Source organism: Sorex fumeus, unplaced genomic scaffold, assembly GCF_029834395.1.
Source record: "Sorex fumeus unplaced genomic scaffold, SorFum_2.1 ptg000044l, whole genome shotgun sequence".
In the NCBI taxonomy this organism is placed as follows: Eukaryota; Metazoa; Chordata; class Mammalia; order Eulipotyphla; family Soricidae; genus Sorex; species Sorex fumeus.
Window position 1 is genome coordinate 67,233,570 of NW_026606101.1, and position 144,179 is coordinate 67,377,748.

A 144,179-nucleotide genomic window follows, 5' to 3' on the forward strand; every position below is an offset into this window, starting at 1 on the left:
TGGATTGTTGTCTTTGAAGATACTATTAGTCTCAGTATCGTGGAGGGTTTTGCCGACCTTGTCTTCAATGTACCTTATGGATTTTGGCCTGATGTTGAGATCTTTAATCCATTTTGTTCTGACTTCTGTGCCTGGTTTTAGGTTGGGGTCTAAGCCCATTATTTTGCATGTGGTTGTCCAGTTATGCCAGCATCATTTGTTGAAGAGGCTTTCCTTGCTCCACTTCACATTTCTTGCTCCCTTATCAAAGATTAGATGTTCAGACATTTGGGGTTGTGTCTATGGATATTACACCCGGTTCCATTGGTCTGCAGCTCTCCCTTTGTTCCAGTACCAGCTGTTTTAATTTTTACTGTTTTGTAGTAGAGTTTGAGGTTGGGGAGGGTAATGCCTCCCCACGTCATTTTTTCAAGAATTTCTTTAGCTATTGTGGGTGTTTGTTGTTCCATATGAATTTCAGGAGTGTTTGATCTATTTCTTTGAAAAATTTCATGGGTATCCTTATAAGGATCGCATTGAATCTGTAGAATGCTTTGGGGAGTATTGCCATTTTGATAATGTTAATTCTTCCAATCCATGAGCAGGGGATATGTTTCCATTTCCTCGTGTCCTCTTTTATTTCATGTAGTAGCGTTTTGTAGTTTTCACTGTAGAGGTCCTTTACCTCTTTAGGAGGTAAAGTTGATTCCAAGGTATTTGATGTTCTGGGGCACGATTTTGAATGGGATTGATTTTTTTATGTCACTTTCCTCTGTCTCATTATTTGCGTATAATGGAGACTATGGATTTTTGGGCATTAATTTTTTAGCCTGTGACTTTACTGTACAAGTCTATTGTTTCTAGGAGTTTCTTGGTAGAGGACTTAGGATTCTCGAGATATAGTATCATATCATCTGCGAATAGTGAGAGCTTGATTTCTTCTTTTCCTATTTGGATGTCTTTAATGTCTTTTTCTTGCCTAATTGCTATTGCAAGTACTTCCAGTACTATAAGGTAAAGGTAAAGGCCCTCCCGTTGATCGTCGATTTGCTCAAGCGGGCCCAGTAACGTCTCCATTGGAGACTTTGTTGTTACTGTGTCTGGCATATCGAATACTCTCGGTAGCTTGCCGGGCTCTCCGAGAGGGGCGGAGGTATCGAACTCGGGTCGGCCATGTTGGCCGCTTGTAAGGCGAATGCCCTACCCGCTGTGCTATCTGGAGCGATCCAGTACTATGTATTGAACAGAAGTGATAAAGGACATCCTTGTCTTGTCCCTGATTTTAGAGGAAAGTTCCTTAGTTTTTCCTCATTGAGAATAATGCTTGCCATGGGTTTGTTGTAGATGACTTTGACTATCTTTAGGAAAGTTCCTTCAAAAACCCATTTTGGGGGCTGGAGCTATATCACAGCAGGTAGGGCGTTTGCCTTGCACATGGCTGACCCGGGTTTGATTCCCAGAATCCCATATGGGCCTCCAAGCACCACCAGGAGTGATTCCTGAGTGCAGAGTCAGGAGTAAACCCCGAGCATCGGCTGGGTGTGACCCAAAAAGCAAAAAAAAAAAAAACATTTTGGTGAGAGTTTTCATCATAAATGGGTGCTGGATCTTGTCAAAAGCTTTCTCTGCGTCTATTGATATGATCATCTGGTTTTTACTTTACTTTTGTTGATATGATGGATTATGTTGATTGATTTCCAAATGTTAAACCATCCTTGCGTCCTTGGGATGAATCCCACTTGGTCATGGTTTATGACCTTTTTGATGAGTTGTTGGAATCTATTTGCTAATATTTTTTTGAAGATCTTCACATCCGTGTTCATCAGGGATACTGGCCTATAGTTTTCTTTGTTAGTAGTCTCTTTGTTTGCTTATTAGGAAGATATGTGCCTTATAGAAGCTGTTGGGGAGAGTTCCTGTTTTTTCAATTTCTTGGAAAAGCTTGAGGAGAACTGGCAACAGGTCTTCTTTAAATGTTTGGAAGAATTCACTAGTGAATCCATCCAGGCCTGGGTTTTTGTTTTTAAGAAGACTTTTGAGTACAGTTTCTATTTCCTTGATATAAAAGGATCTATTCAGGTATCCCAAGTCTTCTTGGTTCAATCTGGGGAGATGATAAGAATCCAGGAATTTATCCATTTCTCCTAGATTCTCTTGTTTCATGGCATACAGACTCTCAAAGTAGTCTCTGATGATCTTTTAAATTTCATTGGTTTCTGTTGTGATGGTCCCTTTTTCATTTCTGGTTCTTTTTTTTTTTTTTTGCTTTTTGGGTTACATCCAAAAAATATAGCACAGCGGTAGGGCGTTCGCCTTACAAGTGGCCAACATGGCCGACCCGAGTTCGATTTCTCCGCCCCTCTCGGAGAGCCCGGCAAGCTACCAAGAGTATTCGATATACCAAACACAGTAACAACAAAGTCTCCAATGGAGACGTTACTGGACCCGCTCGAGCAAATCGACGATCAACGGGAGGGCCTTTACCTTTACCTTTACCTTTTGGGTCACACCCGGAGATGCTCAGGGGTTACTCCTGGCTTTGCACCAAGGAATTACTCCTGGCGGTGGGCAGGGGACCCTATGGGATGCTGGGAATCGAACCTGGGTCGGCCGTGTGTAAGGCAAAAGCCCTACCCGCTGTGCTATCACTCAAGTCCCTGATTTGGTTTATTAGGGGTCTCTTTCTCTTTCTTTGTGAGTCTTGCTAGTGGTTTATCAATCTTGTTTATTTTCTCAAAGAACCAGCTCTTGGTTTCATTGACCTTTCAGATTGTTTTTTGGGTTTCCATGTCGTTTATTTCTGCTCTAAGTTTTATTATTTCTTTCCTTCGGCCAAATTTGGGTTCCTTTTTTGTTCTTTTTCTAAGATCTTGAGCTGTGAGGTCAGGTTATCTATGTAGGCCCTTTTTTCCTTCCTTACAAATGCTTGCAAAGCTATAAATTTTCCTCTTAACTTGGCTTTAGCTGCGTCCCATAGGTTCTGGTAGCTCGTGTCTACATTCTCATTTGTTTCCAGATATCTTTTGATTTCGTTCTTGACTTCCTTCCTGACCCACTCTTTGTTTAACATTGAGTTGTTTAATTTCCAGGTGTTTAGTTTAATTTTTTGGTGACTTTGTGTGATTCACTTCTATTCAGTGCATCCTGGTTTGAAAAGATTGTTGATACTACTTCTATCTTCCTTATTCTATTGAGGTATGTTTTGTGGCCTAGCACGTGTTCTATTTTGGAAAATGGTCTGTGTGCCTTGGAGAAGAATGTGTACTCTTTCTTTTTGGGGTGTAAAGCCCTGTATAGTTTTATTAGCCCTCTCTCTTCTATTTCTTCCTTCAAAGCCAATGTTTCCTCGCTCAGTTTTGTTTTTGTTGATCTATCCAGAAGTGATAAGGCGACGTGAAGTCTCCGACTACTATCGTGTTGCTAGCAATGTCCTCCTTAAAATCTGTTAGCAGTTGTTTTAAGTATTTAGCTGGTCCCTCATTAGGTGCGTATACATTTAAGAGTGTGGTTTCTTCCTGTTGTATGTATCCTTTGATAAAAAGAAAATGGCCTTCGCTGTCCCTTCTACTCTTTTTCAACATGAAATTTATGTTTTTGGATACTAGTATGGCCACCCCAGCTCTTTTGAGGGAGCTGTTTGCTTGCAGGATTTTTTTCCATCCTTTAACTTTGAGTCTGTGTTTGCTTTGACTGTTCAGATGAGTTTCTTGTAGGCAACAGAATGTTGGTTTCAGTTTCTGGATCCATTTTGCCTCTATGTGTCTCTTGATTGGTGCATTTAGACCACTGACGTTGAGAGAGATTATTGCCATGGGGTTTTGTGCCATCTTTCTGTTGGGGTTGGTTGTGCTTATAAGTGTTTTCCTTCTTATCGTCTTACAGGAGCCCCTTTAATCCTTCTTTTAGGTTTGTTTTTGAGTCTCTGAAGTTCCTGAGCTGTTGTTTATCTATAAAATGGTGTATTATTCCATTGAGTTTGAGTGAGAGTTTAGCTGGATAAAGTATTCTTGGTGAAGTGTTCATTTCATTGAGTTTTTTCACTGTCTCATCATTGTCTTTGGGCTTGGAGGGTTTCCTTTCATAGGTCTGCTGTAAATCTAAGGGGTACTCATTTGTATGTGATTTACTTCTTTGACCATGCTGTTTGCAAGCATCCCATCATTCTGACTATGATATGCCTTGGAGTGTTTTTATTAGGGTCTCTTTCAGATGGCACCCTTCTGGCTCCTTGGATCTGGATGTCTGAATTCTTTAACTCTGGGAACTTTTCAGCAATAATTTCTTTCACTGTGGCTTTTTCATTGGGGTTGCCTCCCTGTCCTTCTGGTACTCTGATGATTCTAATTTTGTTCCTCTTGGTGTCATCCCCTATGTTTCTGATTCGCCTTATAGCTATTTTGAGGTCTTTTCCCATTGTTTGTTGTTCCCTATATTATTTCTGTTGCTCATCTTCAAGCTCACTGATCCTGTCTTTGGCTATAGTCATTCTACTGCTGAGGGCACCCACTGGGTTTTTAATTTCATCTACCAAATCCTTTATTTGTGACACTTCTTTTTGTAGCTTTTTTTAAATTTCTGCTCTTATTTCTTCTTGTATTTTCTCGACTATCTGTTCCATGGTTTCTTTCATTTCTTCCTTTAATTTTCTGGATGTCTCCTCCATTGGTTCCTTAAGTAGTTCCTTGAACATTCTCAGCATTTTACATCGAAATTATTTATTGGAGAGAACATATTTGTGGGTAACCTCTGTTGAGGATTCGGGACTCTTTTTCTTCGTCCTCTCCTTGTAGTGGAGATTTGAGCTGTTTCTTCATGCTGTTGTGGTTGTCTAGACGTAATACCTTGGAATTCACTAGCACTTTCCCTCTTATCGCAGGAAAGGATTCTGAATAAGGTTGGTCGATGGTGGTCACCTTTCTTCCCTCTAGTATCTGTCCTTCCTCACAGGCATCAATGCCCAAGATGCAGAGACTATATAAAACCCAGCTCCTGGAAGAGAACAGCACAGAGTCTCCTGCCCCTGTGCTTGGATGTCCTCACCGGGGTCCCTTGGAGGAAGGCAGGTTGAGTTTCCCTCCCTCCGCTCCCTGAGGAGAGCCCCAGCAGCTGAAGACCTACAGAACCAGCCACAGGCATGTTGAGACCACTCTCCACATGTCTGGACAAGCCTCATGCATGAAGGAATTGGCAGAGGAACCCAGGCATGCAGGTCCTGGGGCTGAGATCTCCAAGCCTGCTCGGATTGGGCCTGGGCCTTCTCCACCCAGATCCCCCATCTTCCAGTAGGTAGGCGTCACACCCACCAGCTGCCGCCAGCGTCAGGTTGGTCCCATCAACAGCCAAGATGCAGAGACTATAAAACCCAGCTCTCAGAAGTGGGCCGTGGGACATCTTATTATCTCATTTTTCCTTTGGAGAACCCAGCAGGCTACTGAAAGTATCTTGCCCGCATGGCAGAGTCTGGCAAACTTCCCCTGTCGTACTCAATATGCCAAATACCAGTAACAATCATGGGTCTCATTCTCCTAACCCTGAAAGAGCATTGAATATGGCTCTTTTAAAATCTCAGGGCTAGGAAGAAAGAGACGTTACTGGTGTCTGCTCGAGGCAATTGAAAAAACAACAGGATGATCGTGATTGTGATTTACAATTTACTTTGCAGCACAACAAAATGAAAAGCATAGAAATGTTTTATTGAGCAGAGTTAAAATTTCATAGGTTTTATTACCACAGAATACTTAAATTTCATTATAAGTACATAAACATGGGTAAAACATTAAAGATTAATGCATATACAATGAAAATAATTTTATCAACTAACTAGGTCACTATTATCTTGAAGAAAATATACCCTAATTGTTAATCATTATAATTGAGTTGCAAAATAAAGAGTTAATTAAATCTCATATATACATTTTTCTTATATATTAGGCTTTATTAACATTTCCGTTGTTAAAAATAAGAATGCATACAAAAGAATTTGGATAAAGTTATTTGGAGAAGGGGTTGGGCCAAACCCAGCAGTATCAGGGGTTTTTCTTGGTTCTGTGCTCAGGGGTCACTCCTGATAGTTCTGGTGAATCATATGTGGTACTGGGGAACCGTGTGTGGTGTTGTTGGTTCAATTAGGGTTGGCTATATGCAATGTAAGTGATTTATTTCCTCTGAAATAAATGCCATTTAAATTATATATGTATATATATTTACAATATATAGTAAAATGCTGGGCTGGCGCGATAGCACAGCAGTAGGGTGTTTGCCTTGCACACAGCCAACATGGCCGAGTCCAGTTCGATTCCTCCGCCCCTCTCGGAGAGCCTGGCATGCTACCAAGAGTTTCTCGCCTGCACGGCAAAGCCTGGCAAGCTCCCCATGACGTATTTGATATGCCAAACACAGTAACAACAAGTCTCACAATGGAGACGTTACTGGGTCTGCTCGAGCAAGTCGATGAACAACTGGAGGACAGTACTACAGTGCTAGAGTAAAATGCTATTTCAGTGAGAAGCAGGAACAATAATGAATCAACCAATTATATTGATAAAATAACTGCTGACGTTAATATTTTATTTTTTAATATATACAATGTTATATGTACTCGGTTAAATAAGATTTTTGTCTGTGGGAGTTTTAAAGTTGATGGCTAAAGCCAGATAACAAATTATATATTGGATGATGCAGGAATTAATAAATGACAATAGAAAATGGCTCTCATTTGGTAGTGTTGTATCCAATGAAGACTCAATTACACTAAGTCAACAGTATAATTAAAGAGATATTAAACACTGGAGATGTGCTCATTTGGAGTTAAATACTTTCCCCCCCTTACTTTATTGTTGTGTGAATTAGACAGTTTTATAACTTACCTGAACTGAAGTTTTCTGATCTCGAGAGATAAGCTAGATATCAGCTATCTTCTTTCACAAACACCAAAAAAAAAATTAATGACCATATTAATGACCAATCACTTTGTACTAATAAATGATTCCTATTCAGTTAATAGTTACTAATAATGGTAGTCAGTTACAAAGGAAATTTGATAAGAAAATTCTCAGTAAAGTTGTTTAACAGATTTCCTTCTTAAAATGATTTGTTTCTTGAACAAATCTTGAAGAGACACCAAGCTGCAGAATCATTCCAGGTAAAACTGTTCTCCAGGCTGAGAATTCTGGGGCCTTCCTGGAATGACGGAAGACCAATTCCCCACCCTGCCGAAAGGCCCAGCAGCACCTATCCACCCCCAATATCCCTGACATATAAACTGGCCCAGCTCACAGCTCCACAACTAATCTCAAAGGGACACTAAGCTGCTGAATCATCCCAGTTCCAGAGCTCCTGCAGCTGTGTAGCACCTCTAAATCTCACAGTACGGAAAGCCTAGTATGAGCACATCTCATGAGAAAGTTGCATAGACGCCAACTAAGATCACCGTATCACTGTCATCCTGTTGTTCATCGATTTACTTGAGCGGGTGCCAGTAATGTCTCCATTCGTCCCAGCCGTGAGATTTTAGCAGCCTCTTCTTACTCGTCTTTCCCAATGCTACCATATTGGAGGCTCTTTCAGGGTCAGGGGAATGAGACCCGTTATTGTTACTGTTATTGGCATATTGAATATGCCACAGGTAGCTTGCCAGGCTCTGCCATGAACCAACTAAGATAAATGAGCAAAAACTAACACAGAAGGTTCAGCTAGCACCAATCAGCTCAGTAAATCTTCAGTGACTTTAGAACACTAAAGTGAGATGTAACAATTTACTCAAATTTTCTTTTACTGAAATGTTTTCTGATAATCCCATTTTCCATTTTATTGTGACAATCTTATAAAGTAAATTATTATATGCCTGCTATAGTGACAGGCTGGGGGAGCTGGAAACTGGGACATTGGTGGAGGGAAGGTGACACTGGTGGTGGGATTTGGTGTTGGAACATTGAATATCTAAAACAACTGTACTATGAGCAACTTTGCAAGCCACAGTGTTTAAATGCTGTTTCTTTTAAAACATTGATTTGAGTATATAAATATCCCAAAGAGACTTCAAAGAGTACTAGCACTTCCCCCACCCTATACCCCTTCCTCTCTACCCTCATCAATGAATGAATCCTCCAGAAATTTTAATACTTCTGAATTTTTGAGCCTCAAGATTTGTTTTTATCTGATTGATGTGATACATGTTCTCACCCTGCTTTATGCGTTTTTGCTTTCAGAGTAGCTCAGAAACCAAGGATAAAACCTAACTTCTCTCCATGCTTCCTCTTCTTTGTTGTAACACTACAAATGAGTGCACAGGGCCTCTTTGCTGCTTGACTTTGAAATTGGCACAGTCTGGAAGGAATGAGGGCAGACCCCTAAGGAACATTGGCCACCGGCAGGAGACCAGCCCCCTATTTTAAAAGAGGCATTCAGTTTGACGTTTGGTAGGCTCAACCCTGTATTTTGATTTCCTGTGGACCTATTCTCAGAGAAACAGAATTCTAGGGATTGTGAATCTGGCAAGAGCACAGCATAGTCATTCTCTCTTTTATTTTCTCTATTTGAATTTCAAGGCTAGCAAAGTCAAAAATCAGGGATGACTATGAAAGATCATCTGGTAAATGTGTTCACATGTGAAAGAAAAGGACAGCCAAATAAACGTTAAAACCATTTTTTGAAACAGAACAGAAACAGAGCTTTTGATCCCTTATCGCGAAACAGCAAAACACTCCCATGATCTGCACGTTTGAGGGTCCCTATGTCCTTATATAAGCATACGTGTGTCCATATGTTCACACACAGATGTGCATGGTCTGAGTCATCACACATTCTTTTCTTTAAAAGCTGTATTCCTCTACAGATTTCTTTCTTTTCTCTTTTTTCTTCTTTCTTTCTCTCTCTTTTATTTGTTTTTTTTGATATTTCAAAGCTGGCAGTTCAGGAAATGACTGGAACTGCCACATCTCTGTTCTTGCTAAAGAAATCAATGCTAATCCTATTACTGGCAGTTATCACCTATCCCAGAACTCATGGCTAAAAGGAAAAAAACCCACTGAGATGTCAAAATAAGAGAGAGAGTGAAAAAAGGATGGGGAGAAGGGGGCGTCATTCATTCACTTTCAAACAGTGATTGTTTTCTCTTTTTTTATTCTTGATCCTTCTTATTTTCTCTTCATGTTTGCAGACAATCCCAAGTGCAAAACACCTGTGTTCACAAAATATCATGGGTCTAAAACCACATGAGTCAAGGTCTGGGCTCATATTTAGATTTATCTTTCTTCACTGTGTCTTCACAAAGAACTGACAAAGGATATTTTTACCATAGCTCTCAAATTTGTTGCTAATAGTTACAATCACACACATCACTTAATGGTCACTGTAGGCGCTGTGTTAGGTGCTTTCTGCAAAACATCCTGTAAAACATAACAGGCCTTAAGGTAGGTATAATAAATGCTCCCATTTTTGAGATTCAGAAATTGTGTGAGGTTTCTGTGCTGACTGACCACGGTAGGAAGAGTAGGAATCCACTGTACATCCAGTGGCTACAATTTGGTACCCATGTGCTTCCTCTAGCCTCCCCCAAGGCCAGTGTTTTTCATATTTTTCATCAGGGTGAGCCTGAAAAGTGATGGGAATATATTCGAAATTAGGATTTCAGAAAAAGATTCAAAGAAACTGTTCTCTTGGGACCAAAGAGATAGTACAGTGGGTAAAGTGTCTCACACATAGCTAACCCAGGTTTGATGGTTTGATCCTTTGCACCACATTTGATCACCTGAGTACTGCCAGGAAAGATCCTTCAGTATGGAGCCAGCAGTATGTCCTGAGCACAGTGGGGTGTGGTTCCCAAAATACAAAAAAGAAAGTGATCTTTGAGTTCCCATCTCCTAACAGTGGAAGCCATTCTCTCTCTCTCTCTCTCTCTCTCTCTCTCTCTCTCCTTTTTCCTTCTCTCTCTCTCTCTTATTAAATCACTGTGAGATACAGTTACAAAGCTTTCCTGTTTGAGTTTCAGTCATACACATACAGTCATATCAAACACCCATCCCTCCACCCGTGCATATTTTCCACCACCAATGTCCCCAGTATTCCTCCCTCATCCCAACACTCCCCCTGCCTCTATGGCAGAAATTTACCCCATACTGGAAGCCATTCTCATGTAAAGCCATTCTCATGTATGCTTCTTTTATTTCTCTCTCTGATCCAACAGTTAAATCAGATGGACATGATTATGCATGTGCTTGGGATGTTTATGAAGCAACAGGAGGGCACACTAACTCAATTGACCTAATAATAGGTACCTGTGTCCATAAGCTGACAGTTCACCTAAGCTCTGGTTCTGAGGCTTACACTTGAGCAGTAAACTTACAGATGAGCAATGAAGATATCTCCAGGGATCTCAACAGAAAAGTAGAGTTTCCTGTCACATCCCAAGGATCCTAAATCAACACCTACATCAGAATGTGCTTTTCGGTGATTTGTATGTATGTTCATGTGTGGAAAGTACTAACCTATAACACCTCTGGTATGCTTGGAAACCTAATGATAAGGTCTTGTCTTTGCCTCTTTGAGTCCTGCATTTAGTACAATACTTGCTACACAATGAGAGTTCAAAAGAGTTCCAGTAAATGAATAACCCAATGAACTACCAAATTTTCAAATTGAGGGGAATATACAACTCATGGTGTTACCCATATTCTACAGTGTGGTATAGCTGGTTCAAGACAGACTGAAAAAGTATATAGATATATAGATCTCATTCAGTCAAGAAGTGTGTTTTGGGGCTCTTTGCTACTTAGTTTGCGTCTTGTGTCAGTGACATATTTGTTACTTCAAGTTTGTTAATCAATTCACCCAAGAGTGTTAAGTTGTCAAGAAAATGCTGAACATGTGATCACAAGAGAAGGCAGGAATACTTTATGACATATGACTAAAATGAAATTTACTTCTCCAGGGGAGATAATGAAAGGCAACTATTTTTCTGGATTGTTAAATATGTTCCGCCAATAGGAGGAATTGTTCTGGGCTAAATTCCTGCTCCCCATGGCCTATTTTTTTCCTCAAGATAAGAATGAATAATTATAATAAAGGCTTCCAGAAACATTTTATTGAACATTTTACATAAATCACCCAATTTAGCCCTAATATATTTTTGCCATTTTGCATATATAAATAACTGAAATTGGGAAGGATTAAAAGGCAGAATCTGAATATGTGTTTTTCTTATCCTGGATTTCTTTCTTTCTTTTTTTTTCTTCTTGTTTTGGGTCACACAGGCAGTGCACAGGGGTTACTCCTGACTCATGCACTCAGGAATTACTCCTGGTGGTGCTCGGGAATCATATGGGATACTGGGAATGAACCTGGGTTGACTACGTGCAACACAAATGTCATACAAGCTGTGCTATCCCTCCAGCCCCTTATCCTGGATTTCTTATTCTGGAAATCATGTTCCCAACCACTACCTAACTTTGAGGTTAGTGTAAGATAGTAGTATACTTCATATTAGTCTCAGTTTCTTACATAATAGTACTGTAGCACTGTCCTCCTGTTGTTCATCGATTTGCTCAAGAGGTCACCAGTAACATCTCCATTGTGAGACTTGTTGTTACTGTTTTTGGCATATCGAATATGCCACGGAGAGCTTGCCATGCTCTGTCATGCGGGCAGAATACTCTCAGTAGCTTGCTTGGCTCTCTGAGAGGGATGGAGGAATCGAATTTGGGTCGCCTACGTGCAAGGTAAATGCCCTACCCGCTGTGTTATCGTTCCAGCCTTCTCTTATAATAGGAACAAAAATATTAATGTATAACAAGGACAAAAATGATCCCTATATCAGTTCTTGAGATATCCATGATTGCCTTATTCTTCTAAGAACAAAGAATTTTCTTTTTTGCTGTATAAATTCAGATTAGAAAAATAAAGCCAAAGAAAAATTTTAACTAAAGCAACCAGAGGAACTGTAAATTAAGCAGTGAGAGAGAGAAAAAGAGCGACAGAGAGAGAGACAGAGACAGACACAGAGATTGAGAGAGAAGTATATTTGAGTGTTGGGTCCTGAGAATAGGAAGAAATATTTGAGGACAAATTATATTCTGTGTGGAATATAATTTGTCCCACTGGAAAAGAAAATACTTGAGAGAGATACAAATGTTGATACATTTCATAAGAATTTTTGAGACTCCTAGGATAATTCAAAATAGTTTATATTTTGAATTTTGAATACAAATTTTGAATAGAAAAAGAACCCTATGTGACTATGGGATTTTTCAGGTTTTGTTACTTATAAATAAGTGTATTTATCACTGATTTACTTCATAAACATGTGGCATAGATGAGGTCTCTGAGGATTCTGCTGACAATGTGAAAATATTCTGTACTCTGAAATTACCTTAAGGCTAATATTTTAGGTACAACTTATTTTATATCATAAAATTGTCTTTTGAGAGAAGGGTAAAGCCACACCTGGTGGTGCTTGAGGAACCAGTGGTGCCAGAAATTGAAACTGGGTTCCACAGGAAAACTGTGAACTACAGCACTTTGAGCAGTCTCCCTAGTCCTCATGAAATTGTTTTAAGAGTTTAAGTTTTAGAAAATGAAAGCGGTGCCATGTAGGACATTTTACTAAAATAGGCTGATTTTAGATGCTACCGCTTAACCCACAACACGATGGAATAGAGAACTTCTTGCTGGGAGTTAGGGGCAGGAGAAAATGAACCAAAGCCTACAAGGCCAATCATTATCACATTTCCTCACACAATCTTAAAATGCTGCCTTACTCAGTTCCCTTAATTTTAAAAACCAAATAAGAAAGAATTTATCATACCAGTTTAAATGCATATGATTGCCTCCATAGGGAAGATCTAATTCTCAGGACAGACCAGTAGGAAATGCTGTTAAGTGTGACAAGCCCAAGGGCCATGCTGATCACTGTGATGCATTTGATTTAATCCTGGATGTTGGGGGACTTAGGAAGCTCAGTTTCAGCTCATGGCCCAAACTTTCCCAGCAGCTTATGAAATGCTAATATAGTTAGAAACATTGGATGATCTCATCTCAGCCAAAAGTGCAGCAAACACCCAGGTAATTATATCTTCATCATCACAACAAAGTACCAGCTGAATTTACGTAGTTTCAAAATTGTTAACTCTGATCACCATCACCACAAAACAAAAACAGCATTTAAACAGCATTATTGAAGATTAGCCACTACTTTGTTTCTCTTCATCTTATTTTCATTATTGAATTTAGTTTCTCTAATTAGTTTCCCTAGTGTTCTGCCTTATATTTTCATCCTGTTTAACTTCAGAATAAAAACAACAAAGAATAACAAAGATTATATGTTATTCCTTGGTTTCCAACCATCTATGGATTCCTGTTATATGTGGGATAAAAGCCAGAACTCTTTGAATGGCATCAATGTACCTTAAAACTGGTGTCAACATCTTTTCCAATCAATTACAACAATAAACTGTTGACTGTGATTTTCTGTGGGCATTGGATTGTTTTATAAATTCTAGGAAAGGGAATGACGCGACCACAAGTAGGTTTTAAACGGACAAAGTAGTAGATTGGATTGGGCAAAGTTACAGCCAGCAGGGAGAGTAGTTTAGAAAAAATAGATAAAATAGTTCTGTTGGGAGAGGGAGAATTGGACTTCCTTTTCTCTAACTGGAACCCTTAGTGTGCTAAAAAAATCTGGCCCATGATATCAAATAGATTTTCATGCTCTTTCTATATGTTAGTGACTGGGGGCACTAAGGCACTCCGACCTAGCTTTGTAAACTTTTAAGCAGCCTTGTACAGGAATTAGTCCCTTTTCAACACTGTAAAATAAACACTTCCATTGTGGTAAAAGATGGGGTTTCACTATGATAAGGGTAATTGGATTCCTAATGTGAACTTCCTTCATTTTGAAGCTTAGAAGAGACTTCCTCTCTTCCCTATGAGGTATTTGCAGCTTAGAACAATTTTACACCAGACATTTGATTATGGTGGCAAAACTTGTCTCATGTACTCCATAAAGTAGGCCAGTTGATGACAAAATTTCAAAGTTCTCTATGTCAATCATGAGAAACAAAGAAAGCATTTTAAGGCAGGCTATTATTACCAGGTGGATCTGTTTAATAGATAATAAAACTGAAGATGCAAATATTGGGGCAAAAAGGAAATAATCAGAGAACAACTTGACTTTATAATTCGATAGCAATCTTAATTCCAACTGTTTTGATTTTGACTAGTTCAATCAATATCATTATGACTTATATAAAATTTAGGAAGAGGGAGGAGTTGGAAGAGAAATAGTTGGATTTTGGACAAGTTGAACTGAAAAGTCTTCCTGCAACATAGTTCAGTAATTTCAATGTGTTTTACTTCCAATCTTCTTTTGACCAGCAATGTTACCATCACCCGAGAATGTAGTAGAAACTCTAATTTTAGGGCTTCAACTGTTATAATCTGTGAGGATATACCCAGATGCCAGGGTTTTCACTGGTGAATGTCTGAGTGCTTAAACTTGTCAGCCTCAACTTTAGGACATAGAAATGGAATGGAACATCAAGCAGTGGTGTTAGCAAGGTAGTAACTACCTTTAAGCTTGGTGCTTATTAATGAAGAAATATGATCCTATGATTGTAGAATAACTTGGCTGCACAGCTAAGAGCTTCCTGAATAGAAAGAAGTTGTGTTCTAGAACCAGAACCCGCAAGTAACTGCCAGTTACTCTGAAAAGCTTAGCTCCATACCTGGAATATGTGTAGAACTCAAAGGAATTGAGCTTTGGTGAGTGACTGGGAACTCAGTGCCATCTTTCCTCATGTAGAAGCTCATATATCAAGCAGTGTCATGATCTGACCCTCACTTAAACTCAGCTAATACAATTTCCCCAGAGCAAACTTCATTGACCAGTTTGCTACCTTACTTTTCAAGTACCCAGAAACCTTAAAGAATAAATTCTTCTTAATCAGTAGATTCAGAGAGACTGCGATTTGAAGCTCTAATTTCCCTGTATCTATAACTTGCTGCAAGTAATACACTTTCGTCTGTTTTTGCCCTGGTTGTGTCTTTTGGCTCAGTACTCATCAAGAGGCAAATTCTTTGTGGGGCTTTGGGAACCACTAGTGTGTGGATTGATATGAAGTTAAGAATCCCTTAGGACAGTGAGAATAAAGAAAGTCTGGGCCATGGATGAGGAACCCGTATTCCCAGATTTGAGTTTTATGTGGGAATGTGATTTCTAAACACTGAATATCCCTTTAGTAACAGATTTTTGTTTGTTTGAAGCCACGCCTGGCATTGCTCAGGAATTACTGCTCTGGATCACTCATAGAGGTGCTTGGGGGGACCATATGTGGTGCTAGGGATTAAATTGGAGTCAGATGTATGCAAGACAAGTGCATTAATGCCTGTACAATCTCTTTGGCCAATAAACATGTTTTAAAGAGGAAGCAAAGGAAAGAGAATGCAACAACGTGAAATCCTGAGAGAGCCAGGGCCAGATAAACTTTTTTTGAATGAGATCAACTAAATCATGTTTGGGCAGAGAGTCTATTTGCACAAGATCACACATAGATGAATCTAAGATTTTTACCTCTGTGTCTAACTCCCCAAACCCAGGCTCCTCCTATAGACCACAGCCATGGATTATGCTTAACTCAGCTCTTGACCCCTGTATACCACACATGTCTGGATCTGAATTTGTTGTAGCTCTTTCTTACACTGGCTATGAACTTGGCCACATGAACTGCTTTGGCCAATAGGACATTAAAAAGCAGAGACTTGAACAGACATACAATCAGTAGCTTGACCCTTTCTTTTGTAACCCACTAGCATTAGAAGAAGCCAAGCTAGCTGACTTCCTACTTCCTGACAGTCCTACCTGATTGATTATCAGCATTATATGACAGTTATTCCAACAAGGTTGTATCATACCATGTAGTCAGAAACCATCACCCAGGGGTAGCAGTGACCTAAAGGACTTCAGGTGAGATCAGTATAACTGCCCCCCTGAGCCACAACTGTCACCCCACAGAAATGTGGGCACTGAAATAATACTCTCAGTCATTAGTTTTTGGGGTATTTAATTACAACAACAAGAAATATCTGATATAGGCCCATTTCTATGTTATGATTAGAGGGATGGGAAAGTGTGTCCCAGTAAGATTGGTGGAGTTCTGTGGTTTATTCTTTTAACGGGAGACAATATTTCCTGTGATTTTTAGAACAGCCAACTCCATATTCTTAAGAATGCTCAAAATTCTTTGTTATTCCTATTCACTTCTTAAACTCTTTTTGAAAATACAGGTGGTAAAGGGAAACTGAGTAATAATATTTTAGTTTCCACTTTTACTAACAAAGAAAAACTCTGATCATTCACAAAGCATGCCAAATAGTTTCTGGTTATAATTGTGGCTATTGAAATAGGATAGTAATGAAAAAAAGAAGATTCAATATGTGGTAGATTAAAATTCTGATAAACTCTTCTAAAAATAGCCTACAGTTATTTAATGAAATAGAATAAATAATCTTTCAAATGCATGCTTGAGATTATATTCAGGTTAAAAATAATATAAAATAAGGTGAAAGAAAATAAGATGAAAATAAAAAGAATAGACCAAAATTGAAGAGAAAGTCAGAAATCACAAAAGTATGGGCTATGAGGTGGGTTCAACTCTTTGGGTTTATGTAAGTTGAGGAGTAATGGCTGAGACACTTGCAAAAAGGTTGGACTCTCAAAATACCACTTATGGTGGTTGAGTCAAAGAGTACTAGGGGAAAAATGCTATATCCAAGGGATATAACTAGAAAAATTATTAATGTTGACCTGACCTGGTTTTAGGTGGAAAAAAATGTCCCTAAGATTCATAACTTTCAGAAAATAATTTTTATTTTTTAATTGTCAGTGCCATAAATCAATCCCTGGGCCTTACACGTCAGACATGCACTCTGTCACTGAGTCATATCCCTGACCCAAAATAAGCATTTTTTAAGCTGCCAAAGTTTTAGATTTGGGGTTCAAAATAATACTTCCTACACAGTCCTGAAAATTCCAAGCTGAGGAATAAGCGTCAAGTAGTCCTGAGTTAGAATACTCATTCTAAAATTGGAATGATACATGGGATTATGGCCACGGGAGCATCATGAAAATATAAAAATAAATATTTTTTATCCCAGATGATCAGAAATAAAAAATTAAAATTTTACTTTTGGGGAGGAGGACTTAAATCAGTTACTCAACTTCCTATGTGATTCTCATGAAAAATTTACCCATTTTAAAGACTTTACCCCTCTTTTTGTGGTTCTTTTGGACTACAACCTTAACCCAACAATGCTCAGGGCTTACTCGTGGCTCTGCACTCAGGGATCAGTCCGTATGAATCACTCCGTATGATTCCCTGGCAGGCTGGGGAATCATATGGAGTGCTGGGGGTCAAACATGGGTGGACCCCACCCAAGACAAATGTCCCACCTGCTGTACTGTCTTTCCGGCTCCTCTCTTTGAGTCTTATCAATTACAGGAGAGAGTTATTTTTAGTTCTAGTGTTCTGTGGTTTTGTGATTCTATAAAATTATTAGTTCTGAATATATGATATAATATTGTAGAGGAAAGGAAATTAAAATCATATCTTGGTCACTATTTCTGATTAGCAAAGCCATTAGTGTGGGCTTATTTTCATTGCCCTGAGGCTCTGGTAATCTGAAACAGTTGGTGGAAAGGGCTATTTCCTTTCTAGGCTGGTATCTCCCCGTGGCTGAGCTTCCCAGTTTCACCTGCTGTATTGCCCTACCTATAGCTGTGCAGAATAGTCTTGGAAGCTTTAAGGGAAACATGAACTGACTAGTGAAGCCACATCCCCATGTACTTTCCAAGACACTATCCAGCTGGATACAGATGCAGGCAAGGGTACCTTCTTTTGGGTGTGGAAGTTAGATGATACAGACGTTTACACAAGAGGAGATTTTTTTTTTAACTTCCAGGTTTAATTGTAATTATCTACAGGTACCTCACCTCTATACCACAGAGTTCAAGGCTCCTTTCTCTACCTGTATGGTACTCCCAGGCACCCTTTTCTTGCTTCCCCCCTTCATTTTACTCATTCTCTTGTGTTTTGTTTCTTTAATTTAGAACCAATGATTTTCTTCAATACCTTCCACTCCCTAGGCAGATTTTTCTATATTACACAATTAATGAGTATATTCACTTGAGATTTTTCTATTTTTATCCATGTTTTAGTGAATTACACCATTTCATCATTTCTTATGGCTGCATAGTATTCCATTGTGTATACACAATGTTATATACCACAACTTCATTTTCTACTTTTCCATTGTTGGGCATCTGGATTGTTTCTATTTATTTGCTATTGTGCTAAGTACTGCAATGAACATGAGTGTGCATATTTGTTTTGAATGGGTTATTTGGAATTCATGTCTTAGTTGTTTGATTTTGAGGACTCTCCATATTGTTTTCTATAGAATCTCCACCAGATATTTCCACCAGCAGTGCAAGAGGTTCCTTTTTCATCACACCCCAACCAATATATGTTATTTCTATTCTTTTTGATATATGCCATTCTCACTAGTGTTGCCTTTGAATTCCCTGATAACAAGTGACCATAAACACTTGTTAATATGCCTACTGGCCATCTTTCTGTCTTCTTCAGAGAAGTGTCTGTTCAATTTTTTTGCTCTCTTCTTTTATGGAGTTAGATTCTCTGATGTTGTTTTTTTGTGACTACTTCTATACCTTGAATAATTTTATTAGACGCATTGGGTGCAAATATTTTTGCCCACTCAGATGAATAGCTTAATTTTAGACTGTTTCCACTGCCATGCAGGAACTTTTTAATTTTATGTGGTCCCATTTGTTATTTTTGCTTCTGTTGTCTTTGACAATAAAGTCATACCATTGAAAACACCTTTAAGCTTTTAACTACAGATAAGATCTTGAACTGAATTTTTTACCTTTACTTTGAGTTCAAATCCCACCTCCCTAAAGTATGAATGGGCTTTGTTCTCCTCGCCAAGGAAGAAAATAAATCCCCTAAGGTCAGGAAAATTAACATGTATCATCCTGGCCTCAGATATTGGTAGCTGGGCTAAGGATGAGCTAGAGACCTAAACCAATGAGTGCATCCCTCTTTTCAACTACAGCAGATGGTTAAAAGATGAATATATTACCCAATCAGAGCTTTTATCTCATAATATATAATGTGGTATAAAGTAATGAAACCTCTGAGGATGCCAGGGCAGAGAAAGGTGTCCCAGAATTAAGGACAAGTGTCTCCCTAAATTGAAAGCATATAAAACTGCAGTGGCTGTTTTGTAGCCTGGGAATAATCTATCTGCGATCTGTGCAAACAGTACTGACCCGGGAGGAAGAAAGCCATTTTGAATGAAATCCCAGAAGTCTCTCTCCAGCTGTGCATGGGTATTTATTTAATAAGTCAAATACCCTGTTCATTAGTTTTTATTTTCCAGTTGGTTTGGATTTTTCTACCTCTTGCATCTTAGGCTGTTTGGAATGGTAGAAAAAGCTCTATTTCTCTGCATCTCTATTGGATCCCCTCCCACTATCCTCAGCCAGCCTCATCTTTTGCTTTCTTAATTTCTGGAAGTGTTTCAGAGTAGTTTTAGAAATCTATTTGCTGAAGAGGAATTTCTTTCTCTCCCTATTCCTCCCTCCCTCCCGTTCTTTCTCTTTCCCTCCCTTCCTCCCTCCTCCTTTCTCCCTTTCTTTCTCCCTTCCTTCTCTCTCTCTCTTTCTTTCTGCCTCCCTCCCTTCCACCCTCCCTTCCACCCTCCCTCCCTCCCTCCTTCCTTCCTTTCTTCCTTCCTTCCTTTTTTCCTTCCTTTCTTTTGGGGCACACATGGCAGTACCCAAGGCTTACTTCTGGCTCTGTGCTCAGGGGTCATTCCTTAGCAGTACTTAGGAGATAAAGAGAAATTTTGATATCTGGTAGACAATAGAGAAGTAAAGTAACATGTCACACAATTCCTCAAAGTTTTAACTCCAATTAACAACTTTCAGGCACAATCACGATCATCCTGTTGTTCATCGATTGCCTCGAGCAGGCACCAGTAACATTTCCTTCACCCTATCCCTGAGATTTTAAAAAGTGCCATATTCAAGGCTCTTTCAGGGTTAAGAGAATGAGGCCCATCATTGTTACTGGTATTTGGCATATTGGGTACACCACGGGGAGTTTTCCAGACTCTGCCGCGTGGGCAGGTTACATTCGGTAGCCTGCCAGGTTGTTCATTAGGCAGAGGTCACATCCACCAACTGCTCCCCGGTACTGTGTATTCTATCAATGGCCAAGACCCAGAGACTATAAAACCCAGCTACGGGAAGAGAACAACACAGAGTCTCCAGCCGCCATGCCTGGCTGTCCCTCGCCAGGGCCCCTTGGAGGGGGGCAGCTTGAGCCCCGGCAGCTGAAGACCTACAGAACCAGCCACAACCTTGCTGAGACCACTCTCCACACACATGAAGGTACTGGCAGAGGAACAAAGGCACGCGGGTCCCGGGGCTGAGATCTCCAAGCCTGCTCGGATCGGGGCTGAGCATCCTCCACCCAGATACTCTATCTTCCAGTAGGCAGGGGTCACACCCACCAACTGCCCCCCCCCTCCCGCCCCGTGCATGTAATCTCATCAATGGCCAAGACCCAGAGACTATAAAACCCAGCTCCTGGAAGCGACATCTTATTATCTTGTTCTTATTTTGGACAACAACTTTCAGTAAACCTGAAAATTGCATGATGAAGTAAGTTGAATAGAGATAGATGCAGAAGATAAGCCAGAGCCCAAGAAATAGACAACTGCCAATTGTTGGAAAGATGGAAACCATTGTGAAGACAGACTATAACCTACAAATATGATTTTATATGATCATCCTGATTACTTTTCATTGTGAGCACTTTCAGATGAGTTTCTAAGCGGGTAACTAATTTGTCCAAAGTAACAGAACTATAGTTAATGCAGATACAACACAGACTTATACTCTTAGCTTTCTAATGGTTCACTATCTGTAAATGATGTAATAGGAGTCTTGAAGGTGTAATAGAAGGTATAGGATATTGCTGTCTCAAAGAATTTAAAGCTTCTTCCCCAAATTTGAGCTTAGTCTTAATGTTTTAACTTTCCATGATTATAAAATACACTTTGAATGCTCAGGCTTTGGAACAGAAAAAATACCTTGGCTTTTCATCTTGTCATCATAGGTCAGTGATGCTTGGTTTGTGGGGAAATTTCTCTGAATCTATTTCCCTATTGATCAGTTGTCTACCTTCTAGTATAACAAAGGTGTGAGATAACTCTTATAAATCCCAGAAACTGTGGACATCATGAGAAGAAAAATAGCTTGAAAATATTTAACCCAGAAAATTAGTAATGCTTAAATATGATCTGTGTTGAGTAGGTTTCAAATGTTTCTCTACGTTAAGTGTTTGTGGAACTACTATCTTCAAGGAATCAAAGAAGATATATTCAGAATGTTGACATAGAAAAATCAGAGATAGCATGTGAAGAATTTCAAAGATAATCCTATCCTTTTTTTCCCCTTCTGCAATACTTGTTCAGAGTAATTTATATCTCTGGTTAAGTTGAAGCACGTGGCATTATTTAGACACTGCAAACATAATATCATTTTTACTGCAAACTAATTATACAATGAAAAGTGATAAACCTAGAAGACAAATATAATATAAGACGGCCAAGTGTGCTTGACTTATAGAAGAACACAGAGAAACATGCTGAAAGTGAGAAATAAGAAAAGTTGCAATTTATGTAAACTCATTTATAAATAATACTGAGGTATCCTGGTTATCTGCAAATTAATTAATTACCCACTAATACATTGTAGGATAAATAAATATATGCCTGAAATTATTGTATTAATTTAAAAATACCAGTTAAATGTCCTGTGGCATATTGTTGGAGACTATGTCAACCATTTAAATTGAGAAAATATATAAGAAATATTGATTCAGGTGGATAAATAAAACTAAAGTATTCTGAAACTGTTAAGGAGACTTATAAAAACCTGCCACCTCTGAAAAACAGAAGCAAAAATCCTGTTTAAAATCAAGGATTTATAATAAATTGAATATAAATAAAGAAGCAGAAGATATGATGATAAAAATCTGCACCTGAAAAGATTATTTTAAAATAGTTGCAAATTTCAAATTTGATACAAGAAAATCATGATTGTCAACCAATATCAAGTACTATAATAGGTATATTGAACTTTGAATAATTGAACCACACGTTTTAAAAATAATCTGTCTACCTGGAAACAAATGAGAATGAAGACACAAGCTACCAGAATTTATGGGATGCAGCGAAAGCCGTATTAAGGGGAAAATTTATAGTTCTGCAAGCATTTCTCAGGATGGAAGAAAGGATGCACATAACAACTTGACTTCACAGCTCAAGACCTTAGATAAGGTTCAACAAAAAGAGCCAAAATCAGGCAGAAGGAAAGAGATCATAAAACTTAGAGCAGAAATCAATGACATGGAAACCAAAGAAACAATCTGAAAGATCAATGAAACCAAGAGCTGGTTCTTCGAGAAAGTAACCAAGATAGATAAACCACTAGCAACACTCACAAAGAAACAAAGAGAGAGAGAACCCTAATAAACCATCAGAAATGAGAAGGGGGATATCACAACGAAAACCAAAGAAATTCAAAAGATCATCAGAGACTACTTTGAGAGTCTGTGTGCCACGAAACAAGAGAACCTAGAAGAAATGGATAAATTCCTGGATTCCTATCATCTCCCAAAGCTAAAATAACAAGATCTAGAGTACATGAATAGACCTATTAACATCAAGAAAATTGAAACTGTAATCAAAAGTCTTCCTAAAAACAAAAGCCCAGGTCCAGATGGATGCACTAGGAAATTTTTCCAAACATTTAAAGAGGACATACTGCCAGTCCTTCTCAAGCTTTTCCAGGAAATTGAAAAAACGGAAACTCTCCCAAACAGTTTCTATGAAGCCCATATCTCCCTAATACCAAAAGGAAACAAAGACACCACAAGAAAAGAAAACTACAGGCCAATAATCCTGATGAACACGGATGTGAAGATTCTCAACAAAATACTAGCAAATAGAATTCAACTACTCATCAAAAAGATCATACATCATGACAAAGTGGGATTCATCCCGGGGATGCAAGGATGGTTTAACACTCGGAAATCAATCACATAATCCAGCATATCAACAAAAGAAAAGATAAAAATCATATGATCATATCAATAGATGCAGAGAAATCATTTGACAAGATCCAGCACCCATTTATGATGAAAACCCTGGCCAAAACGGGGATAGAGGGTACGTTCCTCAATATAGTTAAAGCCATCTACCACAAGCCTACAGCAAACATCATCCTCAATGGGGAAAAACTGAGAGCCTTCCCCCTAAGATCAGGGACGATACAAGGATGTCCACTCTCTCCACTGCTGTTCAATATAGTACTGGAAGTACTTGCAATAGCGATTAGACAAGAAAAAAGATATTAAGGGCATCCAAGTAGGAAAGGAAGAAATCAAGCTCTCACTATTCACAGATGACATGAAACTATACTTAGAGAACCCTAAAACCTCTACCAAAAAACTCCTAGAAACAATAGATCTGTATAGTAAAGTTGCAGGCTATAAAATCAATACCCAGAATTCCATGGCTTTCCTATATGCAATTAGTGAGAGAGAAGAAAACAACACGAAGAAAACAATCCCGTTCACAACTGTGCCCCAGAAATTCAACTACCTAGAATTAGCTTAACTAAAGAAGTAAAGGACCTGTACAAAGAAAACTACAAAACGCTACTTCAGGAAATAAAAGAGGACACGAGGAAATGGAAAAATTTCCTCTGTTCATGGATCGGGAGAATTAACATTGTCAAAATGGCAATACTTACCAAACACTGTACAAATTCAATGCGATCCCTATTATGATACCCATGACATTCTTCAAATAAATGGAGCAAACACTCCTGAAATTTATATGGAACAACAATCCCCCACGAATAGCTAAAGCAATTCTTGGGAAAAAGAAAATGGGAGGAATCAACCTCCCTAACTTCAAACTCTACTACAGAGCAGTAATAATTAAAACAACATAATACTGAAACAAAGGCAGAACCGTAGAACAATGGAACAGGGTTGAAAATACTGACATCTCCCCCCAAGCATATGATCATCTAATCTTTGATAAGGGGGAAAGAAAATTGAAGTGGAGAAAGTGGAAAAAAAGTGAAGTGGAAAGTTTAAGGAGAGCCTCTTAAACAAATTGTGCTGGCAAAACTGGACGGCTACATGCAATAAAGTGGGGTCAGATCTCTGCCTAACGCCGTGTACAAAAGTAAGATCAAAGTGGATTAAAGACCTCAACATCAGACCGGAATCCATTAAGGTTCAATGAAGAAAAAGTTGGCAAAACCCTCCATGATATTGAAGATAGTGGTATCTTCAAAGATGTTGCACCACTGGCCGACCAAATGAAAACAGAGATAGACAAATGGAACTATCTTAAACTAACAGGCTTCTTCACCTCAAAAGAAACAGTGACCAAAATACAAAGACAGTCTACAGGATGGGAAAGGATATTCGCTGAACACACATTCGACAAGGGGTTGATATCAAGGATATACAATGTACTGGTTGAACTCCACAAGAAGAAAACATGCAACCCCATCAAAAAATGGGGCAATCAAATGAACAGAAACTTTAGCAAAGAAGAAATCCGAATGGCTAAAAGGCACATGAGAAAATGCTCCAACATCATTAGTCATCAGAGAGATGCAGATCAAAACCACAATGAGATATCATTTCACACCACAGAGACTGGCCCACATCCACAAGAACAAAAGCACCCGGTGCTGGTGCAGATGTGGTGAGAAAGGGACCCTCCTTCACTGCTGGTGGGAATGCTGACTGGTTCAGCTCTTTTGGAAAACAGTATGGATGACTCTCAAAAAATTAGAAATTGAGCTCCCATTTGACCCAGCAATACCACTCCTGGGAATATATCACAGAAAGGCAAAAAAGTATAATTGAAGTGACATCTGCACTTGTTTGTTCATTGCACCACTCTTTACAGCAGCCAGAATCTGTAAAAAACCCAAGTTCCTGAGAACAGATGACTGGTTAAAGAAACTTTGGTACGTTTACACAATGGAGTACTATGTTCCTGTTAGAAAAGATGAAGTCATGAAATTTACATACAAGTAGTATTACATCGAAAGTATCATGTTAAGCAAAATGAGTCAGAAAGAGAGGGATAGACATAGAAAAATTGCATTCATCTGGGGAACATAAAGTAACAAAATAGGAGAGTAACACCCCAGAATGGCCGAGATAAGTACTAGGAATTTTGCTGCATGGCTTGGAGGTCAGCCACACATGCTAGGGGAAAAGGGAGATCAGATACTGAAGGGAGCACCAAATAAAGGGTGTTGTGAGGATCCTCCCAGGATGGGAGAAGCATGCTGAAAGTAGACTATAGACCAAATATGATTGCCACTAAATGGCTCTTTTGCAAGCCACAACACCCAAAAGGAGGGAGAGAACAAAAGGGAATGCCTTGCCACAGAGGCAGGGTGGGATGGGGCGTGGGGGGTGGGAGGGATACTTGGATCCGTGGTAGTGGAAAATGGGCACTGGTGGAGGGATGGGTACTTGATCATTTTACAACTGAAACCCAAGCACAAAAATTTGTAAGTCTACAACTGTACCTCATGGTCTCTCACTAATAAAAATTAAAAATTAAAAAAAATTTTAAAAAATAGTCTGTCTTTTATGACAGAAATCACGAAGTTCAGGCATCATTTGACAGCAGGGTCTGCCTTTCCCCTGTCAGCACAATTCGAACCAATTCAATTAAAATCAAAGTAGGATCTGTTTGGACTAGTGATAGTTTTCTCTTTTCTTTTGTATAAACATATTTATCCACAGATTGTCTTATTATTGAAGACGAAGACACATGATACATCTATTAAGTAATTTTATGCTATTAGTACCAGTACCAATGTAGATACATTTCAGGATTGGACTGTGAGTTTGGAATCTTGTTCTCTGAAGCTACTTTAAGTTTTCTTCTCCCCAAAGAGAGCAACCAAGCTGTCCCAGACTACTGACTCCCCCTGCTGGCATTAACATGTGGGTTTTGGTTCCTACATGGTCCAGCTTTGCTGACTCCAGGTTTGTCTTCAAGGCTTGAATTCCTCATTGACAATTCAGCCACAGGCAGTATCTTTTCCTCATACACTAACAACCGTCCTGTAAATCAGGAAACACATTCTGTATTCCAGGAACATACGTTTCCTTCTTTCCATTTGTTTTCCAATTATTATAAGAAATGATAAACCTAAAGCTTGCCCTCCTTTTTTTGCTCTCCCTCTTCCTCTCCTTTCTTCTCATGATCAAGATTCTCTCCATCTAGGAAAAGAAAATGCAATTAGATACAAAAGTAAAATTTTACTGAAATATCAATATGTTTGTTTTAAAATTAAAGTCACGAGTATCTCTAGGATCTTTCCTGCTATCGTTAGCACAGCGGGTGATTGCTTGCCTTGCACTTGGCTACCTGGGTTTGATTACCCCGCATCTCATATCGTTCTTCCTAGCACCACCACGAGTGATTCTTGAGCACCAGAGTCAGGAGTAATTTTTTTAAAAATTTTATTTATTGAATCACTGTGAGACAGTCACAAAGTCTTTCAGTTTAAATCTTGGTCGGTCATACAATGATCAAACACCCGTCCCTTAACCAGTGCACATTTTCCACCACCAAGAACCCCAGTATACCCCTTCCCACCCTCCACCCCCCCCTCCCCGTGTGGCAGATTTCTACTTTACTCTCTCTCTCTCTCTCTATGTTGATCACATTCAATATTATGACAACAAATCCCAACATTATTATTTGGAATTTTCCCCAACATTCATACCTGCCAAAAAGACATCATTAGATAATTTGTTTTCTATTGCTGATTATGAAGAGATATGATGTCATGTGACCACGTGAGTTTGGATTTCTGATATTTTAGTAATAAACCTAGAGGGTTTACTGCCAAAAGCCCCTGGGTTCTGAGATTGGTTTGTGTTCCTCTGAGATCATGGTCATTCAGGAACCAGAGGAGGCATTTGTGGGTAGCGACCTAGGGCATTGTCATGGCGGGTAGCAGGGCCAATTCCATCCCCCATCCCACAAGGCCCCATGTGCCTCATCAATCAGTCTCATACCTGGCTGTTCATTAGGCTTAAAAGATGGAGGCCACCATGCTACCGACGCAAGGAGGGACAGGTGGTGGGACAAATACCCTTCCCCTTCCAGGGTGGCATAGCACTGTAGTTAAATGCACAGTCCAGATGCATTTTGGTTGGGCATTATATTTTGCTCAGATTTTCCCACCACGATTCAAGCCTGTCTTTCAGGGACAAATGCTAGATCATTTACTTTCCATTGATCACTTTGCATATCAGGAAATGTTCAAAAGAATAGTCCTGGTATCCGCATACTGGAGCCATGCTTGTAGAAGCTTATGGTCGCCGGGATTCCATCTGGAGAAGGAAGGGAGACAGCACTTACCCCATCTGGGACATTCCAGTAATATTGGCTCAGTATGGGGCCCGAAGAATTCTCTGGGAGTTGTGGAGTTCGCAGGCCAGTTTTCTTCACTTCTGCGTGCTGTTATGTGGCACTGTGGGTGGGTTGTGGGTGTGATTTTAGGGATCAGGGGCTGACTGGGAACCGGGGCAGAACTACCCGACCTGGCATCCCTATGCCGTTCAGAAGAGTCAGGAGTAATTTATGAGCACCACCAGTGGTGCTTCCCAAACAAAACAAACAAAACCTCAAAAACCAAGACTGCTATCTTTATATTTTCCTTTTAATAAAATTTCTTTCCTCTAGGTCAGAGTTTTTAGAGTATTTTTAATCTACACTATTCTCATTTTGAGCCATTAATTTTTTTTTCCCCATTTATAAGGATAATTGAATTCTTTTTGTTAGGCACTCTCTATTCTTAAAATTGGCATTTCTGTTACTGATAGCACAGAGGTAGGGCGTTTGCCTTGAACGCAGCCAGTCCAGTCGAGCCGGGTTTGATTCCTCCACCCCTCTCAGAGAGCCCGGCAAGCTACCGAGAGTATCTCGCCCTCAGAGCAAAGCCTGGCAATATGCCAAACACAGTAACACCAAGTCTCATGATGGAGACGTTACTGGGCCCGTTCGAGCAAATCGGTGAACAAAGAAGGACCATGACCATGACCGTGATCTTTTCCTCAATGATTTCTAGAAGTACTTTTCATATTCATAGTTCATCTTTGTATTAAATACATTCTCGTAAAATCGTTTTTCCATGAGTCCTTTGTATTTTGTTTTAATGATTCATTTCCCCCTATGATTTTGTTTTTGTTTTTAGGCCAAACATGGCTTTGCTCAGGGCTTACTCCTGGCTCTGCATTTAGGGATCACTTCTGGTGAGCTCAAGGGACTATATGGGATGAGGGGGATCAAACCCCGGTAGGCTGTATGCAAGGTAAGAGTCCTCCCTTCTGCACTATTGCTTTGACCCCCTATTAACCCTCTTGGCAAGGTTTCTTTTATTTTCACAGAGAAAAGTTTTTAAAATTATTTTTTGCTAATTTTGCGTTTTAAGTCTTAGAAAGTCATTTTTTTCTATAAGACAGTGAAGTAATTCTGTATTTTGTTTGTTAAAGCAGATCTATGATTTCATTTTTTACATTGAATTTTAGACTTATGTGGAATTCATATGTCACGTGAGATTAAAATTGAAATTCTAGCTTACTGCCTAGTTAGTCAAGTATCATTTATTGAATAATCCACATTATGTCTCATCGAAAACCTACCTTTATCATTGCTCTGTAGCACTGTCCTGTAGCACTGTCCTCCCATTGTTCTTGAGTTTGCTAGAGTGGGCACCAGTAATATCTTTATTGTGAGACTTGTTGTTACTGTTTTTGGCATATCAAATGTGCCACGGGGAGCTTGCCAGGCTCTGCCATGAGGGCAGTATACTCTCAGTAGCTTGCCGGGCTCTCTGAGAGGGATGGAAGAATGAAACCTGGGTCAGCCACGGGCAAGGCAAATGCCCTACCCGCTGTGCTATCGCTTCAGCCCATAAAATAAATTTATATGCATAGTTGGGTCTGAAGTCTCACTTCATTTTTATTCACTAGTTTGCTTATAAAAGCACCTTAATGATATGTTTTTCATTGTTGTGGCTTCTTATGTGTTATAATAAAGTTATTAGACTTTTGAGATGACATAAAATTTGTAAATATAGAATTAAAATCCTTATGATGCCAATATTCCTATCCAAAAAACCCTGTTATCTTCCAAGTGCTTTTTCTAGTCTTTGTCTTTTTAGTTCTCTTTCTTTCTTTCTTTCTTTCTTTCTTTCTTCCTTCCTTCCTTCCTTCCTTCCTTCCTTCCTTCCTTCCTTCCTTCCTTCCTTTCTTTCTTTCTTTCTTTCTTTCTTTCTTTCTTTCTTTCTTTCTTTCTTTCCGGTGGTGGGCGGTCCACACCTGTCGGTACTCAGGGTTTATTTCCGGCTCTTTGGCTCTTTTCTCAGGAGTCACTTCTGACAGTACTTTGGGGCCATAAGTGGTGTCAGGATTCAAACCAAGGTGGCTGTAGGCAAGACAAGTGCCTTAAATCCTGTGTCATCTCTTGAGGCTTACTCTTTATTATATTTTTAAGTTTTTATATGTCTCACACATTGCTGTTTAATTTTATTTCTAAATATTTATATTTTTGCTACTAGTATTTTCTTTCAGTTATAGCTTTTAATTGGCTCTTGTGTTCTGTAAAAGCTATTAATTGCCATATACTCTTATTTTCCACTATATTAAATTATTTTCTTATTGCTTGAAATAATTTTTTTTCTTCGAGCACTGCCTGGTGTGGCCTAAAAACAAACAAACAAAATGATAGGCCACACCTGGTAATGCACAGGGATTACTCCTGGCTCTGCTAAGGAATCATTCCTTTTGGTGTTCAAGGGACCTTATGGGTGTTGTGGTTTGAAGCCAGGCCAAATGTTTGCAAGGCATATAAGTGTCCTATCCACTATACTCTCTCCAGCCCCTGGAATTCTTTAATACAAAGCTACATTCTAGAGTTCCACCCCCAAACCATAACTCGAAATGCTCATATATTAAATTTATTCTTTCCAAATTTTGTAATTTTCTACTATTTAATCGTGTTATTACACCATTAATTGGACAATTATATCCCTAGATATTAAATTATGGATTTTGTTTTTATTACCTTTTAATTTAGGGCTGGAGCGATAGCACAGCGGTAGGGTGTTTGCCTTGCATGCAGCCAACATGGCTGACTCGAGTTCGATTCCTCTGCCCCTCTCGGAGAGCCCGGCAAGCTACCGAGAGTATCTCGCCCGCACGGCAGAGCCTGGCAAGCTACCCGTGATGTACTCGATATGCCAAACACAGTAACAAGAAGTCCCATGATGGAAACATTACTGGGCCCGCTCGAGCAAATCGATAAACAATGGGAGGACTGTGACTGTGACTGTGACCTTTTAATTTAGGGCTGGAGCGATAGCACAGCGGTAGGGCATTCGCCTTGCATGCAGTCAATATGGCCGACCCGAGTTCTATTCCTCCGCCCCTCTCAGAGAGCCCGGCAAGTTACCGAGAATATCTCGCCTGCACGGCAGAGCCTGGCAAGCTACCCGTGATGTATTCGATATGCCAAACACAGTAACAACAAAGTCTCCAATGGAGACGTTACTGGGCCCGCTTGAGCAAGTCGATGAACAATGGGAGGACCGTGACCGTGACCGTGACCATTTAATTTAGGTATCACAAGATCACTGCATCACTGTATCACTGTCATCCCATTGATCATCGAATTACTTGAGTGGGTGCCAATAACGTCTCATTCCTCTCAGCCCTGGCATTTTAGCAGCCTCTTCTTACTCACCCTTTCCCAACGATTGGAGGCTCTTTCAGGGTCAGGGGAATGAGACCTAGTGTTGTTACTGTATTTGGCATATCGAATACGCCATGGGGAACTTGCCAGGCTCTGCCCGTGGGGTCAAGATACTCTAGATAGCTTGCCATGCTCTCCAAGCGGCATAAATGGGCAGGAAGTGAAAATGGCCTAGAGCGTGGTGGTGGTTGGGCAGTGGAGGTGAGCTGCCGGTGCTGTGTCCTTGGGTGGGCAGGAATCTCACCTGTCCCACAGCCTGGTGCGGAGTCTGGTGGCATGGTTCTGGGAGCCTCTGTCTGGGAGGAGCATCCGTAAATTCTGGAGGGTGGCTGATGAGATTATCTGGTGTGGGCAGGGAGTGGCTTATAGGTGTGATCCTTGAGTCACTGGAGACTGGGGGAAGCAGGCAGAGAATCTCTGTTCCTGGTCCTGTTGAGTCCAAAGTCCAAGGTCACAAAGTTCTGCATTATCTGGGTTTCGTGGACTTCATTCTTGTGTGAGGCTCGGCCTGAGCATCTGGAAAGTGGCCTGGAGCGTGGCGGTGGTTGGGTAGTGGAGGTTGGCTACTGGGGCTGGGTCCCTTGGGTGGGGAGGGCTCTCACTCACCCCACATCCTGTCACGGAGTCTCTTATCACAGGATAGTTGATCAAAAACAGCCTCTTCAACAAGTTATACTGAGAAAATCATATGCAGTTTTCCATGTTCAAAAATATGAATTTAGATCCCTCTTTCATTTTGTACACAGTTAATTCAAAACAATGGTGTCAATAGTGTGTATCCCTGAGTTTGTTTTTGAATCACTGTCACTGTCCTCCAGTTGTTCATCGATTTGCTCGAGTGGGCCCAATAATGTCTCCATTGTGACAATTATGACCGTGTTTGGCATATCGAATATATCACGGGGAGGTTGCCAGGCTTTGCCAAACAGGCGAGATACTCTCGGTGGCTTGCTGGGCTCTCAGAGAGGGGTGCAGGAATCGAACTCGGGTCGGCCATGTTGACTGCTTGCAAGGCAAACACTCTACTGCTGTGCTATCGCTCCAGTCCTGTTTTTGAATATAGAAAGAATAATTTTTGTGTCACAGATCTCAACTCTGATTGCAAATGAAACTACTTGGGAACTTTACAAAAATCCCAATGTCTTGGTCTCACTCCATAGTGATTAATCAGAATCTAAGAGGGAGGCCCTTGATATCACTACACTGTAGAAGTACTATTATAATAAATTATTTGGTGAATATTATATTCATATCATTAATGGATTTTATAATATTGAGCTAGACTTATGTATCTTGAATAAAATTCATAGTGTATCAAAGTATTCTCTTGCTTTTGGTTTTGGTTTTTATTGGGGAGTCACTCCTGCTGGTGCTCAAGGCTTTCTCCAACTCTGAGCTCAAGGATTGCTCGTGAGGGACCTGGGGGTCTATGTGGGGTGCTGGGGATTTGATTCTAGTCTGCTGCATGCAAGACAAGCTCCCTACCTGTTTGTTGTACTATCTCCACAGCTCTCAAAGAAATATTCTTTTAATGTCTTATTTGCTAAGATAGGCTGAAGATTACTTTTGCACAAATATTTCTGAGATTGATGTATTTATTTTGCATATGGAAAATCATTGGCAAATTTTCCACCAGTGTATTCAGATTATGAAAAGAATTTTAGTTCTCCTATGCATTAAAGTGGCTTAAATAGGTGTTCAAATGAATTTTCTTTTTAAAATTTGGCTGATGTCATAGAAAACTACCAAGCCTGATGTGTTTCTCTGTTTGAGAGGGAGTTTTGTGGCTGAATACATACATATTCACTAATTAAGTTCTGTGTTTTTTTTTCAATTGTCCTTTCCTATGACATTTTTTCTTGCTCTTCTGTTTCCAAACTTGGGGACTAATTTTGCTATTTCTCAGAACTGAGAGTTAGTTTTGTTTTGTGATAAAATGTGAAAATTAATTTCTTTTTTTGCTTTTTGGGTCACACCTAGTGGTGCTCAGGGGTTACACCTGACTCTGCACTCAGGAATTACTCCTGGTGGTGCTTGGGGAACCATATGGGTTGCTTGAGGATTGAACCCGGGCCGGCCGCGGGGCAAATGCCCTACCTGCTGTACTATCGCTCCAGCCCTGAAAATTAATTTAAAAAAAGTTCATTGACATTAGCTGCTTATAAAAATAGTTGTTTTCTGTGTTACTTCAGTCATATTGTTTTGTCATGTTTTTATACAGATATTTCAGATTAATTGAATATTCATGTTGCTTTGCTGTGTTTGGGTCCTCTAATGTGTAGAAAAATGTGGTTTTACTGTAATGGCAAAATTATAGTTATAACTTTATATATAATATTCTTAGTTTTATTATTTAGTACCTCCTCATCTAGTTTGCATCACGGATCATCAGAGGCCGGTGTTATTTGTGCTAATTTGACTTATACTGATGGATTAACATTTGAAAGAGACTGTACTTCAATGGACCTGGGTTCCTTCTCTTGCATTAGGTGCTCCATTTCAAGAAAATTTCTTTAATATACTGTTTCAGATTGCTCGTATGGACACAATTTGGTCATTCCTTTCATTAGCAGCAAAGTTCATATGTATATATCTTAACATAGCTATAAACAGAATTAAAGAAATAGAAGTGGTAATCAAATCATTGGCCAACTGGACTTTGATCAGTTGGTACCTTTCAAACCTAACCAGGAACACATAATACCAACTACTAAGCAAACAACAAAACAATAGCAAAAAAGCTTCTAGAGAATCATATTCAGGAAATCTTATACTTGGAAGGCCTTCAGACACAATAGAAACAGTTTCAAGAATGAAGAAGCATGACTTCTAGAACTAAGGTACTATTTGTCTTCCTCCTTCCTTCCTCTATGCTTAGGGCTTTCCCACTTTGCTTTCCTTTCATTACCTTTTATTTCTGGGATAGCTATTTCGGTCTTCTTTTTATTTATTTATTTAATTTATTTTTTTATTAATGAAACACCACGAGGTACAGTTATAGACTTACATTATACAATGATCAAGTACCCATCCCTCCACCAGTGCTCATCCTCCACCACCACAGGTCCCAGCATGCCTCACCCCAACTCCCCCCCATCCCCGTCCCACTCTGCCTCTGTGGCAGGGCATTCCCTTTTGTTCTCTCTCTCTCTCTCTCTCTCTCTCTCTTTAAATTTTCATTTATTTTTTTAATTTATTTGTTTATTAGTGAAACACCACGAGGTACAGTTATCACGACGATGATCACGATCACGACTATCCTGTTATTTGTCGATTGCTTCGAGCAGGCCCCAGTAACGTCGCCTTCATCCTAGCCCTGAGATTTTTAAGAAAGTGCCATATTCAAGGCTCTTTAGGAGAATGAGACCCATCATTGTTACTGGTATTTGGCATATTGGGTACGCCATGGGGAGTTTGCCAGACTCTGCCTTGTGGGCAGGTTACATTCGGTAGCCTGACAGTTTGTCCAAAGTAGGAATGAGAAAATAAAATGTCACGTGGCCGTGAATGAAAAAATTAAAAAATAATAATAAATAAAATAAATAAATAATAAAAAATTAAAAAATAAATAAAAATAAAATAAAATTAAGATCCTAGGTCTGATCCCCATAACTGAAAAATAAAGTTATCTTATTGAACTTAAAGTTTTCCATGCAAGCAGTCACACATTTGATCCCACAGGGTTCCCTGAGCACCACTTGAGCAAATCCCTCCTTATGAGCAGGTAGTAGCCCCTGAGAACCCACAGGTATAGGCACCAAACCAAAAGTAAACAAATAAAAACAGCTATAGCATGCAATTTGGAACTCCTGGCATATGAGCAAGAAAAACTCCAGATACACGTTGGGAGAAAAATTAATATGCAGTATACAGTAGGGTCTAATCGAATTTTTAAAGAACAGTGTTCCTGGGATGGGAAGGAGATCAAGCTGTTTTCTTGTACCCTGTTGGCTTGGTGCTTGAATGTTTAAAAGCCAATTCAATTTACTACATTTTCAATTAAAAGAATAAAAAATATAGCAAATGTGTTAGTTATAAATGATATGTTACCTTTTGACGTACAGTTTGAGGTACAGTTATAGACTTACAAATTTTTGTGCTTGGGTTTCAGTTGTAAAATGATCAAGTACCCATCCCTCCACCAGCGCCCATCCTCCACCACAAGGGGTCCCAGCATCCCTCCCACCCCCCATCCCCCCCATCCCACCCTGCCTCTGTGGCAGGGCATTCCCCCTTGTTCTCTCTCTCCGTTTGGGTCCTGTGTTTTGCAAGAGAGGCATTGAGCGGCAATCATGTTTGGTCTATCGTCTACTTTCAGCATGCTTCTCCTAACCTGGGAGGATCCTCACAACACCCTTTATTTGGTGCTCTCTTCTCTATCTGACCTTCCTTTTCCCCTAGCACTTGTGGCTGACCTCCAAGCCATGCAGCAAAATTCCTGGTACTAATCTCAGCCACTCCTGGGTGTTAGTCTCCCATTTTGTTGCTTTATGTTCCCCAGATGAATGCAATCTTTCTGTGTCTATCCCGCTCTTTATGACTCATTTCGCTTAACATGATATTTTCCATGTAGTACCACTTGTATGTAAATTTCATGACTTCATCTTTTCTAACAGCTACATATTACTCCGTTGTGTAAATGTACCAAAGTTTCTTTAACCAGTCATCTGTTCTCGGGCACTCAGGTTTTTTCCAGATTCTGGCTATTGTAAAGAGTGGTGCAATGAACATTCAGATTTCTTCTTTGAGAAAGTTTCTGTTCATTTCCTTGCCCCATTTTTTGATGGGGTTGGGTGATTTCTTCTTGTGGAGTTCAACCAGTACCTTGTATATCCTTGATATCAGCCCCTTGTCAGATGTGTATTTGGCGAATATCCTTTCCCATTATGTAGACGGTCTTTGTATTTTGGTCACTGTTTCTTTTGAGGGGCAGGAGCTTCTTAGTTTAAGATAGTCCCACTTGTCTATCTCTGTTTTCACTTGCTTGGCCAGTGGCATGACATCTTTGAAGATACCATTATCTTCAATATCATGGAGGGTTTTGCCAACTTTGTCTTCAATAATCTTTATGGATTCCTGTCTGATGTTGAGGTCATAAATCCATTTTGATCTTACTTTTGTGCATGGCGTTAGGCAGAGATCTGAGCCCACTTTTTTGCATGTAGCCGTCCAGTTTTGCCAGCACAATTTGTTACAGAGGCTTTCCCTGCTCCATTTCACTTTTCTTGCCCCCTTATCGAAGATTAGATGATCATATGCTTGTGAGGAGATGTCAGTATATTCAACTCTGTTCCATTGGTCTGCAGCTCTGCCCTTGTTCCAATACCATGCTGTTTTAAGCGATAGCACAGCGGGTAGGGCATTTGCCTTGCACGCAGCCAACATGGCCGACCTGAGTTCGATTCTTCTGTCCCTCTCTGAGAGCCCGGCAAGCTACTGAGAGTATCTCGCCTGCACGGCAGAGCCTGGCAAGCAACCCATGATGCATTCGATATGCCAAACACAGTAACAACAAAGTCTCACGATGGAGACGTTACTAGGCCCGCTTGAGCAAATCGATGAACAACGGGAGGACAGCGACAGTAGAGCTTGAAGTTAGGAAGGTTGATTCCTCCCATTTTCTTTTTCCCAAGAATTGCTTTAGCTATTCGTGGGGGCTTATTGTTCCATATAAATTTCAGGAGTGTTTGCTCCATTTCTTTGAAGAATGTCATGGGTATCCTTATAGGGATCGCATTGAATTTGTACAGTGTTTTGGGAAGTATTACCATTTTGACAATGTTGATTCTCCCCATCCATGAACAGGGGATATTTTTCCATTTCTTCTTGTCCTCTTTTATTTCCTGAAGTAGCGTTTTGTAGTTTTCTTTCTACAGGTCCTTTACTTCCTTAGTTAAGCTGATTCCCAGGTACTTGATTTTCTGGGGCACAATTGTGAATGGGATTGTTTTCTTCATGTCACTTTCTTCTCTTTCACTATTTGCATATAGGAAAGCCATGGATTTTTTGGGTATTTATTTTATAGCCTGCCACTTTACTATACATGTCTATTGTTTCTAGGAGTTTCTTGGTAGAGGTTTTAGGGTTCTCTAAGTATAGTATCATATCATCTGCGGATAGTGAGAGCTTGATTTTTTCCTTTTCTACCTGGATGCCCTTAATATCTTTTTCTTGCCTAATCTCTATTGCAAGTACTTCCAGTACTATATTGAACAGTAGTGGAGAGAGTGGGCATCCTTGTCTCTTCCCTAATCTTAGGGGGAAGGCTCTCAGTTTTTCCCCATTGAGGATGATGTTTGCTGTAGGTTTGTGGTAGATGGCTTTAACTATATTGAGGAAAGTCCCCTCTATCCCCATTTTGGAGAGGGTTTTCATCATAAACGGGTGCTGGATCTTGTCAAATGCTTTCTCTGCATCTATTGATATTATCATATGATTTTTACCTTTTCTTTTATTGATATGATGGATTATTTTGATTGATTTCCGAATGTTGAATCATCCTTGCATCCCCGGGATCAATACCCCGTCCCAGGTACATACTTCATACAAAGCACAATTTTTCTCTGCTCTAAAGTCCAAGAACAGGGGAAGACTTACTATTTTTTCAGACCCATTTTTATTTTTTTGGTCATTTTTAACAGTACATTTTTCTTATCAGATTCTTCTCTTTTGCCCTGCCCACTCCTTGCCTTTTGAATGCACTTCCTTCTATCTACATCATTATTCTATAAAACAAAGGGATTAAAGGGAATATCTGAGCGTTGATTCTACCTTCCTTGTATGCTGGAATGCAATAAAGCACTTTCCTTGTTGCAAAAGTCACTGTGTCAGTTAGCGTTTGGCTTTCCAGTGCAGCAGATGGGAAATTCACACTTAGTTTTAGTACCATAGTTTATTCAATCACTTTCCATCTTGTCTTTGCTTTTTGCTTGTTTTCACAACAGAGATTGAACTGAGCTTCATACATGCAATGCATGCACTCTACCTGAGCTACATCTTTAACCTTTCAACCTCTTTCTATTGCTATTGAAGGATTATTTTGATTTTCCAAATAATTTGACAATTAATAACCTTCTGTGCATATTTTTGTCAGTGTGCCCTTGGACATGTAGCTTTTATTTTTGCCCCTTTTTTTTCCACAAAAAAACATTACTCAGCAACTTCTGGAAATCAATGTTAATTAAGTGAACACATAGAAAATGCCACCCACCTGAGGCTACTATTGCCCCACCTGGATCATTCTCTTACCCCTCAGAGGGCACATTTGGGAAACACTGGTCTAGAAAAATCTTCAATAATTCTTTTAGAAGATATAGAATAAACATCCTTTTATTTTATTCTTTAGAATGTATTTTGATATTTTCTTTAAAATAGTTTTGCTTGGTAAAGAATCTAAAGTCAAAGTCATTTTCTCTTTGCACACTGAAGATAAGTTTCTACTGGCCTCCACTGAGTAGCAACAGCAAACAGTTTGCTGTTAAGTTATATAGCAATTCCTTTACAGGTAATCTGCTTTTTATTTTTGGTTGCTTTAAGATATTCTATTTTTAAATTTTCTATGATTTTACAAAGATGTGCCTATTATGAATTTATTGTAATATTTTAATCTGAAGAGCCTTCTTAGACTTCTTTTTGTTACTACACCTCCTCTACTTCCTTTACTGATCACCTTCTCAGGCTCCTGTTAGGTATATTTGAACTTTCTTATTCTACTTGCCATGTCTCTGTTTTCTCTGTCTCTGTCTCTGTCTCTGTCTCTCTCTCTCTCTCTCACACACACACACCCCCCTTATAGTTTATCAGTATAGCGCATTCAGTAACTTTCAAATATATATTCTTGGGGTTTGGAAGATATCTTAAAGGGATGAAGTACATGTCTTGCATGAGATAGGACCTGAATTTGATCTTCAGCATGGCATGGGTCCCTGAGAAACTCTAGAGTATTCTAGCAGGTTCCAGCATCATCAGAGCCGAGCAGCACCACATTGCTAGGTCTGGGCATCAAATGGCCAGTTACCAACCTATCATTGTGATAGCTCCCAGGCCCCTGAGTAACATGGATAAGGACCCGCCAAATATACATTAATTCACATTTTTAAAAGATATATTCATGTTCTTAAGTAGGAAAGTAAGTTGTGTGTGTAAAAGACTGTTAACTAGAATTTGTGTTTCCTCTGAAATAACTGAGGTTAAAAACTGAGGAAAGGGAGTCTCAAATACCCCTCATTCTAATAACAGCACCTAGAAACTGAGACTTACTATGGATAATTTAACTAACTGGTCTATTTATGAACATGCCCATGAGTCTGACAATATAACCAGAATATTAAAGAGAAGAGAATATAGGAGCAATAGTGAGCCTAGTTGCTAGTGCTTGTAAAGGGAACCTGAGAAAAAATGGTGGAGGTGATGGGAGGGAGTTTCAGGGAGGGACTGAAACCCTTTCCATAGCTTGATGGGACAAATTCACTTGGGTCATCTAGAGTCTGTGCACAGTATCATTGAGCATTTCCCCAGATGAATGCAAAGGCCACTAGGTAAGAAGACTATAGTGACAAGAAACTAAGGAATGTATTTCCCAGAAGAAAACTTAAGGGTTAAGACTTAGATCTTGCTCCCCAGTGGGAGGTAAGAAGCCTCAGGCAGAGTTCTAGGAAACTTGTGGAGGACCCAGGTGGGCTTTGTCTCTCTTCAGACTTAGTCCTTCTGACCAGAAGTTTTAGGGTTATTGCATTCAAATGGAACCTATTTCTTTCTTTTTTTCTTTTTCAGATTTTTTTACTGACAGTTGAGTACATTCTTTGTTTTGTTTGGCCACACATGGCTGAGCTCAAGACTTAATCCTGACTCTGTGCTCAGTGATCACTTTTGATACGCTTGGGGGACCGTAAGGGATGCCAGGCATTGGAACCCGGGCCAGCCACATGCAAGGCAAGTGCCTCACTTCTTGTGTTATCTCTCTGGTCCCCTGAGGGTGAAATTATTTGTTTCTGTTTGCTGACCTTTATGATTTTGCCATCATTTTATCAACACCTTTTTAACCTCATTAAGTTTTCATTATTTTTACATGAAACTCTTTGCTGTCAGGCGTGATCCTTTATACTTCATCCAAAAAACGGATCCAGCATTTGTTGCAGACTTTGTCTTCTGTATCCAGGTGCCTTGTCAGCACCCTCTCTTCCAGCACTGCTGAGCTCTACTTTGCAGTTGTGGTCACTGTCTGTCCTCCTTGGCCAGCTCTAACAGGAATTTTTCAACCCAATGAAGGGGACACTTGTGCAATCATGTAGGAACATATCGATTTTCTGGAGTGATTTATATCCTCTGATAATTGAGCTATCAACAGTGACACCGCTGAGCATGCAAAAGAAAGTGGCACCTCTGTTTATAGGAAGAGCTCAGTCCCAGAAGCATATGAAAATGGTGACAGACCATCTGGATATCAAAATAAAAATCTCGATTCATTTGGGATCTCTAGGAAGCAATACTCTATATTCAAGAAAAACTCTGCTAGTTAGAACTGAGTTTTTTTTTTAAAGGTTCATGGACAGAGCTGGAGAGATAATACAATGGGTAAGGCACTTGCCTTGCATGCATTTGATCCAGGTTTGATCCCTGGGTCCTCCAAACATATGGCACATATGGGACATATGGGTCCTCCAAACCCTATCAGGAGTGATGGAGCAAGAATCAGTAATAAGTCCTGAGCATGGCTGGGTATGGTCCCCAAAACCAAACCAAAACAAGACAAAAAAGGTCATAGACAAACGCAAAAGATGCCCTTGAACTTTGATAATACCCCTCCTCTGTACTTTGTGCTTCTTTCTATCAATAATTTTTTAAGGAAAAATGATGTATTCTCTTGCATGGGCTTATTACAGCCCAAAGCAGAGCTATCCACCCTAAGCATTGCAGTAACAAGCAGCACAAGTGATTGGAAGCTTTGTACTTCACACCAGAGAGGGTTAGGTTTGATTGAACCTTAGCCTTGCTGTTTGTTTACTTGTGTGACAATTGATAAGTCACTCATTCTTTTTCAGCTTTGATTTAGTCTTCCTAATACCCATTTTTAAGGAGCTGTGGTGAGGATAAAAGGTAAAATTAAAATGCAGAGGAACACTTGGCACCTGGTCTATAAATTCACATGACTGATTTCTCTTTGGACCATGATGAAAAAACCCACATTCGAATGAGTTTGGGTTTAGTTCTCTTTGTTTTGCTTTTTTGTTTGAATCCACTTACTAGAAAGAAAGTCATGCAGGCTAAATGGCTGGACAAAGGTATTACTGCTGAGCTTTATAAATATTGAAAATTATAATTTAAATAGAAGTTTTGAGAAGGCTATCTTCTGTAAAAATGTGAATCATGGGGGCTGATGAACCTTTCATACTTTAACAGGGCTTTGGGGTCCTCTATTTATTGTCTTACCTTAGGTTGACCCCACTTGATGACAGCACTAAGAATTGATGATTTCTTTATCCCAGAGCAATTGAAGACAGAGGGGGAAGAAGTAAATCTCTAGATTAGAGATTTTAGGTGGGGAACTATCTGCCTAGCGTTGTTTTCCTGGGTAGAAATATAAGTAAAAGAAATATAAGTAAGTAAGAGACTGATGAATAGGTGCACATAACTTTGAGTTTCTTTCCATTGAGCTGGTGAAACTTAACAACTCAGAATCTCAGGAACTTACTGTCTTTCCCTCTCTTCCAGCAGCCAGAACCTGAATAGAGTTTTCAATTAAAATATAGGTGTTTCCTGCTTGGCTTTGGCATAAGACTGTCCTGTATCCAATGTTGGCACATGCACAGTGAACCCTGTGAATTGTATCTGTTATTATTTTCATCCCCAATTCAGCTTTTGTACTTCAATCACATTGATCCTTAATCTTCCTTTGAATGTTTTTTTGTGTAGAGGAGCCTTTAAGTGATTAGCTTTGGATTCTAAGCTTTTCTATTCTGCATTTTGAATTCCGTCCATGTAACCAGTCCATAGCACTAATTGCAGCACTATCAATATGGAAAATGTTTCTCAGGTACAGGATCTATCCCAGCACATTAAAAATGATTGACAGGTCACTCTAGAATGGGTTTCTTTTTGCTTTCCAAATAAAAAACAACTTCCTTCCTAACTTGTTTCAGTATCTCTTCATGTAAAGACTTTCACTTTAGCAGCACGGTTTCATCAATTCCTTTTGCCCCCACACATTCTGCAATTTATTTGGGACATATTATGGGAAGGGGAAAGGGTCCCCGGTGTCTGATTTTGAAAATGTGCATATCAGTGTTTTCTTTGTTGGTCAGAGTTTTGCCTTGAAAAAGCTAAAGCCTTGGTTAAAAATATCACCAGGTTTTGTGTTTCATTTTGGCAACTTCTTGGCCTAGAACTTTCCTTTTCTCCTCTCTCTCAGTGGACCCCTCCTCTTCTGGCCATATTTAAAGTCGTTCTTCCTTTGGGATGAGATATCATAAGCCCAATAATAATCTTAAAGATTATGATAATGGTGCAGGGTAAGATTTACTGAGTATTCAGTATTAATAGCAACATAACCACCCATATAGGTACATGCAATATTCATAACTAGTCCATAAAATAAATATAATTATTATATCCATTTGGCCAATGAAAAAAACTGTTATTAGAGAAGTTTAGTCCCTTTTGAGGATAACTGAGTGCGAAGAAGACAGTTAACTTGGCCACATACCTGCCTGCACACTTAGGAGCTAGTCGTGGAGAGTTTCCCTTTGCAGACACTCTAGACTCGGGACACCAATTTACATGATCCTAGCTCAGATAGTACTAAGTAAGTCATGCTTATTTATGTGTACATGTGTACATGCACACAAGGTAAGAAAATCTCTACAAGTTTACAAACTGTTGGAACAATGTGCTGGTTTTTGTACATTTTTTTAAAACCAGTTCTGCCAGACAATCTTTATGACATTACCTTTGTAGCAGACCAAATAATACAAGATTATGAGATAATAAAAAATATGAAAAGTAAATTATTCTCTTTCCTCTTGAATACTGAAAGGTATTTTCAGAGATTGCTTTTCAAACAAAGGAAATTGAACTGAAGAAGTCACTTTTATTTGAAAACTAGGTAGAAGTCAACAACCTTGGTTGCTTTTAAAATCAAAAAGCACAAATTTCCTAGGAGAGAAACTTTATCTGCAATCTAATTTCAAAAAGTAGAAAAATAATTAGTTAAGACTTACTCGAACAACCAGCAATTTTGAAAAGAGTCAATTTAGGAACTGCTCTGTAGATATGAGTTAGAAACTACTATTATTTTTTGGTGTTTTTCTATAACTGACTTCTATAGACATTGCTTGTGCAGGGGAAAGGGGACTGTGATTTGAAACTTGTCAACCAAACAATGAGATGAAGAGAACAATAAACAAAGGAAACTGTTCCAGAGGTTCTCTGCATTTACATTCTAAGATTACTGTCCTGTCTCTCAGCTGAAATAGCCTTGCATTGCTGGTAGTCCAAAAGGATAATCAGGTGCTAGGGAAAGCTTCTGCTCCAGCAAACTGTACAAAGCATATTTGAATGCTGCCAAGACTATAGGTGCCCGTTTCAAGTTGTCACAGAATATGCTATAGCGTGTCATAAATAAGAGAGGTATATTTATATATCTGACATTAAAAATGTGTTCCTAAAATATCTTGTGTGTTCCCCGGCCGTGTCAGCATAGAAATAATGTTTAGCATTTGTTTATTTTACTGGACCACCCCATGAACCTAGGGGAAACATGTTAGAAAAAAAATTATAGCTACGCCAACTATTCTGGGAGATACACGAGCCCTCCATGTTTATCAGGTTGAGGGCACTGTATTTTGATGTCAATAAGCAATTTTTCCAGCCCGGTCTCCTGCCCGACCCTTTTAATCCATCAATATATTATTAGAGATAAAGTTGGTGGATGCCTGCTGCAGTTAGAAGATAAATGACATCTCTGAAGTCAGGCATTAAAGACTAGATTAAGGCCTTGTGACACCGTTTTCAGTGCTCATCTGTGCACTTCTGTTCAACCTATCACACTGAGTGACAAGAAAGAAAAATAATGAACTGGGCCAGGGGAAGAAGAAGGAAAAAAAAGGCAGAAAAAGAGAGATATTTTTTTTCTCCTAACACACAAACTACATCAGTTCATACTCGGGATTAGACTGCATTTAAAGAAAGGAAGAAAGAGAAGAAAATAGGGGACTGGGAAGGGCAGGGAAGGGGCTGTTCTATAAAGATGAAAACACACAGGAAAAAGGAACATTAAAGCCAAGAATCCCATTTCTGCCTCGGTATGTGACTTTTGGTAACCCCCCCACCCCAGCCCCTCCACACACACACCTGCCTCCCAGCCTCTCCCATGCAGATGTCTCCCAGTTGGCATCCAGTTGTTCTAGGAATCTGCTCCATCCCCCCATTTGGACATGCTGTCATAAATCTTGTTTAGAGGCTGTTCCTGGTTCTAAATCTTAGTGAATCATGTTCTTCCATCCCTGCCAAAGGATTTCCTTCACACCACTACTATTGGTTAGAGGTATTAAAGATTTTTGTCACTGTCTTCTGACAGTGATTTGAATACAGCTCTTGAGTTGACAAATAGTAAGGTTGAATTTTCTTCAACTGTGTGAATAACAGTAGCCTAAAATTAGTTGCAAATTGGAAAAGGAAAGTGAGATTCAGGCAAGTCCAGAGAGAGGGCATTAAAAAGTGGAAGGTGCCTAGCTTTGTGTGTCGGGGGCCAATAGTCTATTCTAAGGTCAATTATGTTCTAGTTATCTTTATCAATAGTTTCATTTTATAGGAACAAAATATTCTCCATTCCATATGACATGTCATATTAGGATATAAGGGTCTCCTTCCTTGCAGACTTTTGCTGCTCCAGTGTTTCAACAGGCCAACTCTAGAAGGTATTTAAGCACATCATGGTTTCACATAGAAAGTTCCTCTACTGATTTTTATAATTGGTTAATAATAATTCCCAAATAGCTATCTATAACCCAAATCTCTCTCCAAAGTTTCTTCTGAATGTCTCATCTAAATTCTTCCTTATAAGTATCCCTTGTCTCTTTTTTTCTGGATCTTGGTGAACTTCTGCTCTTCATTGAGTCCAACAGGGTAAAAACCTTCTGTATGTTTTCAATTCCTGTTCTTTTCTTCCATCTCCTTCTTGTATCACTTGATCACTTGACTTCCCGTCAATCATCGATTTTCTTGAGTGGGCGCCAGTAACGTCTCCATTTGTCCCTGTCGTGTTCTAGTGTAGCCCAATGGCGTCTGTTTGCTCTAGGAACATGAAGGGCCTCAAACCGATAGTTCATGATCTTGATGAAAAAATCTGACCGTCTGATAGGTGGGTGGCCACAAGGTCTTTTGACATCCTGTGAAATCCAGTCGGTAATGGCTCTAGTCCAGCGGTCGTCTCTAAATCTCATTACGTGACCAGCCCACCTGATTTTTGACGCCTTGGCAAATGAGACAGCATCTCTGATTCTTGATCGTCGATGGAGGTTGGAACTCTGGATTCTTTCTCTCATTTGAGTGAAACGTGATATTCCAACCATAGCACTTTCAATTTCTCTTTGGGAGACCTGAATAGTGTTCTCATCCTGTTTGCGTAGGGCCCAGGTCTCTGAGGTGTATGTTAATGCAGAAAGAACAGTGGAATCAAAGAGATGTGCCTGGAGCCGGAGGTTCTTCGTCCTCTTAGCTATTTCCTTGATGCTCTTGAAGGTGTTCCAAGCTGCTCTCTTCCTCCTGCGCAGCCCAGGTGCCAGGTCATTTGTCATGTTGACTTCTCGACCTAGGTACACATAACTGTTGCGTTCAGAGATGATCGTTCCATTGAGAGCAAATGGAGCATCAGGAACTAGGCTGTTTCTCATAAACATTGTCTTCATAAGATTCAGCTGTAGTCTGACCTTTCCACACTCAGGGTCGAAGTCGGCCAGCATTTGTGCCACTTGGCTAATGTTTGGTGTTATTAAAACAATGTCATAAGCAAAGCAGAGGTGGTGTAGTTGCCGACCATCTATCTTCACTCCCATTCCTTCCCATTCCAGTTGTCACATGACATTCTTGAAGGTGTCACTGAAGAGTTTCGGTGAAATGGTATCACCCTGCCAAACTCCTCTCTTGACATCAATGATTACTTCTTTGTAGAATGGTGAGATTCTGGTAGTGAATCCGTAATACAGCTCACGGAGGATCCTGATGTATTGAGTTTGAGTGCCCTGATTGGCTAGGGCTTCAATGACCGCTTCCGTCTCAACAGAATCAAAGGCCTCTAAATCAATGAATGTCAGACAGAGTGGCATCTTGAACTACAGAGAAAACTCAATGAGCTTGGTTATCATGTGGATATGGTCAATGGTGCTGAGTCCTTTGCGGAACCCGGCTTGCTTGCATGGTTGTCCTTCATCTAGTGTTCTCCACTCCGATTCAGGATGACTCGAGTGAACAGCTTGTAGATGACAGACAATAGGCAGATGGGGCGATAGTTGCCAATGTCGTGGATGTCTCCCTTCTTGTACAGTAGTATAGTCCTGCTGGTTTTCCATTGGGACGGAACCTTGCATTCAGACAGGTAGTGTGTGAAGAGCCGAGCCAGCGTATTGATGAGTACTGACGGCAGGTTCAGATCTGACCTTGTCTGGGCCGGGTGCTTTTTGTTTCTTTACTGACGGAATGGCGTGTTGGATTTCAGAAGGGAGAACATTGGGAACGACATATCCATCTTGTTGAATTTGATATGTCAGCAGGTAAACATGGCTATCGAAGAGATTTGAGTAGAAGTCATGGATAATCTTCTCCATTGCCCTTCTGGAAGATGTGATAGATCCATCAGGATGTCGGAGGGCAGTCATCTTGGACTTGTAGTTGGTGAAGGACAGGCAGGCGTTACCAATACTTTTCCTGACTTCTGCCGCATCTACCAGCACTTCTGCTCTTCTCTCTTTGAGGTCTTCCTTGATCGCATCTCTGCACTGCTTTGCAAGCTTGGATGCTCACTTGCAGTTGCCTGAGGCATGTGCCAAACCACTCCTTCTTGTATACCCTTATTATTCTTTCCTTTCTTTTAAAAATTTTTCTAATGAAGAAAAACAGTTATTATTGAAATAAATTTAGAGAAGTGTTAAGGGAAATAAGAGAGAGAGGTACATGTTCAAGAGAGAATATGAACTTCTACAGAGGTGGTAAATCTTTTATTTTCAATTCAGAAAAATCTTTATTGTTTGTTTACTTAATTTTCAAGTGTTTAATTCTGCCCTCATTTCTATTCATGATTAATTTTCATTTTAAAATATCTGATAAGATATCTTTAATTTTATGGAGATATGTTTTATTACACAGTGTGCAGTGTATGTTAGAGAACATCCTCTGTTCCCTGAGGAAGACTGTAACCTCAACTTTTTAGGGGTGAAGTGCTCTGTATATATATCTACTAGCCCATCACTTTCTGTATTTTTTTTTATTGAATCGCCATGAGATACAATTACAAAGCTTTCATGATTGAGTTTCAGTCATAAAATGATCAAACACCCATCCCTCCACCAGCATAAATTTTCTACCACCAATGTCCCCAGTATTCCTCCCACCACCCCCACACGATCCCACCCCCTTCCTCTATGGTAGGCAGTTTCCTTCTTACTCTCTCAAGGCCCATAACTTACATTTCTTCATTCATGCTTAGTGTTTCCTTGTTTTTTATTTTATTTTTTATTGAATCACCGTAAGATAGACCATTACAAAGTTGTTCATGATTGGGTTTCAGTCATACAGTATTACAATATCTATCCCTCCACCAGTGTAGATTTCCCAGCACCAGTGTCCTCAGGTTCCCTTCCACCACCTCCCACCCCTCACCCCTGCCTGCCTCTATGGCGGGTACGTCTTTCTCTCTCTCTCTCTCTCTCTCTCTCTCTCTCTCTGTGTCTCTTTTTCTCTCTCTCTACCTCTTTATCTCTGTTGCCCCTTCCCTCCCCCCAGCTATCTCCTTCTTGGCATTGTGGTTTGCAATATGTTTGCAATATAGATACTGAAATATATATATATCCCTTTACCTACTTTAAACCTCAGGATCTGTGCCAATTGAGGTCCCTCCCCTTCACCAGGTAGTCCAGCGGCTTCAGTTAATCTCCCCTTCCATATTGCACTGGACCCACATCTTGGCCTTTTATACCAAAGTCTTACGAAGGCAGCCTAAGAGTTTCCTTGTTTTTTTTTTTTAATGTAGGAGTACTGCTATTTATTCAGCCACCGATTAGCTGATTGAATTGTGCATGAACTCCACCTTACTTTTTTTCCCATTTTTTATAATTTTATTTATTGAATCACCGTGAGAGCAGTTACAAAGCTTTTGGTCTAAGTCTCAGTCATACAATGAAACACCCATACCTTCGTTAGTGCCCATTCTCCACCCTCAACAACCCCAGTATACCCCCATCCTATACCTTCCCCCTACCTGTGGGGCAGATGATTTCAACATTACTCTTTCTCTACTTTGATCACATTCAATATTTTGACACCAGAACAGAGCGATAGCACAGCGGTAGGGCGTTCGCCTTGCAAGCGGCCAACATGGCCGACCTGAGTTCGATTCCTCCGCCCCTCTTGGAGAGCCGGCAAGCTACCGAGAGTATTCGATATGCCAAACACAGTAACAACAAAGTCTCCAATGGAGACGTTACTGGGCCCGCTCGAGCAAATCGACGATCAACGGGAGGGCCTTTACCTTTACCTTTACCCCAACACTCAGATCTGCTGAAAAGGCAACAGGAGACAATTTGTTTCCTTGTTGAGTCTTACTTTGTGATCAATCCAGCAGTTAGAGGAATAGAGTCAGCAACTGGTTAATCCTGGATGCCTTTCCCATGTTAGGCATCCTTCCCAGATTGTTCCTTTTACCACCTGAGTGAGTCCCTAGGACCCTTTGGAAGCTACAGACACCTATAACTCCACCCAACCAGATCTCTGACCGTCCTAGGGAGTCTACTGAGAGAAACACTGCCTCTGCCCTCCCATGCCATCTGGGAAGCCTACTTCCCGGAGCATCTCTACTGCCCCCGATTCACACAGTCATAGTCCTGCTGGAAAATCACAGGGTGTTCACTGTACACTCAGCTTACTCCAATAATTGCTCTTCTTAAAACTGTGGCATCCACCATTCATTGCTGCTTCATTTTGCTGTTGAGTTGTGTTCCTACTCACGCAGCCTACTTTGGCATCCAGGTCATTGGATTTGTGCAGGCATTAGCAGGCTGTACTGTATGTCTTTGCCTGCATGAATTATTTCTTGATTTCACAAGAACTGTGTGGACACATGCTAGCTTTCTGCTTCATACCACAGAGGGCACAAATCCCTTGTTGTGAAACACAAACTCAGGTATAACCCTGGCTATCTCTAGTAACTCATTCCTAGCTCCACCCATTCAGTCCACAAGAGGGAGGGGGACTCACAAAACTATGTTAGTGAGAAAATATAGAGCCCAAAATATAACCAGAGGAGAGGCAGGGCTATTGAGTTTTAGAGTAATTCTGTAATTTATACCCAAAATTAAAAAAAAAAACACCAGAAACAGAAAAAATTTGTATTAAGCCCAGTGGGAAAGAAAAGAGCAATAGTCTTTTGTTTTGAATCCCTTAGAGAGTTCCCTGGGGTTGAGGTTTGGGAACAGGGGAAAGTATAATGATTCATCCCCAGACCACAGAAGACACAATGAGAAAGTCATGAGAAATTCACCAAGATTATTAAGTAAAGATAATAATGTTTCAGATAACATGGTCAGAGATATGATGATGAGGATGTTTAATAAGCTAAAAGAAACAATGATAGGTACAAAAATGTATGAGAAAACTACATTCAGAAGTGACAGCACTAACTAATTTGATAAGTTAAATAGAAAAACTCAAAGTATTCAGCAGCAGAGCAAAAGCAGGTAATAAAAAAAATCAGTAAGCTCTAAGATGCAATGCAGGAAACATCTAGAAAATAACCAAAGATGAAAAAATGTCTCAAAATGCACACCAGAGAGCTATTGGGATAGCACACCAGAGAACTTGGGGATGAGTTCAAGAGAGCAATATAATAATCATGGGTGCCCCTGAGGAATAGAAAGGTGAATTCAGTGAAGAAGCTCTAGTCAAATAAATCAGAAAGAAGAATTTCCTGATCTTGAGCACGGCATGCACCCAGATTCAAGTGGCCCAAAAGGATCCAGCTAAATTTGATCTAAATAAAACGACTCCAAAACACATAATAATCTGAATGACAAAAGCCAAGGACAGAATATCAAAGGCAGAAAAATCTAAGAGTTCTAGCATACAAAAAAATATCATAAAACTCAGTTGGTTTATCAGAGACCCTACTAGGGCCAGAAAACAAATGGGAATATAATTTAAAAAAAAATAACTGAATGAAATAAACACCACATCAAGAATATTTTATCTAACTAGGTCATCATTCAGATTTGAAGGAATGATACAAAGCTACATGGACAAACACCAGTTTAGTAACTTCATAACCATGAAACCAGTTTTTCAAGAAATATTAAAGAGGCTTCTTTAAAAGTCAAGATATACTTCACAAACACACACAGGCACTACAAAATGATGACAATATGCCAAAAAGCCTAAAACAACTTAATAAACTTATTCTAGTTCAATGAACTAAACTCATCAATCAAGAGACACAGAAGAATAAAGGATAGATCAGAAGAGTCAATCCAACTTTTTTTTTCATACAAGTGACACATCTAAACAGCCAGGGTAAACACAGCTGAAATTCAAAGACTAGAAAACAATCTTACAGGCAAATAATTTTTTTTTAAACAAATGCTTCATTTAAAAATCATGGTTTATAAGGTTGTTCATAATAGTGTTGTTATGGGCTTTTGATGTTCCTACACCAATTCCACCACCAGAGTAACCTTCCCTCCACCATTGTCTCTGTTTTCCCAACCCCCAATTTATTTTATATTTCTTGTTACAATTAAATGGCTAATGAAATTATCAAAATACTTAAGAAAATTTGTGAAAACTTATATCTTATCACTGGGTTATTAAATCCTTGTCTGAGAATTTTCTAAGCTGTTTATTGCTAGTGAGACTTCTGTGTTACTATTTTTGTTTCTTGAGTTTAGTTGGCTTCTGTCACTTTCCCATACAGTTTGCTGCGCTCCCACTGGAATGTCAGTATTGTGGAATTTAGAGTTGTTTCTGGATCCAGAAACTTTAGGATCTGTAGAACTGGGCAGATGAGTTGATCTGGAGGCAGCTGTGGGTGGTGACTGCCAGGGTTTCTGGAAGTATGAGAGTTTGGAGGAGGTAGTCAGTCCCCCTTCTGAGAATACCCTAGAGTTCTTAGCCTGAATACCGAGTATCTGGAATTTTCGTGGTTTGGTGTTTCTGCAGAAATTGTTAGTGGAGTGGTGGAGTTAGGCTGTTGGCATGATGGCAGCAGTAGAATGTAGGTGTGACTGTGGCTGCCAGGCTTTGGAAGGATGGGTTCTCAGCCTGCCCCCCTTCTGAAGGCGCCCCAAAGTTTTCATCTAGGAGAACAATGTGTGCACAAATTTTAGCTGCTTGGCTTGCATCTTCTTGGAGATTTAGGAGATTATATCTCCTTGTGAATCAAAAAAGCAGGGCCAGTGGTGACTTGATATGGTGGTGGCTGTAGGAGGTGGGTGTGGCTGCTAAGTCTTCCAGAAAGTTGGGAGGGGTGGACAGGCAAATAATTTATTTAAAAATGTAAGGGTGGCAATATTTATATCAAAAGCACAGATATGGGACAGGGATGGTCATTTGTGAATGATCAGGAATCTATATATCAAGAAGAATTCACACTTTTTAAAAAAATTTATTTAGTTAATTTTATTGAATCACTGTGAGAACAGTTACAAACTTTCAGGTTTAAATCTCAGTCATTCAATGATCAAACACCCATCCCTTCACCAGTTCACATTGTCCACCACCAAGAACTCCAGTATACCCCCCCATCCCACCCCTATCCCTGACTGTGTGGTAGATGATTTACACTTTACTTTCTCTCTACTTTGCTTGCATTCAATTTTTTGACAGAAGACCCACCATTATTATTTGGAATTTCCCCCCCAAAATCAGACCTGCCAAAAAGTCATCATTAGATAATTTGTTTTCTATTGCTGACTATAAAGAACATGATGTCACAGCCCTGCAATTTTGGATAGCACAGCAGTAGGGCATTTGCCTTGCATGCAGCCAGCCCAGCCGAGCTGGGTTCAATTTCTTCGCCCCTCTCCGAGAGGCCGGCAAGCTACCAAGAGTATCTGGCTCTCATGGCAAAGCCTGGCAAGCTCCCCATGACATATTCAATATGCCAAACACAGTAACAAGTCTCAAAATGGAGTCGTTACTGGGCCCGCTCGAGCAAATCGATGAACAATGGGAAGACAGGGTTTGTTTTTGTTGATATTTCAGTAATTAGTAATTAAGTCTGGAGGGATTTCTGCCAAAAGTCACTGGGTTCCAAGATTGGATTGTATGCCTCTGGGATCGTAGCACACAATCAGGGGCCAGAGGAGCCGGGCATGGGGGACAACTCGGGGTCTTGTCGGGGCAGGGAGAAGGGCCATTTTCACCCCCTAGCCCGTGAGGCTCTGCGTGTCTCATCACTGCAGGCTTGTACCTCTCTGTTCAATAGGCTTTGAAAGATGGCGGTTACCATTCCACCGAGGGAAAAAGGCAAAAGAATTCACACTATTAAATATATGTGTACTTTATAATGATGGATCATCAAAATATTCAAAACAACTGATAATAGACCCAAAGAAAGATATTAACAGCAAAACAATAATGGTTGCTATATTCAATATATCACCACTAAATATATTAAATTAGACAAAATTTTAACAAGAAAACTCTGACATTTAAGGAAGAAATGGAAGAGATGAACCTAACATATTTATAGGACCCTTGATCTTCCCAAAGTGGTGTACACATTCTTCTCCATTGCACCTAAGATATTCTCCAAGAAAAACCACATTCTAGATTACAAAATCTATCTCCATAAAATCAAGAAGTTAGATTTCTAGAAACTAGTCTCTCATATCATAATGTTTTAAAAAATAGAAATTATTAACAAAATAAATGGAGGCTAAAACTCAAACTCTTGGAAATTAAAGAACTTGCTACTGAGCAATCAATGGGTCAAGGAGGAAATCAGAAAAGAAGCCAAAAGATCCCTGGAAACAAACAAGAATGAAGATTCAAGATACTAGAATCCTTGATGACTCATTTGGCATACAGTTAAAGTGGTGTTGAGGTGGTCATGGTAGGGAAGTTCATAGCAAGGCAAAAATTCACTAGGTGGTAAGAAAAGCTCAAATAAATAGCTTGATAGCACAACCTAAGTACTAGAAAAGACCAGCGAAGGGAACTCAAAGCAAGCAGAAGAAAGGAAATAATGAACTTAGAGCAGAAATCAGTGTAACGGAAGCAAACAAACAAACAAAAAATATTCCCACCCCAAACTCAAGAAAACTAAAATGGTAATCAAAAGTTACCGCTCTCCCCAACAAAAGTCCAGGACAAGGTGGATTTATAAGCAAGTTCTTCCAAACTTTTAAAGAAAAAGTCCACTCCCAGTCCTTTTCAGTCTCTTCCAGAAAATTGATGTAAATAAAGCATGTAATAAGATACAAAACCCATCCAAGATAAAAAATCAATTAAAATAGGAAAGAAAGAAACTTTTCTCAATTTTAACTCATTTGCCACCAACTCACAGCTAACATTTTACTTGACGGAGAGTACTGAAAAACCCCACCCCTAAGATAAGGCACAAAACAAGGTTACCCATTCTTGCTACTATTATTAATTATAGTAGTGAAGTCCTTGAGACAGCAATTAAGTATTAAAGGAATTCCGATTGTAAAAAGTTAGACTATCACATGTGCAGCTTACATGATACTATATTTAGAAACCTTAAAGACTGCAGAAAATATCCTAGAAACAGTGAAATTATAGAATAATAATGTGGCAGGCTATAAAATAAACACACAGAAATCTATGTTATTCCTCTATTAACAATGAGATAGAAGATAGAGAATTTTTAAAAATCCCATTCACAATTGGACCTCAAAAATCAAGTACTTTGAATCAATTTAAAAAAAAGAGGCAAAGGATTAACTAAAGAGAATTAAAATTCACAACTAAAATAAATAAAGGCATATATATCACTTGATCAATTGATCACTTGACATCCTGTTACCCATCAATTTGCTTGAGTGGGTGCCAGCAACGTCTCCATTCATCCCTGTCGCATGCTCACGAACAGCCTCAAACCAATTGTTCAGGGTCTTGATGAAGAACTCTGACCATCTCATAGGTGGGAGGCCATGCAGTCTTTTGACATCCTGTGGAATCCAGTCGGTAATGGTTATAGTCCAACAGTCGTCTCCTAATATCATTACGTGTCCAGCCCATCTGATTTTCAACGCCTTGACAAATGAGACAGCGTCCCTGATTCTTGACTTCGATGGAGGTTGGAACTCCGGATTCTTTCTCTCATTTGAGTGAAGTGTGATACTCCAAGTATAGCTCTTTCTATTTCATTTTGGGAGACCTGAATAGTGTTCTCATCCTCCTTTCGTCGGGCCCAGATCTCTGAGGCGTATGTTAATAAGGAAGAACAGTGGAATCGAAGAGATGTGCCCAGAGCTGGAGGTTCTCCGTCCTCTTACATTTCTTCAACATTCTTGAAGGTATTCCAAGCCGCTTTCTTCCTCCTGCGCAACTCAGGTGCCAGGTCACTTGTCATGTTGATTTCTGGACCTAGGTACACATAACTGTTGCATTTGGAGATGTTAATCCCATTGAGAGTGAATGGAAGATCAGGAACGAGACCATTTCTCATAAACATTGTCTTTGTGAGATTCAGCTGCAGTCTAACCTTTCCACACTCACGGTCGAAGTCGGCCAGAATTTGTGCCCCTTGGCTGATGTTTGGTATTATAAGAATGATGTCATCAGCGAAGTGAGGTGGTGTAGTTGCCAACCATCTATCTTCACTCCCATTCCTTCCCATTCCAGTCGTTGCATGACGATCTGGAGCATGGCACTGAGTTTCAGTGAAATGGTATCACCCTGCCATACCCCTCTCTTGACGCCAATGATCTGTTCCCTGTAGAATGGTGAGATCTTGTTAGTGAATCTGCAATACAGCTCACGGAGGATCCTGTTTGACTAGGGCCTCCATGACTGCTTCAGTCTCAACAGAATCAAAGGTCTTCTTTAAATCAATGAACGTTAGACAGAGCAGCATCTTGAACTCCTGAGAAACCTCAATGACCTTGGTTATCATGTGGATATGGTCGATGGTGTTGAATCCTTTTAGAAAACCAGCTTGCTCGCATGGTTGTCCTTCATCTAGTGTTCTGCCAATCCTATTCAGAATGACTTGAGTGAACAGCTTGTAGATGACAGACAACAGGGAGATCTGGCGATAGTTGCCAATGTTGTGGATGTCTCCCTTCTTGTACAGTAGTCCTGCTGGTTTTCCATTGGGATGGAAACCTTGCATTCAGACAGGTTGTGTGTGAAGAGCCGAGCCACTGTATTGATGAATACTGATGGCAGGTTCTTCAGGTGTTCGGATTTGACCTTGTCCGGGCCGGGTGCTGTTCTCTTCTTTGCTGTTCATGATGAAATGGCGTGTCGGATTTCGGAAGAGAGTACTTTGGGAATGACATATCCATCCTGAAGAATTTGGTATGTGGGCAGGTGGACATGGCTATCGAAAAGATCTGACTAGAAGTCATGAATAATCTCTCCATTGCCCTTCTGGAAGATGTTATAGATTCATCAGGATGTCGGAGGGCAGTCATCTTGGTCATGTAGTTGGCGAAGGACGGTGGGCGTTGTGAATGCTTTTCCCAGCTTCTGCCACATCTGCCAGCACTGCTGCTCTTCTCTCTTGGAGTTCTTCCTTTATTGCTTCTTTGCACTGCTTGGTGAGCTCAGACATTCTCTAGTGATTGCCTGAGTCTTGCGCCAAGCCACATTGGTGAATGAGCTCGAGAGTTTTCAGAGACAGGCGTCTTTTTGTGGCTATCTCTCTCTCAGCTTTCTTTGCACAATCATGGAGGTGCTGAATCAGTGGATCATATTCCTCGTCAATGTTATCAACGGCAGCATTTTCCCATGTTGCTGCAATAGTGCCAAAGATCTTCCAGTTGGTGATCATTCTGGGAGTTCTCTTTTTAAACTTTGTAGCCCTTTCTCCCTTGCTCTGTGAAGTAGAATTTTGCACCAAGGAGATGGTGGTCTGATCCTATTTGGAATTTTGGGACAACAACGATATCATTCTGGCAAAACCGTCGATTGAATATGATGTCAATTTCATTGTGGAACCATCCACCAGGAGAATCCCATGTCCAACATTTAGATTCAGCCTTCTGGAATTGTGAGTTACCATGGATGGTCTTGGTCGACATGATGAACTCAGACAGTCAGACAGTCTCTCACCCTGTTGTTCCATTCTAGGCCATGAGTCTCAATGTGGAGTTCTTTGGCTGTTCTTCCATCTTGGCATTAAAATCACTGACAATGATCTTGTAGAAGGTGTGGACTTCTTTATAGAACTTCTCCAGCTCCATTTAGAACTTCTTAATTTCTCCTTCATCATAATTGGATGTTGGTTCGTAGACAACAAAGATAGAAACTGCTGCCAGTGAGCCACATCTATTCAAGTGTAATCATCTGATTTGGGTTGTTAGGCATTCGAATGAATCAATGTTTATGGCCAAGTTCATGTTGACAAGGACACTGACACCTCTGGTGCCTCTTTTGTCGCATGTTCCAAGGAACAGTTTTTCTCCGGTGTCTCAAATGGCATGATGTGATTGATGCCTTCTTGTCTCCGTCAGACCAATGATATTGTACTTGATCTTTTGCACTTGTACCATCAGGTCCTCGATGGATGCATCCGATGCCAGCGTATGTGCATTGAAAGTACAAACAGTCATTTTTGTCCCTCTTCGTTTTGGCAGCCTAGGTCTGCCCTGAGATTTTATCAGCCTCTCCTTCCTCATCCTTCTTAATGCTGCCATATTGGCAGCTCTTTCAGGGTCAGGGGAATGAGACCGATTGTATTTACTGGTTCTGGCATATCGAATACACCATGGATAGCTTGCCAGGCTCTGCCGTGTGGGTGAAACACTCTCGGTAGCTTGCTAGACTATCAGAGAGGGATAAAGGCTTTTAGGGTGGCCTCTAATCGTCCTTAAAGGTGTTCCCATGCTTCAAACCAAAAGTCAACACAATCAAATATGGTGCCATAATCTTGTATTAAGTGTTTTATGATGTGTCATAAAGCATATATAAGGAAATGAAAACATATCTCCTGTTCATGAATTGAAAAGATTATTATGTTCAAAATCCTACTCCCAAAGCAATAAACAGATTAAACAGTTTCTCTAAAACACCCATAACATTTTTTAAAGACCATAAAAAACTGCTAAAATTTATATTTATATAATAAAAACCCCTGAATATCTAAAGCAGTCCTATGGAAAAAGGATATGGGAGGGTTTTCTTCTCCCAACCTTAAATTATACTATAAAGCTATAGTAACCTATACAATATGGTGCCAGAATAAGGACAGATTTCCAAACCAATGGAATAGAATTGGCAGCCATGATATAGACCCTCAAGTATTTAGTCATCTAATCTTTGTCAAAGGAGCTAAGAGAATGAAATGGCATAAGGAAAACTATTGAGAAAACTCTCTAGTTACAAGTGAATACATTAATTCAGACTCCTATATCACAAGATATGCAAAGTCACTTGAAAATGTATTAAATACTGATATTGGAGCTGAAAAGGTAAATTCTATTGAGAAAAACACAGGCAGACTCTATGACATTAAAATTGGAGGTTATTATTGAGGCATCTTCAATGATTCAGTACTACCAGCCAAGCAAATGAGAGCAAAGATAAAAAGGTGATTTAAAAAAAAGTGATTATATCTAATCAAGAAACTTCTGCACTGCAAAAGAAATGATAACCAGATAAAAAAGGCTAGTCTCACAGACTAGGAGAGAATATTTACTCACCACTTATCTTAAATGGCTAATGGTCAAGATACATAAAGCACTTGTAAAACTAAACAAGAAAAAATAAAAAAACTAACTCCATCCAAAAAACAATGGGAAAAAAGATGAATAGAACCTTCCTCAAAGAAGACAGACAGAAAACCGATGTGTATATAAAAATTATCTGTATCATTTACATTTCGATCAGGAAAATGCAAATCAAAACAATGATATATCACCTTACACCAGTGAGACTGGAACACATCACAAAGAACAAAAGCGATGTTCGAGATGTGGGGGAAAAGAAACCTTCATTCACTGTTGGTTTTGACATAAACAGGTTCAACATTTTTGGAAAAATATTACGGACATTTCTTTAAAAACTACATTGAGCTTCCATATAACCCAGCAATTCTTCTCCTGGGCATCTACTACAAAGGCCCAAAAACTCTATTCTGAAATTACTTGTGTGCTCCTATGTTCACTATAGTCCAAATATGGGAACAACCCCATTTTCCCAGAGCAGATAACTGGATAAAGAAACTATGGTATAGCGATACATGAAATGCTATTTAGTTATACAAAAAGCTGAAATCATGAAATTTCTGCTACATGGAGCTGGAAGGTAATCATGCTCGGCAAAGTTAGCTAGATGGAGAGGGACAGATACAGAATCATGTCTCACATGTGGATTATAAAGAAACAGTGTGGGAATAACAAATGATCAAAGACAATAGAACCTGAGAACTGTCTACATAACTTAGCTAACCAAGAGTGAGATGGTGGTGGGTAATTGCAAGGAGACCCCCAGACAATAGTGGGGGAAGTGGACATTTTGGTGGTAGGTGTGTTGTTGGAATACTATTTGCACAAAATCCTAATGTTAACATTGTAAATCATCTTGACTAAAATAATTTTTTAAAAGCTCCTACTGATATTATGGATATTATGTTGTTGTCAATATCCACCCTCAAGTATAGTAGCAATTGTTTTAAATATTTTGATCATCTGTCATTGGGTACATTACTTAGCAGTATGAGATCTTTCCAATATATTTATTCATTATTGAAAAGTCATCATTCCTGTCTCTCCTCACTCTCCCCCCAGCCCCCACACACTTTACTTAAGCACCATGGTTTACAAATTTGTTTGTGATGATTTGTTACAGGCATTCAATATTCCAACACCAATCCCACCGAAACAGTCACCTTCCATCCACTACTGTCCTCATTTTCCCAACCACCCCTCAAGCCTGCCCCCGTAGCAGACCCACAATAATTTATTTTATACTACTTGTTACCATTAAATGGCTAACAGAATGATAAAAAAAACATTTTCATAAAGAAAATTTGTGTAAATTTTTGTTTCTCACCATGGGGTCAGACTGGATCAATAGCACAGCTGGTAGGGCATTTGGCTTGCATGCAGATGACCTGGCCAACCCGGGTTCAATTCCTCCACCCCTCTCGGAGAGCCCAGCAAGCTACTGAGGGTATCTCGACTGCCCGGCAAAGCCTGGCAAACTCTCCGTGACGTATTTGATATGCCAAACACAGTAACAAATAGTCTCATAATGGACATGTTATGGGCCTGCTTGACCAAATTGATGAACAATGGGAGGACAGTGCGACAGTGCTACAGTGCTACCATGGGGTAATTAAGTCCTTGTCTGAGAGTTTACTAAGCTGTTGCAAGTTAAGCTTTCTGTGTTGTTTTTGTTTTGTAAACCACCTTGACTAAAATAATTTTTCAGTCAGTTGATATTGACTGACTTCTGCATACATTCCCATCCAATCTGGTGTGATACTACTGTGATGTCTAATAGAATTTGAATATGTGGCTCCAGAAAATCCAGAATACTTAATTGGCAGCTGGCCAAAGGCATGGCAGTTGGTTTGGAAACCCCCAGAATTTTAAAGGGAATTTGTTACCTATCTGATGGTTTTTTAGGTTTTGACTTTGAGTTCACCCTGATTGTTCAGATGTATCTTTTATAGGTATCAGACAGTTGGGTTCTGTTTTCTGATACATTCTGCACTCTTTTGTCTCCTATTATCTCCCTTTTGGGGGTTGAAGGTCACATTGTCTTTGGTTTGATCAACTAATCCAACATCTGTCCTTGAAATCGTATTATCAGCTGTTACCGAATTGATCTTCCCCAAATTCTTCTTTGACCATGACATTCCTTACTCAAAATATCTCATACTGATATTTATGCCATTGTTCCAATTGTGCACACATACCTTGGATCAGTATATGAAAGACAAAGTAGAATACAAGTGCGCATGCACGCACGCGCGCACACACACACACACACACACACACACACACACATTTTCTTGGTGGCTACAAATTGCAGTGCTGAAGGCTTACTCCTTCCTCTACACTCAGAGATTACTCCTGGCAGTGCTTGGGGGATCATATGAGATCATATGAGGTGCTGGTGATCAAACCAGGTTGGCTGCATGCAAGGCGCCCTACTAGCTGTACTATCGCTTCTACCTCACCAAATAGAATATTAAACTACCATCCAGATGAAAGTCTGGAGGAATAATATTTCTCTCAAATGTAACTCAATAATTTCGACCTAAATAATGGGTGTTTCAATGTAATGAAACCCAACCCCATCCATTATACCTGTAAGAATTATTCGTATTATATTTTCAACTGTTTCATCTCCATGTATCCATATTCTTTGAAATGTTCCTTTAGAAGAAGCCAGTTCTTAGTTGACCAGAGAAAGTCCTGCAGATGTATCATGAACTGAACTTGTCTTTGATTCTGATCCTAGATAACTGTATGCAGCGGTGAGCCTGCAATAGGGCATGATGATGGGCAGTTGGGAAAAAATAACGTCTTTCACCAAGAGGCCTCATTGAGGTTACTTAACATCTGAAACCATGTTCCAGCAATAGAAAAAAATTGGGATTATATGAGACCACTGCAGAAAAAGCACAAGAGAAAATCCAAGAAACCCCACATAAAGATCTTCCTGGAGGCATTGTTGATTGGACCCTTCTGCTCTTCCAATTCCCAGCTGCAGGAAAACCTGCAAAATGAGCATAGTATCTACTGCTCTGCAAGTGTGTTGTGAGGAATAAAAAGAGTAATGCATTTTAATGCTTTGGAGTGTTGCAAATTGTTAACACACACTAGTTTTGTATATTTTTCCCCTTTTGTGTTCCTAACAGAATTCAATTCACCCAAGTATTTATTGGGTTTCTGCTAAAACAATAAACTCTGGAATCGAAGTGTACAGAAAATTTTCCTTAATGTTACAGCAGAAAGGAAGCCTGATGTTTTTTTCTTGGGAGCTCAAACTGTAAAATCAGAATCAGAATTGGACCTCAACAGGGAGTGATAGCACAGTAGTAGGGCATTTGCCTTGTACACGGCTAATCCGACAAACCCGGGTCCAGTTCCTCCGCCCCTCTCGGAGAGCCTGGCAAGCTAAAGAGGGTATCTCGCCCGCTCGGCAAAGCCTGGCAAGCTACCTGTGACATATTTGATATGCCAAACACACTAACAAGTCCACAGTGGAGACGTTACTGGGCCTGCTTGAGCAAATCGATGAACAATGGGAGGACAGTCATAGTGATGGGGAAAATAAAGCTGGAAGAAGCCATCCCATTTCTATGGCCTATGGGAGATAGCCAATCACACTGTCAAGACAGAGACCTCTCTCTTTCCTCCCTACCTGTATCTCCCAGGGATCCCTTTCTTAAGTCATTCCATCTTTGTGCATTTGTTTCTTCATATGCATGAAGAGAACTCAATACTTGTTGATTTTATAAACAGAAATCCTAAGTAATTTTTATAAAGGCATGAAAGTATATAATGAATATATAAAAAACATGCTACTTTTTCACATTTCTTTATGGTGTAGATGTGCCTGTGTGAGTGTCCTCCACATGGTTCTGATCAGCTGTGAACTTTATATCTCTTGATAGTCATGGTGAGTTATTGCAAACACACCCTCCAATTCCCTGGCTGACAGAGTCTCCTTCTCCTTCTAGTGCCTTCATCATCACTGTCTCCTTTTGAAGACTCTTTTTTCAACTCTCTTTTTCAAAAGATTACTTTGTCACAATTATTCAGGAAAGGGTTTTGTGCCTGTAGGAAATATTAATAGACTATTATGAGGTTCTACAACTAATTTTTCCACACATATCATCTGTCTTTGCATGGTTATTAAACTTCAACAATATTTCATGCAATGCTTCCCTGCTAAATTAATTTGGTTTCTTCTTTTCTGGCTTTTTCTTTTCTGTCCACAAGCTTTAAAATTAAATTGAATCTTCATAATTATAGCTTTTTGTTGTTCTCCTTCATATCTTTTTCTTTTTTTCAATTTTTCTATCAAAGGAGCAATAAAGACATAAAGAAGCAAAATTATAACTCTAAAAGACCCAAATAGTCTGGATTTTGATGAGATTGAGGTTGGGTCTCTTTTAAGTAGGAGAAGAGGGCAAGAAGAAATTTAGAACTGTCTGGAATATAGAGTAATTGTCTCTGATTTATCCTGGAGCATTGGAAATAAGTTAGAATTGTTCTTTCAGTTGTGAACACTTTCATAGTTGCTGTTGAGTTATTGTTTATGTCAAATGATTCTTTCAATATCTTTAAAAAGTAACATTCTTTATCTTTCCATATATGTTCATATATTTCACTTATTTCTCAGTCATATTAATCTCCTTTTAAAATTATTTTCTTAGGTTCCAAGACATTTTTATTTTTATATTACATATCATGAAAATAGAATATTAGAAGTTAAAATAAGCTTAATATTGAGAATTTATTTGATGTAGGGCACCAACCGGGGTTGGTGAAAAGTGTAGAAAGCCAAAATTCTGGTAGGAGCCTTCAGAATCAGACCTAAGAGCCAGTTAAAAATTACTCGTTATCTTATTTCTGGGTTCTACCCATTTTGACACTTACTTGTGCCCCCTTGAAACACTGTAATGGTTCTCCCATAAGAGAGGATAAATTGCTGTCTAATAGTTCAGATAAATGCATCTTATTTCCTGTTGAATGGGATTACTGTTCTTCAAAAGTCAGAGCCCATACTCAGCTGTCCCTCGGGGCCCCGTTGGGTAGGACAGCCATCCTGTAAGCTTAGCACTGAATCTAAGCTGTTAGTTAGGGAGAGGACCCAAGGACTATCTTGTGCTTAATGCCTCTGGTCTTCTTTCTCTAGTTAAAAAGCTGTTTTCTTCAATTTCCTGTCACGGAAGACTTGCATTAAGCAATCTTAGTGATGCCTTAGTTACTAATGAAGTTATTAATATACTGCTTCCTATTCTGCCCCTGTGGCTATGGTGGAGAGGCAGGGCAGGCTTTCAATTTTTGTAGGGCCTTGACAACAATGTCTAATGAAGCCTAAATATAACTTCTGATCCATATGAGAGAGGCCAACTGTAAATAGGGAGACAGACAAGATTCAGTGCTGGACAGAGATATCAACAGAAGAGACACAGATGAAGGATAATCATTCTAGACTATTGGCTTGAACACTATTAGGCATTTGCATTTCACAATAATGGTTTGTGGTTCTTATGGTGCATGATGTGTCAGATTGGGTTAAGATCAAAATACTAATAAAAGATCAGAAATAATCCTCTATGAAAAACGAATGTATCAAACAGGTAGTAGTATTTACATTATCTTAAAGAATTTATTAATTTAAGTAAACACCTTTAAAGAGGATTCTTAAGACTCTATTTTTAACACATCTGAAAAGCAACTATTACTTTCCTGACCATAGATAAAGGAGAATTTAAAGATGATCCAATTCATTCTTCTCAAACAATGAGGAGACTGAATCCCAGTACTTGACTGAAACTAAGGCCCTAGGTCTCCCCGAATCTGTATCATATCCTTGGCCACATATTCCTAGCACAACTCTCTTGATCTCCTTCAGCCTATACTGAAACATTAACTCTGTATTTTCTTTTTAAGACTTTTAGAATTCAGAATTTCTTTTTCATTAGAGACCCATAATTTACAAAGTTATTGATAGTTGAGTTTTAGGCATACAATAATTCAACACTACACTTGATCATAAAGAATAGGAAAGAATATCCCCAAAGTGGATGGGAAAGGCCAAGAAGTTCAAAGCCATGAATCTCACGAAATTCAAGTTCAATTCTACACTGGGTGTAGAATTCAGAATTTTTATTTTTATTAAGTCAACATGGGTAATTAAAGATTAGTAAAATATCCACTAATGAAAACTACATCGGCACACTTTTAGGGCTACAGCCAAAGAGTTTAGGGTTATAGAGTTTTTAGAAAGTTGATTTGAATTATAATTTCAGTTAGGGTGTTTGTTTGAAGGGAGGAATTGAAACTAGGCAGATGAGCTTTGACTGTAGCTTTGTGCTGAGTTGCTAGGTCAGTCTTCAGCTCCTTCCTATGTCAGCCTCCAGGATGACATCATCTTTGTTCACTCTGTACCACCAAGTAAATCTACTTTGCTCACACACATTACTTGAGAAACAGACCAATGAATATTATTTGACATTCATGAACTTCATGGGATTCATGGCTTTGAATCTCTTGACCTTTTCCATCCACCTTGTGGATGTTCTTTGCTATCCTTTATGAGTAAAAATCCTACACTTACCCTAAAGTCAGTTGGTACTTCATATTCTTTATAAAACCTTCTTCAATTCCTGACTTCAAAGGATACTCTCTCTGAAAATTCAGTCATTTTTTTATTATTGAAGGTTTTTTTTGGCTTTTTGGGTCACACCCGGCGATGCTCAGGGGTAACTCCTGGCTCATGCACTCAGGAATTGCTCCTGGCAGTGCTCGGGGAACCATATGGGATGCTGGGAATCGAACCTGTGTCGGCCATGTTGGCTGCGTGCAAGGCAGACACCCTACCAGCTGTGCTATTGCTCCAGCCCCAACTTAGTCATTCTTAAATTGGCATTTTCTTATACTTCAGACACTTATGTATCTTATACTACAACTAAGGTAAGCTTGATTTACTTTTATTTGATTTCTAGGCCTGAAGAATTCCCATAGAATGTGATTACCAAATAACCCATCCATCAAAATATCTTTCAGTTGTACTTACTGAAGCTTCTGTGGCACAATGAGCATTAATGGCTAATAGTGAGAAGTCTGGGCTGATTCAGGACTGTGATACTACACATCTATGATTTGAACATCATTATTAATCTCACTTAAAAAAGTGTTGCCCTGTGAAAGATAAACTATGGTTAATGATGAGAGGTTTGGGGATCAGGACATTGGGAAAATAGTGGAGAGAATTTAACATTCTGCTGTTATGTTTCATGCATGAAACTATCATTAACAGTATTGTAAATCATGGTCACTTCAATAAATTTAAAAAAATGAGCAAACATGTTTACCTTGCAAAAGGTCACTCTTTAGGTAGGGACATGTGACAATGGGAGTAAGATATAGGCTCTAGGACCAGGTTTTTTTGGTTATAAATAAGAATCATTATTTCCTGGTTATGTAACTCTGAATAACACTTTCTATGAGTGTGAAGCTAGTCTAATTACGTTCCCTCATTCTAGATTACTAGGAAAACCTATTAGTAATATACATTTCTCCTTGGTATACTATGATTTTGCATATATTACCCTCCCTGGTATGTGGCAATATTGCTTACAGGCAAGAGACTGTGGATTTGGCCATCCAGTAGTCCTCCATTAGTCAAGCTGTGCCTTAGCTAATGGTCTTTGTTCACAATTATGTTGTGACCATGGTGCTTAACCTTGTTACCATGAAATTGGAATAAATGTATATAAATTCGTTATAAGTGTGAAAAAGAAAAATTGTGCTTCCTTGAACACAAAGTTTAAGTTCTTGATTCAAAAAAGTGAGTAATTAAAAAAATCAGAAGAGGGAAGAGAACACTACAAAAACGGTGGAAGGAAGAGGTCAGCTGGAATAGGAGGGGTGATAAAGTCTTAATCATGGAACCTTATCATAACAGTACTGTAAATCACAGTGCCAAAGGTTAGAAAAAGAAATACTTGCCATAGAGGCTGATGAGTGGTAGGGAAATGAAGGCAGGGGCACTGGTGGAGGGAGTATGCTCTAGTGAGGGATTTGTGTTGGAACATTATAAGCCTGAAACCCAACCATGTAATTTATGGTCACAAACTAAAAATTTGAAAAAATAGCATTTGAATTAGACATGGGAAAAGCACTGTAAAGGGTTGGGGGAGGAGGTCATAAACATATAGAAAGTTTCTCACTTAGATCACTTCAAAAGTGACTTTAAGTACTTTCTTTACTTTGTAGAAACTCAACCTGGAAATGTGGTGATCAATTTCCATGGTTGTGATTTGTATTGAATAGAAGAGGAAGAATTCATTGATATTACATTAAAAGAAAAGACTTTGGCCCAGTACCAAAATAAGGATGGATGAAAAATAAACATTTGTATATTTTCATTAAAACAAAATAGATAAGATACTTTTTAAAAATTTACTTTTAAAAGCTATTTATTTTGGGGGTGGCCACACACAACTGGTGGTTTTTAGGACTACTTCAGTTCAATACTTAGGAGATCACATGGTACCTGGGACTGAACTTGAACCTTGGCATGTAAAGTGTGCATGCACTCAGACTATTGAGATATCTCTCTAGCCTATAGCTTCATTTTTAAAGCTCCAAGCATGAGCAGATTTTTCCTGCAACTACTGTCTCCAGTGTGGAGTGTTAGATAAGAAGGCAAATCAGAACACTTTTTAATTAATAAGTGAACAAATGCATGGGATTAGAGGGCATCTGTAGGAACTGGTAGCTCTAGGCATTTTCTCTTGGCTCGTACCTCTAGATGCCAAATCTGCTTTCTAGGAATACTGACACTTGCTACCTGACAGCTTTCATTTCTGACTGCAGGAATCACTTTGATCACACCCAGGGCAAGTTAGGAGTGAGTGTGAGACAATAATAATCCATAAACCAAGTCATCCCTGAACAGAAGCAGACTGGGTAAATAATTCACTTTCTTGTGCCACCATTATCTATCTGAGGCATACTTTACATAGTCCTCTTGAACTTGTCATTTGCCATAGGGATAACTTACTGGATAATGCAGCCTTTACTACTGTTTCCTTCCTCTCTTCCTCAGTTCATTAAAGCTGTTTCCTAGATTTTCTAAATAAATGGCTTAAACGACTTGCTTTTGAATTTGAGTCTCCAATCTGATTCAGGGGAAATTAAAATTAAGATGTGAGCCCGAACTTTAAGGTCTAGGAAGGAGAGGGCCTTTCACAGATAAATTATGTAGTAGGAACACATCACCCTATTTTCTAGTTTGAGTTTCTATAGAGTACAGCAAGAACTTAATGTCATTTTTAAAACAATCTAATAAAGTTTTAAAATTTTGATCCAACCAAGGAACTACTTTCATTTACTCAGGAAAAACACTTTAAAAAAATCTCCTGATTTGATAGAGGTTAGAAGAAAATATTCGTGGTGTGTGTGTGTATGTGTGTGTGTGTGTGTGTGTGTGTGGTGTGTATGTGTTGCTGAGGATCAAATCCAGGGCCTCATACATGTAAGGCAAGTGCTGTAACAAAGCCACCCATCTGAAAAAGTTCTAATTATTTCTCAAGGATAACATTCATGTACTACATTGTGTAAAGCCATAGATTCTATCCTTGGCACTCCACACTTTCACACACTCAAAATTTTCAACATGTTTTTGTGTATAAGTAACCTTTGAAAAGTCCAAACCCTAGAAGTCAAGCTGCAGATGAAATTCCAAGAAAATGAGTAAACAACTGCTTTATCTCTCTTCTATGTTTTGTTCACATATAGAAGGAACATTTTCTAGGGGGTTCTGCCTCATCCAGGCAGATAGTTTGAAGCTTAAACTCTTAAGAACTATCTCATACTTCTGTTATACAATGGCTCCCCAAACTCAAGGAACCCCTCTTTTCAGCTAAATGAATTCATGCCTTCAGTGGTTCTAGTGTTTACGTAAATGTTGGAGCACCTCTCACCAGTTCCCTTTCTCATCCTCATTCAACCCAAACTATGCGACTTAGACTGTATTCCTGGAGAGCTTTTGGGTCCCAGGCACCATGCCAGGCCTGATAAGGTTTATAGATGCATGTGAGCAGTAGCAGCAGCTGCCTGGGAAGTTATCCAATGCACCATCAAACCTCAACAACTGTCCTGGGATGGCTACGCTGGCTGGGATTGCCTGTGGTAGCCAGCAGAAGCCCATACACACCTGTGGTTAATACCCCAGAGTAGAGTTTCAGCTAATGAAGAACAGGCAACATCCGGGTTGGGTATGGAAAGGTGAACAAACATTGCCCTGTGCCCTGCCAATCGCCAGTCCCCTCATTCTGTCTTTCCCCCCCCTTGGGTAAATTTGGTTTCCTGAAATTAATTATTCAACAGGAGGTGACAGCCGGTGTATAGCAGCACTGTTGGAACAGAGAATAAAGAGGCACATTGGACACAGCAGCTGCACCTCCCAGACCCTGAAATTTAAGATCTTTATAAATGATCTGTTAAAACTATAGTGACGATAAGCTTATGAATCATGATCTATATTAATCAGGGCTGCTGATATGGAAAGATTAATTGAAACGTGCAGTTCTACACAAATGATAAAGTGGTAACAATTTAATATCAGACAAGAAGAGTGAAGAAATTACACTCCAAGCTTCATGCATCATTACTATGGATATTAATATTTTACCCGGCGCAACAGCATCGGGAATCATAATGAAAATCCATAAGTGGTGCACAGACATGATTAAATACAACAGTCTTTAGGAGCTGCTTGGTGGCGGCAGTTGGGCCATATTTCACTCCGAGGCTGGTGATTCCAGTGATAGAGTCTAGACGAGGGTGATTAAAAATTGTTCCTCCTAAAGGCTGTTAACCTTTTACTACTAAAATGAATTTCTTTGATTTTTAAATTATATCGTTCTCTTTGCTCTTTTCAAAACCAAACTTGATCCCAAACTTTGACAGGACCATGTAGTCCTTGCTCTAGTAACAGCACAAGCAATACAACCTAGCCATAGTTACCTCGCCTAAGGTGTGGTATTGCTCAAGTCATGGAGAAAGAAGGGTCATTGTCTAATCTGAAAAAGGTTCACAGTAAAGAATTAATGATAAGCCATCAGGGTCCTCGGAGGGTTCTTAAAAACAAAAGGTTGATAAGATTGACTTCCTCATTCAAATCTTTTCAAAGTGGAAGTGGCAATGACTTATTCTGAGATTCTGGTCTCAGAATAATTTAATTCATTCATTCTATCACACTCAATCACACTCAATCACAAATAATAAAAAATGCAACCATACCTATTATGTACCAAAATTTCCCCCACTGAACACATATTCTAGGCTCAGGGGATAAAACTTAAATAAGTATAATGATTTCTAAAATGAAATCAGAAAGAATCAAGAAAAGATTCTCTGCCATTGTTTCTTCTACCTCTGTGGAATCTTGACTCTTCTCATGTATAAGTCAACAGATTCTCCTGACCTCTTATCTTTAGCTAAAACAGAAAGGTCAGTGTATATTCACAGCAGGGAAATTCATCACCACCTCAGGTGGTAATAAGAAATATATCTATTACCTTAGGAAATTACATTCATTTCTTTAGAGTTCTGGTTTTTAGGTCTCCAGAGGAGTTTTTCAAATTCAGTATATACAAGAATCAACTAGAGAAGGAGAAGGGATTGATTAAAAAATGCATTTCTTGGTCAGAGAGATAGTATAGCAAGTAGAATGCTTTCTTTGCATGTAGCTGACCTTGGATTGATCACTGGCCCTGTCAGGAGTGATTCCTGAACACAGAGCTAGGAGTAGCTCTGCTAGCGCTGCTAAGCAGTGCTGAGTGTAGCCCCCCAATTTTGAGATACATAGTCCTTAAGAGAAGGCCCCTCCGAAGATTTCTGAAATTATTTTGCCAAATAGCTCTCTCCTTTTCGTTATTTCTTGTAAATTTCAGATACCTCAATCTCCCTGAACTTTTAATTACATTCTCAACTCACTGAAATCGTGTGCTTAGCTCGTAGTTACCTTTGCTGCTTGCTGACAGTTCAGATAGGTTTCTTGTAGGCAGCAGGAGGTTGAATGTAGTTTACTGATCCACCCTGCCACTCTATGTTTCTTGTTTTGTGTGTTTAGGCCATTGATATTGAGAAAATATTGAAATCAAGGAGCTTTTTGCCATCATTCTGTGGAAACCATGTGTATTTGTCAAGTTTCTTGCCTTGAAGAAGTTCCTTCAATGCTTCTTGCAAAGTCGTACTCAGGATTATGACGTTCTTGAGCTGTTGCTTATCCACGAAGTTTTGTATTGTTCCTTCAAATCTCAATGATAGTATAAAGGCCCTCCCGCTGATCACCGATTTGCTCGAGCGGGCCCAGTAATGTCTCCATTGGAGACTTTGTTGTTACTGTGTCTGGCATATCGAATACGTCACGGGGAGCTTGCCAGGCTCTGCCGGGCGGGCGAGATACTCTCGGTAGCTTGCCGGGCTCTCCGAGAGGGGTGGAGGAGTCGAACTTGGGTCGGCCATGTTGGCTGCGTGCAAGGCAAACGCCCTACCGCTGTGCTAAATGATAGTATAGCTGGGTAGATTCTTCTTAGTGAGGTGGTCATATCATTGATTTTTAAAAAATTTATGTCCCACAATTTTCTTCTGGCCCAGAGAGTTTCATTTAGTAAATCTGCCACGAATCTTAAGGAAGGCACTTTGTATGTAACTTCCTTCTTGATCTTGCTACTTTCTATGCTCTGTCTCTGGTTTTTGTACTTCTGATTATGATAAGTATTGGAATATTCTCATTTGGGTCTTTTTTTGGATGTGATCCTTTGGTCTTCTTGCAGGCACTCATCAACTCTGGGAGTTTTGACTAATAGTTCATGAAAATTTCCTTCCTGTTCCTCCAGGACTTCTATTATTCATATGTTGCTCTTTTAAAAATCATCCCATAGTGCTATTCTGTGCTGTATATTGATTTAGAAGCTTTCTGCAACTCTTCTGCTGTTTTCTAGTTTCTCCCTGCACCAATCTTGGAGTTCACCTCTTTTGTCCTCAGCTGCTGTTACTCTGCTGCTAAGATCTTCCATTGAGTTTCTTTTATTTTTTTTAATTTTTTTAGCTTTTGGGGTCACACCTGGCGATGCTCAGGGGTTACTCCTGGCTCTGTACTCAGGAATTACTCCTGGCGGTGCTCAGGGGACCATATGGAATCCTGGGAATTGAAGCCAGGTCTGCCACATGCAAGGTAAATGGCCTACCTGCTATGCTATAGCTCCAGCCCAAGTTTCTTTTATATCCACCAAATTCTTTTTTATTGACACTTCTTACATGCTTTCTTATACCTGTAACATTATTTCTTTGAGCTTCTTTAATATCCTCAACAAGTTATCCAAGATTTACTCTCCCAGTGTAAGCCACTAGAAACTGGAGAATATATAAATCAACTGTTTAAGATCTTGGAGGATAAGCAGCAAGCAGTACAGAATTCTGATGTTTAATGGGTTTCTATCTCAAAGCAGCAAAGGTAACCCCAAGCTGAACACATGATTTCAGTGAGTTGAGAATAAACTTAAAAGTTCAGGGAGACTGAGCTATCTGAAATTTATAAGGAATAACTAAAAGGAGAGAGCTATTTGGCAAAATCCAGAAATCTCCACAGGGGCCTTCTCTTTAGGACTACACATTTAAAATTTGTGGGACACACTCCTAACTTTGTGCTCAGGGATCACTCCTGGCAGGGCAAAGGGACCATATGGGTAAAACATAGACTCAGAGTCAATGCTAGAAAACAATATTATAAGCAAAAAGTTTTTATTGAAAAGGCTGGAGTGGCCATACTTACATCATACAACAATGACTTCAAGTTAAAAAAAAGTTATAAGGGACAGTGCTGATCATTAAGAAATGTCATAATGATCAACGGATATATATATGTGATGAACTCACACTCCTAAACATTTTTGCACCTAATGAAGGATCATAAAAATATTTAAAGAAACTTCTAACATACCTGAAGTAAGATATTGAAAACACAATAGTAGTGACAGACTTCAGTGCTGCTTTATCACTTCAGGATAGATAAACTAGACTAAACAAAAAATATATTTTTTGAATGAAGAAATGGAAGAGATGAGCTTAGAAGAAATATATATAGGGAGAACCCTTCATGACATTGAATCAAGAGATATCGTCAATGATTCAATGCTATTGGACAAACAAACAGAAAAAAATAAGCAAATGGAACTATATCAAACTAAGAAGCTTCTACAGTGCAAAAGAAACAAATCATTGACCAGAATTAAAAGACACCCATATGCTGGGAGACATTATTTACCTACATCTCACCTGGGAAATACATATAAAACACTGGCTAAATTCTACAAGAAAAATTTACCAACTCTATCAAAAATTGAGGGGAGAGATGAGCAGAAACTTCCTCAAAGAAGACACTCATATAGACCAAAGATATATGAAAAATCTTCTGTGTCTCTTATTTGGGAAATGAAAGTCAAACAGCTATGAGATATCATCGCAAGCCTATGCGAATGGCGTACATTAAAAAGAACAAAAGCCACACTAGTGTTGGTCTGGTAAGAGGGAATGAGACCCTCATTCACTGCTTATGGGAATGTTTGCTGGTTCAACCTTTTTGGAATACAATAGGACATGTCTTAAAAAAAAAAAACCCAAAACTGAATAATTGTGTTCCCATCTAACCTAGTAATTTATATAGAAAGGATTAAAAACCACCTAATTTCCTTTTATTAAAAACCTCATAAATAACTGAGTATTGATGATTTTAATATATTCCTACTATCTTTTTGTTTTAGATTTTAAGTTTTTTACTCAAGTGTTTGCCTTGCATGTGGCTGACCTGGGTTCAATTCATCCGCTCCTCTTGGAGAGCCTGGCAAGCTACCGAGAGTATCTCGCCCCCACGGTAAAGCCTGGGAAGCTACCATGATGTATTCGATATGCCAAAAACAGTAACAAGTCTCATAATTTGTTGTGAGATGTTACTGGTGCCCACTCAAGCAAATCGATGAACAATGGGAGGACAGTGCTACAGTGCTACCCATGTGGCAGAGACATCACCTGTATGTTTCTGTTTCTTTTAAATATGTTCAAGTTTGCATTGTGGCTCAGATTATAATCTTGGTTAATATTCTCTAAGCATTTAAATGTATATCCTGCATTTGTGGGGTGAAGTCTTCTATAAATGTCAGTAAGATCTGTTGGTTTATGTTATTATTAAGTTATTTATATTCTTGCTTATTTTTGTGTAGATATTTACCAGTTGCTGAAGGAAGTATTTTAACTCTTCAGGTGTAAGGGTGGATTTATCTAATTCTTCTAATTTATATCCAATTTTGTTTTTCCTTCCTACCTCCCACATTATATTTTATATTCTATCATGTGGATTTTACTTTGGAAATTGATTGTTAATTATATGCTTAGCCTATATCTCTACAGATTCATTTCTTTCTGTTTTGTAAGGTTCTTCTTGTAGGAATGATATTCTCTATACATTGCAAGTAGGTAATATGCTAAGCATATATTGTAAGCACTGTATTACTATTCATCCATTGTTCATTGATTTGCTCGAGCAGGTACCAGTAACATCTCCATATGGGACTTGTTGTCACTGTTTTTGGCATATCAAATATGTCACGGGTAGCTTGCCAGGCTCTGTTGTGCGGGTGGGATACTTTCGGTAGCTTGCTGGGCTCTCCGAGAGGGATGAAGGAATCAAACTAGGGTTGGCCGCATGCAAGGCAAACGTCCTACCTGCTGTGCTATCACTCTAGCCCTGCATATATTGTAAATAAAAGAAAATTTTTGCTGGGGCTGGAGATAAGAGTACAGTGGGTGGGGTATTTGCCTTGCATGGACTGACCCCAAGTTCACTTCCTGGAATATGGTCCCCTGAGTACTACTAGGAGTGATCCCTTAGCACAGAATCAAGAGCAAGCCCTGAGCACCACTGGGTTTGACCTCAAAACTCCCAAACAAATAAAACAATAATTAATGATTATAATAAAACCCTTTTGGAAACCAACTATTTTTGTCTTAGGTTAACATTTTCCCCCTGTTGGCATTAATTGTCATGTGTTGTTTTCTAATTCCTGTTATGAAAGGGCCTTATCTTCTGGCCTTCTTAAAATAATCGGAGGGATTTCCATTCCCCATACCTTCTCTGCAAGAAGCTTTTCTATGCTCCAAGTGGTTCCTCTCAATCATAAAAGGAGTGCTTTTATTTGGGACATTTATACACATGTGCATTGAAGCAGCAGGGAGAACTTTTATTTTTTTCTTAATCAAGAAATGACTGTTACCTGCTTAGCTCTTCAAGCTGGAAGCTTTCATTTTAATCACTTAAATGTCTATACAACAAACTTTTTCTATATGAGATATTCAATGGCTTTAGAGATGTGGAGCTTTCCAAGAGTCATGTCTGTAGAACGCAGACCTCCTCTAGTTATTTATTGGGTATTCATTGAGTATTCCTGAGAAGCATAAAAAAGAAAGGTGAAGGTGTGTACAGGAAGCCTGATCCCAATTTTTTTTCTTTTTGGATCACACCCGGCAATGCAAAGGGGTTACTTCTGGCTTTGCACTCAGGAATTACTCCTGGCAGTGCTTGGTGGACCATATGGGATGCTGGGAATCGAACCTGGGTCGTCCACGTTCAAGGCAAACACCCTACCCACTGTACTGTCGCTCCAGCCCCTGATCTCAATTTTGGAATCAAGCTGAGTTTCTGTGTTTCCTCAGTTTAGCTTTATATTCATGCACTGGGTTTCTTTTTCTCTAGAATTGCATTTCACTCATTTTCGTCCCCCTCAATACCCTTGTTTACTCCTTATTTAGTTATCATCCAGTAAGAAATAAAGTGAAGAGGAGGTCTTTGAACTAATCAGAAAGTAAGAACTGGTCTTCAACCACAGGCTTGCACACCCTGGAGGAGGAAGAACACTGGATGGTTAGCAAGGAAAATGGAACACAAAGATTCTGAACCATGTAAGGAGGGGAAAATGAGGTCAAGTCAGTTAAAGAAAACTCTCAGGATTTCACACACATCTTTCTTCTCAAACATTTTCTTTTGTTTGGGGGGGGCATACCCAGCAGTGCACAGGGGTTACTCCTGGCTCTGTGCTCAGGGATCACTTCTGTTGGAGCTCAGGGAACCATATGCAGTACCAGAGGTCAAATATGGATCCACTGTGTGCAGAACAAGCGTCTTACCTACAGAATTATCTTTCTGGCCCATTCTCAATCACTTTCAATAAGAAAAAAACTATTATATTTTTCAAAATTGGTCTAACATTCCTGTAATATTTAAGCATATCTGTACAGAAAGAATTCTATAAATCAGCTTAGTTGTGATGGTATGAAATAATTAAGAGAACAATCTTTGCAATTAAGTCTGACTCTGAGCGGTCCTCATTCTATAACTCTGGACAAATCAACTCTAAGATGCCATTTCTTCATTTGCAAACTGGATATAATCAAGTACCTAATTCAGCATTGTTGGAAAGGCCAAATGAGTGCTTAGCAGTCCTTCCAGTCACAGTCATTTCTTTAAATTGTACACAAAGAAGCATAACTTACTTTACTAGGTGTGCTCAATTAAATTTATACAACAAAAAATTCCCAAACAAAAGGCATCATCAACTAGTTCCCAGAAGAGAACAGTAGATCTGGAGCTATAGAAAAATCTAAGGTTTTCATTTCAGATGGTCTCTGACTTAATGATAATTTTCTATAACAGTATTATTAGTGTTTATGTGTTCTGTAAGCTGATGATAGTACTCGATGTCAGGAACCTGCTTCCTAAGTCATTAATCATTTAATTCTGTCCATTTAGCTTTAATATTTAGTAAATAAAAGTTTTTGAAGTGAACTTCTGTAGAATGGAATACCCCAGTTAAATAGCACATGGAACAGAGGCTACCTGCTGAGAAGTCTTGCTCTGAGGACTGTTGGAAAAGAAATAGCTCTTTTTCATTAACAGCAGAATTATTTTCAACAATGATGACTGTATATTTTCCATTGACTTGAAATATTTCCATTGGATTGAATTTGATAGGCAATTATCATGAGCCAGTCCACTCCTTAGGAGCTCAGGAACTTAGATTGAGAAGCTAAAATTTAGTATTTCTACATAGCATTGCCAATGCTAGGAGGAAGACAGCAAGTATTTTTACAATGCCTTGACTTCTATAATTTTGATAATAAAAATAATCTAATAAGCATTTAATTTTTAAAGAACCTTTGGAGAAGATATCCATATTTATACTTCCCCACACTCATTTTATAGTATATGATTATTTCTGAGCTACTAGCCTAGTGATGGATGGGCAATCCACAGTAGAGGGACAATATGTGTTCACCACCATGACCCTCATAATGCCCAGTAGAAGAATTCCAGAAGGTTCTCTGAGACAAGAAACTGGCATCTATCTTCAGAATCAGGATAGTATCTGCCACGTGAGCTAGTCAGTGGTGTGTGAAGATGGGCTGTTACTCCTAGGCTGGGCTGGAGTCCCTACTTCTATGATACGGACAGTCGCATCCACAGCCCTCTTCCTTCTTTATTAGAGACCTCATTCTCCTAAGGCAGTGCTGATCTGCCTCTCCTGCCACACTGGGACATTTCAGAGAGAATGAACTGTGACCTTGCCCATTTCCCTGCATTTCTTCGGTGTCTGGCAAACTGTCTGGTACATTGTGAGCATTCAATAAATTATTGTTGAAAGGACAATGAATAAAAATTATTGGAAAAGTATATAATCCAAGGATTGTAATCATTTTCAAGCTAATTCCTCATCAATTCCTGGAGTGGCTTATGGGCATATTACACCACCTTGCAATAGAATGATTTATGATGCCTGGTTTATACTGACAATAATGTACTCAATGAAGTAATAAGTGAATTGTGTTTTAGGCATGGTCAATTGTCAAACTATTAATTCATTTAATCCATTTTCTGTTTAGTTATTAATGCTAATACATGAAAATATTTGAAGAGCTCAGTTTCATGTGTGCTATAGAAATCAAACACACTGAGAATTCAAGCTGCTTTTAGTTACTAAAGGGCTTTATTTGAGGAACACCCTTTCCTCAATTAAGCATTTAGCTTCAGTAAATGTGGTTTATGAATTTACTCTCTGTTTTTAATTACAGTAGACATTTGCTTAGCTGGTTTTATAGCTGTTTAAATAAAGAGGTTTTGGTGTAATAAAATGTGTATAATGTCTTGAGCGGGTAACATCATTTTTTATGGGAGTATATCTTGTACCATGCAATTAAAGGCTCCTAGAGTAAATGATGTTCAAAATATATGGAAAGTTCTAATTCCAAAAGAAATCTGTGGTAGGGAGATGTAAGTAGATAGAAGTATGTGAACTGAAAAAAAATCAAAATTATTTTCACCTTTTAAAATCCTAATGACATTTCTATTAACATTAATTGCTAACTGCAAATGGGTATTTTTTGAAAGGTAATTTATATAGTGTAATAAACAACCTCATCCTGTCTTCTCTTCTCATCTCTTTACCCTTAACCTGGTCCATGCTCATCCATAGATTCATGTGTGGTCTTGTAGTCACAGACACATTTGAGAACCCACTATTAGAAAGGTAGTATATTTCATGATGTTTCTGTTTTTGATTTTTTTTTTATGTAGGAGTACTGCTATTTATTCAGCCACTGATTAGCTGATTGAATTGGGCATGAACTCCACCTTACTTTTTTTTCATAACTTTATTTATTTATTTATTCTTCTTATATTTATTTATTTATTGAATCACTGTAGGAAAATTTACTAAGCTTTTAGGTTTAAGTCTCGGTCATACAATGATCAAACACCTCTCCCTTCACCAGTACTCATTTTTCACCACCAAGAACCCCAATATACCCCCCTCCTACCCCTCCCAATGCCTGTGAGGCAGATGATTTCCACTTAACTCTTGAGCAATAGCACAGCGGTAGGGCGTTCGCCTTACCAGCGGCCAACATGGCTGACCCGAGTTTGATTCCTCCGCCCCTCTCGGAGAGCCCGGCAAGCTACCGAGAGTATTCGATATGCCAGACACAGTAACAACAAAGTCTCCAATGGAGACGTTACTGGGCCCGCTCGAGCAAATCGACGATCAACGGGAGGGCCTTTACCTTACCTTTACCTTACATTGATTACATTCATTATTTTGACAAAAGTGCACATTATTGTTTAGAATTCCCCCCCCCCCCCCAACAATCAGAATTGCTGAAAAGGTATTGTGAAATACTTTGTTTTCTATAGCTGGTGATGAGGATCATATAATCTCGCGTGGCTGCAATAGTGGCCTCACAATTTTGGATTTCTGCAAAGAGCCAGATAATTATGAGATTGATTTCTGTGGGTCTGGTGTTATGGCTGTGCCATAACGCATGGTCCATTCACTTTTCTGCTACAAGATGCTGGGCTCTGAATTAAGTCCTTTTGCCTCTGGAGCCATGGCTGTGCTGGAGAGCCACTTGTGAGGGACAACTCGTGACCTCAGAAGGGCGTGAAGGACGAGCTGGTACTGCCCCCCTTCCCATGAGACTGCAGTTGCCCTGTCACCACTGGCTCATACCTGGCTTTCCAATAAGCTCTGAGGCGGGGCCACCTTGTATGCAGTCCAAATGCATTTATGCCAAAAGCCGCTGGGTTTCAAGATTTGTTTCTGTGTCTCTGGGATCATGGCCTTAATTAGCTTGATCAGGAGCCAGAGAGGCCATTTGTAGGTAGCAACTCGAGGTCTCGTTGGGATGGGGAGGAAAGGGCCGGTTCCACCCCCATCTGGTGAGGCCCTTGTGTCTCGTCACTGCAGGTCCAAACCGGACTGCCCAGTGTCCTCTGAAGGATGGTGGTCACTGGACAGCCAAGGGGAACAGGCCAAGGCACGAAACCTATTCCCACCTGGAGAGGCCCAGCACCAGTAACCTACTGCAGGAACCGGATGCATTTCTGCCAAAAGCCTTTGGGTTCCGAGATTAGTTTCTGACTCTCTGGGATCATGGCCATTAAGCAGTTCAATCAGGAACCAGAGAGGCTATACCTCCAATTATATAGCTGAGCCGAAGGTGGTTTGTGGGTGTGTCTCCCACATACCTAACTTTTGGCCGTTTACTTTCTTGGTTAACTTTGCCCCAAGTTTTTGGGGTCTGGCCAAAGGCACAGCAGCAATTTGGGGGTATCTGAAAGTCTGACAGTGCCATCAGGCTGCTCATGCACTCGCCTCACAGGTACAGATTGACCTGCTGGCGGCATCATACCCCCTGTTTTAAATTTTTTTTCAACATTAGCAAGAATGGATTGTCAAATATATACAAATGTGTACAAATCACCTAGGATATTATTCTTAATGCTTAAGACTATTTCTCCAGAATACTCTGCGTGCCTATGAAAAAAGATGGAAGTTGGAAGACAGGAAAAATAGTACAGCAGGCATGGACTCTTGCTTTCCATATAGCTGACTCAGTTTTGATCCTTGGCATCCCATATTGTCCCCAAAGCACCTCCAGGAGTGATTCCTGAATACAGAGCCGGGCATAACCTTTGAGCATTTCTTGGTGTGGCCCAAAAAGAAAAAAAGAAAAGATTGGAGTTGGAACTATTACCTGAGAGGAGAGGAAAAGACAAAGTTCAGCCATACTGAGATTTTTTTAAAATGTTTTTCCTGATCTCCTAGAACCTAAACAATATTTTAACTGTAGCTTCTCCAAAGCTTGTTCTATTGTTTTCTGTTGGTTATTTTGCCTTCAGCATCATTGTTGAAATTTATGGTTAGAAATTCTAGATTAAAAATCCAGAAATGTGGCTAGTTAAACTTTCTCTCTAGGTGTTCAACACCCTTATCAAGGATCAATCTCTTTATTTGATGATCCGTCTCCATGTAAATGTGGGAGTCTCTCTCTCTCTCTCTCTCTCTCTCTCTCTCTCTCTCTCTCTCTCTCTCTCACACACACACACACACACACACACATACACACACACTCAGACACATGCACATCAGGTAATGACTTCAGTGCCACTTTGCATCACCATCCCTCTTAGGATTACCAGAGTACTGAAATTGTGGGTAAAAAAATGAAGTGTTTCTTTTCCAAAAGGTAAGAGAAATGGGGTGTTGTCAAAAGGAAGAGAGAGAGAAAAAATAAAATGTATGTGAGTGTGTGTGTGTGTGTGTGTGTGTTGGTGGGAGAGGAAGGAGGATAGGGGGAATATGGGTGAGTGTGGAGGGAGGAGGGGAAATGAAAGGATATTATATATTTTTTTGTATCTGTCATTTCCCTGCTATCTCCCATATGACTTCTTAATCCATCAGAATGCTGGGAAGATAATGTTTTGGGCGAAATAACATGAGAGAGAGGATAGACTCCCAAGGACCAATATCTTTATTGCTCGGAGGATAAACGGATTATGTCAGCCATTTTCTGTTGCTGACAGCTTTTCTTATTAACCGATTTTATTTTTTAATCTTCCAGGGAAGAAATATGGTTTTATGTCACAATAAAACGCCGGTCACATCTAATTCTGCCCTCAAACAAACAGATTTCTGAAAGCTTTGCAGAGAAATTTGAAATAACTTTAAAGAGGGGGTTTTTGGATAAAGTCTTTATCCAGCGGCTTGTTCAACCGCAGTGTAAAAGGTTTAGAGAGAGACAGAGAGAGGGAGAGAGAGAGAGGGAGAGAGAGAGTAGGGAAAAGGGAAAAGGAAAGGGGAAGAGAAGAAAAGAAGAGAGTCACATAGCTCTTTCACTAGCGTTTCTTTTCAAACACACTTCAGCATGATCAGGAAAGGAAGAGTTTGAAAGAAAGAGGCTGGGGCAGGTGGGCAAAGGGACTGGGGTCCTACTGGGGACTTTGGGTGGGCGATGCTAGTTATGCTTGCTCCTGTGAAGCAGGTATGTACTCTCCAGTTGTCTGGAGCCATTAGTAACAGATGGAAAGTCTTTCAAGAATCATAAACAAGTCAACGTGAGTTCTGTGAGGCATATTGAAGCAAGGCTACTTCTCCCTGCCCTCCACCTCATGATGCCTGTGCCAGAAGATCTCAACGGCTGAGAACTGAGGGCTTGTGTTTCCCCCAAGAAATCTGTCAAACACCTCAGACAGCTCTGTTCTTTCTCACTTCTGTCAGCCTGCAGCAGGCACAGAATCATCACTAACATACACAACAGCAAACACTGCCACCACCACCCTTGTGTCTTCTCTTCTCTGTGGCACAGAGCAATCTAGCCAGGCAAGACCCTGTCCACCAGGGGCTTAGCCCAGAAAAATGTCCTTAATTTGTGCCTCCTGCTTTGTTGGGTTTTGCACACTGAGATCCCCGTACCTTGATTGATAATGATGGCCTAGTTTTACATTGCATCCTGTTGGCAAGTATGGGTTATTTAGAGTCCTTTAAGAATCTGTTAAAAAAATTGCTTGGATATTTCTAAGGTGACATATTTGATATGCCAAGCACAGTCACAAGTCTCACAATGTTACTGGGCCCACTCGAGCAAATCGATGAACAATGGGAGGACAGTGACAGTGACAGTGTTTTATAGAAGAGAAATACAGAGAGAGAGAGAGAGAGAGAGAGAGAGAGAGAGAGAGAGAGAGAGAGAGAGAGAGAGAACCTGGGACAGTTTGCTAATAAAATTGGTCCAAAGGCCAGCCAGCTACTCAAAGTTCTTTCATTCAGCTGTGAGGAAGAGGAAATTCTGAGGATTCAATTGAGCCAAGCATCCTCCTACATGGGGGTAACAAGGGGAGTTTTCCTATCTAATTTCCTTGAGGAATGAGAAATGGATAAAGAAAGGTCACCTGAGGTCTCTCCATCTTGCAGTGACATGGCTCAATGGCAGGCCTGGATTGAAACTTGAGCTTTCTTCGAGAAGGTACTTTGATCTGAAATAAGCCTGCAAGTTTGGGACCAGTTTTGAACCCTAAACAGTAACTTTAAAATCTTTTAAAATCTGTTTCAGTTTAGTGTATTTAAAGCTTTGAGGAATACCTATACTTTGTGGGCAGCACTCCAAACAACTCCTAGAATATCTGTGAACCCTCATCAACCTTATAGTTCCTCTGTGAGGTATTTTGGGGCCCACCAATTAGTTTAAGGACAATGATGTCCATGTAATAAGCTGACAATTTGACAAGGTTATTATACTGATTGTATTCTGCTTTTCAGTTAACTAAGTTCACATGTAGTATGTAGCTCATCTTTTCAGATGATGAAGATGATGGTGCTAACATTATCAATAATAAACACTAATCTCATACTCAAACACTAATACTCAGCGGTAAGGCATTTGCCTTGTGTGCGGCCAGGCGACTGAGCCGGGTTAAATTCCTCCGCCCCTTTTGAAGAGCCTGGCAAGCTACTGAGAGTATCTTGCCTGCACGGCAAAGCCTGACAAGCTCCCCGTGACATATTCGACATGCCAAACACAGTAACAAGTCTCACAATGGAGACGTTACTGGACACTCTCGAGAAAATCGATGAACAACGGGAGGACAGTATTAATCTCATACTCTGAGATATATATATATGTATATATGTATATATATACTCTGTGTCAAGTACATGTACCATGACATAGTCTTACCATTGGATCCTTTCCATCATCCATTAGAATACTATTATATACTTGAAGAAACAGAAGCTAAAGATGGCCAAGTACCTTATTATGTGTTAGAGAATGAGAATCTGTAGAACCTGCAAAAGGTAGAAGGTACCCCCTAAAGGAAGATGACATATTAACATAGGTTACACAGGCAATTCAGTGACATAGCTAAATCTTTAAAGTTACCTTAACCTACCCTTTCAGGCTTTTTCTCCTCTCCATGTCTGCTGAGTACACCTACCACACTCTAGCCCAGAACTAACTGTGGTCTCTGAACTTAAAATTACCTCCCATGTCTCTGTGTAATTGAACAAGTTCCTTCCTCATTTGGGCAAATCCCACTCACCCATCAAGTGTCAGCTTCATTACCACCATTCTTGACCTGTGTGTGTGTGTTTGTGTGTGTGTCTGTGTGTGTGATTTGCTCTTTTCTTTGTATCCTTTTATTAATCCTGTATATTGCACTGATTGTGTCCTTTTCTTTCCTTGAAGACTAGGAGCCCACCAGGACAGTGCTTGCCAAAGTGCTTGGTTTGGTGGTTTTCACAAAACTGTATTAAGATTTCTATCTTCACTTCTCAAGGAAAAGTGGTGCTGTGTCTATCTCAAGACTTTGGTGTGTGTTTTATCGCTTGACCCATAACTCAGATGCCTGCACTCAACACACCAGACAGGGTACTTTGTTAAGAGTTTCTTCCATAGGAGATAAGTGATCTCTTTAAAAAAAATTGGAGTTGCTAAACTTTCAGACCAGAAGTTGCAGATCAAATTATTATTTTTATTTACATTCAAGAGCAGCAAAATAAACAAACAAAAACAATATGACCACACTGAATTGGCATCATCAAGGACTCAAATTTCCTTCAAAGTGTCTTTATCCTGACATTGCAATATAAGAATCTTCTTCTAAAAGAGAACAGAGATGCATTCCAGAGCAGGTAAGCATGAAAAATGCTGTTTAATTTGGTTTTTCTTTGTAGTTTTACTGAGTTTTTTTTACTGAACCTCTAATATTCAGTGTTTCCCAAGTTTATTAAAATGAGGGAGCCCACATAATTAACACCTCTTATAATGCCTGTACCTAGTTTGGTAAACATTCTTTAATTCTTAAACATTAATATCCTTGATATAGAATAAACATGACCATCATGACTGTTATTTTCTACCCCAAATCACATTGGCTAAATTGCTAAAATAATGTTGACAACAAAGTGCATCAGGTTGTACACACATGGGAATTGGAAGTTTCCAGAATTCAGTAAAAATGCCTATATAAACGATTGGCTCCTCATAAATACCAATGGACTTGCAGGAAGTGCCAAGTACAAAGGGAATTAATTTTCTGTGGAAGCTGACATCAGCACGACTGACACAAGCTGTGATCAGACTGTGATCAAACTATTATCCTATAGTATAGGGTCATGAAGATGGCCATATGCACTGCTGTCAGCCAAGTTTGGTGTGAGTTGTTGATACTTTTACAATATGTTTTCCCCCAAAGACTAAGGTGTAGATGATTATCACCAGGTTTTCTTGCATTTGCAAGTCCTAACTCAACACTTTGTAATGGTTATCATTGGTTGGAAGTTTCTGTTTCCTCTGTTAGAAATGGGACTATCAGAATATCAGCACTGTCACAGGGGTGTTGAAAACTGAGTCAGTATCTTGAGTATCTTGAAGCCGAAGAGGTAGTACAGTGGGTAAGCCACTTCCCTCGCACAGAGCTGACCTGGGTTCAACCTCAGGCACCACATATGGTTCCCTCAAGCCTGTCAGGAGAGATTCCTGAGCAAACAGTCATGAGTAAAAAAACTCTGAGCACAGATGGGTGTGTCATAAAAACAAAACAGAACAAAGAAAAGAGACAATGAAAATCACTAAGCAAAGGGACGGGCATGTAAAAAGCATTCCATAAATTTTGACACTTATTAAAACCACAATACAAGTTAGGAGAAATCATAACTAACTTTATGCATCACATTATTAGGGTGTTCCTTTTATTGCTTTGTAGGGCCCGACACAGAGTAAACATTTAGTAGATATTTGTTGGATGATTGAGTAATGACTGTGCCTTCACTGGCCAGTTTGTTTCCATGTACTTATGACAAGTTAAATTTTGTTTCTTGTCTCCTGGGATCTTTGCGTGCTATTATATTAGTTCCCTAGAACTTCCATGACAAAGAACCAAATACTGAGTTGTTTAAGACTACAGAAATCAATTTTCTCATGTAGAGACACAAAGTTCAAAATTAAGGTGTCAAAAAGGTGTGTTTCCTCTGAGACCTGTCAGGAAAATCCTTCTTAGATTTTCCAACTTCTTTCATCCATTCATAGAATTTCTTGACTTAGGCTGCCTCCCTCCACTTTCTGGCTCTGTTGCCATATGGCATCCTCCCTGTGAATCCCTGTTGTCCCATGGTGTTTTCTTTTTTCTGATATGCATAGCATTTATATTAGGTTAGATGCCTCCTTAATGATCTCATCTTAGGTTGATTGCATCTACAAAGATTTTGTTTCCAAGTAAGGACACATACATAAGTATTGGGGGATTAGGACTTGAACATATTTGGGGGAATACCAATTCCATACTTATCAATACCCCCACATTTCTTTTTTAAATAATTTTTTATTATATAAGTTACTTCATAATATTTGATTACATTTAATATTTAAACACCAATCCCACTTCCATTATACCTTCTCACCACTAAATTCGAGATGTTTCCATCCCAAGCCCCAAGCCCTGTCCCAAAACAAAAACGAAAGAATATATTTTGTATTGTCTGTTATGAAGAATTGCTTAACATGCTTACAAAAAAGTCTTCATATAGAAAATAGCATGAAGATTGTTCGATTTTGGCAGGAGCCATTAAAACATTCTATAGGATATTGCTAACATGTTGCTAAAGTTTGGGTGATGTGAACTTTGGTATGTATGCCTGAAAATATGTATATATGCATATATACATATTTCCCTCTATGATCTGTTGCCTTCTGCCTGAACCCCATCAAATATGGTGTGATAATTATAGAAAATGGTAGGGAGTGTCTTATGATGTGTTGTGTGGTCCCGGAATATGTTCACTCATATGTGAGGCTTGGCAGAGCATGCGGAAAGTGGCCTGGAGCATGGCAGCAGTTGGTTTGCGTAGGTCGGCTGCCGGGGCTGGGTCCCTTAAAGTGGGGAGGGCTCTCACCTGCCCATCTCTGGGGAACCTTGAGTGAAAATAGCCTGGCGCAGAGTCCAGTAGCATGGTTATAAGGGCCTCATTTTATGCTCCCTTCTGGGAGAAGCAGTTATGAGTTCTGGAGAGTAGACAAGGAGATTATCTGGCACCAGCAGGAGGTAGCTTATGGGTGTCACCCCTGGGTCGCTGGAGACTGAGGGAGACAGACAGAGGATCTCCGCTCTTGGGTCCCGTTGAGCCCAGAGTCCAAGATCACAAAGTTCCGCATTACCTGGGTTCTGTGGGACTTCACTCATGAGAGAGGCTCAGGTTAAGCGTATGGAAAGTGGCCTGGAGTGTGGCGTTGGTTGGGTTGTGGAGGTCGACTGCCAGGGCTGGGTTTCTTGGGGAAGAGAGGGCTCTCAACTTCCCCCCTCTGGGGCAACCCAAGTGAAAACAGCCTGGCACAATGTCCAGAGGCATGGTTATGACCCCCACATTTCTTAAGTGAATAGAATGACAAATGTTTCCAAGGTATCAGCCATGGTTACTTGGGTGTATCATTCTTTGCAGCAAATGCATCCCATGGATAGAAATAATATTATTAGGATTGAAGTTTCAAAAACACCCTTGGGATGAGGTCTAAACTGCTCAGAAGAATTAGGATTAGCCAGGCTTGGAACATGTGCCACCTGTCACTGGGCAGAGCTGCTGGATCTGATATAATCAGAACCACATGGGAAAGAAGAGAAGGTCAGTTCTCCAGAGGGAAGGTAAGATGAGAGGGTATAATTCCCTGAAGAAGGAGGAAAGGATGTTTGCAAACAAACTCTACAAATTAAATGTCTAACTGTGAGGGAATGCTACCCCCCCCCCTTAGAATATCTGCAGATATAAAAAAGTGTGTTTATGTACAATCTCTGTAAAACAGATAGAAATGTTTATAACCATGTTTATAGTTAAACACACGTGATTGTTTTCTAAAGGTTTTTTTTTTTTACTAAAGATGGTACTTTAATAAAAGTTTGAAAATACAAAATGTAAGTAGAAAGGAAATTTTATTCTAGGTATTCTTAAAAGAAATATACTATTTGTATTGGTATAACAGTAAATGATTTAAATTTAGAATAAGGAATTAATACAAAAATTGTTGCATAGTTAAACTTGAAAGTGAGACTCAAGTAATGTGAAGACAAACTTTAAAAAAAGCAGAAATGCTGAGTGCATTAGTTTTGTTATTGTTTTGCTTTGGGAAGGGGGGAGATATTTGGGCAATATTTTTGACTGACTCTGGGTTGGAAAGAATAGACGGTATTTATTGAAAGATGGTTTAGAAGAAGTTTCCAATTTCTCTACAATTAACAGTGTCATCAGTGAATAAAAGGAAAACCAATGATCTCCAAGTGTAGACCTAGGAAACAAGGACTAAGGGAATGAAGTCACCTCATCTAGTTAAGCAATTCTATGGCAGTGGTTGAGAAAGCTACTTGAGAGCAAGACAAACTCATGAAGTACATTTGAGAGAGTTTGGTTTTAAATTTTAATTTAATTCAAGGGGTAAGCAAAACTCAGAATGTGGGAGGAGAGGGTCACCAGAGGTTCTTGAACAATGGGGCAAGCAGTTTGATACAAGAGCCCAAGGATTCTATGCTGCTTAGGCTCTGCAGTCCTGGGGATATCCAGGCACTGGGATCCTCTTGAGTCACATTTAGTGGTGTTTAAAGGCCCTCCAATATATATTCAGTATTGCTCAAGGGTCATGTGGTACCTGGAGTTAGTGAAAAAAAATAGTTACAGAAAGCTAGGAATAAAATCAAATGCAAAAATCCAGAAACTTGTATCCAGGAAGAGAGATGGAAAACCTGCAAACAGAGGAAAGTTTTAAGTAATAAGGGCATGTAGTAAATGGGAGGGAACGGACTTGTATGTGCTGGAATCAGGGATGCAAGGAAATTACCCATATGTTCCATAAAAGAAACTTCACCATAGAATTATAAAGAATTATAGTAGGTACTTTAGATAAGTCCTCAAAGAAAGCTACCTCTAATATTAAAGATGTTTATGTGGGCTGTTGCAGGTACATAGCATCTGGTTTGAAATTCTATATGAAGCTGAAAATAGAATTACTGAAATGCAGTTATTTGCTAACAGTTCCATCTAATGTCTCTTTCTGAACGTTGAATAATTATACTTGACACATAAGCATCAAATTAAAACAGAAATTCATGCTCACCCTTACCACATTTAGAGAGAAAAATTGTTAACTGTGTTGGATGGGGTAGTAGGATGGTGGATATAGGAGGATTCTTGTTTATCTTGGTTTCCTAACCAATTCCTAGAGATCAGGGGTCTAAAATTGAGATGTTGGCAGCCCACAGCCTTTTCAAAGACTCAGTGGAAGAATCCTTTCTTCCTCTTCTAACTCTGGTTGGTGGCAAGCAATCCTTCATGCTCTTTGTTGTATGTCAACATAATTTCAAACCCTGCCTTTGTATTCACTGGGTCTTTTGCTTTCTGGATACTTCTATGTCCAAACCTCTCTCTTCTTAGAAAATTAGGGATTACCCAAATCCAGTATTATTTCCTCTCAATCTGGTAATATCTGCAAATGCCCTATACCTAAATGCATGCTGTATTATTAGACTTTGGGAAGATCTCAATTTATTTCTAGGAAATTCTTCAACCCAGTACATTTCTATTGTGACATTTTGAAAAATTCTGAATTATACCCAACAAGGTAGCAACACCAGGGCTATTCCATGCCTCCTGGTGGGTGAAGTCCTGAGTGACTCATAAACAAGCTGAATAGTGAGGAAACTCCAGGGAAGCCAGGTTGACCGGATGCATCTTCCAGCTTTACCTCATCTCCCAGACAAGAATAGCTATGGTGGGGAAAATAGAGACTAAGATTCTCTCTGTGTTCAACGTCTCTCTACCCTCTCAAGACCCTTTACATGGGCACTGTCATTCGTCTCTTAAATTATCAATGGCTTCCTCTCTCCAGACTCCTTTGTATCAAGGTAGAAATGTAACACTGAAAATTAAACCAAACCCAAACAAACAAACAAACAAACAAACAAAACTAAACGTGTTTCTTATGTGTCTGTGCTTGACTCAGAACTATAGTTCAATGCCGTACTTAACAGGCGAGGTCTCAGGTTCATATTGGAACTATCGTTTAAGCTTTTGCCCTTTGCTCAACTGTGGTGAAATTATTTATCCCTCTGGATCCTGGTGTCTTTTTATTTGGAGGCAAGTCCCCATCAGTGCTTTGGAGAGCTGGGGCTCCACCAATGATTCTCAGTCAAACATCCAGAGTTCAATGTAGGAGTTTGAGGATGTGGTGATGCTCCGGCCCTACAGTGCTAGGGGCTTCTGGAATCATCCCCAGTTGATTAAGCATCTTCAGGGTTATACCCAATTGTGCTCCTGAGTCTACAGCACTTAACCTGGTGATATTCAGAGGAAACACTCTGATATCTCCCAACCTCCAGTCTTGGTGCTGTAATTTAAAAATAAGAATAATGACAGGAATTCCCTAAAAGGATGTTTTGAGAATAGATAAATAGATAAACATTATAGAGTCATCTTAAAAGATGCTAAAGGTAAAATGTACACTTAAAAATGTTTGAGGTCTCCTACACACCACCAAGAGTTATTCATGAGCATAGAATCAAGAGTAAACCCGGTGACCTCCCCCAAACTATACAAAATCTGATCATAGAAGCCAGAATGTACCAAGTGTTTCTTTTTGAAAAAATGTCAGTTCTTCTCAAATTAATCCATAATTTCAATTTGGAAAACATGTTCTTAATGTTCACATGGGAACTGTGGTTCAGGTAACTTATAAAAAGGTATTTTCTTCTGCCTGATGCTATCCTGAAATAATATATTTTTAAATTTTTATAATGTTTCTCAAATTTTACAAAGCTATTAGAGTCTCCAAAGTGATATGAGCATATTAGGAAACCAAGAAGTTATTGTAAAAACATAAGACATTATGTTGATGGAAATATTAAACAGAGCTGAGACAGTCACAGTTAAGTGTAAGGAAAAATTGTGAAAATTACCCCAGAAGTCTCAGGTGAGAGATAATGGGGCCAGGAGAAGAAAATAGGATGTTTAATTACAGAGTTATGAGTGGTTGCTTTTGCTTCCACAGTGGCTGGTTGCAACATCTGTCACCCAGTTACATCCAGAAGTAAGGTTCTTAAACAATTGGAGAGATTTCCATTGTAGATGTCAGGAGTGTATATGAAATCTGGGAAATAATCAGGGGTAAGAAACAGCAGGTGACTTGCCAGAGAATGGCATGTGTGTTCCGGAGTCAAACTTGGGACAAGAAAGTAGCAGAAAAGCCCCAAGGGACTGAGTGAACATGCGCAGAAGCATCACCCCCCCCCCCCCCCCCCCCCCCCCCGCGCCTGCCCCCGTCAGAGTAGCTTATCCTCCTCCGGGGTAGGAAGAGTTAATGAAAAGGAACCAGGCATGATAGGAAGTCACCATAAGGGAAATAGTATTTATTGGACCAATTAGACATGATTTAAACTATCACAACATAGAGCAGATTAAATGCAAAGGAAAACATTTCTTTAAGGCACCAGGGAGAGAACACAAGTATCAGTGGTGCATGCTTTGCACGAGTGAATCCAGGTTTGAATTCTGGCACATAGTGAACCTCGAGCATCTTTGAGCAGAACCCTGGAGGCCCCTGAGTTCCATAAGGTGTTGTCTTTGTGGCCACCAAGCACTTCTGGGGTGGCCCTGGTGGTCCCCTAGAACCAGAACTCAGAGTACCACATCTTCAGAGGGAGCACTGAGTTGCTGGCTTGGTTAACTGATACTCCTGAGCACTACTTTGCAGGTTACTCCCCACCACAAAGAAAAGCATTTTTCCAGTTTATAGTACTTATGAAATTAATGCAGTCATTTAAATAAAAATCCTATACATTTGGTGAGAAAATTGAAGAATCTTCATGGTTCCCTCTGATTGCAATGTGCTTCCTTGTCATGTATCACATAGTTGACTCCTTCTTCTAAGACTGAAATTTAAGTGCCACCATCTTCCCGGACAATTGATAACCGAGAAGCATTTTCTATTGCATTGCCCATATTTAATTTTTCTTCATTACATTTTATGAGTTGTTATGTTTCTTAATGAGTTAAGAGATAATTAAGGGGGTGGTCTTCTCTCACCCCTCTCAGAATGTGTTAAGAGGGCAGGACCACTTTCTTGTGAACCATTTTTTCTTCTGCATCTAGAGTTCTTCATCTAGCCAAATTATTTTTTTAAAAAGGCAGTGAAATTCACTTTTTAGACACCAGAAGCTCAAGGAATTGTTAACAGCATACTTGCATTACAAGAGCTGTGCAAGTTGTCTTTTGAATTATAAAAGAAATTTAAAGCAGATGAAAAATCAAATCTACACAAAGGAATGAAGAAATAGAAATCAAATGGTTAAATATAGTCCATTTTTATTATTTAACTCTAAAAAATAACTGACCATTAAAACAGTAATCCAAATCTGGAAACATTCCAAATGTCCAACAACAGATGACCAGATAAAGGAGCTATGGTACATATACACAATGGAATACTACTTGACCATAAGAAAATTATGCAATTTGCAGCTGCATGGATGAATCTGGTAAGTATCATGCTGAGTGGAGTTATTCGGAAGGAGAGGGACAGATACAAAATGATCTCACTCACATGTGGTAAATGAAATGATATAGTGAGGAAACAAGTACCCAAAGGCAACAGAAACTGAGAGCTGGTCTTCAGTAGGAAGCATAGCATAGTAGCAGGCTGAGGACAGTGTGGAGGGACACTGGAACAACTGGTGGCAGCTGTGGTGATGGAATGTTTTACGCATGGAACTTTGCTATTATCAATATTGTAAATCATGGTGCCTCAAATAAATTTTTTTAAAAACTTACTATTCAAACAACACAAAAATTTACAGTGAGGAATATGACATAAAAATCAGGACTGCCAAAATTGAAAAGGTAATAGAAACAATGGGGAGAATGAACGACATTTATATATTGATAGAGACTATTATAAATTGATGAAATTATTTCAGGAGACTTTAGCAGTAGTTGTGTGCTACTAATAGGGCATAGCCTATTTACATACTATATATGCATACTATAGCAATTTTTCATCCTGGGAATATGCAAAAGGAAGACAGTGATATTTTTGTTTTATCAATAGAAGGAAATGGAATCTTTAAATCGTTACTTGAAGGAAAGTCACTTGCCAATTGGAAACAGCCATTTAGAACCCATGCAAAAAAAGAACATTTTAAACAATCATTGAGTCATTATTCTTTTTTATTTCACTATCATGGCAGGCATATGTCCTTGATACTTGGTGAACTGGTGAAGAAATGGTAGGAGAGGTGGGCTAGAAGAAGAGCAGACGATCTCTTCTAGGCACAGACTTCAGCTAAACTCCACACCTTTGGAGAAAAATCATGCTCTGAGGTGAGTAGTGGGTCTCTTGTGTGAGCGGGGTTTTTGACTTTCTGGAGACTCTAGGTGCCTTAATGATGGTGAACTGAGGACAGTGTGTTAACAGCTACATCAAAGGAAGGCACGTTATTAGCTAGAAACCACCTTCATACCAATTCATTTGTACTTTAGGACTGAATCCAGACATACTGTATCAAATAGCATAATACAGCAATAAACCCAGAAGCATAGTTCATTTAAGAAGCAACAAGGAAAAAACAAGGTGAGGTATAAACTGGCAGAAGGCTGGGCACAGTCTAGGCATCTCGAACCCTCACTTTCAGCTCTGACCTGACCAACGTGATGTGTTACTTTGACCAAGTCCTTGGGTTTTGGTTCCCCAACATTTGCTCTTTATATCTTTGTTTCCTTCAGAGCTCAGCTCAGGTGTCACCTCCTCCTGAAAGTCTTCCCTAAATACATTTCAAGCAAGACTCCTCTCCATAATCCCCCAGAATAACAGGCACCCGTAGCATTAAGACTGTATCCTGTCAATGGGACTGGGTGTTCTGGGGAATGAGAATTATGCTGGATCTTACTGTTGAGTCCCCAGCACACATTCCAGGAGTCAGACTTCACAGGCCTGTGATATGGGCTGAAAGTTCTTTGATCCTCAGGTAGTAGAATCCAAGATGCCTTTATCTATAGGCTCTAGGAAGTGGCTAGAGGGAACAGGGTCTTGTCCTAATGCCCTCAGGACAGAAAATGCCCAGTCATCCCAGGAGCAGTTGGATTCTGGCCGCTCTACCAAACATGGGTTGTCACCATGTCTAGGGAATGGAATAAATAAATAAATAAAACTATATTAATATCAGCTCCATTAGAAACAGAGAAAATAAATTAATGTTTGCCAAATGGGAAAAGAAAAAATCAATAGGGAAAGAAATATTATTTTTAATCTTCTGAGAAGGTTTTTATAAACAACAGAAAAAGAAAAAATAAAAACCATGAAAAAGGATCTGCCATCATCCTTTTAACCTTTATTTATTATCACTCATTCTACATCATCCTGAAAACTGCATGATATTTTAAAATTTCATTTTAATTTTAATGTAGCATATAATTCAGCCTAGTCTTTTACAGCATATTTTTTTTCTGAAAACTTTTAAAATGTCTCAAAAGGAAATACAACCAGGAGGGAGGGAGGGAGGGAAAGAAGTCCTGTAACCTTCTAGAGTAGTCATTTAATTTCTGAGATTAAAAGGTCTGTGCAAAAATACGATAACACTAAAAGCAACAAACAGAACCAGTGTGAATGTTCCTTCATGTTGTGCCAAATTAGGTGGTGTGGCTATGGTGCGGTTTCTCCGTCCTGTGCCTTCATTTGGATTTAAATTATGTTAGACTCTGAGTTATTTTGCTTGTTTTAGGAGAACAGTCCTTCATTTATTTCAACCATGTTTGATCCATTCTGAGTTAACTCTTCTTTTTTGGACTTGTCCTGTAGCTCCTAAGAGATTTCTGGAGTTACAGACAATATTCACACTGGTAGCTAGTATTTATAGGGCATATACTTGATGCCAAGCACTTTAGTCTTGTATTGTAAATGCATTTTGTTATTGAATTTCCACTGCCTGGTGTATCTGGGCTATTATTGTCTACATTTTACAGATAAGAAAGCAGACGCTCAGAGAGGTTAAGTAGAATATGAAAGGTCGCATAGCTAGGGAGGACGAGAGAAGTGAGCCAAGTCCAACAGATGCCAAAGGCTGTGTTTTGAGAATCATGAAAGAGCACTGAATATTGAGAGTCCAGGAAACAATTGGGATTGCTCCTATTACCCTACCCAGAACTATCCATTTTTCTTTGGCTGTTGAGAGATCTATTCCCTCTGGAGATCATTTAGGCTGACAGGTGTGTGTGTGTGACCCTGGCTAAAGAGTGGGGCTAACCCTGTAATACTGTCAGCATGTCCTCCACTCTACCTTTCATCCTTCCTCCTGGGCTCAGGATCTGATTTGCCTTGGACATATTGGAAGATGTCAGATGGTCTATGCTTCCTGATACCATAGAAACATGCTAACAGGCTGAGCAGATTGTTTGCCTATTACTATTTTCATTTGTCATTCATTTATTCACTTAGGCATTGGGTTAGTCAGGACAGATTAGTAGATTATTTTGAAATAACAAACAAACCACTTTCCAAGGCACGGGGACTTAACATAGCAAAATTTAATTTTCTTCTGATGTCCAGCCAGTGTAAATTGTCAGGGGGGCTTTCACTCGTGTTCTGTCTTGATGAGTGCTTCTCTGATTTCAGAGGGAAGGTAATGTGATGAATCAAGTACTGACTCTTCAAGGTTCTATGTGGCTGTGATTTGTATCAGTTCTACTTACATCTCATTGGCTAAAGCAATCCAAGTACCAAATGCATCTGGAAGGACATGAACTGGAACTTTTGTGAAGAGACTTGCCGAGGCTGTGACTCAATGTTAGGCACTATGATACTGGGGAAAGTCTTTATTCTAGCAGAGCAAGTGTATAAAACTCCGAGGGCAGCCAGGGGTGGCCCCAAAAGCTCTTCCCCATGTATAAAACTCTGGGGTGGCCTGGGCCATGGGGCAGACAGTGGAGAAGACAAGGGCCAAACCGGTAGATTGATCAGATTCTGTTTATTCTATTCTCATCCATGTTCACTCCTGTCTCTCTCTGTCTCCTTCTCTCCTGGGCCCCAATCTGGAGCTCCTTTCTCCTTCTGGCTCTGACTCTGGATCTCTATCTCCACCCCCAGCCCACTCTTACAGTTTCATTAAATTCTGAACCATGAGGGGCTGGGCTTACACATAAGAATGGTCACAATCAATAGGGTTAAAGTTCTTCCCCTCAGGAAATGTTGCTTCTAGCATTTCTCTTTCAGCAGGACCACCTACCCAAGGGTGTGTTTCTCCTCTCCTTGTCCAACAAACATATAAGCATTCATAATATTAATCATTTTGTATGGACTTAGTAAGAGATGCATTAAGCTTATAGAATTGCTCTCCTGGGGTCATTCTGATTTCAGACTACAGTGCTCAGGCCAGATTAGTCTTTCCTATCCCTAGCAGGGTACTAGTCTTGTCGTTACTTTTGGATCATGACATCACTTATCCATGATCAAACCCTTAACTTATAATTAAGAATTGTGGCACTTTGGCCAGGCTCATCTCCATGCCAGGGTAGCAAACAGCTTACCGCTTGCCCTGGTTCCATCCAGCCCCTCGTTGGGACCTTGCTTTTGAGGGCGCTAGGAAGTGAGGACAACTGAAGTTTAAGTTGAGAAAGCAGATGCCAGGGAATAAATAATATTCAAAGCCAATTAAATCCCAAGTTACAAAAGCATAATATTGGCTTCGTGTGTCTATACAAAAGGACATTGCCTTAAAGAAACTATTCAAAAGACATAAGGAGAGGAGAAAGGCAATATTAACTTATAATACAAGTTCAGTGTCCTAGAAAGATCTGACCTTACAAATTAACAAAAATTGGTTAGGGGAATAAGCTGATTAACTCTTTGGGGAAGAGAGCATAGAGAAGTGGTTACAGATAAACAAAAGAATGGGAGTGATTCAGGAGTACTTTGATGGGTGTGACCCTATAAACCTAAGAACCTTGTGGCAAGGGAGAAAGGACAAAGCAATGTTATCCTACAGGCAAGGAGTAGATGAAACTGTGAATAATTTTAAGCAGAATAAGGTGATGGGAAAAAACTAAAGTTGCAGGTGAGTGGAGAGAGATAACTGTGTTCAAGAGAGAAAGTGGGCTTCTCTAGAATAGAAAGAGCAAGTACACATGTCAAAAGCAAAGTCTGAAAGTACACATATCAAGAAAGAAGATACGGGCCATGTGTACATGGGCACCATATAATCAGGCAACATGACTGCTGGAAATATGTGTGCTCAGGCAACACATGGACATGACCATCACACATATGCTAAGCAGGAATACATGTACTCAGAACAACACATGCTTGTGCTTTCTTTGTCCAAGTTAGTTTATATACACTTCTCTAATACTAGGGTGGTTGCTAAGAGGATGAGCTGGGAGCAGTCTTTTGGTATTTTTGTTGCCTTTGTTTCAGTGGGCCAGAGCGATAGCACAGGGGTAGGGCATTTGCCTTGCACGCGGCTTGACCCAGGTTCGATTCCTCGGCAAGCTACCAAGAGTATCTCGTCTCCATGGCAAAGCCTGGCAAGCTACTCGTGATGTATTCGATATGCCAAAAACAGTAACAACAAGTCTCACAATGCAGAAGTTACTGGTGCCGCTCGGAGTGAATCGATGAACAATGGGAGGACAGTGCTACAGTGCTTGTTCCAGCGGTGGAGCATATCCTCCCACTGGGTCTAGCCACTTTCCTCTCTGGAGTTTCCTAGCACTGGGCCTGGAATTTTGCATATCAATGTCTTCCCAGGATCCTAAAATGGGTTGTGTCAAAGACCTCCTTGCTTTCAGGCTGGTTCAGGTTTCAAAGACTGTTTGCCATCAACACAGGACCCCTCTATTTTACTGCCTGCAACTTAATGATTGAAATGAAAAAATAGGCCTCAGAAAGATGAAGGGAAAAGACATTTTATGAAGAGCATGTGCAAAGGTCCTGGTTCACAAGTTTATAAGAACAACTAGAAAAACAGTTGAATGGTTCAGATAAAGGAGATAGGATGGGGGCGGGGTTCTGAACAGAGGAAGGAGGACTTGACCCAGATAAGGGCTCTGAATGTGAGTGTGAGGAGAAGAGACTAGGGTCTTAGCCTAAGGTATTGTTGTAAGATTTGTTTTACTTCTTGTAAAGTAAAGTAAGGTATTGTAAGTAAAGTAAGGTATTGTTGTAAGTAAAGTAAGGTATTGTAAGATGTGATCAAGCACACTGAGATCATCTAAAGCTAGAGAACTAGGAGGTCTTTATTTACAGTAGTGATCAGAGTGGTGGGTCTAGGTTAGGCAAGCACTAGAAAAAGACAAGGTGTAGAGGTCCAAAGGTCTGTTTTTATAGTATTTGACTGCGAACTTATTATTAATGTGCTTCATGCTCAAGCAATTCAGCACACACACACACACACACAAACACACACACACACACACACACACACACACCCCATGGCACCTTATCAGTATGGTTGCAGGAAGTTTCCTATAGTCAATATTTCTTTGCTTGGAACAGGAAGTTCATCCCAGGTGCAGACAGGGTGGACTTCTTTAAATTTTCTATCCACAAACCAAATTGTCTCTAAAAGTACATGTTATAAAGTAATTATAAAGTTAAAGGTATATATCATTATATATCATTAATCTCCACTATAATGGGCTGAAGTGATAGCACAGCGGTAGGGCGTTTGCCTTGCACGCAGCCAACATGGCGGACTCGAGTTCAATTCCTCCGCTCCTCTCGGAGAGCCCGGCAAGCTACCAAGAGTATCTCGCCCACACGGCAGAGCCTGGCAAGCCACCCGTGATGTATTCGATATGCCAAACACAGTAACAATAAGTCTCATGATGGAGACGTTACTGGGCCCGCTCGAGTAAATCGAGCATAATGGCAAGAATACTTGGGAATACATGACTTTTGTCTAGCATTCTTTTCCTTTTCCTGGGGAACCGGGATCAAGTATGAATGACCTGGACTTTTATATTCCTTGGGGGTTCTCCTTGGACTCCCATGAGTTGTCCACTATCCAGTAAAACCTGGCTTGGGGAATTCTTCTTAAGGTGCGTATTTTACTCCAATTCTATATCAAGGATCTACAGAGGAGATGGCTCTGGGGCTCCAGATGTCCATCCCTAATTCCAAGACACAGAAACATTAACTAAAAACCATGAGCTTGTGTCTTGTGGCTAAAAGTAATCTCTATGTTTGACTGTGGCAATTTCTCTCCCTGATTATACTTGGAAAAACAAATGTCTTGCTTTAAATACACACACACACACACACACACACACACACACACACACACACAATTTTTTAAGCTCCTGATCATTAATTTGTTTCATGTTCCCCTGTCCCAGGTGAGGCATTTTGCCTGATGCTTTGGCACAAGAGATGGGCAAAAGGAGTCTCGTGTGTTTGTGCCAGCCTTCATCAGTAGTGACATTTGTCAGTGGACTGCTGAAGTGAGAGTCACAAAACACCTGATTGTATATATGGAATTATCCATTATGGCAGAGCTGTTCAGACCTCTATCTTCCGTCAGTGATTTGTATGTCTTAACTGAAATGAGCAGGAGACAAGCCTGGAAGGAAGTAGATATCCAAATTAGTTCTCTGACTAACTTTTCTCTATAGAATAGGTCTTCTGTTCTGTATGTTTCCATGAAGTGTAGCAAGTTTCGCTGGGGCATTTGTTTGTTCTGCCCAATCATAAACCCTCAGGTTCAGTTAAACCCAGGAGAGGGGCCAAAATCAGTCACTGCAAAAGAATGTCAGAGTTAGAGAAGATTCATATCTATTATTTCCAAATCCAGTTGAAATTGAAGTTCAACCCTCAAGACCAGAAAGGAGGAATAGTTAAACTTAACATCTGCATGAAACTCAAACTGACATTTTCCTGGATTTAAATCTGAATTATTATGGAAACAAAAACAGTACATTTGACTAAATGCCGAATAAGAAGGGCAGCAAATTTATAACCCTGACATTTTTAGAGGAATAATGTAATGAAAACGGTGCTCATTTATTTTTTAATTCACTTTTTGAAACAGGTAATATTTTTACATGTTTTAAAAAATATAGAGAGATATGATTCAAGTGGTCAAGTACATGCATAACATTTTCTTTTTGAGTACTGAGTTTGGACTCCAGACACCACATGCCTTCTTCAACAAATTCCACTTGGTATGTCTTCTATTTTAAGAAAAAGCATATATGTATATATACATTTATATACAAGTATATATACAAATTCTTATTTCAATCTTCATTTTCAGATGCCTGATTTTTGCTTTTTATTTTGGAATATTTCAAATTTTTGAAAGAAGAATTGCAAAGAAAGAAGAGCATATTGCAGGTTTTTTTATGGCAGGTTTTTGAATAATGTAATTTTATTCAACATGGCTTTGTTATTATATTGATGAGTAAAATCATTTGCAGCAAGGGCCACTGTCCATATGGAGTGAATATATTCTCTCACTGTGTGTGGGCTTGATCTTGGGGAATTCTGTTTCCTTCCATGACCCAGAGATGTCCAAGCGGTTATTGGCATATCTGCACCATTCTGTGAGACAAGTAGGAATATATGGCATTCCCCACGATGAAAGGGGGTCCTGTCCAGGGTGGGTTCCTGCCTCAATCCCTTAATTGTCAGAATGCACTCTAGCCATCAATATCCTGGAATTGGAATAAGCAGATTGGAAAAGGAATTAGTGGATGAACACAAATGATTATTTACTATTACAAGTGCTTCTGCTCTTTATTTAGAAGTTTGTTGATTTTTTTTGTGGCTGAAAATATGACATAGAAACTTAGCTATTGTTTATTTGTTTGTAAACAGTTTTGTTGTAAGTTGCTTTACTCAGTTTCCAAAAACCTCACGACCACACTGAGGATTTACTGTAGAGAGTTCCTATATTTCACTCTCCTTATTCCCCTGAATGTTCACAGTTTTATACCCACAATACATGAATGAAGATTGAAAAATTAACTTTGGTACAGTACCACTGACTAAATGACATCGACTGTATTCAGATACCATCATCTTTTTGTTTGCCACAAGAGCCAGCCCAGAATGTGACAGGGTCTTTAGCAGTCTCTGGTTCCCCAGATCTGTATTCTCAGGATTTCCTTATTTGTTATATGACAGTGTTGAAGAATAGTGATTACATGTTTTGTGGAATATCTGTCAGTTAGGTTCTGCTATGGTGTTATCTTATGATCAAACTGGAGTTCTGGTTTGGGGAAAGGATGCCACTGAAATGAAGGGCACTTTCATTGGGGTCCAGGAGATTTTAGCATTCATCTCTTGGTTAAGGTTATGTCTAAGATCTTTCAGGTGTCTCCTCAGTGACACCAGTTTTCTCTTTCTACTATTTTTAAGGGCTGGAGCAATAGCACAGTGGGTAAGGTGTTTGCCTTGCATGCGGCCGACCTGGTTCGATTCCTCCATCCCTCTCGGAGAGCCCAGCAAGCTACTGAGAGTATCCCACCTGCACAGCAGAGCCTGGCAAACTGACCATGGTGTATTCAATGTGCCGAAAACAGTAACAAGTCTCACAATGGAGACATTACTGGTGCCCTCTCGAGCAAATCGGTGAACAATGGGAGGACAGTGCTACAGAGCTACTATTCTTTAAATGTCATTCATTAAGTCCTACCCCACTCTCCAGGTCAGGAGACTTATTCTAAATGCTGGAGAAGGGACTGTCTACACATTATTCTAGAAAATTTGTCCTATATTCTCCCACTTACTTATTTATTCAATCATTATTTATACCAGTATTCACAAAATGGTCAACATCGCCCAGGTTGCATTGGAAAGACACACACCGAATGTGTGTGTGTTGTGGGTGGCGGGGGGCATTAGTAGCATATGGTTCTATTGTGTTGGGGGAGAGACAGAGAGTGGAGGTACTTTCTTTTGTTTGCTAAAAGAGGGTAGATTTCCAGGTGACAGAGTAATTTTTTTCTGAAAGGGGATGGTAGGCCCAATATATATATATATATTTTTTTTTTTTTCGGCTTTCTGGGTCACACCCTGCCATGCTCAGGGGTAACTCCTGGCTTTGCACTAAGGAATTACTCCTTGCGGTGCTTGGGGGACAATATGGGATGCCAGGGATAGAACCTGGGTCGACCGTGTGCAAGGCAAACGCTCTACCCACCGTATTATCGCTCCAGCCCCTAGGCTCAATATTTTGAAAAGCTCTGATCTATATGAATGTGGACCCATAAAGATTTATTTTGTTCTTTTGGGTTGTAATCCATGACTATCTCAACCAATTTTGTCACTCAAACCAAGCTATAATTAAATTCCACTTTGGCCAGTGGAAACTCTTAGTGGTCAACTCTATTGATGATGTGGTTTTTGTGATGGAAACACATTTTTGCTTCCGCCCTTAAACCTACTAGGTGAACAGAGCTATGAAATACATGTATAAGTACAACCTCGTTATATATTCAAAAGTATGTGCAGTTGTGTCTCTGTCTTCACCCTACCTCCACTCTTCCCACACCTCTCTTAAAATAAACAGGACTAAACACTGATTACTGACTAACCCAGCATCATAGGACATGCGTTTCCCTTCCTGATAATTTGTGACTCTTTTCTATGGCAATTAGAAAACTGGCTCCTTTTACCTGAAACTTATTTATTTGTTCAGTCTTAGCATCCACATAGTTTCAGGATTATTAGTTCATATCTCCATGAGAAAATAATTTATAAACAGAAATAAATGTCTTTGTCACAGTTCTTTTTATCTCCAGTCCTAGTGTCTAGTCCAGATACTATTTATCAAAGCTATTTAGGTCAGTTTCTCTTTTACCCTACTTCCTTCAGTGAGCTTATATCCACAGTGACCATCTGCTTCAATTTGTTTGTCTCAGTCTGTGTTGTACCCTGAGATTCTCCAAGAGCCTGATCTTTCTGTTTAATGAGATTCACATTTCAGGGTGTGTCTTTTTAGGAGTTTTGACAGGCACATCCACCACCTACTACTCTCTTAAAATGAATGTCCCTGTATTTTTTTTTTAAATCATCACAGTCCCTCCTCTACCCACTAATATGTTGTATACACATAAAGTTTTATCCATATTTTCAAATAATTTTCTCCACATTATTTTATTATTATTATTTTAGATTTTGGGGGGTCACATCTGGCCATACACGGGGATTACTCCTGGCTCTGCATTTAGGAATTACTCCGGGTGGTGTCAGAGGACCATATGGGATGCTGGGAATCGGACATGGGTCAGCCGTGTGAAAGGTAAATGCCCTACCCGCTGTGCTATCACAGTCCTTCCACATTATTTTAAACTTCAAGGAGCTTCTCGTTACATGAAATTACATGCATCATAACTACACCCTCTAATACTTCATGCTAACACTCCCCTGTACTGGAAAACAGTATGGACACCTGCATCAGTTCCAGTATTTACCACTGTAGTATGTGATCAGGTACCTCTTTTAATCCTTAGTTGTCTTTATGCTTTGCATGTTGTGACATAAAAATAAAGTGATTCACATAATATGTAGAACAAAGCACTCTAAAAATGATAATTTCTGTTGTTGTCGTTATTATTATTATCATGTACCCAACTAATCTATCATCTGAGTATCCTCACTTAAAATAAAATTTCTTTTCTTTAAAGGATGCTTCATCTGATAAATTTTAGCGGAAAAGTCATAAGTTTGAAGAATGGAAATATTTTCTTTCCTGATACTATTTCTCTTTGCTTTAAAATATAACTCAATAGAGGGGAAAACATACATATGCACTCACATGCACTAATCATGATGTGCTACCATACTGGGGACCATGTCTCTCTTTACTCATTGCTGCCTCTTTGCCTTTGATAATTCTTAGCAGATGATGTAGAGACTCAAGACGTAACTGGAGAATGAATAAATGTCTTGATGAGTCTTGAAAATGCAAAGGTGAATGAATCCCAGTCATTCAGCTGGGTTCTATTACTTAGGCAGGTAAGTGCTGTTGTTATTCAGGCTTCATAAAGGCAGGCCTGGATGGCTTTTCCTAGCTGGGACATGGAGGCAGGTCAAGTTATAAAGAGGAAGAAGGGCCCGATATATAGATATAGATAAGATGAGTAATAAAAATTCTAGGAGGGGACACAAAACAAGTTAGCATCTAGAGGGCTGAGAGAACATAGGGTGTTCTGGGAAGGACAGATAGTTCAATATGTCTGGCCATGGAATGCTTGGTAACAGGTTGAGCCTCCAGTATGGAAGCCAGAGACAGACTTTGACAGCTCTTGTGTTTCATGCTAATGCATTTAGTATCCTTTCTGAGTATGGGGATAGAAGAGTCAGATTGGGGGTAGGGATGGAGAGATAGTGAAGCAGGTAGGGAATTTCCCTTGCATGCGACCAACCTCGGTTTGATCTCTGGCACATGATACGGTCTACCCAGCCCATCCAGGAGTGATTTCTGAGCAAGGAGTAAAGCCTGTGCATTCCCACCTGAAAATTAAAAAATAAATAAATAAAGAGTCAGATTGGTGATCAATGATCAATGAAACTTCAACAGTGAGAGTAGCTAAGGAATGGGGGACATTTCAAAAGCAGGGACACCAACTAGAAACTTGGAGATATTGAAGACAGAACTGGTTGATAGAAAAGAAGAATGGAAGGGAGAAAGGAAAAAGAGTGGTCTGAGAAACTTTTTCATGGTAAATCTGACAGGTGTTTGAGATAAATTGCATACAGAGGATTGAGTAGAGAAGGCAGTAGGAAACAATGGCAGTAATAGGGTCTGCTTGAATAAACTCTGGGCAGTGAGCAGATTTCTCATTCCCACCTAGAGAATGAGCTCAGGTTCATAAAGATCCCTGTTGCACAGACATAATCATTCACCCCATTCACCCACTCATCATTAGGGACACTAAAACAGAAAATACTGAATCAAAGTGATAATGAGGGCACTTTAAATAAACATAAAAGAGGATACATCTTCACAGGAAGGTTCAGATTGAGATGAGAAAGAAACTGGGCATAGACCCTATTTGCGGGATGACCAGGACCAGTTTTGTACCCAGTCACCCTTGATAGGCATTATCTTTTTTCTACCAATTTCTACCAAATTTTTCTACCAATTATTTCTACCTAAGGTAGGAAAAAGGCACTACCTTATTTCTACCTTTTTTCTACTGATGGTACCTTCAGTAGATAAGTTGTCATTGTGTGTGTGTGTGTGTGTGTGTGTGTGTATAATGCCTCTTCTCCCTGTTCATAGGAAGAACTTTCTGAGTCTCCATAGCTTGGATGATGACATTTTCACAATGGCAGCTGGTTCAGACTATAGGTGCCACTGGTTGGATTCTATGAAAATGGAGGCCCTGTGACCTTTGCCTTTGTTAATGGTGTCTTTGTCAATGGAAGAAACCAGCCACACTCATCAGAAAATGCTTTGTACATAAATCACTGTTTCTCTGGAGTAACATGCCTTGTGATGTAATAGCACTGCACTGTCCTCCTGTTGTTTGTCAATTTGCTGGAGCGGGCACCAGTAACATCTCCATTGTGAGAGTTGTTACAGTTTTTGGCATATCGAATACGTCACAGGTAGCTTTCCAGTCTTTGCTTTGTGGGCAGAATACTCTTGGTAGCTTGCTTGGCTCTCCGAGAGGGGTGGAGGAATTGAACCTGGGTCAGCCACATGCAAGGCAATGCCCTACTCTCTAAGCTATTGCTCGGCCCCCTTGTGATGTAATAGTGAAATTAAATACTAATGCCAGAGGAAGGACCACATGTTACGAAAAGGTAGTTTACATCAGACATTAAGAGAACACGGACGCTATTCTGATATCTTTAAGGGGTGTGAGTAACCAGGATAGATTCCCCTTATGCCTATTACTACACATATGAATCACAGGGACAGATGAGCTCAGGTCAGCACATAGCATGACTGTGAATAACCAGGACAACATTATGACAAGCAAGTAGGTATGTTTATTACAGTCTCTTGCTCCAAGCTGTAGATGAGAGAAATCCTCTAATCTTACTTAATCCTGGATTAAGGCAGATTTGTTAATAAAACACTAGTAAGTTCAAGAATAGTTTGCAATTATCTTCAACTTCTATACATACATTATATATATATTTTACAAACACACACAGATTAAAGTATGTTTTAAATTCCCTACACCCTTAAAGAAATAGTTTGGGCCAATTAGAAATTATACTGAAACATTTTTTGGTGGAGTACTCAAGGAAAAGAGAAGAATGAGCTGTTTAGAATAATATTCTCAGTTCTCATATATGGTATTAGACCAGCTCAGAAAGATGAACCCAAATGGTGCTAACATTAAGGAGAATGGTGAGTTTGTTGACATGCATATAATGGGTATCAGGTTCAGACACAAAGTGATATTCTATGTTTAAACATTCCTTGTTTATGGAGTGAAAGAATCAACATTGTTAAAAATCACCATCCTACCCAATGCACTATAGAGACTCAATGCAATTTCTATCAAAAGTCCCATGGCATTCCTCATGAAAAAATAACAAATACTCTTAAAATTTGCATGAAACCATAAAACTCCCAGAAGAGCCACAGCAATTCTGAGTGTGGAATCCCCTAACTTTAAGCTATGAAGCTATAATAATCAAACCTAGAGTAAGCTATAGTAAACTATAGTATAGAAACTACAAAGGGATAGTAATCAAAACAGTGTGGCACTAGAATAAAATAGAACTGAGAGTCCACTTTTGTTGAACTGGACAACCAATAGATGGTTGGAGGTACCCCTACTCAAAGAACTCTGAAGAATTAGGCTGTTTTTAGAACATTGGTGGGATGGAAATTCAAAATAATAACTAGCAAGCCCGTTTCAGGGAAGTAAGTAGAGATCCAGCAAGTGGAGATGTCTGGAAGAAATTTACTTATCTTCTAGATTATTAAATGGACAGCTTACTTGAATTCGCTAGTGTCCAAGCATCTAAGGAAGCGGATCTGATGGGGACACACAGAAAAAAATAATAGCACATTCTTCCTTCCCTGAAATTGACATCAGGAGTTATGGAGGCTAAGATTTCCTTGGCCCAGGGCTCTGAACTCTCAAGGCTAGGGTGGGCTTAGAGAGATAAATTTGCAGTTAGCACGTTAGCTCTGATCCCATTACCCATAAATAGATTTATACAGGTGCACAGAAAGTACTCTGATTGTCCACACTCACTGACAAGTGGATTTGCACGCGTGCATGTGTGTGCAGACACACATCTGCGTGCGCACATGCTCTTACACACACACACCTCAAAAAGCAATTTTCCCTCCAGAGCATCAAGAAAGTTCCCCTTTCCACTTAAATGCTTTTCCAAATAGTCTTATTTTATTTTATTTTTTTTATTTATTTCTCTGCCATATCCTTTTCAATCTGGAAAGTGACTTGGCCTCTTTTCCCCCATCTATTTTCTGCCTTCCCGCTATTCAGTTTAGGCATGAAACACAGAACTAGATTGAAAGCATTCAATGGCTATTCAATCGGAGAAGAAAAGAGCCCCTTGGAGCTTTATTAGATATGAAGATCCACAATAAAAATCAATTTCTGCCTCTTTATGCAGTTTAAATGACAAAGCACCCACCCATTCTGCAGCCATTGTGCCGGGGAAATGTAATTCAGTCCCCGAGCTGGGCCCAGAGCACCGAGGACTCCCTGACCTGCACCGACAGATTCCAATATGATACAGACCTTCGGAGATAATGACAGCCACTTCATCTCACTGCAAGAAAAAAGTTATCTGATATCTTTGAGGGTTAAAAGGCTATGTGGGCAGCATTTTCAATAACCCACTAAATCAGCATCTTAAAAAATACCTAAGCTTTGTTCCTTAAAAATAAATTGTGCCCCTCTCCTTCCTCCGTTCTGAGCCCCAGCTGATGGTGTCACAAGTTTCTCCTCCCAAACCTGCTGAGCCTGGTTGGGCACACAAGGGGACCCTCCTGGGTAATTAGTCCGAAGGGGAGCAAGGTGAGAGAAATGTCTTTATTCTTCCAAGGAATAAAGGTGTCCAGGCATTAACCAAACAAAGGGGGGGGTGCCATAAGTTGAAACCAAAACCAACAATAAACCACTCCCCGTCTCTGTAACCTGCTTAAATGTCAGCATCCAAAGTGTTCTTCAATGGAAAGGGACACAGTCCCTCCAGTGGAAAGAAGTTTTATTTGAATAAAGTTGGCAACAGTCACTTCCAAGGGAACAGGTGGGTGTACCAGAGTTAGCCATTTACTTTCACACAAGAAACCTACCTGATAGACAGGCAAACCTAAGAACTGGGAGGAGAGGGGCACTTCCCTTTCATTTAAGATTTACTTGCTGAAGAATGTATCCAGCTGGTTCGCACCAGTCCCTGGAGGGACACTCCTATCCATGTGAACTTCTTTCTCTCACCCTGACCATGGAGGCAAGAGGCAAAGAGCTGGTGGAGAGAAAACGCATCCAGTCTCTGGTTTGGGCAAAGGCCTAGAGAATGAACGGCTACAGGTTGATAAAGCGAGGAGCATGAGAAGGAGGTCAGATCCTACTGAGAAAAAGCACACTACAAACCAGAGGCTCACAGGTTTCAGGAAAGCCAGGAATCTGAATGAGATCAGGTAATGATTGGGGACAGTGGGAACAGGGATTCTGGGTTCAAAGAAGCCAGAGTCAGTTTAAGAAAGGGTAGGCCTGTGCCCACCCTCTCTGCCAGATGAAACTTACAGTCTTTTACATTGTCCCCAGAGTCCATAATTTGATTCTCAACTTGCAAAGTTATGTGTTAGTTATTATGCTTCAGTTTTACATTTTTATTTTCTTTTTTGGGGTCACACTTGGTGATGCACAGGGGTTACTCCTGGCTCTGTACTCAGGAATTACGCCTGACGGTGCTCGGGGGACCATATGGAACGCTGGGAACTGAATCTGGGGTGGCTGCATGCAAGGCAAATGCCCTACCTACTGTTCTATAGCTTCAGCCCCAAGTTTTACATTTTAAACATGCTTTTCAACTAACCATTCCAATAAAAAAAACTTTTAAAAAGTTGTTAGAAACAATCTTTAACTCCAGGTTTAATCACAGAGATTCTGCTAGGCCTGGCGTGCCCAGCTAGAATGCCTCGTGTGCCCACTCTGGCTGCTCAGCATGGTGTGTGCTGCAGTGCTCCTCAACGGAAATGAGGGAGGAGCAAATGTAAACCACAATGGTTCTTTTTTAAAAGTTGTAGTACAAAATGCGTATCATAAATGCGTTTGCCATTTTAAGTATTTTAAGTGTGTGGTAGTTTTACAATATGTACCTTGCTGTGTAGTTGATATCTAGAGCTTTTTCATCTAGAAAAACTGAAACTTATTAATTATACTTAATGCATTGGCCTAACCCCCCCAGCTCCAACCCACCATAACACACTCTCCTATTCCACATCTGGTCTGCCTCGGTTCTGCTCTCTAGTTCCACAAGTTCTGTCTGTTTTAGAGACTTCTGAGTCAAGTGGAATCACACAGATTTATTCTTTTGTGTTGGGCTTATTTTAGTTAGAATAATGAGGTTCATGGATGTTGTAGCATGGCAGGATTTTCTTCTCTTTTAAGGCTGCATATTGTGAATTTTATGTCGATCCTACTCTCCCATTAATGGACAGTTAACTTACTTCCACTTCTGACTGTAGTGGGTAACACTACATTCAATGTGAGTAGGGCCAGTATCTCTTTATGATCCTGCATTCACTTTTTTGGATATAGACCCCAAAGTGGGATTGATTCATCATATGGTAATTTTTTATTTTTTTGAGAAAATTGAATATAGTTTTCCATAGTGATTGATTCAGTTTTTGTGCTCTCACTAGCAGTAGAGAAAAATTCAGTTTCTCCACATATTGTTATTTTCTTTTTCCTTCATTTTTTCTTTTGTCAGTTATTGTCATAGCTACTACGCAATTTTTTTTCTCTTTTTTTTCTTCATTATACTTGAAGTATATTTGCATTAGAATAGTACCTATGTTTCAGGTGTATGTCACTGAAAATCAACAAGTGTGTTTTTACTTAATCCCACCCCATTTTATTTCCTTTTTTTTCTGATTCACTTTTGATAGTAAGTAATTGATCTCGTAGTTCAAAAGTCAAATATCATTTTATTTTGTTCACATGTTTGTTTTCTCTACCTCACAGAAGTAAACTCATGCCATATTTGTCTATAGGCAGCTGTAATCCCCATATCTCTTTTCTTTTTGCTTTTGTTTAGATGGACCCATACTTGGCTATGCTCAGTGCTTTCTCCTGGCTCTCTAAAGTGCTGGTGTTCAAAACAGGGTCTATTGTGTGCAAGGCACGTCGACCTTACACACTTTGCTATTGCTTCAATCCAAAATTTATTTATTTTATTTATTTTGGAGACAGCAGATTTGGGGCTGTACTTGGCTATGTTCAGGGGCTACTTCTTGGTCTATGTTTAGGGGTGTCTCCCTGGCAACACCGAGAAAGTAGACTATGTATGGTATCAGGAATCAAAACAGGGTTAACCACATGCAAGGCAAGCACTTTAGCCCCTGTGTTATCTATCTAGCAGCTATTAATTTCTGTTGGATCGTTTAATTTGTGGTTGCTGACTTTTGAAGTTCTTTATAATATGCCGCATATTAACTTTGATGAAATAGTAATTGACAAATGTTTTCTCCCATTCCATAGGTTGTGCTTTCATTATTTTTCTGTGCAGGAGTTTTTAAGTTAGAGGAAATCTCATTCATGCATTGTTTGCTTTTCTTTCCTGTACTTGCAGTGTTATATACAAGAACTCTTTGGCAAATACAAGGTCGTGAAGCTTTTTTACCTCCATTTCTTCCTGGCAGCTTTATCATCTCAGGTTTTATACTTGGAGTCTTTTAAATTAAAAAATCAGTTTACTAATATATTGCTCTATTTTTATCTTTTTTTTTCAGTTTAATTTTTATTTAGACACCATGCTTTACAAAATTGATTATAATAGGGTGCCAGGCATCCAATCTTCCCACCTTCAATTCCACCATCCTGTGACCCCATCTCTCCACTGTGATCTAAGGTTCCCTTCCACTCTCAAGGATGAGCCCTTGCAGACCTGGGGAAACATACGGGATTCTGGGGATTGAGCCTAGGTCAACCACACATAGGGCAAGCACTTTACCCACTGTACTATTGGTCTTACCCACAGACACATTTTAAAAAATTTTTATTTTTGTAGTTTGGGTCCCATGGTTTGAGTAATGTAGGATCTCATGGTTTAGATATATGCAGGTACCTTGTCTTTATACCACAGGTGAACTCAGTGCCCCTGCCCCCTACCCCTATGTTTCTTTCAGACCTTTTGTTCTTACTCCAAGCTTCCATTCCTCTCCTTCTCTGGCAATTTTCTCTGTGCAATCTAGAACCAATATTTTGCCCACCATTGATACCCATTATTCCCTACACATGTTACTCATCTCCTTCAAAACAGTGAGAACAACTGGTATTTAACCTTGTCTTGACTTACCTCATTGACTATGAGGTTTTCTAGTTCCATTCAAGTTGCAGTGAATTGCATAATTTTATCATTCCTTCTGAATGCATAGTATTCCATTGTATATTTATCACTGTATGATTATCACGACTTCATTTTACACTCCTCTGTCATTGGATACCTAAGCTGTTTCCATCGGCTGACTATTGTACTAAACTGTAATGAGTACAGGTCACATATACATTTTTTGTAGCTTATATCTTTATTGACTTATTTTTTAATTTTTATTAGTGAGAGCGATAGCACAGCGGTAGGGCGTTTGCCTTGCACACAGCCAACATGGCCGACCCGAGTTCGATTCCTCCGCCCCTCTTGGAGAGCCCGGCAAGCTATCGAGAGTATCTCGCCCGCACGGCAGAGCCTGGCAAGCTCCCCGTGACGTATTCGATATGCCAGACACAGTAACAACAAAGTCTCCAATGGAGACGTTACTGGGCCCGCTCGAGCAAATCGATGATCAACGAGAGGGCCTTTATTTTTTTACTTTATTAGTGAGAGCTTGTTTGGAGGTTCTAGCAGGGGAGCGCAGGTACAGTTGTAGACTTACAAATTTTGTGCTTGGGTTTCAATTATACAATGATCAAGTACCCATCCCTCCACCAGTGCCCATTCTCCACCACCACGGGTCCCAGAATCCCTCCCACCCCCATCCCTCCATCCCACCCTGCCTCTGTAGCAGGGCATTCCCTTTTGTTCTCTCTCTTCTTTTGGGTGTTGTGGTCTGCAAAAGACGGATTGAGTGGCAATCATGTTTGGTCTATAGTCTACTTTCAGCATACTTCTCCCATCCTGGGAGGATCTTCCCAACACCCTTTATTTGGTGTTCCCTTCTCTATTGAGCTGCCTTTCCCCCTAGCATGTGTGGCTGGCCTCCAAGCCATGCAGCAAAATTCCTGGTACTAATCTCGGCCATTCTTGGGTGTTAGTCTCCTATTTTGTTACTTTATGTTCCCCAGATGAATGCAATCTTTCTATGTCTATCCCTTTCTTTCTGACTCATTTCGCTTAGCATGATACTTTCATGTAGTACCACTTGTATGTAAATTTTATGACTTCATCTTTTCTAACTGCTACATAGTACTCCATTGTGTAAATGTACCAAAGTTTCTTTAACCAGTCATCTGTTCTCAGGCACTCAGGTTTTTACCAGATTCTGGCTATTGAAAAGAGTGCTGCAATGAAGAAACAAGTACAGATGTCATTTCAACTATAATTTTTTGCCTCTCTGGGATATATTCCCTGGAGTGGTATTGCTGAGTCAAATGGGAGCTCAATTTCTAGTTTTTAAAAATTGTCCATACTGTTTTCCAAAAGGGCTGAACCAGTTGGCATTCCCACCAGCAGTGAAGGAGGGTCCCTTTCTTGCCACATCCGTGCCAGCACTGGTTGCTTTTGTTCTTGTGGATGTGGGCCAGTCTCAGTTTCGTGAAATGATATCTCATTGTGGTTTTAATCTGCATCTCCCTGATGATTAATGATGTGGAGCATTTTCTGATGTGCCTTTTAGCCATTCGGATTTCTTCTTTGAGAAAGTTTTTGTTCATTTCATCGCCCCATTTTTTTATGGGGTTGGATGTTTTCTTCTTTTGGAGTTCAACCAGTACTTTGTATATACTTGATATCAACCCCTTGTCAGATGTGTATTCGGAGAATATCCTTTTTCATTCTGTAGACTGTCTTTGTATTTTGGTCACTGTTTCTTTTGAGGTGCAGAAGCTTCTTAGTTTAAGATAGTCCCATTTGTCTATATCTGTTTTCACTTGCTTGGCCAGTGGCATGACATCTTTGAAGATACCATTAGCTTCAATGTCATGGAAGGTTTTGCCAACTTTTTCTTCAATGTACCTTATGGCTTCCAGTCTGATATTAAAGTCTTTAATCCACTTTGATCTTACTTTTGTACATGGCGTTAGGCAGAGATCTGACCCCACTTTTTTGCATGTAGCCATCCAGTTTTGCCAGCACAATTTGTTAAAGAGGCGTTCCTTGTTCCACTTCTCTTTACCTGTCCCTTATCAAAGATTATATAATCATATGTTTGGGGGGAGATGCCAATATATTCAACCCTGTTCCACGGTCTACAGCTCTTTGTTCCAGTACCATACTGTTTTAATTATTACTGCTTTGTAGTAGAGTTTGAAGTTAGGGAGGTTGATTCCTCCCATTTTCTTTTCCCCAAGAATTGCTTTAGCTATTCGTGGGGGTTTATTGTTTCATACAAATTTCAGGAGTGCTTGCTCCATTTCTTTGAGAATATCATGGGTATCCTAATAAGGATCGCGTTGAATTTGTTTAGTGATTTGGGAATAATTGCCATTTTGACAATGTTAATTCTCCCAATCCATGAACAGGACATTTTTTCCATTTCCTCATGTCCTCTTTTATTTCCTGAAGTAGCGTTTTGTAGTTTTCTTTCTACAGGTCCTTTACTTCCTTAATTAAGCTGATTCCTAGGTACTTGATTTTCGGGGGCACAATTGTGAACGGGATTGTTTTCTTCATGTCACTTTCTTCTCTTTCACTATTTGAGTATAGAAAAGCTATGGACTTTTGGGTATTGATTTTATAGCCTGCAACTTTACTATAGAAGTCTATTGTTTCTAGGAGTTTCTTGGTAGAGGTTTTAGGGTTCTCTAAGTATAGTATCATATCATCTGCAAATAGTGAGAGCTTGATTTCCTCCTTTCCTAGCTGGATGCCCTTAATATCTTTTTCTTGCCTAATCACTATTGCAAGTACTTCCAGTACTATATTGAACAGCAGTGGAGAAAGTGGACATCCTTGTCTCGTCCCTGATCTTAGGGGGAAGGCTCTCAGTTTTTCCCTATCGAGGATGATGCTTGCTGTAGGCTTGTGGTTGATGGCTTTAACTATATTGAGGAACGTCCCCTCTATCCACATTTTGGTGAGGGTTTTCATTATAAACGGGTGCTAGATCTAGTTAAATGCTTTCTCTGCATCTATTGATATGATCATATGATTTTTATCTTTTCTTTTGTTGATATGATGGATTATGTAGATTGATTTACGAATGTTAAACCATCCTTGCATTACCGAGATGAATTCCACTTGGTCATGGTGTATGATCTTTTTGATGAATAGTTGAATTCTATTTGCTAATATTTTGTTGAGAATCTTCACGTCTTTGTTCATCAGGGATATCGGCCTGTAGTTTCTTTTTTTGTGGTGTCTTTGTTTCCTTTTGGTATTAGAGAGATATGGGCTTCATAGAAACTGTTTGGGAGAGTTTCTGTTTTTTTCAATTTCCTGGAAAAGCTTGAGAAGGACTGACAGTAGGTCCTCTTTAAATATTTGGAAAAATTCGCTAGTGAATCCATCTGGACCTGGCCTTTTGTTTTTGGGAAGACTTTTGATTACAGTTTTAATTACCTTGATGATAATAGTTCTATTCAGGTACTCTAGATCTTCTTGATTCAGCTTTGGGAGATCACAGGAATCCAGGAATTTATCCATTTCTTCCAGGTTCTCTTGTTTTGTGGCATACAGACTTTCAAAGTAGTCTCTGATGATCTTTTGAATTTCTTTGGTTTCTTTTGTGATATCCCCCTTCTCATTTCTGATTTGGTTTATTAGGGTTCTCTCTCTTTGTTTCTTTGTGAGTGTTGCTAGTGGTTTATCTATCTTGTTTATTTTCTCGAAGAACCAGCTATTGGTTTCATTGATCTTTTGGATTGTTTCTTTGGATTTTATGTCATTGATTTCTGCTCTACGTTTTATGATCTCTTTCCATCTGCCGGATTTGGGCTCTTTCTGTTGATCCTTTTCTAAGATTTTGAGCTGTGAAATCAAGTTGTTTATGTGTATCCTTTCTTCCATCCTGAGAAATGCTTGCAGAGCTATAAATTTTCCCCATAATACGTCTTTTGCTGCATCCCATAAGTCCTGGTAGCTCGTGTCTTCATTCTCATTTGTTTCCAGAGAAGATATGGGCTTCCAGGTATCTTTTTTTTTTTTAGGTGAAAATATGAAATTTAATATTGCAAAGTTATTAATATATATAACAGTATTTGGGGCTAACGAATGGGTAAAACTAAAAGTTACTTTCCCCCCAACATTTGTAATAATTTTTATGTACAAATTTATTATAAAATTTTTTAAAATATCATATTTTTTCAAGACATTTTTAAAAATCTTTTATTAGTGAGACACCATGAGGTACAGTTGTAGACTTACAAATTTTCGTGCTTGTGGGAAATGGGTCCAGGTATCTTTTGATTTTTCCTTGACTTCCTCCCTTACCCACTCGTTGTTCAGCATTGAGTTGTTTAATTTCCAGGTGTTTGATTTGGTTCTCCGTGTCTGTGTGAGATTCACTCCTATCCTCAGTGCATTGTGGTCTGAAATATGGTTGATACTATTTCTATCTTCCTGATTCTATTCAGGTATGTTTTGTGGCCGAGCACATGGTCTATTTTGAAAAATGTTCTGTGTGCACTTGAGAAGAATGTGTATTCTTTCTTTTTGGGGTGTAAAGCCCTGTATAGGTCTTTAAGTCTTTTCTCTTCTATTTCTTCTTTCAAAGCCAATGATTCCTTGCTGAGTTTTGTTGATCTATACAGAGGTGATAAGGTGATATTGAAGTCTCCGAGTACTATTGTGTTGCTAGCAATGTCCTCCTTAAAATCTGTTAGCAGTTCTTTTAAATATTTAGCTGTTCCCTCATTAGGCGCGTATACATTGAAGAGTGTGATTTCTTCCTGTTGTACATATCCCTTGATGAAGAGAAAATTGACTTCACTGTCCCTTCTAATCTTTTTCAACGTGAAATTAATGTTGTCAGATATTAGTATGGCCACTCCAGCTTGTTTGAGGGAGCTGTTTGCTTGCAGGATTGTTTTCCATCCTTTCACTTGGAGTCTGTGTTTGTTCTGACTGTTCAGATAAGTTTCTTGTAGGCAGCAGAATGTTGGGTTCTGTTTCTGAATCCATTTTGCCACTCTGTGTCTCTTAAATGGTGAATTTATACCGTTGACATTGAGAGAGATTATGGGGTTTTGTGTCATCTTTTTGTAAGGGTCTGCTGTGGTTCTAGGGTTTGTCTTGTCTTATAGTAGCCCCTTTAGCCCTTGTTTTAGGTTTGGTTTTGAGTCTATGAAGTTCCTGAGCTGCTGTTTATCTAGGAAATAGTGTACAGTTCCTTCGAATTTGAGTGAAAGTTTAGCCGGATAGAGTATTCTTGGTGAAGCATTAATTTCAGTGAGTTTTTTTCACTATATCTCGCCACTGCCTTTGGACTTGGAGGGTTTCCTCTGATAGAACTGCTATGAATCTAAGGGGTGCTCCTTTGTATGTGATTTCCTTCTTTGCCCTTGCTGCTTGCAGCATTGTGTCTCTATTGGCAGCATCAATCATTCTAACTTTGATATGTATTGGAGTGTTTTTGTTAGGGTCTCTTTTAGCTGGCACCCTTTGGGCTCCTTGAATCTGAATGGCTGCATTGTGGAGCTCCGGGAATTTTTCAGTCATGATTTGTTTAACCATGCCTTTTTCATTTGGATTGTTTCCCTGAGCTTCTGGTAGTCCAGTGATTCTAATGTTGTTCCTCTTGGAATCGTCTCCTAGGACTCTGTTTCTCTCTAGAGTTATTTTGAGGTCCCTTGCCATTGTTTATTGTTGTCTGTTGGCTTGGTGCAGCTGATCTTCCAGCTCACTGATTCTTTCCTCAGCTGTGGTCACTCTTCTTTTGCGGGCACATACTGAGTTTTTTAGTTTATCTACGGAATTTTTAATTCGTGACATTTCTGTGCATAGCTTTCCAATTTCTGCTCTCAGTTCTTCCTGTAATTTGTCGATTTTTTCTGTCATGTTACTGGATATCTGTCTGACTGTTTCATTGAGTTCATTGAACATCTTTACGACTTCATATCTGAATTCTTTGTCAGAGAGGTCCCTTAGGTGAGTAGCACCTACAGACGCTTCTGGACTCTTTTCATCAACCTCTCTCGTGGTGGGGATTTACGTTGTTTCTTCATGTTGGTGTGTAGGTTTGGGGATTAGATTTCTTGGTATGACTAAAGTACCTATGGCTGCGTGAGCATTGGCCCACTGAAAATTAGGCCGCGCCCAATTCTACAGAATCCACGCCCACTTCTAAAGCAGCCACACCCCCATGGGAACCTGGTGTGTGTGGGTGGGGAATAAAGACTGGGTGGGGTGAAGACCAGCTCAGTTTGAGGGATGAAAAGGAAGAGGCAGAGTCTCAGGGCTGCTTTGTCTCCCAAGGTCCGAGAGGAGGCCTGCGGGGCTTGCAGGGAGAAATCCAAGTCCCAGGTTTGAGAAGCGGCAGATAAACTGACCTGGGTGGGGGAGAAGACCAGCTCAGCTGAGTGGGAGAGAAGACCAGCTCAGCTTGGGGGACGAAGAGGCTCAGGGATGCTTTGTCTCCAAAGATCCGAGAGGATGCCTGGAGGCCTTGCAGGGAGAAATCCAAGTCCCGGGTTCGAGAAGTGGCAGATAAAATTACCTGAGTGGAGGAGAAGACCAGCTCAGTTGGGTAAGGGAAGAGACCAGCTCAGCTTGGGGGACGAAGAGGAAGAGGCCCACATATACATTTTTGAATTAAAATTTTTGAATTTTGGAGATAGATGCCAAGCAGTGGGTTCGCTGTTGTATATTTAGTTTTACAGAAGAGATTTATACTTAGTTTTATGAGGAATCACCATACTGTTTTCCATAGAGGATGAGCCAGACAGCATTTTTTAAAGTAATTTATTAATTTCTATCCTATTTATTCAATTTTGCTTTCTGGTTCACACCTGGCGATGCTCATGAGTTACTCCTGGCTCTGAACTCAGAAATTTCTCCTGGAAGTGCTCAAGGGACCATATGTGATACTGGGAATCGAACCTGGGACAGCCATGTATAAGGCAAACGCCCTACCTGCTGTGCTATCGCTCCAGCCCCGAACCAGAGAGCATTCTTACCAGTAGTACATAGAGTTCCATTTTCATTACATCCCTACCAACATAGGTTGTTTCTAGTTTTGGAGAGTTATTTTTAATTTGTTTTAAAGTCATACCCAGTGGTTCTCAGGGCTTACTCCTAGTTCTGAATTCAAGGATTATTCCTGGTGGGGCATGGGGGAAAACATGGGGTGCAGGGGATAAAACCCAGTTTAGCTGAGTTAAAGACAAGTACCCTATTGGCTGTTCTATAGCTCCATTCCTAAAGTAGATTTTCTTAAAAAGAAAAAACTTCCTACATTTGTAGGAAAATTTTCTGTATTAGCAGAATTCCTCATGAGCATGTAAGTTCACATTTCTCTGTGGCTTAACTTAGTAGCCTATTCCATTGTGAGGACAGTGGATAACAATGTAGTTTCACTTGTATATTTAAAACTTCAAACAGAAGAAAAACAAAATTAATTCAGGATGTATTCTCATCTTGCTTAGAGTTTCGTTATGACCACTATGACATCTTGCTTAATGCTAAAAAAAATTTAAGGAATTAATCAGTAAATCTTTAGTCATCGAAGCATCTTCCCAGCTATCTAAACTTTTATGTGAATCTGCGACTATATAAGCTTTCTCCTTTTCAAAATGGACAGGAATTAATTTGTACCTGTTTTACTATAATATAGGACAGCCAGAACTATTTTTCAAAATGTGAGCAGTTATTTTTTTCTTCCTTTCTGGAAAGTTATTTCTTTGTCTTTGAGAGAAGACACATCATAATCTTTGACATTTTAAAATTTATCTTCCTATGTTCAGTTTACCAATGGATAATGTTTGTCTTCAAGAAGGCCATGAGAAATAAAACTGAAAAGACCACCAAAATACTTTTGTAGGGTCAGGCTTTCTAGGATTCTCTACTGTTTCTGGAATAATTCTTAAAAATTCTGTTCAAACTGGGAATTGCAGTATACATGCTACAGTTACTGTGGTATTGATTCTTTATTTATGGAGTAGTTATTTCCTAGGGACAGGATGCTCAGATTCCTTGAGTAATCACACACATGGTTAATTCATTATAAAATATTTCTTGAGTATGTATTCTAATATCTTGCTTCATTGTGTGACCTTGGAAAAATTATAGAATCATACTAGGTAAAATATAATAACTGAGGTAAGATGTAACAATATTAATAAAATGGTAGAGTTTTAGAGTCTGTATAAAATATATAAAAATACCAGAATGCCATTAGCACAGCGGGTAGGGCGTTCGCCTTACACGCGGCCAACATGGCCGACCCGAGTTCGATTCCTCCGCCCCTCTCGGAGAGCCCGGCAAGCTACCGAGAGTATTCGATATGCCAGACACAGTAACAACAAAGTCTCCAATGGAGACGTTACTGGGCCCGCTCGAGCAAATCGACGATCAACGGGAGGGCCTTTACTTTACTTTTACTTATTGTCATTATTATTTAAGGAGCGATAGCACAGCGGATAGGGTGTTCACCTTACAAGCGGCCAACATGGCCGACCCGAGTTCGATTCCTCCGCCCCTCTCGGAGAGCCCGGCAAGCTACCGAGAGTATTCGATATGCCAGACACAGTAACAACAAAGTCTCCAGTGGAGACGTTACTGGGCCCGCTCGAGCAAATCGACGATCAACAGGAGGGCCTTTATTTGCTTTAGATTTCTCTCAATTTGGAAACTGAACTTCTTGGATTAGACTCATTCCAATTTTAATATTTGGAGGAATAATCAATTTAACTAAGTCTATATGTTCACAGAAAACTTTCCAGAGAAAAATGAAATCTAATTAGCATGACTGTCATTACATCAGGTATATTAGACAAAGTTCTAAGGAAAAAGTGATCACTGTTCACAGGGTACAAATATGAATGCAGTTTTCTACCCCACGCAGCAGGCAAAGCTGGTGAACTTCATAGAGTACAAATCAGGAAAAAATGCAGGGTTATAAAATCAAGTTATACAAGAAGATAGAAATATACTTGACTAAATTCTAGTGGTTAAAAAATAGTATTAGTTTGGTGCTGGAAAATTGACTTTGGCTGAAGTGTCATTTGTTCAACTTCAGAAGTTGACTACCTTTTAGGTGGGAATGTGATCTAGTTCTAGTCAAGAAACCTAAAAAAGTACTCTACTCTGTGGGTGATTTGAGAAAGATTTTTGTCTGCTTTCTGCTTGCTACTCTACCATCCAAGGTGAAGTTAACTTCTGGCTGGTATCACTGGGCCTAATCTGAATGGGAGGCGACAGGAGAAAAAACCCCTCCCTCTTGGGGGGGGGTGGTCCAAACAGCCTCCACACCTAACCTGCATCATATTAAGGGTCCAGATCGCAGCTCCTGAAGTGACAGCTCTATTCAACAAATTACATGTTGCTCAGTTATCCTTTCTGTCATTCTGTGAGGACAGGCAGAGGAGACAGAGGGGCGCTAACTAATCCCTCACCACCTTCCCAGAGGTTAACTGCAAAAACATACACCCAACTCAAGAACATTAGAAAACCAATGAAGAAAACAGGTGGAAACCCATCAAGCTGAGTGAGCAAAAACAATACCATTGAAGACATAAACAACACCAGTTAATCTTCAGTGTCTTTAATGATGCTATGAGCAGGATGTTCAAGGAGTTCAAGGAAACAATAGTAGAAGCAAAGCAGAAGAAAATATGAGAATCAAAATAAAAAAGCTAGTGCATTCAGAAATGACAGAAATGAAGAAAATGGTAGGTGACATTAAAAAGTCAATAGACGCTCTGAACAGCAGAATGACAGAAACCCAAAAGATTGTGGAGCTCCAGGTTGAGAAGGAAGAAACCATTACCAAATAACTGAAAGTGTAAAATAGAAAAGAAATGAAGAGTATACTAGAAAACTATGGGATGAGTTCAATAGGAACAATATAAGAATTACTGGAGTCTCTGAAGAAGAGGAAGGCAAATGTGAAGAAACAACTATTAAAGAAATTATAGATAAGAACTTCCCAGAGTTGAGGATTATAGGTGCTGAGATCCAAGAGGCAGACCCAAAGGGTTCCAGTGAAACTAGACCCAATTTGGAAAAATGCAAGACACATTATACTCAAAATGACAAAATATAAAGAGACAGAATATTGAAAGCAGCAAGATCCACAAAAGGAACTTACATACAAAGGAACGACCATAAGATGTACAGCAGATTTATCAAATGAGACTTATCAAATGATATTTATCAAGCCAGAAGAATATGGAAATAGTACTACTCTAAACAGATTATCATTTAAATTTGAAGTAACTATACAGAGTTTCATGGGTAGGCAACAGCTCAAAAAATTCATAGCTTTTGAACCAGTTTTGCATGAAGTGTTAAAGAGCTTCTTTAAAGGACAGGAGAAACTTCCCATCATGTGGTATTGAATATAGTACTCACTAACATTCTATATGGTTGTCCTCTACAAGATTAAGGAAGGCTAAAAACATATGCAATTAATCATCACAAATTGACTTTTACTGATTTATTTTATTTTCTGGTTTTTGCTTGTTAGTTTTGCTTTTTATTTTGGGACCACATCCATCAGTGCTCAGGGTTTATCTCTGGCTCCACACTCAGAAATTATTCGTGGTGGTGCTTGGTGGACCACTGGGGATGCTGGGAATTGAACTTGGGTCAGCCAAGTGAAAGGTAAGTGCCCTACCTTCTGTTCTGTTTTTTTTATTGACACTATTGATTTTATAGAATAAATCTATTCGCCATTATTTTAAGTTTTTTGGACCAAGTACTATGAAATAAATCTGTTATATGCCTACCAAGAGAGAAAGAAAAAGAGAAAAGCCTCATTTATGACAGGAAAGATATGATGATTACTGCAATGAGGTTTAAGTGTAAAATAAAATTTAGTGCAATATGTTTTATATGACAACTCAATGATTATCTATGTAAATGATAATAGGCAGTATACTATATTTTATTAAATGATTTGGATTTCCTTATTTGCACAGGATACAATTATATGACAATCATTACAAACTGACTTTTGTTGACTTAATATTCTGATAATTCCATTTGCCATTTCTCTCAGTTTTGCTGGAGCACCGAATATGAAATAAAGTTGTTACATGCCTGCCAAGGGGACAGGCTGGGAGATGGCAGGGATCCTAGGGACACTGGTGGTGGGATTGGTGTTGCAGCTTTGTATGCTTGAAACAATTCTACTATGAACAACTTTGTAAGTCATGGTGTCTTAATAAACAAAAAAGAAAGTTTTTTTTCCCTATAAAAATTGAAGTCACAACCTCTGCTTCCTGACAGTGGACTCTCAAAATGCATTCCCTAAATAGCAACATAGGGAAGCTTGGAAGAATGAAATTTCTCAAATGTTAATATAGTAGGCCTGGCACTGCTTTTTTTTTTTTGCAACATAGGCTGTTTGCAAGATTGACTCTTGCTCGTGTCTAAAAACTGGATTTCAGGAAAATTCCCTCTAACCCCGATCAGAAGGTTCAATGTATGTAAATTGTTTCTCCAAACGATGTTTTTTTGCTAAACTGATTTCTGGAATTTGGCTACATGCTTGGCAGAGGATGCCTACACGACACTGTCAAACAAGACCTTGGTGTGCCAAGTCTCTCATGAACCTACCTCGTAGACCACCTCTCCTCACATTTGTCACAATGCATAGCTGGATAAGTTAAATATATCCTGTGAGGACTAATGAAAACTCACACCTGTTGTTCTTTTTACTTAACTCTATGTATCACTCTACGTGTCTTGGGGAGAATCCAGCTACTACTTTTTATGAAATGTTCCAGATGATTTTCACACATACTGGTGTTTGAGAGGCACTGATGAGGTGGTGATTTGTTTGGAGCTACTGCTGCTTTCATAACTTCAATAGCAAGAGAAACATTAGGTAATTTAAAGTCGAAATCCTTGAGCTTCTGGATTAACCAAGCCAGAAATTCCCTCCCTTTAGACTTTTTAAATGAGAAAAGAATGTGTTGCTTCATGCTTTATTCAGATAAAAAAAAATCCAGATGAAATAATTTCCATGACTATGGCCAAGGGGGTGACAAACTTGAACATCAGATAAAATCCCTGCCTCATTTTGCTAATGGCTTGTGAGCTAAGAATGTTTTTTACACATTGTATGCATTACACTCTATTGTTAACAATACTTTAAATCAAGGTGTCTCAATAAAAATTGGGGGGGGGGGGTGTAGGCAGGTAGATTAAGGAAGGGTCCTCATAGCAATGAAATTCCCAGTGGGGAGAATGATTCTGAAATGTCCAAGTGGTTGGAAAAATAATTAGCAGAAAGAAACACATGAAAATTCCAATATTCATATTTTGATATCCTTAAATAAGAGTTTACTGGAACAAAATCAGTCATTTGTTTATGTATTTTCTGTCACATATTTTTGCTATGATAAGGTAGTTGAGCAGTTGTGAAAAAGACCAAATGACCTAGAAGCTTAAAATATTTACTTTTGTCCTGTAGCAAATTTGCTGACCCTTGCTTTAATGGATTGACCCACTTCACTTTTGAGCAGAGAAATGTTCTAGCTATACATGTACATACAGAAATCCTTACATGTAGGAATTGCAATTTATCCTTCTTAAGATCTTTGCCATTCCATAGAATTATCTGAAACCCTGAGGGGTTAGCCCTACTCTAACCTGCAGGTAAAGAGAAATACGGTTTTCTGTCTATTGTTGCTCTCCCTGCCCCTCCACATTAGTGTGCAAAAGAGTGGCACCCCACCCAGTGGGCCCTTGTCCACTACTGCCATCCCCTGATGCTCTCACTGGTCAGATGTCATACAGCTGAGGCAGAACGGTGTCCTCTCCAATCTCATGTACAGAATTACCTTTTTTTTTAAAGATCTAAGTTGTCACATTAAGGTAGATGGGTTCAAGGGTTTGGCACAACCATCTCTTCAACCAACACTGTAGGCTTATGTGTGACTTAAACCCTAATCCAGATGTCCTTTCTGGACAGGTGGTTTCTCTCTAAGTGTCCTTTTCTGTCTGTAGATTTTGTCAGCACCCTATCCCCCTCCCCCATCACCACACACACACATCCACACACACACATCAACAACTATCTTCCTAATCTGTGACTATTACTTCCCAGGAGGCTTCTGGTTGTCCTTGTCCTGCTTCAGAGCTCTGGATGTCAGAGAAGGATTGATTTTACTAAACCATGTAGGGGATAGATCTTTCTCTCTCTCTCTGTAAAAGATGAGATCTTTCCAACAAAAAACTCTAAACAGGATGAAAAGGATCTGCTTGGAGGTCTTTTTTCCTCCAAAAATATGAAATTAGTCAATGCAGTGGTTACTTCCAGCAAATCAAAATTGACAGCTAATTCTTTGAACTGGTCCAGTCAAAAGAAAGCTTCACGTACTCCTAAGTTGGGGCTCCCTTGTATCTTCTCTAACCCTGTGGATTCTATGGAAGGCCCAACTTTGGTTGGTTTTAGGACAGCTGGTATGGGAGGGAGCTCAGGCAGCCCAAAGTCTGCTTAGCCAGGTGCATACGCTGCAAGTAAACACAGACAGATTCACTGCCAGCCCCCAGCTGTGTTAGGTCCTGCCATTTAAATACCTCCAACCAGGACCCCGAAATCACAAGCTATCAGTCTAGCTCTGGTCCAAATTTCTCATCCATGGAATTGTGGAACATGAAATAAAAAGACGGTTCAAGTCACTTCATTTGTAGTTTATTTTGCAGCAAAAGAGGCTTACAGAACCTTAATGTAAGCTGGGTTCTGCTATTGTCAGAGTTGAACACATGAGAAAGGAACTAAGCATGCTGTAGTTTCCTCCCTTCAAATAGGACTATAAGTTAGTCAATTGTGTTGCACCAATGGAAATTCCTAGTTTTGATTGTGTGCTGGTTATTGTTAATAAAAATAACAGAAATTGTTAACACACAGAGAAACTGGCTGAACAATATAACTCAATTTTCTGAGCAATTTTTTGAAACTTGTCTGTAATTCTAAAATTATTTCAGAATTATAAACAAATACATTTCTCTCTATATTTCATTTTCTTTTGTCTCAGAGAATGCCTTCTGATCCTTCTGATGCGAATCTCAAAGGTTGTATGTGCAGTTCTATGGGTTGAACAATCTGTTTAAGTCACCCAGAAGTCTTGAATTGGCCACGGAAATACAAATCTCTAAATTTCTACCAGCTAAAAAAATTTTGAGCTGGTAGAAATTTTTTTCAGCTTCAAAATTTTAACCTATTCTTTTTATGAGAAAAATTAATCTGTACAACCCACCAAGAAAAAAAATCCTTTAAGTGTTGCATCATTTGTAATCTCTCTCTTTCTTCTATATTCCAGGGCCCTCTTCCTGGAGCATTCCTCATTCTGGGGTGTGGCCCACTTCCCCACTTGAAATGTAGATTCTTGGCTCTCTATACTTTAGAGAATCCTGTGTTCTCTCTTGGATATTATTGTCTCTCTCTTTTCTTTCTCAGAACCTCTAAATAAAACTGTTTTTCTTCAAATTAAAATAAAATGACAAAAGAAACATAGTAATAGATAAGCCAGCTGAGTCTTACTGCAGCTGTGGAGAATAATGACCTGCCATTACTAAAAAGGGTGCACCCAGAGCTTAGAGAAACTTCTAAGACTTTTAGAAGGTTCTCGGTTGCTCAGTCTAAAGGAATATCAAATAAAGAAAAAGTAAAAGCCAAAGAAATTAGAGGTAACTTGCTTTATAAAAGAGATGAAAACCAGCATGCCCAGTTCTCTCAGCTGCACCAAAACAAATGCAGAATTCCTAGAGATGCTTCTTTTTATTCTCAGAACCTCATGCAGTTTGTACCAATTTTATCTTATGAAAGCAACTAATTCACAGACTTAGTCTCTCCTCCTATCCTATCATAATAACACCTGTGTCCAACCCATACACACTGGGAGAAATAGTCCAAGGTTATGGGGCATGACTTGCATGCAGCTAATCTTGATTCATTCCCTGGTAACACATGGTACATGCCAAGGTGGGCCTAGAGGCCCACAAGCACTGCTGGGTGGTTTGAATAACACCTGGCAATGTAGCACCCAAGCAGCACCATATCCTTAGGCCTCATGTTGATCTTCTGGCCCATTTGGTCAAGAATTGCCAGGAGTGTACCCTAGGCTCTCTGAGCACGAACAGCAACGACAAACTCCCATGTAAACAGAAAAAAAACATGCTTCCAGGGGCTGGAGCGATAGCACAGAGAGCTGGGTGTTTGCCTTGCATGTGGCCAATTCGGGTTCGATAACCAGTATCCAATACGGTCCTCTGAGCACCGTCAGGAGGAATTCCTGAGTGCAGATCCAGGAGTAATCCCTGAGCATTGCTGGGTATAACCCAAAAAGCTTAAAAAAAAAACAAACATGCTTCCAATTTTTCTAAGGACATCCTTTTCGGGAATGGCAGGCCTGGAATTTTCTCCATGGCTGCAGTAAGACTCAGTTGGCATATCTATTACTATGTTTCTTTCATCATTTTATTTTATTTTATTTTGAAGCAAAACCATTTTATTTAGAGATTCTGAGGAAGAAACGAGAGAGAATAACACCCAAGAAAGAATACAAGCTTCTCCAAAGCAGAGAGAGCCAAGAGTATACATTTCAGGTGGGGAAGTAGGACACACCCCAGAATGGGGAGTGCCCCAGGCATCTCTCTTTGAGGAGGGCCCTGGAATATAGAAGAAGGAGGGAGATTGCTTGTGATTCTCCACTTGTAGGATGTTTTTCTAGGTGGGTTATAGAGAATAATTTTCCTCATAAAAAGGATAGATTAAAATTTTGAAGCAGGAAATAAAAGATTCACTCATTTCATTTCTCATCTAACTATGCCCAATGCAGAGAGAGGCAAGAGAGGCATCTCTCTTTTTGACACAGGAGACAGACAGCAGGTGCAACAGTCACAGACAAACTACTGATATCAAGGGTAGAGAGGGAAAACACAGGCTGTAGGAGCAGAGTGTTGGCAACTCTCACTTTGCAATTGTGCAGTGGATTCCCAATTTCCTGTACCCTCTGTGCTGCAGCCTCACTGACCTCTCTGTTCTTCTTATAGTCTTGCCTGGGCTCCATGGCAGGAGCTTTATACCCCCTATTCTCTGGTCTGGAATGTTTCAGTCCCAGCTACTTAAACAGTTCACTCCCTCATTTGCTCAAATGTCATTGCTGCTAAATATACAGCCCCTTCCATAGCCCCTCCCATGTTCTATCCTCTTGCTCTTCAAACTCATTTTCTTCCTGCTTGCTTTATTGGCTGCTATTTACTTCCAGTGGAATATAAGCTTAATTGGAAGGAAATGAGATACGTCAATTTTACTCACAGCAACAGCCCCAGGGTGTCTGGTTCTATTAGGTGCACAACCAATTTTATTTGAACGAATGACTGAACGAATAAGTGAGTTATATGGGGAAGCATTTCCTGATCTCCCGTCCCTTCCTATTACCATTATTCTACTTTATCTTATTTTACTTTATTCTACATTATTTATTTTACTTTTCTTCATAGTGTATATTACCACTTCACAAACTCCATATTAAAATTGTTCAAATTTCTTCCCTCTCCATGAGGACAAGAACTTTGTTTTAGTCATCATTGTATAACCCTTGTGCCCAGTACAATGTCTAGAACTGGATTAATGCTCACTCATTTTTTTTGTAGAATGAATTCATATATAAATGAATAATTAAGTGAATTAATAAATGGTCAGAGGGCACCAAGTCACTTCTACCTATTTGGGAAACAGTTCTGGACTCAGAGTCATGAAACTCAAAGAACATGCTTCCCTGAACTGAGCTCTCTAGTGTATTTAAGAACAAGGCTTGATACTAGATGCCAACAGAGAAAGGACTCAGGAGTGACTTGGTCGCCAGGCCTTTCTTGGTTCAGCCTACACAGGGACTTCTTCATAGCCCTGTGGGGACTTGCAGCTGGCCTGCATCAGTAGACAACGTATAGGGTACTCCTTTTACTCTATTTAGAAAGTGATTCATTCAGCCGACAGACAATAGAGATTGGGGTTTCTTCTCCTACGTTAACAAAGCTTTCCATTTTTTTGTCCTGCTGGTGTCTGTTCTCTTGTCCCATATTGGATGTGAGAGAGTATGAGAGAGAGAGAGAAGGAAAGCCTCTGTGGATTCACAGCCCCCCTAGCTGGCAGAACAGAGGCAAGATCAGGACTGGGGGCAATTTGCATACGTAGCTTCCCTGCTGGATGCTCCTTTCCTAGTTCTTGCTTTAATTTTGGTTTTTAGTGGCTTTGTAGGGTTTTTAATTATAATTTTTAAAAGGGCATGTACAGTAGTTAGGTAAAATAAAATAACAATACTTAAAATTACAATTGAGCCCCAAACCATCCACCATTTATCCTCTGCCTTAAAATAAAATAGCTTTCATCTTTCCCCCCTTACAACAGCCTCCTCTGCCTAGATAATGCATTTTGTTAGATTTATTTGCTCAGCTCTGAAAACTTGACACTAAGGGGATTATTTAGTTTTAGATTTGCTGTAGTCCATAGTAATAGCCAACAGGGAAAGGAATGAAGCAGCAATATTAGCAGGGCAATGGGAGGGGAAAGGAGCGGGGAGGGGGCCGTGCAGTCTGCAGCTAAGCAAAACTGCTTGCATAAACACCATTAAGAAGATTTAGACATCGCTTTCCTTATCATCAGCACTCCTGGAAGAAATAAAAAAAAAAAAGAAAAAAAGAAAAAGAAAAAAGAAAAAAAAAAGAAAAAATGGTAAAGGGACAGGCCTTGACTTGCTGTGTATGCGTTTCCATTAAAGGTTCAATAGGAAATAAAACCAGCTGAAAGTCGAAATGCAATGATGCTACAGACCTATCCATGCTACCTCATCACAATCCAAAAAAGACATTTGTTCCACGTATTAGCAGGAGGAGCAGCTGGATAGAGAACAAAACATCCCATCGCCCCATCTGTTGCTGAGCATGTGAAAGTTGGTCCCTGCCTGGGTTGGCAACACTTTCCCATTTATCACCCCATAGCCTTTCTATACACCCTCCACACATATATACATTCTGGGACAAAGTATTCCTAATTTTCCATGCCCTTCCCTGAGCTCAGAGTACCAAGAACAAGAACTGGTGGGAAACAGAAGGAGACAGAAGAAAACCACAAAAACAGGCTGCCCCTTTGTGTGGCCATAGCTGGGAGGGGGAATGCAAGAAAAAGAGTGAAAAGGGACAAGCATGATGGGGAATGTGGTGAGAATGTGGGTGGATTTCTAGAGAGCAAGGTCTGGCAGGGGATGTGTTTAGTAGAAGAAAATGGTTTGAAAGAAGGAATGATCCCCAGAATGTTCTCTGAGCATGTTGTTGCTCAGAGAGCAACATATGGAGCTAAGAGACACAGCATCTCTTAGATGCTCTCTGAGCATCTAAGACCATGGAAAAGTTCACTGGGTCCCAAGAAGCTCTAGAGGATGAAAAACAGAAAACAACCCTTCTGTGGTATCCAAACTTTGCTTGTGAAAGTTTACACACTCCTTCTGGATGTGTTGAGGGCAGATAGCTAGAAAAATAGACAGCTAGAAAAACAGACATACCCAGAGGACTATTGGTGTGAAGTATTTTTTAATCACTTCAGGGTTTATAGTATGGTTTAATAAAAAACTAGTTACCATGAAAGATTATTAGCAAAACATACATAAACATGAGAAAAAGTATCTTTTATTATTTCTCTAAAAGTCTAGAAAGGGGATTGGGAAATGATTTGATGGCTGGAGCTCATAGTTTGCATGTGAAAGACCAGGGTTTGATACCTGACACCTCATGTTCTCTCAAGAACTGCTGGGAGTGACCCCCAAGCAGCCAGTTGGATCTCCCAGAATGACTGGGTGTGGCTCTGAAAGAAACGAACAAAAAAGTTCATAAAATTACTAACGTCTTTGGAGCATCACCTTAGCTTTTCTTCCTTCCACTGAGTCTTCCATTTCACAAGTATGTTCTTTGAGAAGCCATATATCTTAGAATGCCATTGAGTGAGCCCACAAAACTTCTCCAATTTGTTCTTGTTTCTTAGGATTTGGAGAGAAATGGTTCTTAGCCCCGTGACAAGAGCAAATGGATACATGGCTCTCACACCAGAGTCCACTTGAGTTCCTAGTAAATTCTTTTCTGTGACTTTCTCAAGTTTATTACACTTTTAAGAAAGAGAATGTGGGATTGGGAAATTTTAGAACTTAGACCCTCCTAATTGTGAGATGTGGGAGAGGGAAGAAGGATTACCTGGACAGGTTAGTGGTTATGATTTAAGTCTAAAGATTTACAAAGGTAAAGGGGCACCCTTGTAATCACCAATTCAACGGGAACCAAGAAAAGACATACCTCATTCATTTGGAAGTGTTGTATGGGCAGGCCTCTGCTTATGTTCACAGCCTTAGATACACCCATCATGCTTCCAATGTTTGGGATGAGAAACTTGATCAGCCACCTCTGCTCCATAACCCACCTACCCTTGTGTATTCTGTTAGGCTCTGTGTTAACTTGTCTCTTGCTCTGAAATCACCACGAGTAGGTCCTGTCTTTGGTCAAACACTGTATTCCCAACACCCAGATGTTTGGCACAATGAGACCTTAAAAAACATCTTTTGTGTACCACTGTCCATTTCCCTATACTCATGAACTGACCTGAACCTTTCAATGTCCACTTCCATTGAGCAAGATCCTAATTTAAGCATTCCAAATAGGTAACTAGCTCTTCTATTTTAAGTTTATTTTCTTAGTATGAGAATTCTCAACCACTTTTGATAAGACTTTATGGGATTTAATACTCCCCTTGTTCAAAAGTTCTTCCCCTAGCCAACATCTGTATCTCTTATGTACACCAAAGCTACTTTCACTGTCTGTCCCTGTAGAGATGGAGAATAATTAATGATACACCATTTCTTATGTAATAATTCTTTATCTGCTTGAAGGTTATTTACTGGTATTATAAAAATTGCCTTTCTATTGCTCCAGTCCCAGGGTGCTAGTAGAATGTAATGATAGAAAAGTAAGGACTGACACAATCCTAACCTTCAGTTCTTTCCTGCCATGATTTTAATCGAATGTCAAATGAAAAGATGGACAAGTAATGAGGGCCCAGGTCAATACTCTCTGAGATGTCCCACCGTGCGAAGCTTTTTCAGTGTGGCTGTAGCTCATGCTGACATTCTGCGAAACCTGCCCGCCTCCTGCCCCTGAGCCCCTGAGCACATCCGCAATGGACCGTTTCTTGTTTGGGGAGGACGGCTACTCTTTTCTGGGATCCTTGAATTCAGCATAAATAGCTCAAATGCATATACCCCCGGGTACGTTTTTAAATGCTTAACATTGTGGTAAGTATTTAACAAATATTTTCATGCACCACCTCTTCAGATTCTCACTACTAGCTATAAAAGAAGATTTATTATCAACCCCTTTTTGCAGAATAGGAAATAAATGCTAAGATTAAATAGTTTACTTGTACCAAATCAAACAGCTTAAAATTGGTAGGGCCAGATCTGAACCCCAATGGTTTGACTCCATAGACTGTGCTTATAACCCAATTGATAATGCATCAAGGCTTCTACAGGCCTAGCACAAAGCAGGAAGCAATGCCTGGTGAATTTCAATGAGATGAGTGAAATACTTGCTAGGGATCTGATGATCCCAGAGGACTTTTCCCAGTACGTCTCAGCATTTTCTTTTAGACATTACTCTGCCTATCTGAGAGTCAAAAGCAAACTTCCAAAATTCAAGAGTAGTAGTAATGCAGAGAACATCAAATTTTTGCAGTCAACTTTTCTGTTATTACAACTGGGAAGAATAATCTTATTTCAGAAAGAACACAGAATGGATTTTACAGAGAATAAACCTGGAGTATTTCAGGTTTGATTCATTTGATGATCACACAAATTCAGTAAGAAACATTTACCCAAATATTGACTATGAACTTGTCTGAGTCTAAGAGAAAAATAATAGCTTTGGACACAATCCTCAAATTTTTTACAATATGATTAAAAGAAAAAGAATACAGGATATCTTAATAAAGGAAAGGACAACACACCATCTAGCCTTTCTTGTATGGTCCTGAACAATTGCATCACTGTCACCTGTTGCTCCAAGCCCAAAGGCCTTCCTGTTATGCCTTGAATATGATGGTAGGTTCCACTGAGATCCTTTGTACCAGCTTTCTCTCTCTCTGAAAGATGGTGTCCAGTGTTTTTTGTTGCTGCTGTAGTTGTTATTGTTAATTTGGGGGAGGGAGGGTTTGAGCCACACCTGGTTCTGAGTAGTCTTATTCCTGACTTTGTGCTCAAGGATCACTCCTGAGGTACTCAGGGGGTTAAACCCTGCTCAGCTGCATGTAAGGAAAGCACATCACCCATTGCAATCTCTCTGTGCTCTTTGTTCAGTGTTTTAACATGATGCCCCTTCATATCACTGGGGTATCAGCTCAATTAATTACTTCCTTGTAGAAGTTTGCCCTACACACAGGTATATATGTGCACATAGACACACACATCATTTTAAATCTATCTTCCTTTGAAGTTACTGGATATTTTTCATTAGTTTATACATTGATCTTCTTTCTGCTCCACTGAACTTACATATCTTAAGGTATGTTGACTGCGTCACCAGCCCCAATATAGATTAGCACCATTAGATAGGTAGGGAGTTAATGGCATGGGTGAAGTCACATGTGTTTAGGAAAAGACAGGGAGAAGCAAAGTTGGGTAAATTTCCCGAGTATTTAAAGCAAATGTCCAGCAGACTAATGCCATGGTAAAATTTATAGTGAAGAAAAAATTTCACCCAGTTTTATGTCCCTTTGTAAAGTCTCTCCAACCGAAGCAAGCATAGGTCAGTCCCAGTGACTGACAAACTAGCTCATTATGCAATCGGTATACGACTTTAACCTATCAAAATCATACCCACCCAAACATCTCTGGTTACTAAGGAAATCCATGAAATTGGAAAATATGGTCAGGACCTCAGAGCCCACCCACTTAGGGGGGAGTCAGGGAGAGAGGGTGGAAAGTCTGAAACCATTAACACAGGCTTAACAAAGGCAGCATTGGTGTTCACCTCTGCGTCATCATTCCCCACTCTTGTGGAATTGTACTTTCTATTTTGTTCCTTCCTCAGATAAACACTTTAACTCCAGCTGGGTGCTAGTTTCTTCCACTTGCCTTCTCTACCTTTTTAAAATAAATGACTGCTCTAAGTATTTCTTCTTCTTCATAGCCTTTGTGAGGAGCACAAGAATCATGGCAGCAGGCTGGGTGTGCTCTTGTCCTGGCTTTCTCACTTGAAATTTTTAAAAAATTATTTGTTAATGTTCTGGCTTACAATACTTTTAATAATGGTTTCTTATGGACATGATTCCAACACCAAATCACCAGTGTGCTGATCTCCCTTCTCCCAGAACCCACCACCTCACCTGTCCCCCCAACTCAATTGTGTGTGCCAGTTCCTCTGTTATGTTACCTTTGGATCTTTATTTACTTCTACCTCACTGTGTATCTTTTAAGTCGCACATTCTCAAACACTTTGATTGCCATCATATTGGATTTCCTCATCTTGTTAGACTGGGATGATGGTGATGGCACTGTTCTTCTTGCCCTTCAAATTTCTTCTCAGAACCAACTTCAAGTTGCTTCTCAGACTCCACCTTCCCATGCGGTCCTTATCTCTCAATTCACCTCCCCTGCTTAATTACTCCTCATGGCATTTGTTATGCTCTGGCATACTCTATATTCAACTTGCTTATTTTTCAGTTGCGGACTCCACTCCAGGCTGTGGGGTGGATAAGAGCCCTCCCTGCCTCAAGGGATCCAGCCCCGGCAGCTGAACTCCACTACCCAACCACCGCCACGCTCCACTTCCTACCCATTTCCCACTATTACTACACCATATCTTATGGGGTTCAGACAGTAGGCAACAGATCATAGAGAGAAATATATAAGTATATGCCTCTTGGAGAGCCCAGCAAGCTACTGAGAAGCATGGGCAGAACCTGGCAAGCTTCCCGTAGCATATTTGATATGCCAAATACATTAACAACAGGTCTCATTCCTCTGACCCTGAAAGAGCCTCCAATCATTGGGAAAAGATGAGTAAGAAGAGGCTGCTAAAATCTCAGAGCTGGGAGGAATAGAGACGTTACTGGTGCCCACTCGAGTAATTAGACGATCGACGGGATGACATTGATACAGTGATACAGTGATATTTTTCAGTTACTTTCTATGTTGCATCTTAAATGTAAGCCCCAGAAAGATATGATTATTGTTTCTCCTCCATTTTCTGACTGCTCTATTCTCAACACTGACAACAGTATGTGCTGCATGAAAGCACTCAAAATATTAGCTCGAGTGGGCCCAGTGACGTCTCCATTGGAGACTTTGTTGTTACTGTGTCTGGCATATCGAATACGTCACGGGGAGCTTGCCAGGCTCTGCCGTGCGGGCTAGATACTCTCGGTAGCTTGCCGGGCTCTCCAAGAGGGGCGGAGGAATCGAACTCGGGTCGGCCATGTTGGCTGCATGCAAGGCAAACTCCCTACCACTGTGCTATCGCTCTAGCCCAAAATACTAGCTACTGAATAAAAATACAAGGAGCTAAGATAAATGAATATATGAACAATAATTGCATTGTGATATTATTTGGAGATTAAGTAAAATCATATCAGCTAGAAGCATAGCTCAAATGACTGAAATGCATGTGCCTCTTCTTTCCCTCAGCACCCAGCTGGCCCCCTGCGTCATCATGTGTAGCCCTGGTGGTCCACAGCATTGCTGCATCTAAACAATATCACTTTGTTAGAGTGTTGCACATTCCAGCCTGGTTGTCTGAGTATAGTCTGGACATTGGTTAGGAGGTCCACATATTAATAGCTAACTAAGTAAATAAATGAGATTATCAATTGATAGTTCTGTGCAGGAGAGGGAGTTTCAATACATCTAATGAATAGACCTCTTGTCTAACATGTGATACATGATAGTAGTAGAAGCAGCAGTAGTAATAGACCACAGCATCAGACACTAATTTTAAGTACTCTCTATGTAGCAACTCATTTAATTCTCACAACAATCTCATGATATAGGTTAATATATGGATAATTTTACAGAGGCACAAAGAGTTAACTAAATTTCTCAAGATCAGAGAGCAGAGCTGTGATCTGAACCCATGCAATCTGGTTCCAGTGTTCTTAACCACAACAGCTATTGCCTCTGGAAACTCCAATATCAATTATTTTTCCTTTCATCCAAGTTTGTCTTTAGCAGTCTTTCTTTGAACTTTACAGAAGCCAATATTCTCTAAGCTGAATTTTTATGTACTTTCCGAGTTTGTTTTCTGTTAATAACATGATCTGGAAACAGTTTCTCCATCACTGGACTGGTAGCACAACTCAACGAATTATTCCAACAATATGTGGGGTAGACAAATTGCTGTGATTCCTATACAGTGAACTGGTGTTTCTGCCTTCAAGCAAGCACCCACCGCCCTATGAGTATCCCAAAAACACAGCAAAAACGTTGCTGCTGTCATCAGAACTTCCAGCATTGTGAAGATCCACATTCTCCAGTAAGCTTGTGAGGTATGATGTTGCTTTTTTCCCAATCATGCCAAAGACTGACTTTTTAATAGTCAAGAATGCTTAGATGCATAAATGCATCGACAAGAGGTTTCTTCATTCTCAGCTGAAATACTGTTTCACCTAAGGTCAGGATTAATTTATGTTCCTGAACTGGCCTCAAGTTAAGAGACGAGACAGCTTTATTGGCCTGATTTTCATCCCTTTATAAAGTCAGCCGCACAGAACCTCTACAGTGGACTTATCCTAGGCTTTAAGAGGAAGCTGGCATTTGAATTAAGGGTTTTGTGCAGAATATGAAATGGGATTTATAGGCATCATATTTAAGTTTACTGAGTATTTGCAACACAAGAGCTTACATGTAACAAAGTTAAATGTGAATGAAAAATAAAACCAGGGTGGAAATATATTTTGAATAGTGAAGGATAAGGATTCTGAGACTGACTTTATCTGATGGAGACATCTCCAGGTTATGATCGGGACTGGCAAATCTATTCCCAAGGCAGACATGCACACGAGCCATCATTCTCGACAAACAGACCCCTTAGATGGCTTCCTTGTGATAAGACCTCACACTTAGGATACAATCTGCTACCCTCCTCACGTCTTCCCTTAGAGTAACTTTCAAGAATTTAGAATTTGTTTTTACTTTAATGCAAATTCTGATTTTCTAGAACTATGCCAGCAAGAGAAAAACCGTGGCATAATACATGCTCTAAACTTTATTAAAGAGCCACAAGTTTCAGGGACCTTTCAAAGGTTATAAAATTTCTAAAGCTTCTTGCTTACCCTGGGACAATCACCTGGATTCAGTTATTTTAAAACAAAAGATTCTTATCTGACAAAAAAGTAGATATAAAGATATGAATATACATGTTGCCGTGGCCTTGAGTAGAACAGAATTGTGGAATTGTATGGACCTTTTTGAGAAATTCAAGGCAAATAAGTGAAAAAGCAGAATCCAGGATGGAAATAGATATAATGTCAGATCTTTGCAGTGATTTGAACCCAGGATGCAAACTCAAAATCTAACTTAAGAAATATGTATGTGGAAATGCTAGGACTGTTCTCTTTGGGAATATTATGAGATTGTGTGTTGCTGTGGCTATGGAATTCGCTGTGACTAAGAACTTGAGGCATCAGTAAATGCTTCTGCTTTTCTTTATTTTTTTAATTTTATTGAATTACCATGAGATAGTTACAAGCTTTCATGTTTGGGTTACAATCACACAATGATCAAACACCCAACCTCCACCAGTGCACATTCCCCACCATCAATATGCCCGGTATAACCCCCCTCCTCCCCCTTTTCCCACCCTCCCCCTGCCTCTATGGCAGACAATATTCCCCATACTATCTGTCTACTTTTGGTCATTCACGATCACGATCACGACCATCCTGTTGTTCGTCAATTGCCTCGAGCAGGCCCCAGTAACGTCTCCTTCGTACTAGCCCTGAGATTTTTTAAAAAGTGCCATATCCAAGGCTCTTTCAGGGTTAGGAGAATGAGACCCATCATTGTTACTGGTATTTGGCATATTGGGTTTGCCACGGGGAGTTTGCCAGACTCTGCTGTGTGGGCAGGTTACATTCGGTAGCCTGCCAGTTTGTCCAAAGTAGGAATGAGATAATAAGATGTCGCGCGGACGCAAATGCGGCCACATGCTTCCAGGAGCTGGGTTTTATAGTCTCTGGGTCTTGGCCGTTGATGGGATTACATGGCGCCAGGCGGCCAATTGGTGGGTGTGACCCCTGCCTACTGGAATATGGAGGATCTGGGTGGAGGATGCTCAGCCCCGATCCAAGCAGGCTTGGAGATGTCAGCCCCCTGCCTTTGTTCCTCTACCGCTACCTTCATGCATGTGGAGAGTGGTCTCAGCATGGTGGTGGCTGGTTCTGGAGGTCTTCGGCTGCCTGAGCTCTGGTCGGGGTGGGGAGGGAAACTCAACCCGCTCCCCTCCAAGGGACCCCGGCAAGGACAACCAGGCGCGGGGGCAGGAGACTTTTGGTCATTATGGTTTGTAACACAGATACTGAGAGGCTGTGATGTTTAATCCATTATCTAATTTCAGCACACATCTCCCATCCCAACCGATTCCTCCAGCCACCATTTTCTTAGTGATCCCTTCTCGATTCCAGCTTTCTTCTCCCCTCTGCTCATGAGGCAGGCTTCAAGCTTCTGCTTTTCCATCTGGCGTGGTAAGCAGCAATATTTAAAATGGAACTGCTTAGAGTAGACTTTAGACCAAACACGATAGCCACTTTATGCCTCTTTTGCAAACCACAGCACCCAAAAGGAGAGAGAGAACAAAGGGGAATACCCTGCCACATAGGCAGGGTGGGATGGGGGGATGGGTGGTGGGAAGGATACTGGGATCAATGGTGGTGGAGAATGGGCACTGGTGGAGGGATAGGTATTTGATCATTTTATAACTGAAACCCAAGCACAAAAATTTGTAAATATAGAACTGTACCTCATGGTGTTTCACTATTAAAAATCTAAAATAAAAATTATAAAAAAATGAAACTGCCCCAAAAGTCTGTCTGAGACAATCTACAATGGATCACTTCAGTAAATGGAATCACATTTAAAAGACAAAGAAAGCTTTCGTCTCATTGACATTGGGAATGGGGGAAATGAAGGTAGAATAAAATTTTCTCAGGGCAATAAAAATGCATTATTTGTAAACACACATAGGATCACAAGAAAATAAGGACATTTTCATAGCAACACCATAGGACAAGTATAAGAAAAATTAAACCATTTAACTTTACTTACTTTTAATTTAAAATAAGGAAAGTTGAAATCAGGAAATGGAAATATCACATAACAGATGAAATGAGGCTAATATATCTATTATGTCATTAAATATAAAAATTATGAAATCACTGAACTGGAAAAAATATCTTGAATTTTTTTAAAAGTCCATAAAGCAAAATTCATGAACTCCTAACCTAAACCTTTTACAAATAACAATTTGGAAAATTTTACTACTCAAAGCATCTATTTGATAGTATGAGATCTTTAAAAGTTGGTGGAAACTGGGGAAATATGACCTCTGAATGATGGAAGCCAAACTGGATGATTTACTGCTAGGACTGATCCCTGAGCACAGAGCCAAGAGTAATCCCTGAGCCCAGCTGAGAGTGACCCCACCCCCATCTCCCTTCCTCACAAATAAAAGCCCTTTGTGTGAATGATGAACATGTTAATTATTCTTACTTTGGTAATTGCTCCACGGTACTTAGTTATATTTTTTTTAAAAAGTAACTGGTTTTATTCGAATACCTTCCCTACAAGAACCATCCCACAAAGGAAGAAGGAATAGCACTCATGATGAAGGCAGAGTATTGTGGAGCTGAGGAATCAAAAATTGTCACTTCAAATTGGCTGGAAACTGAGTTAAAAATTCCAGATTAGTGGGAACCAGAGTGGAGGGAACAGTTAATAGATCTCCCGTCAGGTTAAGTTTCATAGAATTTCCATGGAAACCTTAAAAGTTCACACCTTGAAAATAAAGACCTGCTCTGGAAAGAAAGATGGCGGCCGCACGGGAGCCTTGTGGAAAGCGGGTTTGAGCCGGGCTCGGGGGAGCGGCGGGGACCTCATGGGAAGGGGGGCTTTGTGGGCCGTCCCCCACGCCCCACCGAGGTCGCCAGCTGCCCCCCACGAGCGGCTCTCCGGCACGGCCACGGCCCCGGAGGCACAAGGACTTAGCACAGAGAACCAGCCGCTTGGAGCAGAAAAGCAAATGGACTTGTGTTGATCCGCGCCTCCAAGCCTGCCCGGAGGGGGAAGGGCGTTGACCAGCCCGCCCGCTCCTCTCTGGAAAGAAAGATGGCGGCCGCACGGGAGCCTTGTGGAAAGCGGGTTTGAGCCGGGCTCGGGGGAGCGGCGGGGACCTCATGGGAAGGGGGGCTTTGTGGGCCGTCCCCCACGCCCCACCGAGGTCGCCAGCTGCCCCCCACGAGCGGCTCTCCGGCACGGCCACGACTCCAGGGCACAGAAATCAATCTCTTAACTAGCTAACTTTTAATAGAAATTCTTCCAGGGTCAATAAGTAAAATAGCAGAAATTCAAAACCGCGCGGCCGCTATTGCGGCCGCGCGACATCATTTTATTCTTAAACCAAGTTGTAGAAAGCAAATCATTTCACAACGCTGTTTCAGCATGTCTGATTGGGGGGGGGTCGTAAACTCTAAACAATAATTGTGCATCTTCTATCGAAATAATCTATCTAGTCAAAGTAGATAGAGTATTAACTAGAACTCATCTGCCTCACAAGAATTGGGAGGGGTGGGAGGTGGGGGTCTATTGGGGTTCGGGGTTAAAAATGAGTATTGGTAAAGGGAAATGTGTTCGGTATCTACATGACTGAGACCTAAACCCGAAAGCTCTGTAACTTTTCCCACAGTGATTCAATAAATAAATAAATTATAAAAAAAAAAATAAAGACCTCATTCCAAAAATGTGAGTGTGAAAAAAAAAACTTCTAAAATTTAGTCTTCTCAAGTACTTCTAAGATTATAGGAGTTTCCTTATTTTTATTATTTTGATTGTTTGTGATTATTGTACTAATGACTCTTGGTGAGCTCCTGAACAGCTTTCAGAATGGGTGCTGGTCACCAGATAGACAAACCCATAATTTGAAGCTTGAAACTTTTGGCTCCATCCCTATAGTCAGGGAAGGGGCAGGGGCTGGAGACTGTGCTGTGCTTAATCATGCCTGTGTGACGAATTCTCTATTAAACTTGTGGTAGTATAGTGGACAGGGCACTTCTGGGTTGCTGAAGATATGAAGGTTCTTTTTGGAAGGGTGACAGACTAGATGAGGTCATGGCCACCAGCAGAGAGGGATGGAGAACAGGAAAAAATATTGCATTTGTGATTAAACTCAAAAGTCAGGGGACACCACTTATACTCCATTTCATAGTACAAAGCACATTACACTTTTATACTTTGCATGAGAGCAGAGAGACGTAATTCTACCATCAGTCCAAAGGAGAACTTTTTTTTTTTTGCTTTCTGGGTCACACCCGGCGATGCTCAGGGGTTACTCCTGACTTTGCACTCAGAAATTACTCCTGATGGTTTCAGGGGACCATATGGGATGCTGGGAATCAAACCCGGGTTGGCCGTGTGCAAGGAAAACGCCCTACCCTCTGTGCTATCACTCCAGCCTGAAGGAGAACATTTTAAGCACTTCTAGTATTGTAAGCTGAATTCCATTTCAGAAGTTAGCGAAGGAGTGATAACAAAGGTAAGCAAAGCAGACTGATGTGATTTATGAAAAACAAAATAGAAATAAATAGACACACTAGTTGCAAACTTCCAGTCCCTTCTACTGTAATTTCTCCTTTCCTACCAACAGAGTTTGGCTGGGTGCATGTTTGGCCTGTGAAGGTCACAATTTTTCTCTAGCTATGGGCCAGCTGAATAAGTGCTCACAAAGTGATGTAGCAGAAATGATGGGAGCCCCCTTCTTTGTCTATGCCAGTGATTTTAATGGAAATATCTTGCTTTGGGATTTCTCCTTCCACTCTTACCATCATGGACTGCAAACTTGATAGTTTATCACTTTGGTCATTTTATTTTGTTTTGGGGACACATCTGGTAGTGCTCAGAGGCATATCTGTCCGTGCTCAGGAGTTATTCCTGTCTCTGCACTCAGGAATTCCTCCTGGCACTGCTCGGGACATCAGATAAGATGCTGAGAACTGAATCCAGTTGTTTGTGTGCAAGTACCCTATCTGTCTGTCCGTATACTTTCTGTCTGATCCCATTGAATGTATTTTGTGAAACAGATGACTGTGTAACTGCCCTGACCTTTCTGGATCAGCTGGTCTGTTGCGTAAAAGAGAACTCAACTTGTATCTGGTTAAAGTTAGAGTTCAGTGGATTCATTTTGTTATAAAAGTTTAGCTTTCCCCATAGCTAGTATGTTGGCTGCGTGCAAGGCAAACGCCCTACCGCTGTGCTATCACTCTAGCCCTGGAGCGATAGCACAGCGGTAGAGCGTTTGCCTTGCATGTAGCCAACATGGCCGACCCGAGTTTGATTCCTCCGCCCCTCTCGGAGAGCCCGGCAAGCTACCGAGAGTATCTCGCACGCACGGCAGAGCCTGGCAAGCTACCCGTGACGTATTCGATATGCCAAACACAGTAACAACAAAGTCTCCAATGGAGACGTTACTGGGCCTGCTCGAGCAAATCAACGAACAATGGGAGGGTCTTTACCTTTTTACCTTTACCATAGCTAGTATGTTATCTAAAAGTTTTTTAAAGAAAATAGATAAAACTAGGCAATGTAATCAGATAAACAAAGGTCAATACAATATTAGAAATGAAATGGGGTAACGACCTCAAATAATGAAAAACCTCACCATAGATTACATGTCCTTCTTGACACTCTGAAAATAAATAAGGTACTATAGTGAAATGACAACTTTTTTATGAAAACATGCATTTCTAAAATCTACACTAGTGTACATAACAAATGGTTTCAGAGGTAAATATAATAACCAAGACAAACAAAATACCAAAATTTTGCAAACTGCCTTAAAACACACAAAAAAAGCAACTTCCAAATTCTGTCTTTAAAATAAAAATGTATGGCAGCAGATCTTGAACAGGATAAAAAAGAGAAAGTTACTACATATTAATGTATCTAGAATATCATTGAAAATTCATAAATAAAATAGTATTTTCTTATTTAAAAATACAATTCATCAGTATAATAAAAGTAGAATGACCACACTGAGAATAGTTTTCAACTAGCTGAAAATTTGAGAAGATCCAAAGATTTTCCAAACAAAAGACAACATATATTTCTGATGTAAAATTTATTACTATAACAAATTAAAATGGAACTTTTACATTAAAATTATATGTACGGCTAGAGTGATAGCACAGTGGGTACAGTGTTTGCCTTGCACGCGGCTAACCTGGGTTCAATTCCCAGCATCCCATATGGTCCCCTGAGTACCGCCAGAAGTAATTACTGAGTGCAGAGTCAGGAGTAACCCCTGTGCATTGCCGGGTGTGACCCAAAAAGAAAATAAATAATTAATTAATTAAAAATTTAAAAATAAAATAAAATTATATGTACAACAATGTGATATATTTTATATGCACCCTGTCATGGCTGATATTTTGGAAGCATTTTAAGTAACGTAGGAAGCAAGAAAAGGATTCCCTTATTTTTATTTCGCATTACTCTGGAATTTCAGACTAATGCAAATTTACCAGGAAAGGAAATAATCAATATAACATTTATAAAAAAAGGAGGCAAAATAATTATTTTTGCATCCTTTCCTTTTTAACATGGGAAATCCAAGAGAAACAACTGAGAACATTTTGAAGAAGAGAGTTCAGTGGTGAAAACTAACCACAAAAATAGCTTTTCAGTATACAAACAAATTATAAATATAGAGAAGGGAATATTATTTCAAATAGCAATAAGAAATATGAAATGTTTATGGCACTGAAAAAGTGCCGTTATTTAAGCAAGAAACACTTTAAGTCTAGTTGAAAGACACAGAATACTAGAATACTAAATTACAAAGTCTTTCTATTTCTGAACTCTCTTTGCAATGGACTGTTTGTAGATTAATTTAGAAAGACAACATATAGCACTGAGTTCTTCTAAAGAAGAACTGTGTTCTTAGAAGGACTTGACACTATCAAGTTTTTCTAGATGAACCTATTTTTCAATAAAACTCAATAATAAGCAAAAATGTTTTATTTTAAACAAATTTCATATGAAAAGTAAATATTTCAAGATAATAACAACCAATCAATAAAATAATTTTGAAGATGCACTCTACTAAATTAAAAAAAATATGTTTAAGTAATTAAAACAATCTGCTAATGGCATATAAATAAATAGCTCATTGGGAAAAAATGTTCAGAAATAGATCCAAGTCCTTATGGAAATTTTATTTATGAAATATGCTATTATAATTTAGTGGAAACTGATGAACTAATTAGCAAATGACATTGTAGTAAATGACTGGCCATTTGTAACAAAATAAACCTTTACTACATCAAAAAATGACTGGTATTGCATGTTTAGACATAGAAAATGAATAAAATTATCAATAAACAATAGGTTGAAATGTATTTATAATTTTTGTGCAACTCACTAACAATTATGAAATAATCAAAATAAAACTAAGATAAAATGCTTTTCCTATCAGCACAAGACACAAAATCACACAGTATAGCTTAAAATTTAGGTGCAAAAAAATTTAGGTGGAAAAAACTTTTTACATTTATTGGTGAAATTTCAAATTAGTGCAGGCATTCTATTTTATTTTATTATTATTATTTTTGGTCACACTTGGTGTTGCTCAGGAATTACTCCTAACTCTGACTTAGGCTTCACTCCTGGTGGTGCTCAGGAGACCATACAGGGTGCTGGAGATCAAACATAGGTGGGCTGCATACAAGATAAATACCTGACTGCTGCACTCAAGTTGCATGCAAGACAAATACACTGCCTACTACACTCTATCTCTAGCCCCAGTGCAAGCGTTTTAAAGGGAAATTTGACTACTTTAATCCATCAATTCAGTGTCTAAGAATTTAACATTCAAGTGTGTTTGCATGTTGTATAAATGTGTATGTACAGCAGTTCATTTATTTTACCTACTAAAAAATTCAATGATAATTTAAAATAATTTTATTGATAAAAATTTTAATAATTATTTTTAATTAAAAAGCAAGCAATTTAAATGTATATTGCTACACTATTTATAAATGATATGGAAAATTAGCAGTATAATACCAGCTATCTAGAAAATAATACCAGCTATCTAAAAAAATGTGACTGTTTAAATTTCTTTATTAGAGGAATGAGTTATGAAAAACATACTATTCTTAATTTATTTAAAGGAATAATTTTAAAATATATTATAAATAATTACACACAAATATAATATATATATATTTACTTGAGAACTGGGCAGTAGGAATAAGTGGATGGTATAACTCTCAGCTTGAGGCAGGACTGAAAGTAATCTCAAGGGTAGAGAAAAGAAGATGAATTCTCCCTTCCTTCTTCCTGTTATATTCAGGTTCTCAGTGAATCGAATAATGTCCACACATTACTGAATCAAATGCTAGTCCATTCTCTAGAACCTTACAGACACATCAAGAAATGTCTTACCAGCTGTCTG